Source organism: Garra rufa, chromosome 3 (assembly GCF_049309525.1).
Source record: "Garra rufa chromosome 3, GarRuf1.0, whole genome shotgun sequence".
Lineage (NCBI taxonomy): Eukaryota > Metazoa > Chordata > Actinopteri > Cypriniformes > Cyprinidae > Garra > Garra rufa.
The window spans coordinates 36,165,733-36,306,229 of NC_133363.1; the positions used below are offsets into that span (position 1 = coordinate 36,165,733).

The 140,497-nt window shown below is 36.6% G+C and overlaps 5 protein-coding genes and 1 non-coding gene across 7 annotated transcripts; 1 reads left to right on the forward strand and 5 right to left on the reverse strand.

The window, feature by feature from the left end:
* Window positions 1–6,291: 6,291 nt before the first annotated feature.
* lrp3 (low density lipoprotein receptor-related protein 3) lies at window positions 6,292–27,644 on the reverse strand. Its single transcript, XM_073837022.1, has 8 exons — window positions 27,427–27,644; window positions 22,814–22,952; window positions 15,482–15,687; window positions 12,957–13,351; window positions 12,654–12,875; window positions 9,958–10,430; window positions 8,864–8,996; window positions 6,292–7,602 (listed from the first exon to the last, which is right to left on the reverse strand). The coding sequence occupies exons 1-8, from the start codon at window positions 27,509–27,511 to the stop codon at window positions 6,766–6,768; spliced, it is 2,490 nt and encodes an 829-aa protein (XP_073693123.1). The 5' UTR covers window positions 27,512–27,644; the 3' UTR covers window positions 6,292–6,765.
* Window positions 27,645–28,459: 815 nt separating this feature from the next.
* trnat-agu (transfer RNA threonine (anticodon AGU)) lies at window positions 28,460–28,533 on the reverse strand. The gene has a single exon. It is a non-coding gene; the product is annotated as a tRNA-Thr (tRNA).
* A 2,011-nt stretch (window positions 28,534–30,544) lies between these two features.
* gpatch1 (G patch domain containing 1) lies at window positions 30,545–43,544 on the reverse strand. 2 transcript variants are annotated; one of them, XM_073837024.1, is made up of 19 exons: window positions 43,444–43,544; window positions 43,158–43,292; window positions 42,983–43,068; window positions 42,726–42,889; window positions 42,547–42,644; window positions 42,386–42,441; window positions 41,947–42,192; window positions 41,672–41,822; window positions 37,424–37,503; window positions 37,115–37,319; window positions 35,357–35,740; window positions 35,088–35,266; window positions 34,386–34,513; window positions 33,539–33,827; window positions 33,097–33,379; window positions 32,885–33,019; window positions 31,088–31,182; window positions 30,857–30,990; window positions 30,545–30,737 (listed from the first exon to the last, which is right to left on the reverse strand). In XM_073837024.1, the coding sequence occupies exons 1-19, from the start codon at window positions 43,511–43,513 to the stop codon at window positions 30,710–30,712; spliced, it is 2,946 nt and encodes a 981-aa protein (XP_073693125.1). In that variant the 5' UTR covers window positions 43,514–43,544; the 3' UTR covers window positions 30,545–30,709. The 2 variants fall into 2 exon arrangements, with proteins under 2 accessions (XP_073693125.1, XP_073693124.1); XM_073837023.1 differs by having other exon boundaries at window positions 30,857–30,993.
* Window positions 43,545–44,453: 909 nt separating this feature from the next.
* cnep1r1 (CTD nuclear envelope phosphatase 1 regulatory subunit 1) lies at window positions 44,454–48,173 on the reverse strand. The gene is made up of 6 exons (XM_073837025.1): window positions 48,028–48,173; window positions 45,808–45,879; window positions 45,585–45,658; window positions 45,381–45,490; window positions 45,203–45,257; window positions 44,454–45,099 (listed from the first exon to the last, which is right to left on the reverse strand). Exons 1-6 carry the CDS (start codon window positions 48,050–48,052, stop codon window positions 45,058–45,060), a joined length of 378 nt encoding a protein of 125 aa, XP_073693126.1. The 5' UTR covers window positions 48,053–48,173; the 3' UTR covers window positions 44,454–45,057.
* Window positions 48,174–50,874: 2,701 nt separating this feature from the next.
* LOC141332326 (arylamine N-acetyltransferase, pineal gland isozyme NAT-10-like) lies at window positions 50,875–58,981 on the reverse strand. The gene is made up of 3 exons (XM_073837462.1): window positions 58,848–58,981; window positions 53,758–54,742; window positions 50,875–51,841 (listed from the first exon to the last, which is right to left on the reverse strand). The coding sequence occupies exon 3, from the start codon at window positions 51,832–51,834 to the stop codon at window positions 50,968–50,970; it is 867 nt and encodes a 288-aa protein (XP_073693563.1). The 5' UTR covers window positions 51,835–51,841; window positions 53,758–54,742; window positions 58,848–58,981; the 3' UTR covers window positions 50,875–50,967.
* Window positions 58,982–63,434: 4,453 nt separating this feature from the next.
* Window positions 63,435–91,984, forward strand: abcc12 (ATP-binding cassette, sub-family C (CFTR/MRP), member 12). The gene is made up of 31 exons (XM_073836056.1): window positions 63,435–63,780; window positions 63,915–63,974; window positions 64,123–64,268; window positions 65,054–65,200; window positions 66,734–66,881; window positions 67,911–68,147; window positions 68,314–68,487; window positions 68,586–68,733; window positions 70,426–70,574; window positions 71,029–71,136; window positions 71,477–71,683; window positions 71,779–71,850; window positions 71,938–72,062; window positions 73,676–73,748; window positions 74,269–74,472; window positions 76,861–76,995; window positions 77,175–77,271; window positions 82,050–82,115; window positions 82,220–82,309; window positions 82,435–82,538; window positions 82,667–82,852; window positions 83,231–83,457; window positions 83,556–83,693; window positions 85,492–85,681; window positions 85,772–85,861; window positions 85,963–86,152; window positions 86,595–86,754; window positions 88,521–88,599; window positions 89,146–89,259; window positions 89,346–89,510; window positions 91,376–91,984. Exons 2-31 carry the CDS (start codon window positions 63,930–63,932, stop codon window positions 91,466–91,468), a joined length of 4,107 nt encoding a protein of 1,368 aa, XP_073692157.1. The 5' UTR covers window positions 63,435–63,780; window positions 63,915–63,929; the 3' UTR covers window positions 91,469–91,984.
* The last annotated feature ends 48,513 nt before the right edge of the window (window positions 91,985–140,497 follow it).

A 140,497-nucleotide genomic window follows, 5' to 3' on the forward strand; every position in this document is an offset into this window, starting at 1 on the left:
GAAATATTAGGATAATATCTTAATTAATACTGCTCGTATGTATCTTTACCACCTATTAACTTTAGTTAGTCAAAATATTGCGCCCCTTTCCTGATCACTAAGTTCTTCTCTATTTGATTTAGCAGCTTCCACATGTTTTTACCATGGTTTAGACAGCACATAGCAGAACAACATATTCAGTAGTTCATTAACCATGCAATCGATGCTGTTGTTCACATCTGAGTATCGCTTATATGACCGCGCTTCCTGGTACCGTGATGTAAGTGCAAACCTTCTATGGTGAGGGTTAGGATCTTAAAAAGGGAGTTTCTGTTATATGGTCCCTAGTCTATATATGGAAAGGGTGTAATTGCGGTCTTTAGGGAAGATTTGGTTAATTAATGACTACACTTCTTCCAGATAACATCATGTTTAAGTCTGAATATCAAATGAAGAAATGTGCGTTTAATGCAAGGTACAAGAAAACAGTTTTATCATCCTTCCAGCAAATACATCAAAACCTTTCAAAAAACATGTAGCAACCTTGACCATTACTGACCATACACAACCAGATTAGAAGGGGAAAAAGTAAAATGTTAAACATATTTACAAAATATGTTCAAGGCAACCATTGACTGCAGTGAAAATTAAAAAGAGAGAAAAAGAGAAGTCAGTTTAGGACAGTGGTTCTCAGTAAACTTACAAGAGGGGCATGTGATGACTTAAAATTGTTTAAAATAATGATATTAAAGTAAATTAAAATTGTAAAAAACAAAATATGTATTTTTCTCCCTCAATAACTATTGTTTTGTTCAAGAACATACAGTCCCTATAACTTCTAGATATACACAATAATTGTGGTTAATTATTGTGGTCCAATATTGTGTTAGACAATGAGTGGCCTTTAAGTCAAAAAAGTTAAGACCCACTTTTCTAGGAAACTTAAAGACTTAAAGGAATAATTCAACCAAAAATGAAAATTCTGTCATGAATTACTCACATCTTTGGAACACAAATTAAGATATTTTTGATGAAATCCGAGAGCTCTCTGACCCTCCATAGACAGCAAGGGTCCACGTTTAAGGTCCAGAAAGGAACCAAGAACATCGACAATGTAGTCCATGTGACATCAGGGGTTCAAACATAAATTTATGAAACTACGAGAATACTTTTCAAAATGGCGCTATAGGGTGACGCAGAGGAGAAGAATTGTTGAATAAAGTTATTTTAGTTTTTTTTTCGCAACAAAAAGTATTCTAGTAGCTTTATAAAATTACGATGGGCTATATTGTTGATGTTTGTGGTACCTTTCTGGGTTTTGAACGTGGCAGAACCCTTGCTGTCTATGGAGGGTCACAGAGCTCTCGGATTTCATAAAAAATATCCTAATTTGTGTTCCGAAGATGGTCTTAGGGGTTTAAAACAACATGAGAGTGAGTAATTAATGACAGAATTTTCATTTTTGGGTGAACTATCCCTTTAACTGTGGCATTATCTGTTGATTGATCAGTGTTTCCCACAGACTTAACTCTATACTCTATGTGTGGCAGAAGTTCCTCCAGGGGAAGTATATATATATATTCAAATTGGTGTTGGTCTTAACAAAAGCAGCAGACGGGCTTATTGAAAATGCACATTCATTCTCTGAAATAGCGGTTTTCCCAGTTACTGCTGTAATCAAAGCAGCGCAGTGCTCACAAACACTAACTTATTAGTTAGAATGAAATTAAAATGAGATTTCATCAAATGACTTTTCTGAAGATGATCAGTTCCCTTTAAAGATATATTCATATAAAAACACCCGCGCCGCATTTTTGAAACGTGATTTTTTTTATTTATTTTGAAACGTGCAGTGTTCATGTTTATTCAACAACGAAGTCAAAGACTTTTGGAAAATCTGTTTGTGGTGGTCAGTTTTGATATTGTGGCACGCTGCCACAAATAAATCAATGTATGGGAAACGCTGGATTTTACTCGATTTCCACAGAACATAAAGGACACTATGAATGAATGTCAAACAAGTACGACAACATGTATGCCGCAAGTAAAGTCTCTTAGCAATGCTTTAATCTTCAGCCATTTCAACTGAACCCAACAAATGACAAACAGAAAGTGCATGGCCTCTCTAATGGCACTGAATCTAAAGGCTTCACAGTGTATTAAAACATCTGCGATTCTATAAAATCTGTCAATCTCTGAAATGGCACAATCTTCAACCTATAGGATCAGACAAGAGATCCTGCAGTCTGAACATGGAGAATGGAAATGTCTGAAAAAATAGGCAGTCGGCCAACAGAATGAAATGAAGGAACAGACTGACCCTTCAGTGATGGAACCAGCTTTTTTAGTTTGATTAGTTCTTCTTTCCAAACTTGGACCTGGACCAAAGCAGCAACTGTGACTTGCACTGAGAATGTGGCACTACATTTAATAAAAGAACATACATACAGCAACATAATTTAAGTGGCAAATAAGTCTCTCAAGTGCCAAATGCACAAATGCAAATGAAACTGTGAGCTCAAGCACAAATGTGATTATTGAGTCATTTTCCAATGACTCTTTGATGTCCTGATGGCTTCAGAACTCAACTGAGGCAGCAGTTCTTCTCAGTACACCTACAGACTACAGCTGTTAACAAGGAAATCCAAGTTAACTGCTTCTCTCTCATGAACTATTATACAATCCCTGAGTTCTGCTTCCCTTCAAGAAAGACTCACTGTCTTTTACATGGGGGAAAAAGCTTACTAACATTAATTCATGTCAGTGGTGGACCTGCCATGATATTACAGTCTGGTAGCCAGACTAACAAAACAAACCTTAAATAGAAAAAATAAAACAAAAAGCTGATATAGATCATCACTAAATCAGCAAACAGCTCCAGTAGTCTGAGGGTATAAAATTGTACAACTATTGTTCAAAGGATTGGGGTCAGTCAAGAATGCAATAAATCACACTTTCGCCAAGTTTTAAGCAGCACAACTGATAATAAAGAAACGATTCTTGAGCAGCAAATATGTGAATGATTTCCGAAGGAACATGTAACACTAAAGACTGAAGTATTAGTTGCTGATAAATAAGCTTTGAGTTCACAGACATAAATTACATTTTAAAATATATTAAAATAGAAAACGGTTGTTTTAAATTGCAATAATATTTCACAATATTACTGTTTTTACTGTATTTTTTTAAATAAAATAAATTTAGCCTAGGTAAGCATAAAAGGCATTAAAGGCTTAGTTTACCCAAAAATAGAATTCTGTCATTAATTTTTTACCCACCTTCGTTCATCTTCAGGACACAAATTAAGATATTTTTGATGAAATCCAAGAGCTTTCATATCCTCCATAGACAGCAAGGGTCCTTCCATGTTCAAGGCCCAAAAAGTTACCGAGAACATAGACGAAATAGTCCATGTGACATCAGGGGTTCAACTGTAATTTTATAGAGCTACAAGAATACTTTATGTGTGCAATAAAAAAATAACAAATTCTTCTCCTCTGCATCACCCTAGGTGCCATTTTAGAGAGTATCATGACGCATGTACGCGCTTTCCTCTGCATGTAAACGATGTATGCGCGTGTTGCTGGTGATGTAGAACAGTGTTTTTCAACCTTTTTTGAGCCAAGGTACATTTTTAATCAAAAAAAATCACAAGGCACACCAACAATCAAAACTTTATCGAAAACAAATCGAAAAAGTACTTTATGATCTTTCATATTTCTTCTTCTTTCAAATAAAAAGTGCAATTAACAATATAAAGTCATTCTTATCAAAGTGTTTTGAATAGGAATCAAATAAACAGGCAATTAGCTATCTACTGCCAGTGCCACCTACTGATATGGAAGAGTATGACATGATTACTCTGCCGGTGTCACTAGACAGCGCAGACACTCGACAATGGCACATTATTCGCAGACAATAACTGCTTAGTTTTCAAAAAATGTTTTAGACCAATTAGGTGAAATTGAATAATTTCCCACGGCACACCTGACACCTGAATCTCTCACGGCACACTAGTGTACCGCGGCACAGTGGTTGAAAAACACTGATGTAGAACATGCGTGAGCCACACTTTGTTTACGTGTGAAGCAAACACGTGCATACTTTGTGATACTCTCCAAAATGGCCCCTAGGGTGACACAGAGAAGAATTCTTAAATAAAGGTTTTTTTTTTTTTTTTTTTCAAAAAGTATTCTTGTAGCTTCATAAAATTATTGTTGAACCACTGATGTCACACGGACTATTCTGTCGATGTTCTTGGTACCTTTCTAGGCCATGAATGTGAAAGTACTCTTGCTGTCTATGGAGATCTCATCAAAAATATCTTCATTTCATGCTTCAAAGATTAACGAAGGTCTTATGTGTTTGGAACGACATGAGGATGAGTAATAATTGACAGAATTTCCATTTTTGGATGAACCATTCCTTCTAAAAAAAACTCTTACCGACCGTAACCCTTTGAACGGTAGTGAATGTATAATATAAGAGGTCAAAATCTGTTAATGTAGAGCACAACCAACATTCAAACATTCAGATCTGAATGTGTAAAGCATCATTCTGAGACAACGGCCTGGTTCTGATAAAAATGAAATGAGAGCAGGAATATTTCCCCTTGCGGGCGACACAGTGAATCTCTTCTAAGGCGTTGAGGACGTGAGAAGAAATCTCTGTCTTCTGAAGGTCATGACAGAATGTTACTGATAAGAAGCAGAGATTCAGGCAAATTAAGTTCTGTTATAATGATATTCCATGTGGGAAAAGTATTTATGCTCAGTCCTTGGTAATGAAATATTGTTGTAGTGTTATCGCCTCATTCAAAAGGTTTTTGGTGATTTCTAGCAAGTGAACAATCATATTGAAAGTTGGAGCTGAACTGTAAGTTTATCTAATTAAAAGGTTAATTCACCCAAGAATTAAAATTAGCCTATTATTTACTCACCCTCAAGGCATCCTAGTTATATAATAGTGTTGGGCGATAAGCTAAATTTTCATATCGTCCTATCGTCAGCCTGAGAGAGAAGCGATGCTCAACGCGGCTACTCTAGTCAATGCTTGTGTTTATACCGCGGCAAGTTTCTGAAGCATCCTAGAACCGATTCTCTGTTAGGCACCTTTTTGACGGATAATAATAATAATTGTCTTGCTATGGTCAAAGGCAGCAGAAACAGGCAAAATCTCTGACTGTCATCTATACACGATACTATCGTCTATCGGCACAACCCTAGTATACATGACTTTCATCTTTCAAAAGAATCCAATCGGAGTTATATTAAAACTTATTCTGGGTCTTTCAAGCTTTATAATGGCAGTGGCCGGGTGTTTCTGTTCAGCACTCCAAAAGAAGTCCAATAAAGTGCATCCATCCATAATAAAAAATGCCTCACACAGCTCTGGGGGGAGGCCTCATGTAGCGAATTGATGCATTTTTGTAAGAAAAAAATTCTTATTTAAAATGTTCTTATTTAAAATGTTAATGCTTGTGTGCGCAAGCCACTTTGGGCAGTTGATGTAGGATTTATGCATAGCGCAGTGGGCCAGTAAAAGGTGATGCATGCGGATACGCAGAGGAGAGTGCAACGGTCACGAATTAGAAGTACAAAATGAAGATTTGTAAAGAAAAATGTTAGAGGATTTCGATTTAAGTCAAGAGGAGGTTTTCCTTTGCTAAACTAAGGAAACTTTGCTTCCTTTGCTCCTGTTTTGCTCCACTTTATTGGACTTCTTTTGGGCAGTTTAACAAAAACACCCGCTGACTGCCATCATAAGGCTTGGATGAGCCAGGACCATTTTTAACACAACTCCGATTGGATTCGTCTAAAGAAGAAAGTCATATAAACCTAGGACGCCTTGAGGGTGAGTAAATCATGGGCTAATTTTCACTTTTGTGTGAACTAATCCTTTAAGCATGAACTAAAAACAAAACCCACTGCAGTGTCTGAGCTGAGGTGGAATAACCTAAGTACTATGACGGCATAAAAGCCAAACATTCTGCAACTACAAGGCTCAAAACTTTGTAAGTACACTACCATTCAAAGGTTTAGGAATCAGTAAAGATTTTTAAACATTTCTAAAAAGGACGTATCTAATGCTCACCGAGGCTGTATTTTCTTTTATCAAAATACATAGATAATATTATGAAATATTATTAGAATTTAACGGTTTTCTAGCTGAGTTTTCAGCAGCCATTATTCTAATCTGAAGTGTTACATGATTCTTCATAAATCTATCTAATATGCTGATTGGGTGCTTAAGAAACATTTCTTATTATTATCAATGGTAAAAACAGTTGTGCTGCTTAATATTTTTGTGGAATGGTAATTTTTCTGTTCTTTGATAAACAGAAAGATCAGAAGAATAGCATTTATTTGAAATAGACATTTTTGTAACAATGTAGAATTCATTACTGTCTTTTGATCAATGTAATGCATCCTTGCTGAACAAAATATTAATTTATTTAAAAATAAAAAAACATTACTGAACCCAAACCTTTAAATGGTAGTGTATGTTCACGTACACTTTAAAAGATCAATTTCAGTCCGACTAAAGCAATAATTTTTTTTTTTTTAAATGTCATGTGAATGTTTTAGTCTGACTGAAATAAGGTGGTGCACAACGTGTAATTAATCCGTGAAAAAGTATTTAAGCTTGACAACGCAAAAAACGTGATTATAACTGCGGATGTAAACGGACTGTACTCTATGACTCTGGATGGAAGGCTGTTGGTTGAACCTAGTAAGGCTCACTGTGTTGGCACAAAATCAGAACAGGGAGGGTGATAAAGGCTTCTCAGTGCAACAGAATCTCATCATCTTCTTCCTCACTAGTCATGAGTCTAGAAAGCCTGACACTGTCACCAGGAACATCTTCTGTTTCTGAAGATTTCCCAGTGTGTCCGTCAGCATCTGTGAGCGAGTCTGTTTGTGATTTTCTCATTATAGAAAAGCTTCTCTGCTCCTCAGACTGACCGCTGGAGGACGTCGGCGACTCGGGAGAGGAAAGCGGCGAGATGCCCACAGAAGTGTAGCGTAATAGAGAGACTCCTCTAAGCTCTGCAGCCAGTTCCTGCACCAGCCGTCTAGAGGATCTCGACCGGCTTGTGCTATGTTTGGGACTATCAGGGGGTCCAGGAGGACTGTCCTCATCTTTATGTTTTGGACAAATGCCCTGTTTGGATCTCATTCGTATCCCCTCTAAGCTTCTGTCATCTTCATCATCTTCGTCCTCCAGGGTGTCAGAGCTGGAGCGGGGTGAGTTGGGGGAGGGCAGAGAGAGAGGAGAGGATGGAGACTCTCTGTCAGGTAGGCAGAGGGCCTCAGTGTGAGCTTGCAGGGCCAGTCCCAGCGCCACCGTCGAACAGGGTGGCGGAGTCTGTCCCGCACTCTCATGTGACTCCTCCATGCCATCATCTGTGGTATTGTAGGTGTGAAGGCTCAGATCGGGGTGTGTGTTTGTGTGCGTGTGGCCTGGAGGTGTGAGGAGAGGTATCTGACCACGTAACCGAGAGCCACGATGGAACAGGCGATTCCACAGACGACCAAGTCTCCGCCGTGACGAGGAACGGCGAGAAGAATGACGCCGAATCTGCCTCCGCATTGCTGAACGGAGATTCTGCAAAACAGATGCCTGAGAGAGACAGAATAAAGCAGACTATATTAAAAAAAGAGGTCCAGTCACCATTAACCATTACGTTGAACTTTCGACTCTCCGTCGCGAAGGGATGCCAAAATGTTCGAAAGGGGCAGGGCTATAACTATAACTTTTGAATGGAATGAGATATCTACGCCAAACTCACAATGCATATGTAAGAGCTAAATCTGAGGTCACATGAAAAAAAGTCGAAGAGCTTGGCCACTTGGTGGCGCTATAAGAGGGGACAAAAACAGAAAAATTGCCATAACTACGCAACTGTTTGACCTATTGACGTGGAAAACGATACGGTCCAAAGCGCCACAAGCGTCTATAAGGACATTTGCGTATTTGAAAAAACATGGCCACCATAAGCGGATGAACAAGGTTAGACAAGGTTAACAAAGGTTGATTGGAACGAAAGGTCTGTAAGAAATTTGAAAGAAATCAGCCACTGGAGGACGATATCGTCCTAGGCCCTATGTTTTTTGATCTGGAAAAAAACACTGCACAAAAATTCTCAATGTGGAAATTTACCCTTTGAGAAGCTATAACAGGGTCGTTTAGAAAAGGGGCCTGTCCAAATATACCTAAAAGCCCATAAACCCTAAATGAAAACTCAAAACTTCACAAAACCTGTTGAGCACATCAGGTGATTCTAAACAAGCATGCAAAGACCACAGCTGGCACTATAACAGTCATAAACATTAAAAAACATCATATTTCTATGGTACATTACCTGGATTTGACAACAATGCTTTTTTAATTATTGATTTAGGTGGCTACAGGCATGCTAAATAATAATGTAATGTATTTTTTTGTATGTGCTTAAATGCCTTAAAGTGCTTGAACCCTGGTGATTGACCCTGGACCACAAATCTAGTTAAAAGTAGCACATGTATATTTGTAGAAATAGTCAACAATACATTGTATAAGTCAAAATTATCGATTTTTCTTTTATGCCAAAAATCACTGGGATAGTAAGTAAAGATCATGTTCCATGAAGATATTTAGTACATTTCCTACCGTAAATATCTCAAACTTCATTTTTGATTAGTTTATATAGTATAAATGCATTGCTGAAAACTTCCAGATTTTCAAATAGTTGTATCTCATTCAAATATTGTCCTATCCTAACAGATGACCATGTATAAATCTCAATTTCAAAAAACGTATGTGTCCAGGGTCACATATTTTCAAATTTGAATTGCAATCCTATTTGTTACCTCAGTTCAAATTCAATGTCATCTTTACACACCTGTGTTGGGTTGTACACTGGGAAGTCATCAACTGGAGGTATGAGACCTTGAGCTATCAGTTGGCCATAGGAGGGTGGAGCCTCCCTCTGAACAAACTCTGCCTCTAGCCGGGTCATCTGGGTTTCAAAAGCTCTAGTGAGAAAGACGAACATAAAAAGAGTTGTTATTAAGCTGCTGATTGATGCTGTTTAAAATTTAAGAAAAAACAATGGCTTTTTAAAAAAAGGGGAAATACTGAACACATTCAGGCAGGATATCTCTTGAGAATCTCCAAGAGCTGTTACTTAACCAGTGGTACTTTGACAGTTTGATGAAGTGCAGGTATTTTGGGTGCTGCTGTGAGGCTAACTGGAGAAAAACTCTGCATCACCTCCCAGAGCAGCATATGGGCCGTTACTGCAAATCCAATTATGTTTAAAGTAAAAGAAGAGAGACTAAGTTATCTGCTTTTTAGTGTTTTCTTTTTTATCACGTTGGGATAAACATGTGCTTTTCTACCTTTTTTTTATTTTGGTAACAGTGAAAAAGAAATCTTTTGTAACATTATAAATGTCTTTATCATCACTTTTATTGATAACCTATAATCCCCCCCAAAAATACGGACTCCAATCTAATAAATGGTATAGCTTTTTATCTTTATATTCATCAAAGAATCCTGAAAAAAATGTACTCAACTGTTTTAAATATTGATCATATTAATAATAAAAAAGATGTTTCTTGAACAGCAAATCAGAATATTAAAATTATTTCTGAAGGATCATGTGACTGGAGTAATGATGCCGAAAATGTAGCTTTGATCATAGGAGTAAATTACATTTGAAAATATATTCAAATAGAAAACTGTTATTTTAGATAGTAAAAATATTTCAGAATTGTACTGTTTTTGCTGTACTTTGGATCAAATAAATGCAGGCTTGGTGAGCAGAAAAAAAACTTTAAAAAACATTAAAAATCTCACTGTTCAAAAACTTTTGACTGGTAGTGTATATCTCGAGAAAAAAACAAACGAAAAATTCAGGAATCCCTACACTATTCCTGACTTATTTCATTTTGAGTTTAAATCTAGGCAGAAAGAAGATGGAAGACAACTCACCTGTACTCTCTTGTCCTGAGCGAATAGAGTTTAAAGGCACAGCCCAGTGCAATGACCAACAACAGCCCACAGACCAAGCTGCCAATCAGAGCCGCTGTGATCACCTTCCTAGGCACGGATGCAAGACAATCTCTTTCATCACTGCCATCGAGACAGTCCTCCTGCCCATCGCAGCGCCACGTCTCAAAGATGCACAGGTTGGTTCCACAGTGAAAATTTCCAGGCTGACAGTCAAAGCAATTTTTCTCATCTGAGCCATCGGGACACTTCTTCTGGTTGTTACACCTCTCAGCAGCTGAGTAACACGCCCCGCTGCCACCCTCGCAGGGATACTCTCCCGGCTGGCACAGCGGGCAGTCCTCCTCGTCTCGCCCCCCAGGGCAATGCCAGTAGCCATCACAGCGCTGCAGCTCAGAATAACAGCCCTCGTCTGTGCCACATGGATGCTCACCTGGAAAGCAGTACCCCTTGACCTGCAGAGAGAGGGATAGAGGTTAAACAATATTTGTGTCACAGTGCATCAGTCCTAACCATAAACTTTAAAAAGAACAGATCAGTACTACTTTACAGGTTTGCTTGTGGATATCTAGCTAAAGCTGCACTGCTGGACTTAGGCCTTTCTGTCACCAGCTTTGTTTGAAAAATAAAACTGCAGTTATTTTTTGTCGTTATGCTTCGGCACTGCAAGAATGAGTGATGTAGACCTGCTAAAACACCTTGTGTTGTCGTCTCCTTGCCTTGTTGATTAATACCATAGTGAATCAACGAGACAAGAACATTTTTCACTTCTTAAACTGTTTTTTTTTTTTTTTTGGTATAAACTGCTTTTCAAAAGGTGGAGGTCAGTAAGATTTTTTGGTAACACTTTAGTTTAGGGACCAAATCGCACTATTAACTAGCTGCATTAGCATATTGGCTGTTTATTGGTATCTATATAGCAAATATTTATGCCTGTTTCTGCATGACCATATTTTAGATCCTTCAATCCTACCCCAAACATAAACATAACAATTACTTTACTATTAATAAGTAGCAAATTAGGAGTTTATTGGGGCAAAAGTCATAGTAAATAGTGAGAATTGGTCTTCAAATTAAAGTGACCAACTTTTTTTGTTTTTGAAAGAATTTATTTGTTCTGAAATACAGTAATATCAACTGTCATAGTAGTAATATTGTAAAAAAAAATCTATTTGAATATATGTTAAAATGTAATTTATTCCTGTGATTAATACATTTTCAGTATTTAAAAACAATTCATTTTTTTTCAACAGTACATTTTTTCAGGATTCTTTGACTATAAAGTCACTATAATTTTTTGGGAAAGAAATTATAGAAATGAATACTTTTTATTGCTTTAAATTGGTTACAAGTGATTATAAAGACATTTATAACGTTACAAACGATTTCTATTATAAATGCTGTTTTTCTAAACTTTCTATTCATCAAAGAAACCTGACAAAATTCTACTCAGCTGTTTTCAACATAATAATAATAGCAAATGTTTTTTGAGCAGCAAATCAGAATATTAGAATGATTTCTGAAGGATCATGTGACTGAAATAATGATGCTAAAAAAATCAGCTTTCAAATCACAGGAATAAATTACTTTTTAAAATATATTCAAATAGAAAACAGTTATTATAAATAGTAAAAATATTTCAAAATTGTACTGTTTTTGCTGTACTTTGGATCAAATAAATGCAGGCTTGGTAAGAAGACACTTCTTTAAAAAACAATCCAAAAACTTTTGTAAATTCTGCTACATTTTTACAGAATTCTTTGATTAATAGCACGTTCAAAATAACAGCATCTATTTGAAATAAACTTAATGCTTAAAACTTAATAAACTTTTATTTAATTTATTTTACTATTTTCTATTTTATTATACTATTTTAATATAAGTCTTCACTATCACTTTTTATCAATTTAACACATCCTTGCTGAATAAAAGTATTAATTTCTTTCAAAGAAAGAAAAAAAAAACATTTACTGACCTCAAACTTTAAAAGGTAGTAAATGTTGTTACAAATGATATCCATTTTTAAAATTAAATAAATTCTTTTTAATGTTTTATTCACCAAAGGATCCTAAAAAAGTATCATAGGTTCCAAAAAATATTAAGCAGCACAACTGTTTCCAACATTAATAATATATCAGAATGATTTCTGAATGATCCTGTGACACTGAAGACTGGAGTAATGATGCTGAAAATTCAGCTTTGTATCACAGGAAAAAATTCTATTTTAAAGTATATTAAAATCGAAAACATTTTAATATACTTTAAAATAGTAAACTATTTCAAACTATTTTAAATTGCAATAATATTTCATATTATTACTTTTTTGTATTTTTAATCAAATAAATGCAGCCCTGATGAGCAGAAAAGTCTTTAGATAACATTTAAAATCTTACTGATCCCAACATTTTAAATGGCAGTGAACACATCAACATAGAATAGAAGTATTAACTCTATTTAATTTTTTTTTTTACCAAAACTTGTCAACACATAAAGACCAGGAACTTCATGATATCTTCATACAAGGTGTGAAGAAAAGCAAGCTTTTAACAATGTGCAAAAAGACAATTCTCCACTGTACTGATGCTAAACAAAACACACAATATCAATGCAAAATGTAGAGCATCATTTATCATTGCGCAGTGTACAAACTGTCATTAGCATCACCCAGATATAGCGACCTGGTAGGTGGCGTTGAATCCGTGTCCAGGGCTGTGTGGTTTCGCGTGGTAGAAGATGCTCATCTGTCCCTGGGATGACACCAGCAGGGCTCGTCTGTGGTTATTATGATGAGAGAGACTCTGCAGAAGACGTTCTGCACGCTCTCCCAATCCGTCGTAAACACGGACAGAGTCTCCCACACCCAGCTGTAGGTCCACCTGCAGCACCAACGGCTTTGGGTCCTGAAGCAAAAACAGTCAATCAGAGCGTTATAAGTGATTTAATGCAACCTAGAATGAAAATAAATAAGGTTTTTATCATACTTGTGTGTCTAGGAACCACGTGCAATGGAGATCCGTGCCAGCACTCCTGTTTGGACGGAAAAAATCAGGTGAGGCAAATGTCCCGTAGAAGTTGACTAAGCGTTTTCCACAGGACGTGTCGGGACAGTGGGCCTCGTCAGATCCGTCAGGACAGTCTCGGGCTCCATTACAGCGCAGAGTCACCGGCAGACAGCGGGTGGATTGGATATCAGAGCACTGCAAGGTACCAGGCGGACACAGACTGACCCGGGCGGGTGTTGGTGGGGCAGCACAGCTCCTTTCGTCCGTATTGTCTCCACACTCGTCCAATCCATTACAGCGCCAGGAACGTGGAATGCACTTGCCATTTCCACATAAATATTCATCGTTCTCACAACTACTCTGACCCAGTCGACCTAATGAGTAAAGAACAGAGAGAGACAAAGAGAGTGTTTTGCACACGTAAACACTGACAGTTTGCTGAAATAAGCCAATCAAATCTACCCACTCTGCAGATGGTGTTTGCCTGGTGACAGCTTAACAAACACAGCCGTTCAGTATTATTGATTGAACTGCACCTCTGAGGAAAACGCACAAACACAGCATTTCACCCCTCACACGCACACACATGCCCCGTGGAGTTGAGTAACGACAGCTAATTATCTCCTTCATCTTCATTAGCTACATATTAGATCTAACTAAATAATCAACAGCAGAGATCTGTCTAGTACACAGTGACAGTAGTGCAATCCAAATATGCACATCAGTTTTCACAGAACATTATGTAAGAAGTGCTGCAAAGCATTAGCGTTTCATCACGGCTCTATGGCCATACACTATTGATCTGCTAAGCCTGCATTCGCCTGGTCAATCTGTACTTACAGTAAATCTATATGCCACGGCAACAGTCTTTGTGATTTAGTGCCTCTCTAATGTAGGAAAACTACTAAATCTGATGAAACATTACAACTCAAAAGGAAATGCATAAAGTTTGATAAAAATATGCCCAATCAGTTGATATTAAACACTAAAACTCTAGCATAACATGGCATCACCAATGTACATGTTTGGAGTCTTGTTCACTTAAAAATGAAAAGAAAACCTGTATTGGCAGTAAGGAAAATGACAGAAAACAACGTACGCCACCAGTCAAAAGTTTTTGAACAGTAAGATTTTTATTGTTTTTAAATCCAAAGTACAGCAAAAATAGTACAATTTTTGAAATATTTGTACTATTTAAAATAACTGTTTTCTATTTAAATATATTTTAAAAAACTTATTTCAAAGCTGAATTTTTAGCATCATTACTCTAGATCCTTCAGAAATCATTCTAATATTGTGATTTGCTGCTCAAAATACATTTATGATTAGAATTATGAGTAGATTTTTTTCAGGTTTCTTTGATGAATTGGAAGTTCAGAAAAACAGCATTTATCTGAAATAGAAATCTTTTGTAGCATTATAAATGTTTTATCATCACTTTTGATAAATTGAAAGCATTTTGCTAAATAAAAGAATTAATTTCTATCATTTCTTTCCCCCCCAAAAATTATACTGACTCCAAGCTTTTGAATGGTATAGTGCTGGTATAGTGGTAGTGGCATAATGTTACAAAGATTTTTATTTCAGAAAAATGCTGATCTTTGGATCTTTCTATTCATCAAAGAATCCTGAAAAAAATTACTCAATTGTTTTAAGCACTGATAATAATATTAAAAATGTTTCTTAAACAGCAAATCAGCATATTAGAATGATTTTTGAAGGATCATGTGACACTGAAGACTGGAGTAATGATGCTGAAAATGAAGTTTTGATCACAGGAATGAATTACATATTAAAATATATTCAAATAGAAAAATATTTCAGACTTTTACTGGTTTTGCTGTACTTAAGATCAAATAAATGCAGGTTTGGTGAGTAAAAGAGACTTCTTTAAAAAAAACATTACAAATATTACTGTTCTAAAACTTTTGACTGGTAGCGTAGTTATCATATGTGAACCGGGACCACAAAACCTTAAGTCTTAGGTGGCACAGGTTTATTTGTAGCAATAGCCAAAAATACATTATATTGGCCAAAAATACATTATATTGGTCAAAATAATACATTTATGGGTCAAAATTATAGATTTTTCTTTTATGCCAAAAATCATTAGGATGTTAAGTAAAGATCAAGTTCCATGAAGATATTTAGTAAATTTCCTACCGTAAATATGTCAAAACTTAATTTTTGATTGGTAATATGCATTGCTAAGAACATTTAGACAACTTTAAAGGCGATTGACTGAATATTTAGATTTTTTTGCACCCTCAGATTCCAGATTTTCAAAAAGTTGTATCTCAACCAAATATTGTCCTATCCTAACATATTATTTAGATTTCAGATGATGTATAAATCTCAATAAAATTACCCTTATGACTGATTTTGTGGTCCAGGGTCACATAATACTTGGAATATAGGGCACAAGTATTATCCACTTTTACTCCAAAACACAAAAGAGCAGAACAGGCTCTAACGGAGCATGTGCACACTCTAAGTTCACTCACCTCGTATGTAAGATAGTCTGAAGCCTTGTGCCTGTCCAGAGCTGTTAGCCTGAGAGTGAAAGTAGACCCAGACTCGTCCTCTGGAGGAGATGAAGGGAGGAGGAAGAACAGAGCCACAGAACCGATACTCAGCTTTCCATGTGGGGCCGAGCAGCAGCCAGTCGCCCCTGCAGTCCCCTGTGTCCTCCACATCAAAGCTGTGAAAACTGGACACAGCAAACACACGGTGCTTAATGCATGGGCTGAAATCTATGCTGTTTCAGCAGTTTAACTGTATAATAGTGTATACTACATAAAAAAATTCTAAAGCAATATCATCAAATGAAATGCCCAAGCTACAATAAATCAATAAAAAACAGAAAATGTCAAATTAACATTCTAAAAAAATACAACAACTTTTATCTAAGCATAGCAGAGCTCTGTTTTCTTCTCTTCTCCTTGTGTGACTCTTTTATGTGTCTTTTTTGTTTTCATTTCAAGGTTTCATTTGCAACCAACCACGCCACCCCCTTCTGCTGTGGCAATATAGGACAGCTCTGTTTGTGTAAAAGCTGAGCAGTAAATTGGAAAATAATGAAATGGAAGAAGTTGTTCTAATTATTTTCTTCTACTTTGCAGCATATTTTTATCTCCCCATCATATTCATTTTGATATAAGATATATTATATTAAAAAATCATCCGTTTTATACAGTTGCAATCAAAATTATTCAACCCCCTTGACCTGCAAGACATTTTGCTGCAGAGAACAACATTTTGTGAAAACAATTCAACAAAGGCATAAGTAAACTATTAAAGAAAGTTTATTAATACACATTTGAGTAATTCTGAGGACGTAAGTTGATGAATAATGAAAAAAAAATCGAATTGGCTCTAAACATTTATGTTCAAAATTATTCAACCCCTGAAAGTAAATTTGGTGTAGAATCTTTTATTCTTTAAAACCACCAATAAACACTGCCTGGATGTGCTTAGATGCTTCTGTCACCTTTCTTCTGCAATCTTGGGCCATTCCTCCCCTGAAAAAGCTTTCAGATCACTGATAGTCTTTGGGTTTTACTTTGCCACTGCTTGCTTCAAATTCAACCATGTTTTTTCAATGAGAATTAAATCTGGAAACTGAAAAGGCCACTTAAAAACATTCTATGACTCATCCCTGAACCAAGCGTAAGTAGATTTGAACGTATACTTTGGGATGATTGTCCTGCAGGAAAGTCCATTGATTATTAGCTTCAGACTTTGCACAAAAGGCATCACAATGTTTGCCAAAATGGTGTGATACTTTAATAAATCAATGATATCCTTTGTATGGTCATGTTTTCCACTTCCTGCTACAGTAAAACAACCCCATGACAGGACTGGAACACCTCAATGTTTGATCATGGAGATAGTGTTCTTCTGCGTATAAGCTTGGTCTTTTTTGCACCAGATGTACCTCTGATCCATACATCCAAAAAGTTCCAGTTTGGTCACACCACTCCATAAAACAATCTTCCAGAACTTCACGGGTCTATCCAAATTAATTTTGGCATGTTCAAGGCAGCCTTTTTGTTCTTCTTGGTCAAGAGTGGTATTCAGCAAGATTCCTCAACATGAAGACTACACTAGTGTTTATCTTATTCACGGCATTGAAATATTTTTCCTCCTTTTGTCAGGTCATCTTGCAAGTCTTTGGCTGTACAATGCAAGTTTGTCTCAGTTGATCTGATCAAACATTTTATGATATTGTGCTTTTTTGTTCAACAGCCTCAAAGGTTTTCTGGTTCAACACACTTTAATCTAAGGAATACGGCTGCCAGCTGTGTCTCTAGGGACTTGTAATGTCTTAGACATCTTCATGTAGTTTTAGACTTTCTAATATAGCAAACTATTTCTTCTCTGTTGATTTTGTGTGAGCTTTGTTGACTTTACCATATTTGCTACTCATCTTCAGCACATGCATGGGCTAAGAGTATACTATGTGTTACACCCTAAGCTAATTCCATTTTTAATAAGTTTGTAAAGGCTTAAGACAATTTTGTAACTTACCATAAAAATAACTGTCCTAAAACAGCAATGTTGAATAGGGGTTGAATAATTCTGACATAGCTGTGTTATTAAAAAATCCTATAACTCAAAAACATTACATTATATATTGACATTATCACTTTTAATATGCCAGAAAACTGATGTAGATGCAATTTAGTCCTGGATATTCAGAAAGAGCCAAAATCATTTGGAAAGTACTGCAGTCTCTGGGGGGGTTGAATAATTTTGATTGCAACTGTATTATCACAACAAAGCAGTTAATTCTTTGCTTCTTTGGTTTAAATGGATGGTTTGACCATTTTGCCTTTGTGACTAAAATAAAGAATGTTAAAGGAGAAGTCCGGTGTGATATTGACCTAAAGTGTATTGAATCATGATACCGAGTGTGAACGTACCTTGCATATCTCATCTCGGTTTGTGTCCTGCAGTCTGAAATCTGAGGTTAGTTAGCTGACGCTAACAACAGGTTGTCAATGAGAGTGAATAGGGCATAGGAGTAGCCATGTAAATAAATCACTGTTTTATGCCATTTACGAGGTACAAAGTAGCTCCACACTTCATTGGTAGACTTCCAAGGGCCCTGACATTTAAAACGAGACATTGAGAACTTTGAAAAAGCACCGGTAGTTTATTTACAAGAAGATTTATACAGACATTCCCCTTAGTAAAATCACCGGTCGCCGCCATCTTGAATTTAGTCACGATAAGTCGAGTGACGAGCAGGAAGGAACTTATCAGGTTATCAACTTATCAGGTTGTAGTTTCCTTCCTGCTCGTCACTCGACTTATCGTGACTAAATTCAAGATGGCGGCGGCCGGTAAATTTCTTCCAGGTACAGTCTGTATAAATCTTCTTGTAAATAAACTACCGGTGCTTTTTCTGAGTTCTCAATGTCTCGTTTTAAATGTCAGGGCCCTTGGAAGTCTACCAATGAAGTGTGGAGCTACTTTGTGCCTCGTAAATGGCATAAAACAGTGATTTATTTACATGGCTACTCCAATGCCCTATTCACTCTCATTGACAACCTGCTGTTAGCGTCGGCTAACTGACCCCAGATTTTGGACAGCAGGACACAAACCGAGATGAGATATGCAAGGTACGTTCACACTCGGTATCATGATTCAATACTCACCCTCATGTTGTTCCAAATCCGTAGGATCTTCATTGACTTCCAAAACACAAATTAAGATATTTTTGATAAAATCCTAGAGATAGAGGGTTAGAAAGCTGGCCCTGCATCAGTTTTCTATGGGCATTCACTAGAGTATCATGACGTATGCACATGCATTCCTCTTCTTGTAAACAAGGCGCAGCGCATCCGGGTTTTATGTCAGAATTTATTTTATTCAGATTTTGTTTTTTTTGCCTTTATTGTGATAGGACAGTATAGAGCTGACAGAAAGCGAAGTGGGAGAAAGAGAGAGGGGTGGGATTGGTAAAAGTCCTCGAGCCGGGATTCAAACTCAGGACGCCCGTAGCACAACAGGGCTATCGGCGCCGACCACATGGACTATTTTAACGGTGTCCTTACTACCTTTCCTACCTTGAACGTGGTAGGTTGAACTGCTATATATGGAGGGTTAGAAAGCTCTTGGATTCCATCAAAAATAACTTAATTTGTGTTTAAGGGTTTGGAATGACATGAGGGTGAGTAGTTAATTAACCAAATTTTAATTTTGCGGTGAACTATCCCTTTAATCTTTCTCCTTGGGAAAATTGTTTTAATCAATATCATACTATTTTCCTGTGATACCCATTGTGGTTTCCATTGTGATACCTCCTTAAATTACACATTCATTTTCATTTGAACTCTTAATAGGAATGACCCTAATAACATTTCAGTGATACCAAGGAGTAGGAGACCATAAGAAAAAGAGAGATAATATTTGCAGTGGTACTATTATCACTTTACACAGATTACAGAGTATTATCAGAGTACATTCTCTCTTTCACTCTCTCTCTCTCTCTCTCTCTCACACACACACACACACACACACACACTAACAAAAATACTCAAGAGTGAAAGATAAAATCAGCATCCAGTACTATTACAGAAGAATGGGCTATTTGCAGCCAATAACTTGATAACATTACACATCTATTGGTCTGTTCTCTTTGTTATTTCTCTTTTTCCAATATATACTCTCCAAATCTCGCTGCTTAAACAACTACTGTTTGCTACAAAAAGATGTTTCGTGACCATTTAAATGGCAAAACAAGTCAGATGCACACATACTCAGTCATTCTTGAACAGATCTCACCTAATGATTTTACATTTGTGAGCTGAAATATGATATCACAAATATAGTTCAGCCATAAGCACGAATAAGCACTTCGTACAAATAAATGGTGAGAGTTCATTCATCAGAATGCAGAGATATGACTTTCACCCCTATTGTGTGACCCAATAACTCTGGAGAATCTATTTTAATTTATATGCTAAAATACACATTATTAAACTGCACGGCATAGTGATAGTCATTAAAATACAGACATTCAAATCTCTTCTGGCTGTCAATCAAATGCACAAGCAGAGACACAATATGCAAAGCGTCTGAATATTTCAGACAGGGCTCACAATAAGGATGACCTGATGGCCTCGGGCCAGTGCCAGGGAGTTTTGGGCAAGTTGGCAGAACTGTCACTTCACCTATCAAGCCAGTGCTGCATTGCAACAATGTCTTATATTCAGTGATCATACACAAGTGCACTGTTTAGCTTTTTTGTGATGCATTAAATGTTGTAAAATTGGCAGAACTAAGTCAAGGTAACACTGGCTGGCTGACAGACAAAGATTAGGCTTGATTAAAACTGCAATAACAACTTGTGATAGTCAATTAAAATTATAATTATATAATTTTTGTTTATAATTATAAATTATAAAGAAATCATATTAGTTGCCAGCAAAAATATGTTAAAGGGGACATATCATGAAAAGAGCTATAATCTTGCCCCCAGTGCATCTACAAACCCAGAAAATGTGGAAATAGTACAATCCAGTAACTTTGTTTTACTAAGCCTTTAGCTGCAAGCATGGGAAAAAACAAGCTGCTCAGATTTCGCTTCACCCGTGACGTAGGAAGGGGACCTTATATTAATATTACCACTCCTTAATCTGCATGTTTCCACCTACGCCACCACTATTTTGTTTTCGTAAGCGACAACAGTGTACTAGTTTCAATGCCATAGCAAAAGTTCAAGCAAAGCATGCTAACTGTTATGTCTTTGTCTTCATAGACGAGCACAGAGCACTATTTAAAGTCCCAGTCTCAGAGGAGACAAGAGAGCAGTGGATTTATTGATTTATTTACTGTATATTACGCTGCTGCCACACAGATTTTAATATGAGCATGCGAGGTCCTTCCCAGCTGTTTATCTTCACAAACATAACCGACTGTTTTTGTAACTCACGTGTGTTTAACATAAATTTGGGTGTATTTGACAGTTTAAGCGCAATAAGACATGAAAGAGAACTTTTTTTAGTAATCACATACTGTGTGACAGCTGCTTTCTGCATGCTTCGGATGTGTGTGCTAAGAAAACCATATATCAGAGTTTTAAACTGATAATGCTTTAAAACGCATGATTTCAGCGCAATAGACATGATAATCAAAACCAAACAGCTGTAAACAGTGTTGATAGATCAGGTTGACGATTTCCAGCCCAAAAGCTCACCAAAACCCACCCACTTCAGCAAAAACCAGCCCAAAATTTTAACTGCCAAAATAATGTGATAGAATTTTATTGCCATGTCAATCAAGGTTGATAAGGAACATTTTTATCTCTTTGAAAAATGATGATGACAAAAATAAAATATAGATAAATCAATTTCACATGAATATGGCTCAAAAAGGGCAAATACATTAAAGGGAGTCAAAAATATGCTTAAAATGCCCAGAAATCTTTTCAAAATGGCAATCAAGAAATTAATCCATGACTTTAACCCTTGGAAAAACACATGCATCATTTTCAGTGTCCACAGTAAAAATAAGAAAAAGAAAGTGCACAAAAAAGTGATCAGAACGCAATGTAATTCAGACAGAACTACAGCACGTATTTCATGAATTACACATTTTAGAACATATGCAGAACTTTGCAGTCAAAACAGTTCAAGTCCAGCAGCTGTCAATGCCAAGTATACCTGATGTAGTTCTGATGCAGGACTCATTATTTTACTGTGGTACTTTGAGCCCTAACATATTAAAATAACATGACTACAGATAAAAGCAAAGAAAAAAAAGCAGCTGATTGGGCGGCTTTTCATTTTTTTAAAAGCAGCCCAAATTTTCTCTACACCCCAATGCGTTATTCTCCAGTCCAAATTGATCAAAAGAAGCCCAATTGGGTGGCGGCCCGCCCAATCTGGTAACACTGGCTGTAAAGGCACAGCACTATTCTGGAAAAGGGGGCGGGGAGCAGTGGCTCATTTGCATTTAAAGAGACATGCACAAAAAAAAAATGTGTTTCTGCTTCCATTCAAAACGGGCATTTACAAAATGATATAATAAATTATCTGTGAGGTATTTTGAGCTGAATCTTCACAGACACAATTTTATTGATGTCATTACTACATTTTAGAGCCTTGAATGTTACAGTTCAGTTGCTGTCTATGCAGGGTCAGAAAGCTCTTGGATTTCATCAAAAATATCTTAATTTGTGTTCCAAAGATGAACAAAGGTCTTACGGGTTTGGAACGTCATGAGGGTGGGAAATTAATGACATGGGAAATTTTGGGTGACTAACTCTTTAAGGTTTCCTCTAAAGAACAAATCTCTGGGGAGATGATGTCATGCTTTTAGGTAATATCATTAAAGCGGTGACGAAGCCCACTCACACACATACACACAACCGTGGCAGAAGAGGCCAGAACAAGTACATTATAAAATCCCTGCAGTCAGCTCTAGTCATACAGCAGTCTAAGCGCTTTCATATGGAAAAATGCGCAAGCCATTATACACTTGCAAACAGGCTCATAAACACTGAAATGCAAAAAACAATTAATTCATTTGAAAAAACCCTTACGTTGGTTTTTAGTTTGCAAATATCATACATTCACACAACTGACTAGTAAAAGCTGCTGGGGACTCTAACAGTGTGAAAGTTGCTGTGACTAACTGTTGTTCATGAAAAGCAGCATTTCTTGCTTGCACAGAGGAGAAATACAAATAGGACAGACCCCATGAACAGGACAGATGCTGAATAGGCATTAAACGGTAGGACATCTTGTTATGTACCATGGTAATAGAAATAAATAAGTCAGCGCTCATTTAATCAACGCTGTGAGACAGTGCTTGTGTGCGTCTACCTGATTGTGATCACATCTCCGCGGCTTCCCTGTATATTCCAGCTGCAGTTCACTCCGGCCGGGTAGTTGAGGGGCCATGATGGGCTGTAGATCACACCTCTCCTCTCTGTGTGTAACTCCACTTTTCCGCCACAGGCAGCTGAGGAACACACACAGAAGACATGTGCATTGTTTGTGTGTGGCAGAGTGACTCATGAGTGACCACAGCTATCAGACTGTGATTGAGATGACATCAACACATCACACCAGGCTTTATGGATTCCTGAGTGCAGGCCAGGTATATATGATGGCGAGAATTTGATCCACTCACTCAAGAAGGATCAGAGAGAGCCTGTGGAATTGCACTGACACATGATACTCAATTTAGTGGGGAGGTGTGTGAGAGTGTGCTAACGATTATACATTTCAATAGAAATACAATAAGACGAGGAAGAAATAGCCTGGGAAGCAACAGAAGCAGTCTAGAAAGTCCAAGTGAGCGTATAAACAATTCACAGTTTTCTTTTTCATTTTTTCTCCTTTCATCTAAGTCTCTTGAAAGAGAAACAATGACAATTAAAAACTGTGTCTATTTATTGACATTTAGACACATGAATTTTCTGGAATCTGCTAAATGTTAATTATTTTAGCAAAATAAAATGGGGCATCATACAAAAGGCTTGTTATTTTTTATTTAGTACTGACATATAGATTCCACAAGGGAAAATAATAGTTGAATTTATAAAACTTTTTATAAAAATTTTGAAATGTTCAAAAGTTCACATACACTTGATTCTTAATACTGTGTTTGTTACCTGAATGATCCACAGCTGTTTTTTTTGTTTAGTGATAGTTGTTCATGAGCCCCTTGTTTGTCCTCAACAGTTAAACTGCCCTTGTTCCTCAGAAAAATCCTTCACGTCCCACAAATTCTTTAGTTTTTCAGCATTTTTATGTATTTGAACCCTTTCCAACAATGACTGTATGATTTCGAGATCCAGCTTTTTGCACTGAATACAACTGAGGAACTCATATGCAACTATTACAGAAGTTTCCAACGCTCACTGATGCTGCAGAAGGAAAAACAATGCATTAAGAGACAGGGGTGTAAACTTTTGAACAGAATGAGTACATTTTTCTTATTTTGCCTAAATATTATATTTTGTTTCATTTAGTACTGCCCTTCAGAAGCTACAGAAGATATTTACATGTTCCACAAAATAAGTTAAATTTACCCTGATCTTCAAATTCAAAAAGTTTTCACCCCGAGGTCTTAATGCATAGTGTTTTCTTCTGGAGCATCAGTAACCATTTGAACCTTTTTTAATAATTGCCCCTCAGTTGTCCTCAGTGTGAAAAGATTGATCTCAAAATCATAAAGTCATAAAATCATAAAAATCAGAAGAACAGTGGGCAGTTTAACTGTTCATGGACAACTAAACAAAAAAAACACAGCTGTGGATCAATCAGGTAACAACACAGTATTAAGAATCAGGTGTACAGTCGTGGCCAAAAGTTGAGAATTACATAAATATTGGAAATTGGAAAAGTTGCTGCTTAAGTTTTTATAATAGCAATTTGCATATACTCCAGAATGTTATGAAGAGTGATCAGATGAATTCCATAGTCCTTCTTTGCCATGAAAATTAACTTAATCCCGAAAAAAAACTTTCTGCTGCATTGTTAAGAATGCTTCAGGGCGTCCAAGAAAGTCCAGCAAGCGCCAGGATGGTCTCCTAAAGAGGATTCAGCTGCGGGATCGGAGTGCCACCAGTGCAGAGTTGCTCAGGAATGGCAGCAGGCAGGTGTGAGCGCATCTGCACACACAGTGAGGCCAAGACTTTTGGAAGATGGCCTGGTGTCAAGAAGGGCAGCAAAGAAGCCACTTCTCTCCAAAAAAAACATCAGGGACAGATTGATCTTCTACAAAAGTATGGCGAATGGACTGCTGAGGACTGGGGCAAAGTCATATTCTCAGATGAAGCCTCTTTCCGATTGTTTGGGGCATCTGGAAAAAGGCTTGTCTGGAGAAGAAAAGGTGAGCGCTACCATCAGTCCTGTGACATGCCAACAGTAAAGCATCCTGAGACCATTCATGTGTGGGGTTGCTTCTCATCCAAGGGAGTGGGCTCACTCACAATTTTGCCCAAAAACACAGCCATGAATAAAGAATGGTACCAAAACACCCACCAACAGCAACTTCTTCCAACAATCCAACAACAGTTTGGTAAAGAACAATGCATTTTCCAGCACGATGGAGCACCGTGCCATAAGGCAAAAGTGATAACTAAGTGGCTCGGGGACCAAAACGTTGACATTTTGGGTCCATGGCCTGGAAACTCCCCAGATCTTAAAACTTGTGGTCAATCCTCAAGAGGCGGGTGGACAAATAAAAACCCACTAATTCTGACAAACCCCAAGAAGTGATTATGAAAGAATGGGTTGCTATCAGTCAGGATTTGGCCCAGAAGTTAATTGAGAGCATGCCCAGTCGAATTGCAGAGGTCCTGAAAAAGAAGGGCCAACACTGCAAATACTGACTCTTTGCATAAATGTCATGTAATTGTCGATAAAAGCCTTTGAAACGTATGAAGTGCTTGTAATTATATTTCAGTACATCACAGAAACAACTGAAACAAAGATCTAAAAGCAGTTTAGCAGCAAACTTTGTGAAAACTAATATTTGTGTCATTCTCAAAACTTTTGGCCACGACTGTATGTAAACTGTCATTTTTATTAATTTCCCAATTCCCTGGTATTACTATGTTTTGCATGACAAAAGATACCTAAATATAGATGACAGCAAATATTATGACATAACTCTTTCCGCAGCTCCATCCCCAACACTTACCTATTACCCTCAAGGATGAACACACATCTCTCATACACCCAAGGACTGCTTTTACTCTAAAGATAATATGATGAGGCCTATGAGCGGCTGAACGTCTTAGGCAAAGCTAAATAAAGAAGAAACTAATACCCTGTTCTCTGTGTGAGAGAACAGGACAGAGATCAGGGGAATCCCAGCATATACACACAAAACATTTTATGATGTTGAGGCTCAAGGCTCATCTCACTGACATCCTTTTATATTCACAGACACATACATCACACATAGACCTTAATCAGGGCAGATGCCATATTTAATTTTACACATCTCAAAATAAGGCTGTGAGGGATGGCAATGGCTTTTTGGTGTTGTTCCTAAACAACAGTACAATCCATTGAACACATGGTACTTCTATCGCACACATCCTGTCAAAAATTAAATAAAGAGCTACCCAGATCAAAGTCTATCTGCTGGACTTTGTTACTTTCCCTAAATAAAATTCTATCCAATCACCTCCACACAAAAAGGAACTCTAAGATACTACACTATGATCTATAACAGTATGAATATCCCCATTGTCTTCATTTACCACATGAAACATCCTCTAAATAGAAAAAAAACATGTCTGGACATGGAATATCCGTGGTCAAAGGGAATGACTTTTATTTGGGTGTGTGGGAGTGATAAAGAAATAGAAAAGAAGGTCCTTTGTCTGTCTGTGTGTGAGAGATGAAGAGCTAGCTAGGTGTTATTGGTACTATCAACATGCCCCCACCCCCAACCAAACCCTCTTTTGTCACCACCCCTTCACTGGAGACCACCTCCAACACAACACAGCCATTCGTTCTCTCTCCGTGCTTATGTCTCTGATATGAGAGTAAAATCTGCTTGAGTAAAAGCAGGCGTCTTTTCTCACATATTCGCTCTTTTTTATCTGCGGTTGTTTGTTGAGCATTTAGCTGACCTCAACAGATCATGTGTTACTCAAACAAGCCTAGAGTGCTATCTAGGAATAGATTATGGGTGCCCAATTCTTGGTAGACTGTGAAAGCATTGCTTTAGTTTTAGTTTCGATGCTGTGTACTTGTGAATATAAATATTTTTATGCTCAAAACTGATGCTCAGAATACTGAGGAGATTGAAAAGTCATTGTGCACTAGTGATATAACAGATTATCATATCATCATAATATAGTAGCCAGTTATGTTTGTTTGGAGTGGTTTAAGATCAGTACCTACTAAAGTGTCCCTAAACCAACTAACAAACCAGCGAACCAGTTTAGCATAGTTGGTTAGTCAGTGGAATAGGTAATGTTTACATTTTTACTACGATAAGGTGTGTGGAATTGTACGTGAATAACTTCATTTGGTTTTCTAATCCACGAAAGGCTGCACATATATAATAATACACATTTGTTATTAAATTTTACAATATGCCAGACTGTTTTCGAGGAGATCAGACTGATACCGCCGTGTTTATAACTGCCATGGCAACAAGCCAAACGCCGATCTGTCCTCCTCGATACTCCCTGTATGAATGCTGCAAAACCTGCGCTCGCCGCTTAACCTTTCTTTGTCTTCGCTGCCATTCGCATACTTCAGTTTATAATCACCTGCCTTAGGTCTGAATGAAATAACAGTTAATAATATTCTGACAAGTGGGCTGAAAAAATGTAAAATGCAATAAAAAGTGAGAGCTTGACTTCTGCTCTTATCTAAACCGACCGTGCGCCTCACTCTTTTGTTTATTAAATATATGACAATTTTATATGTGATATATCACAATCCTTAAGAAGTCTACTTACCCACACAAACCCAAGCCCAGCGTAGACAAATCCATTTCATGAGGTAAAGCCGAATCGTCCCGATTCTCTCCATCGTCACCAGCATCTTCTTCTTGTTCTCAGCTCAGGTCATTTCCTCAGAATCCTGACAGATTTTCCTACGTTTACGCTCGATTTAACGTCTTCCAAGAGCATCAAAGGCAACGTCTCTCCCTGTTTCCGAGAGGCTCATCATTGCGCTGTCTAGAGGGAAAGGCAGAGAGACCTTCAGAGGAGAGACGGGATTGGAGGTTCAGTGAGGACAACACAGAACACACACTGATTCTTCATCAATGCATTGCTTTTCTGGGGAGACTACTAAACCTGTGACATTTACTTAATCACATCTTTTACTTTTCGCAATACGAGTAATAGTATTCCACTACTTCAGTATAGTTCCACAGTGTGCCAATTATGCAATAATATCTGATGTATCGCGGCAATGCACCTCAGTGGACCTGTGTCCATCGAAGACTGATGATGGAGCGCATCTCATGAGATCATTATTCAAAACACCTAGATAGCATGATGCTAATGTAAACGCCGGAATGTTACTTAAACGTAAATGTAACATCTTAATACAAAAGACTCGGTACACTCGTGTATGTTTTGATGTAATCATGTAAACAGACAATCAATTTTTTCCTCAAATTTGCCTTGGTTTGTTTTCATGGTTTGTCTGGGGGAGCATTAGCAGCTGTAAGGACTGTGGCAGTGAAAGCCTGCACTCTTGTGGACGGAGGGATGCACTGCTGGGAATCATGGCGTGTGCACCATTTTAGTATTTACATTCTTAGCAATACAATATCGTATTGGAGTCGCTTAAAATAATTCAACGGTTTTAAAATTCAAAAGTTTTGACAATGTAACGTTACATACGTCTAGAATGTTTTTTTCGATACATTTCCTGTTGCATTAGTTCATTTTAAATAAATTATTTTATTACATAAATTCTTGTTTTAAAAAAAAAATAGTGTACGTACCTAAAAGTATTGTTGTGCGTGCATTGTACAAAAGGCACCGCTGGGATTCGAACCCAGGATCTCCTGTTTACTAGACAGGCGCTTTAACCAACTAAGCCACGGCGCCGATGTGTGATTGGTCATTGGTTGACGTATATGTTCGTGACGCAACACACGGTACAGCATGTTTGTGAGCTGCGAAAGGACAAAATGTTGCTAATATGTTATTAAATTGAATACAGCGCGTTGAAACAACGTACTTGACACCATTTTGGTCATTTATTTACGCTGTATAGGTTTTTCACCTTTTCCCACATTTTTGCGCATCAAAATGCGCGCTATGATCTGGTGTAGATTGTTCAGAGAGAACATTGTACAAATATGATGGTGATTATATGTCTTTAAGACACAATATCTGACCTGTCTGTTCCTGATCTCTCCCTTACGAAAATGACCCATGGTTTATTATAGTAAAACTGTAGTAACCGTGCTTTTTTAACCACAGTTTTACTACAAAACCAAGATTAAACTATGGTTAGTGTAGCAAAACCATGGCTAATTTGTAGTTACCATGGTTTAACTGTAGTAAGCATGATTCATGATTCATGATTTCTTAAGGGCTTTCCTTGTCACTTTTACAGTGTACGTCCTGACGGAACACAAACAAAGCAGACCATGACCATGAGATATTTAAAATTATTTTACATATTCAATCATTTTAGACTCTTTTCTAATCCTGAAAAGGAAAACCCAAGAAAAGTGAAACGTGCACTGCATACACTACCAGTCAAAAGTTTTTGAACAGTAAGATTTTTAATTCTTTTTCATTTTTTGTTAGATTTTTAAATTGTTTTAAAAAGTCTCTTCTGCCTACCAACCCTGCATTTATTTGATTCAATGTACAGCAAAAACAGTACAATTTTGAATTTTTTTTTACTAATTAATAAAACTGTTTTCTATCTGAATATAATTCAAAATGTAATTTATTCCTGTAATTAATCAAAGCTGAATTTTAGCATCATTACTCCAATCACATTATCCTTCAGAAATCATTTTAATATTTTGACTTGCTGCTCAGAAAACATTTATTAATATCATTGTTATTATTTTGTTGAAAACAGCCGAGTTTCAGGTTTCTTTGATGAATAGAAAGTTCAGAAGTACAGCATTTATCTGAAATAGAAATCTTTTGTAACATCAGTTTAATCAATTTAAAGAATTCTAGCTAAATAAAAGTATTAATATCTATCATTCCCCCCCCCCCCCCCCCCAAAAAAAATATACTGACTAAAAGCTTTTATAGTGTATATAACAAAAGTTTTTTGTTTCAGATGAATGCTGATTTTTGGATCTTTCAATTCATCAAAGCATCCTGAAAAAAATGTACTAAAATATTGATAATAATAATAAAAACGTTTCTTGAACAGCAATGATTTCTGAAGGATCATGTGACACAGAAGACTGGAGTAATGATGCTGAAAGTTTAGCTTTGATCACAGGAATAAATTACTTTTTAAAATATATTTAAATAGAAACCAGTTATTTTAAATAGTACAAATATTTCACAATATTACTGCTTTTGCTGTATTTTGTGGATCAAATAATTGCAGGCTTGGTGAGCAGAAGAGACTTTAAAATCTTACTGTTCAAAAACTTTTGACTGGTAGTATAGATGCTTTTTAAATTTTGTACTGTGTTTGTACAAAACCTGTATAAACCTTAGGTACACATTGTGTAGGTTTATTGCAGATGTTAAGAGACAATTTTGAAATTAAATGGAGGGTTAGGTCGGGTGGGGCGCTATAAGCTAATAAAACTCTTTTAATTAGAGAGAATAAACACCCACCCCTCTATGTCAATTAAACAATGCTCAAACTGAGCACAGTTCCAGCCACAGTTAATCCGGCGTTTTAAAATTAAAGTTGGTTTTCTGAGCTTTTCTTGTTTAGTTCATTCATGTCATCCGGAGTATTTTATCTGCTCCACTTATTGGCCCCTAAACTGTCAGCAACTTTTCAATGAATGAAGCAGAGAACAGAATTAATTGACATTTTGTGTTGTTTACAGTAACATGTATAACAACAGAACACTGTCAAATTATTGTTGTATTATAATAAGGTTAATGTAGCTGGTTGACATTTTATTAGAATACCCATCTTTTTTGTTTTTATTAATTTAATATTAAAAAAGATCTGCAATCATAACACATTCGCCATTAGGTACACCGACACACACTCAAAATTAGTATTCATCTTTAAGTGTCTGTAAGACAAAATCTTCATTCTCAGTTCTTCAGATATGTTCTATCTCTTGTTCCTGATGTTTTTTAACCTAGGCCAGAGAAAAAGAGAAAGAAAAATGATCATCTTTTAAGCATTTGAATTATAAATATATATACCAAGATAAATTATTAAAAAAAAAACTATATGATTAAAAATATGAGATCTGACCTCTGGAGCAGTTCACTAGTAGACACGTCTCTATTTTCATCTTCACTGTTGGAGTCTGTGTCGTCTGAGCTGCTATTAGACTCCTCAACCCTCTTCTTCTGTTTCCCTTTAGGCTTATGTTTCTTGTTCTTTTTCTTCTGAAAGAAAAAGAAGAAAAGTTAAATGTAAGTTATAGTTTTGCAAAGATGTCTGGAACTCAGACTGGGTCAATTGGCTCCAGAAGAACCCCACCTTTTTCTCTTTTTTGTGTTTCTTGGATTTGTGTTTCTCTTTATCTTTCTTCTTTTGTTTCTTCAGCTGTGGTGAGTGTGCAGATGGGATAAACCCTAATAAAAAGACACACAATGTAAAACTTTGTTAATATAAAAGACAAGCTAGTGAAAAGTCCTGGATGAATGAGAGTAATAACGCTAATATTACTGCACCTGCAAAAGTATCAGATAGTAAAGAAACTACACTACCAGTCAAAAGTTTTGGAACAGTATGATACAGTGTATATATATATATATTTTTTTTTAAATAATTCTCTTCTGCTCCCCAAGCCTGCATTTATTTTATTTAAAGTGCAGCAGAATTTGAAATATTTTTACTATTTAAAAAAACTGTTTTCTATTTAAATAAATATTAAAATTTAATTTATTCCTGTGATTTCAAAGCTACATTTTTAGCATCATTATTCCTCTTTAGTGTTACATGATCTTCAGAAATCATTCTAATATGCTTTATTTTTATTATCATCAATATTTAAAACAGCAGAGTATTTTTTTCAGGATTCTTTGATGAATAGAGAGATCCAAAGATCAGCTTTTATCTGAAGTCTGAATATCTTTTTTTTGTGGGAATGAAATTATAAAAATTAAAGGATTAGTTAACTTTCAGAACAAAATTTAAAGATAATGTACTCATCCCCTTGTCATCAAAGATGTTCATGTCTTTTTTTCAGTTGTAAGGAAATTATGTTTTTTGAGGAAAACATTTCAGGATTTCTCTCTAATGGACTTCTACGGTCCCCCCCCGAGTTTAAACTTCCAAAATGCAGCTTCAAATGGCTCTAAACGATCACAGCTGAAGAAAGAAGGGTCTTATCTAGCAAAACGATAAAAAAATTACAATTTATCATTTTAACTTCAAATGCTCGTCTTGTCTAGCTCTGTGTGCACTCTGTGTAGAGATTAAAAAGTATAAAAAATTGTAAATGTTTTTAGAAAATAACTGATCATTTCCCTAGATAAGACCCTTTTTCCTTGGCTGGGATCACGTAGAGCCCTTTGAAACTGCATTTAAACTGTATTTTGGAAGTTCAAACTCGGGATCACCATAGAAGTCCGTTATATGGAGAGAAATCCTGAATTTTTTTCCTCAAAAAACATTTCTTTACAACTGAAGAAAAAAAGACATAAACATCTTGTATGACAAGGGGGTGAGTACATTATCTGTAAATTTTTGTTCTGAAAGTGAACTACTCCTTTAATACTTCAATTTTGCAAGGATGCTTTAAATTGATCAAAAGTGATGATAAAGACATTTATAATGTTACAAATGATTTCTGTTTCAGATAAATGCTGTTCTTCCAAACTTTTTTATTCATCAAAGAAACCTGAAAAAATTCTACTCGGCTGTTTTTAACATTATATGAGGAACAAATCAGAATATTAGAATGATTTCTGTAGGATCATGTGACTAGAATAATGATGCTACAAATTCAGCTTTGAAATCACAGGAATAAATTACATTTTAAAATAATTTCAAATAGAAAACAGTTATTTGAAAGTATAAAAATATTTCACAATTTTACTGTTTTTGCTGTACTTTAGTTTAAATAGTTTAGACTTCTTTAAAAATATATATATATCTTACGGTTCAAAAACTTTTAACTGGTAGTGAATGTCTTGCGTGATTTAGCTGAAATCAATTCCATTGTTTTAGAATCTCTAGTGACATTCATGCTTGCTATTATTACTTCATAGTTCACAGTGTTCACGTGATAAATGGAATGGGATAACGTATGCAGTGGTTACAGTGACTGACCAGGAGGTGGCAGTCTGGGGCCAAACTCCTCCTCATCCAGGCCTTCTGATTTAGCAGGAGCACTATGGGAGGACTGAGTACTTTGTGCTGTAGTTTCAGCAGATGGCATGCTCTGGACTGTAAGCTGCTTTAAATCTGAGGGGAAGAGGAAATAGTCAATAAATGATTATGACAATTTGACACTGACATCAAAATCAATGAAAGATTCGCACCTGGTACTTTGCTGATGTCAGGAGCAGGAATGATCTGAGCTGAGACAGGTGGGTTCAGTGTCTCTGCACTGCTTTGGATTGTTTCAGATGTTGAAGGGGCCACCTCTTTCTCTTCCTCACTATTATCTTCATCGGAAGATGAGCTCTTCTCATCTGACGAGCTGGCAAAGATGGCTTTAAAAAGATCCATAGGAGGCCTCACCTCTTCTTCTTCTTCCTCTTCCTTATCCTCCTCTTCAGTCTTTTGTTCAGTCTGCTGCCCATCGGACTGTGCCACTTTTACCTGCATAAAAGCGTGATTGTTACATTAATATGTTGTTGTATATAGTACTAATTTAAAAATACAGTAGGTTTAAATTAATTTCTGTGAAAGTAAAACAATCAAAATTTATTTTTTAAGGAGGCTTGAGTTAAAAGAATATAGTCAGGTATCCACTGGTACCTCTGGAGTGGCAGAAGCATGCTGAGAGTCTGTCTGGGTCTTGGTCCCAGCCTCAATTTGCTTGGCCGCTGAAACCTCACTGCGGGTTTCGCTGAGGAATGCGCTGAGTGGGTCTTTAGGTTCAGATACCTGCCCTGGTATGTCCCACCTGGATTTCTTATTGGAGACTTCTGGAGGTTTGGGAGCACTCGGGGCCTCCCTGCTGACCTGGCTGCCATCCGCTATTGTCAGGAAGTTAAAAACGGAGTACTTATCTCTCTTTATTTTTGGCATTCCCACAGTACTGGACCTGCAAAAGCCAGACAAGATAAATGGAACCAGTGAAGGAAAAAAAATTCTGCCATTTACAAAAAAATATATATATTAAAATCCAATTACATTTTTTAATTGACCACAAAATGAGCAAAAATACAAGGTACAATGCACTGGCATGGCAAAATAAATACAATACAAATGGTAATTCTATTTCTATATTATTTTTACTACAATCTTGAGGCCAATATGCACATCGATAGACATGTTATTCTTGTAGGTTCACTAAATTATGGTTGAACCACTGATGTCACATGGACTACTTTAACGATGTCCTTACTACCTTTCTGTGCCTTGAAAGTGGTAATTGCATTAATGTCTATGCAGGCTCAATAAGCTCTTGAATTTCATCAAAAATATCTTAATTTGTGTTCCAAAGATGAACAAAGGTCTCACGGTTTGGAACGACATAAGTAATTAATGACAGAATATTTATTTTTCCATGAACTATCCCTTTAATATACTCCAAGAGTAAAGGAATATCTTCAGAAACAGCATATGATTCGATTCACCAAAATTTTACTCTGTGTCTTACCCTGGATAAGGGTCTGGAACATTGAACCTTTTACATAATAGTTTATCAGGGTGCCACTCAAGTGTGTCTCTGGTCAGCTTTCCGAACATCTTCATCTTCACAGCGGCCTGCTTGTCATCCACGTCATTCTAAAAAAAAAAAAGAAGAAGAATGAATATTACAGTACAATTATAATAACCAGTCAGCTGTATTTGAACCATAATAACCTTTTTAGTTCCATTTTAACCGAACAACTTTCCTGAATTTATTACTAAATGTAAATGTGACCCTGGACCACAAAACCAATCTTAAGTAGCACAGGTATATTTGAAGCAATAGCCAATTTTTTTTCCTTTTATGCCAAAAAAATCATTAGGATATGAAGTAAAGATCCTGTTCCATGAAGATATTTTTTAAATTCCTACCATAAATGTATCAAAACTTATTTTTTGATTAGTAATATGCATTGTTAAGAACTTTAAAATCGATTTTCTCAGTATTTAGATTATTTTGCAACTTCAGATTCCAGATTTTCAAACAGTTGTATCTCTGCCAAATATTGTCCTATCCTAACAAACACATCAATGGAAAACTTATTTATTTAGCTTTCAGATGATGTATAGATCTCAATTAAAAAAAAAAAAAAGACTCTTATGACTGGTTTTGTGGCCCAGGGTCACAAATGTAAAAAGTTAACTGATTGAACTGTAGGTAACTCCTTACCTCTTGATCCCGTGTGACCTCTACGCTGTCTGTATCATCCACATTTTTGCCACGTGTGAAACGTGAGGACAGAGAAGAGTTGCTGGGTTTATAGAGTAATGCAGCACGCACAAATTCGTCTCTTTCTCTACCTCTCTCCCACTCCGTCATTGAAGAGTCCAGACTTGCTTCCAGGGCATCTACAAATGTAGATAAATATTTGATATTTAGGCAAGTACAGATTAGCAAAATCTAGGATGAATCACACCAAACATAATGTTCCAAATTACCTTTATCGCCCTGTTTGACTTTGTTGATGTACAGATCATAGCGAGCTTGTTTCTGAGGATTTTTTGCAAAAGGTTTAAAGGTTTTGCTAGCATCTGCAGTGGGACCAGACCAAGCAGACAAAACCATTTGTGTCTCAGAGGAAGCCTGAGATTTGGTTGGAGAGGTTAGAGACTGATTTTGGGAATCTGGCTGTGGGGCGGTTGACTGGAAACGGCCAGACAGGGCCCGTAGAGCAGCAGCTTTAGCTGAAGCCACCACAGCAGCTCGATCTTCAGCTGAGGAAAGGTTTTTCACTGACGTTTTCTGCTCCTCGGCTGCTTTGCGCATCTCATTCAGCCGCTCTCTGTCCTTAGTGTCAAGCAGCTCAAACACTGAGCTTGGGCCTACAAAACACGAACAAACTAACATTTTAAATTAAGTTAGTTAGAAATTATATTCTCTCACATTCAAAACAAATGGAAATTCGTATTTGTTACCACAAAACCAGTCTTAAAGGAACACTCCACTTTTTTTGGAAATAGGCTCATTCTCCAACTCCCCCCCCCCCGAGTTAATAAGTTGAGTTTTACCGTTTTGAAATCCATTCAGCCGTTCTCCTGTTCTGGCGATATCACTTTTAGCATAGCTTAGAATAGATCATTGAATTCTATTAGACCAATAGCATCATGTTCTAAAATGACCAACAAGTTTCGATATTTTTCCTATTTAAAACTTGACTCTTCTGTAGTTATATCGTGTACTAATACCGGCGGAAAATTTTATCCTGCTTTTTCCTAGGCCCATAAGATTAGGAACTACACTCCAATGATCTATGCTAAGCTATGCTAAAAGTGATATCGACAGAACAGATGAACGGCTGAATGGATTTCAAAGCGGTAAAACTCAACTTATTAACTCGGGGGGAGCTGGAGAATGAGCCTATTTCCAAAAAAAAGTGGAGTGTTCCTTTAAGTAGCACTGGTATATTTGTTGCAATAGCTAAAAATATACTGTATGGGTCAAAATGACAGATTTCCATGAAGATATTTTGTATATTTCCTACTGTAAAAATATCAAAACTTTATTTTTGATTAGTAATATGCATCGTTAAGAACTTCATTTGGACAAATTTAAAGGTAATTTTCTCAGTAGTTTGATTTGTTTGCACCCTCAGATTTCATATTTTCAAATAGTTGTATCTTGGCCAAATGCTGTCCTATCCTAACAACCACACATCAATGGACAGCTTATTTATTCAGCATTCGAATGATGTATACATTTTAATACAAAAATTTGATCCTTATGACTGGTTTTGTGATCAAGGTTAAAATTTATACACATTCAAAACAAATGGTAATTAATAATCAGACCCTGATATTGTAACACATTGTAGATTACATTTTAATCTACAAAAGGGGTTGTGTGACTCTGTGGTCTTCTCTTCTACATCAAGCAAGAAGGAAGGAAGGGAAGAAATTGTTGAAAGATGTTATTTCTGTTTTCTTTGCACACAAAAAGTATTCTTGTAGCTTAATAAAATTACAATTGAACCACTGATGTCACATGGACTATTTTAACAATGTCCTTATTACCTTTCTGTGCCTTGAAAGTGGTAGTTGCATTAGTGTCTATGCAGGATTAGAAAGTTCTCGGATTTCATCAAAAAATATGTCTTACAGGTTTGGAACAACTTAAAGGTGAGTAATTAATAACAGGATTTTTATTTTTGGGTGAACTAACCATTTCATATCTCAAAACATATGCATGGACATCATTACCCTGTAGAGGCGTTTCTCCCAGCATGTCACGTCTCTGAGAAGAGTCTAAATTGTGACGACCCTGCTGTGGTGCATCTTGTGATAGGTGTCCACGTGAAGTCTGCAGTGCCTGGGCCACGATGGGGCTGACAGTGGATAAATCAACCACAGGACGGAAGTAATGCACTGGCCGATAATCACGGGGCAAATCAGGGGGAGGATAGATCTAGAAAACCAATGAGACTACTTTAACTGCACAACTTATTTACAGCAAATAAGGAAACAGGAACTGAAGCCTAACACTATCATTGTGAATAAAGAGTATATTACCGTTTTAAGCTCTGCGACTTCGGAGGCCAATGTAAACCCATCTAGAATCCTGCCTGAATATGCCACATCTCTTTTCAAGGCTGGAATAAAAACAAATGCATTTGTCATAGAAAAAAAATTATTCACACACCAGATATATTTTTTGATATTTTTACAAGAGGGACAGTATAGTTCAAGTTCATTTAAGTAAGAGAGGATGGCAAAATAAGTAAACTGTGACATATTATTATTCAATTTCAATTCAATTCAATTTATTTATAAAGCACATTTCAATTCAACATTAGTTGCCAAAGTGCTGTACAAAATTTAAAAATAAAAAGTATATATAAAAACAAGTAAATACATCCCCAATTACAAGCAATCAAAAGCACAAGAGAAAAGAAGCGTTTTTACCAGAGATTTAAATGCAGGTAATGAGGAAGCAGTTCTAATGGGTAATGGCAGACTGTTCCACAGTTTAGGACCAACTAGTGGAAAGGCTCTGTCACCCCTGCACTGCAAGCGAGATCGTGGTATACGCAAAAGAGGACCGTCTTGTGATCTAAGAGACCTGCCCGGATTGTAGGTGGTGAGTAAGTCAGCGAGATAACTTTGAGCTAGGTTGTTGAGAGCTTTATACACGAATAGTAAGATTTTATAGTCAATTCGATGGCGTACTGGCAGCCAATGCAGGGAGCGAAGAATAGGTGTGATGTGATCTCGTTTGCGGCTACCAGTGAGTAGACGGGCAGCCACGTTTTGGACCATTTGAAGGCGAGAAATGGAAGTAAGAGGTAACCCAGCATACAAAGAGTTACAGTAATCGAGCCGAGTGGAAATGAAAGCGTGGATAATAGTTTCAAAACTTTTCCAGCTCAAGAAAGGTTTGACTTTAGCTAATCGACGGATGTGATAAAAAAACGGTGCTAACTATTGTATTAACTTGCTTGTCTAATTTGAGACTGTTGTCCAAGTGAAATCCAAGATCTTTGACATCTGATGTAAGAAACGGAGTAAGTGTGCCAAGATCAACCGAATCGCCATTTAAATGTTTGTTTGGCCCAAATTGAATGATTTGGGTTTTCTCGTCATTAAGCAGCATAAAGTTATTTGTAAGCCACGTTTTGATTTCTTGCAAACAGGCTTCTAGTCTTTTGTACGCTGAGTTGTCATTGCGTTTTATCGGTATGTAGAGTTGTGTGTCATCTGCGTAGCAATGGTAAGATATCCCACACTTACTTATGATGGATCCCAGGGGCAACATATACAGAGAAAATAGCAATGGTGCTAAAATCGAACCCTGGGGCACACCACAAGTGAGCTGAGCCGACTAGGATGAAAAAGGTACCTAAGCTAACAGAGAAAGTTCTATTAGACAGGAAAGACTGAAACCATTTTAAGACTTTGCCTGAGATGCCAATAGAGTGCTCAAGCCGGGATAAAAGAATCCTGTGATCTACAAAATCAAAAGCTGCACTCAAATCCAGCAGTACTAATGCCATGGTATGACCTGCGTCTGTGGTCATTAAAATATCATTGAAGACTTTTAACAACGCCGACTCAGTGCTGTGCAGGGTTTTAAAGCCGGACTGAAAGATGTCAGAGATAGAATTAGTTTGCAAATAGTTTTGCAACTGGAGAAAAACAGCTTTTTAAAGAATTTTGGATAGAAAAGGCAGGTTAGAGATGGGTCTATAATTTGTAGGGCTGGTCCGAATACCATTTTTTGAGCTTCGAAGCTTCGGTAGTAATCAACACCGAATATTCGAAGCTTCGGTGGGAGGGGCTGAACATATTCTTCTCTCTAATAAAGGCAGGAATCTCTGTATGTGTTTCTGTTTGCATTTTTATTATGTCGAGAACAGTTCATCCAATCGATTTTTGCTGTGGACCCAAGGGAGTGCAGTGTTGCATTTTGGTGCAATATGGACACAAAACACGTTCAGAATTGATAAATTGTAATAGAACATTGTGAGTTGGATGCGGCAAGCCCCACGCAGGCAGAGCTAATATGCGTCGAGAACGGACACTGCGCTAGTGATACAAAACACATAGGTCTGTTAAGAGCAATACTTTTAATAAGGTAACCTAACAGTTTTGCTAGCATCTGCCTAAACAAATCACTCCCAAATCAGAAATTAGCAGCACAGTAATTACTGACACCGTAAAGGGTAAGCTATTTAAATAAAAGAAGAAAGAAAAAAATGGCGCGGTGTTTATATATAAATAAATTATTTATATCTAAATTATTTATAAATAAATATACATTATATATAACGTTTGTGTATACAGGCCTATATATAAAATACATATGTATATTATTTTGAAACCCAAAATAAATGAGGCTCAAACAGTATTAACAAACGTGCGTGTTTATTTGAGCACTTCCGTCAGTGAACAAGCAGCCTACAAAGCGCTAAAATAAATCAAATAAATAATACATTTAAATATGAAACTAGCCTAAATAAGAATGTTAAATCGGCTATTAAACAAACTTTCGTTGCAAAAATTCCTAAAACCTTGCCCGCGAAAGCTTATCAGAATTACTGGCCCGAGTCCGACTGAAACCGGTCTTTTTTCTCTTTCTCTTCCCCATTAAACAGCTGCTGTTTTTAATAGCAAAGTGATTACACTTATTTTCGTTTATTTAGGTTATAAAGTTATTTAAGAATTATATTTGGAACAATTTTCATTTGTTAAATTTAAGTTTTTGTTTTTTAAAGTAACGACCAAGCGGTCAGCGGCAGACAGATCAATTTAGCCTTCTCAAGTCATCCCGATTTCGATCAAAATCCATAGATACAAAAAGCTTAAAGAATATCACAAGATTAGTTGAATCGTTTAACCTAGATAAAAGTGTGCTATTAGGCGCAGATCCAATCGTTTGTGCGGAGAGTAAAGCTGAAGGGCGCTTTGCAGAACACGGAGGAGCCAGTGAGATGTGAAAACTTCATCAAAAACAAAACTCTTTCATTAGCTATAGGCCTAATCCATAAATATGCATTTAGGTATTAAAGGCGCGTCCAATGAGCAAATGGCGAGTCAGGATCGTCAATTTCATCTTTGTGCCAAATACTAGTTTATTAATAAATAATTAAAATATCTCCTTACTTTTTTCCCGACACATTCATGGTAATTATTTTTGCTGGGGCTTTGCGGTCAGCTTTAGCTTACTGCGTGCATTTAAACGCGGAGGCACGGTTGTCATTGCGACAGTCACAGCCCTAGTATTGCTTCCACCATTCAAGTGGGCCCAACTGTACTTTATAGTGTCTCTCAAATATTGCTCAATCTCTCTCTCTTTTTTATTTTTTTTGCTGTCTCTGTGTTAGTGGCACAGCAGTCTGATCTTCTTCATTCATATTTAAGCGCGAATGAGAACAGTTTCGCGGGGGATGCAAGGTGTATAAAAGAAAAAGAATATTCAAATCTCAAAATTTAACCTCGAATGCCAACCCACCGAACGAATATTCGAATAATCGAATATTCTGGTCCAGCCCTAATAATTTGCATGGTTTGCTGCATCAAGGGAGGGTTTTTTGAGAAGTGGGGTCACAGTAGCAAGTTTAAAACAGGCTGGAATCGTCCCAGTGGACAGACAGTTATTAATAATAGATCAAATGTCTGAACCGACTGTATCAAAGATCTGTTTTAGAAAATGCGAGGGAATAATGTCGTGAGGAGAAAAAGTAGGTTTCAATTTTAAGGTGATTTCTCTACATGTCTGAAGAGAAAGCGGTGCAAAATCGCTCCACTGAGAGCAGGAGTAAGAGGGATCGGATACTGGTTGTATCGAGGTAAACGACTGGGCTCGAATAGTGCTGATTTTGTCAGAGAAAAAATTAAGGAACTTTTCACACTCAAAAGAAGAAATAACAGAAAGAGAGTTGACAGAGGGATTTAGGACAGAATCAATTGGTGAGAATAAAGTTCTGGGACAGTTAGAGCTTTTTACAATAATATCAGATTAAATTATTATTGAATTATTCATTCAATGGACTACCAGTAAAATTGATAAAAATTTAGGACCAAAAATTTGATTTGACACTTTAACCTGACCATGTTTTGTTATATACCTTTCTATCAAAGTTATCTGACATTATCAAGATGAATTTGTTCTGATACAGCTTAACTCTGAGTTCTTGTCATATTTTACCATTTTCTAAACTATAGCGAATAAACCGTGATAATGTGAGAAAAGTTGCAACCTAAATGACGGGAAGTATAATGCCATTATGAGAACACAACAAAGTACTTCCTGCCACCAACCATTCTTCCTCCTGGTGTACTGCTGGGGAGCAGTCCATCCGTAGAGTCCATCTCCTGGTTCTTCTCCTCCCAGAATAGTATCATAGTTGGACATGGAGTCTTTATGATAAATATCGTTATCTTCATCCTCCATTGCACCAACACCAAAAGCCTACACACACACACACACACACACACACACACACGCTGTGTTGTCTGCATGTATCTTCTAATAGTGTTCAAATTTAACATTTTCATTCCATTACTGAATGTACTTTGTATGGCTTTAGCCTTACCTGTCCTCCAATCCCACCCCTGCGTTGCTGTCCTGATTTTTTGTTTCCAAATAAGCTGGTTGCTCTATCAGACTGAAGCGTGAAGAGGTTTAAATGTCCTAACTCTGATCCACCACCCAAGGCCTGAAGAGGGTTCAGTCCTCGATAACCCAGACCATGGGAATCTACTTTAGGGGTGAAGTTCACTGGGACCACATCTTTGGGAGCAAAGGTCACATTCTCTGGAGCGAATTCATCATCATCCTCCTGAAGAAAAAAAAACACAACAGGCATATAAGTTTTTCAGTCTTACTGAAAAAATGTGTTCTGCACATCGTAATCGCACAGGCTGTTTCCAAATATAATTATACAGTAGGTGAAAAAGCAATATGTAAAAAGAGTAGTGTATCCAAATTCACAGCAATCATAAGACAGTAGATGAAAAGCTGAAAATATCTACCTCTGACTCCTCTGATCCATTGCGCGGCAACACACAGCCATAAACTTTAGTCGCATCTGAAAGATGAGAAAGACCAAAGCTAAGCCTTTTGAAACGTTAACATGGTGCTCAGCACATGAGCCTGTCCAGATCTAAAATATAACATTTATTTGTAATATCACCAGTGCTTTGCTTGTGTTGCTTTCGCTTTAGTCTTGGTCCGACTCCCTGGCCATCCTTCCAGCCCATTTTTCTCAGAAGCTCCACTCCAATGGATGACCTGGTAACACACAATGCAATACAAAAAATTCAGTATCCAACTATTTTAGTAAGCTCATATTAGTTTGAGAGTGATGAGCACCTTGCAGGGGCAATAAGTTCCTCCAGCAGTCCAGTGTCTCCAGGTATCAGAGCAGCAAGAGAGCTGACGGCTCGTGCCTTGTCCTTTAACTGATCTTTCCTCTCAGATGCAAAATCTTCTGTAGTGACAATCTCTTGCGGGGCAATACCATGCTCACCAAAATCCTTTAGGTAAACATATTCTTTGTTAAACAAGGAACTTTAGGGCTATCAAGGCACAGTATTACTGACATGGATAACTGAGAGCCACACACAAACCTCCTCATCCATAAAGTCCTCTGGTCTAGCATTCTGCCTCTCTGTCTTTTGCTGTCGAGATGATACAAATGTTGATGGAGTCCAGCCTAAAAAACACAGCAGACTAGTTAAACTACGACAAAACCCGGTTAACAGAATGAACAGAATTAGTGCACTGAGCAAGGCTGTCCCTGACCTTCTTTAGAGCCAACTGTGTTGAAGTAACCAGCGGAGAAGCCACCAGTGAAAGCGCCGTGAAATCTCTTGTAACGGCCCTTCTCATCTTTAACCGTCTGGTCGTGCACAGGTACAGGCTTTCTGATGGGTTCATCTGAAATACACATATAACAGTTTCGAATACCGTGGAATTCAGTAGAGAAGTGTGTACTTTCTACGCCTGGAGTATTCACAGCTCCAGTGCATCAAAAACCTGCAAATTCATGCAAATGACAGCTTTACTGCACACATATAGTAACTGTTACCTTCTTCCAGAGGCTCTAAAGGAGTTCCATAAGTCACGAAATCCTCGTCGGTATCTTCGTCGGACGCCATGTTTACAACAAGTACGGTGGCCGCGTGAACCCATTGCTCTTGTGACTCGGATCTTTTCAATGAATCAATTGAACCGGTTCACCGGTCTGAACAATTGTTTAACGAGTCAGACTAAATCAGTCTAACGGTTCACCAATCAAACATCGCAGAAGCTCAGTGAGTTGAACAAACAGAACCGCTCGGACCGATTCAGTTGTTCAGAACGGTGAACTGATTCAATTGATTCATTGAAAAGATCCGAGTCACAAGAGCAAAGGCTTCACCAATGAGACTTGTTTTTTGCAGAAAACATTTCAGGATTTCTCTCCATATAATGGACTTCTATGGTGCCCCTGAGTTTGAACTTCCAAAATGCGGCTTCAAAGGGCTGTAAACGATCCCAGCCGAGGAAGAAGGGTCTTATCTAGCGAAACAATCAGTTATTTTTTAAAAAATTGACAATTTATATACTTTTTAATCTCTACACAAAGCTAGACAAGACGAGCATTTGAGGTTAAAAATTCTATACTCTTTTTTTTTTTTATTTTAGAAAATATTTTTTAGAAAATAACCGATCGTTTTGCTAGATAAGACCCTTCTTTCCTCGGCTGGGATTGTTTAGAGCCTTTGAAGCTGCATTTTAGAAGTTCAAACCACCATAGAAGTCCATTATATGGAGAGAAATTCTGAAATGTTTACTTCAAAAAACATAATTTCCTTACGACTAAAGAAAGAAAGACATGAACATCTTGGATGACAAGGGAGTGAGTAAATTATCTGTAAATTTTTGTTCTGAAAGTGAACTACTGGTCCATTTGCAGAGTAAATTCATCACAATATATTCACATTTACGCGTTTGGCAATCACTTTTATCCAAAGTGACTTACATTCCAGGAATTTAATAAGCAGACACTGTTTAATTAACTGATTTTCAAGTTAATAATAACAGCAACAAACACTGTACAACAAACAACTTTTATTATTGCCAACACAGCTCATTTAAAGATTTTCTTGTAGACTTTGTTAAAGTAAATAAAATCTCAGCCAACCATGACACTCATTAAAGATGCATTTGCCTGTTTCCCTTTACTAGTGCAGCCTTTGGTCGCATAAAAGTACTTTTAAAAACAACAAAAAGCAGCGCATCATGTCATAGGCATAAACATTCCACAAATGTTGCCTACATATGTAAAAGTCAGGTGAACAAATATCTACACTGTAATATTTATTATGTGTTCAGCAATTTACTTAAAAATACATACACCGTATGCATCTAAAATATGACAACAGCTTTACAAATGAGGATATCAAAATCCACAATCAAATAAAACTCAAATTCTCCAACAGAAATATAAGGATGTTATTTAAAAATAGCAGAAACAATGTTGGGCATTTTCTTTTGAGCTCCCACTGTTTCTTCATAAATTGCAGAAGGAAGTTAGAGTCCTATTTGGGAGGTTGACCCTCACACACTTTGGGTAATCTCCTGGCTTTCAGGCCTATGTGCAATCTTTATGATTAATATGTTGATGTGAAATAGTCCCCACTTCTGTCTCTTCAAGGTGCTATTGGATATGAGGCCGTGGTTTCAGGATTAGTTTCCCCGTCTAGTATGCAAGAAGGAAAAATACAAATGTTTGCACAAGAAAAGTTATACTGGAATCTTAAAGCAGTGAAACTGAGAGATCACAAAGGGACACAAGTACTCACATCATCACAGGACATGTTATATTCTGCTAGTACTGTCCGGCAGCGTGCTGCAATACTGCAAGTGGTTAAGGAGAGATTTGGTAGTCAGTGATCATCTGAAGTTTTGTAATTGTTAACAGTCAACAGATTGGCTAAATACAATGAAGACAGTACAAATTTCCTGTATTAAAAAGGATACATAGATGGTGCAACAACTCGTTTGTGTATTCCAGCAAAGAAAAGGCCAATCAGTGTCACACAGCTGATAGTGAAAAATGGATGATTCCATAAAGATGAGAAGAAAGAAACCTGTGTAAAGAGAGGGCATGACAGACATAGAACCATAAGGGCAAATAAGCAGAATGCAGCATTTGACAATCTGTCACCTCTTAATTTCACATACTTTTTGAGTATCTGGATCTATCAGCCAGTTCCAGGCGCCTGTGGCTGTGCATACAGACACCACGATTAGAATCACTGCAAAAAGAAGACAGAATTCATGAATTAAAATGAGGCAATGTCAGGCTAAATATGCTTAATTTCAGTCCTTGTTGATTAATATAAGCATGTACAGATACTGAAACAGATTCAATAGAGATTTGATCAGACAAGCTGGACTGACTTACTGCGCCAACGACCTGTAGCCGGCTGCAAACAAGACACATACTCTGTTAACCTTCTCTCAAAAGCCTTCAGGTCTGCGGAGGAACAACACAACTGTATTAGCACAGGACTGAGAGTTAGGTAAGCAACATCTATCTTCTAATTTGAACACATTTTACAGTTTTAATTTATAAAGAATTGAACCACTTCAATGCTGTAAGATAGCTTTGTATTATTACAATTTTGTTAGTACATATACAGTTGAGGTCAAAAGTTTACATACACCTTGCAGAATCCACAAAATGTTAATTATTTTACCAAAATAAAAGGGATCAAACATAATGCATGTTATTTTTTATTTAATACTGACCTGAATAAGATATTTCACATAAAAGATGTTAATATAGTTTCCACAAGAGAAAACAATAGTTGAATTTATAAAAAATAATCGTTTAAAAGTTTACATACACTTGATTCTTAATACTGTGTTGTTACCTGAATGACCCACAGCTGTTTTTTTTTTGTTTTGTTTTTTTGGTTAAGTGATTTTGTGATCAGTTTGTCCTGAACAGTTAAACTGCCGGCTGTTCTTCAGAGAAATCCTTCAGGTCCCACAAATTCTTTGATTTTTCAGCATTTTTGTGTATTTGAACTCTTTCCAACAATGACTGTATGATTTTGAGATGCATCTTTTCACACTGAGGACAACTGAGGGACTCATATGCAACTCTCACAGAAGGTTCAAACACTCAGAAGGAAAACCATGCATTAAAGGGCGGGGGGTGAAAACTATTTAAACTTGAAGATCAGGGTAAATTTAACTTATTTTATCTTCTGGGAAACATGTAAGTATCTTCTGTAGCTTCTGAAGGGCAGTACTAAATGAAGGGCAGTTTACACCCCTGGCTCTTAATGGATCGTTTTTCCTTCTGAAGCATCAGTGAGCGTTTGAATCTTCTGTAATAGTTGCATATGAGTCCCTCAGTTGTCCTAAGTGTGAAAAAATGGATCTCAAAATCATACAGTCATTGTTGGAAAGGGTTAAAATACAAAAAAAAAAAATGCTGAAAAAACCCAAAGAATTTGTGGGACTTAAAGGATTTTTCTGAAGAACAGCAGGCAGTTTAACTGCAAACAAGGGACTCGTGAACAGCTATCACTAAACAAACAAACAAACAAACAAAAAAACACCTGTGGATCATTCAGGTAAGAAACAGTATTAGAAATCAAGCATATATAAACTTTTGAACAGGGTCATTTTTATAAATTTATATATTCAACTATTATGTTCTTTTGTGGACTATATGTAAACGTCTTTTATGTAAAATATCTTAATCAAGTCAGTACAAAATAAAAAAATTACATCCTTCTTATTTTGGTAAAATAATTAACATTTTGACCTCAACTGTAAATGATCAATGTGTATTTTTCCCCAAGTAGACTGTACATAGACCGCCCAATTTATTTTGACAGCTGCAGGGCTTTTATTAAAACTACAAACCGTACTTCCGCATTTTTGTATTCCCGACCACGGAAAGTCAGATCGAGCCCAGTGCATTATGGGTGTTAGAGTTTCCAACATTTCTAGCAAACGAGAACGTTATAACCATTTTCTCTGTTTTCTTTAATCATGTAGCACCCCATTCAAAAACATTTCGCCTTTCTACTGTATAAACAGCCCAGTTTTATCAAAAGACCACACTGTCAGCGACGAATTACTCCTTTGAGACACTATTCGGCTATGTTTCACTCTGAAAAATGTATAATGAGGAAAAGCTAAACATATAGATGGCCAAATACACTGATTTGAGACTCAATTACATTGACTGAGTTTATGGGCCAGACACATCAGCTGTACCAGGCATATCAATGCACAGACAGCTTTTGCATTTTGTAGAAAATGTACACAATTTTGCATGTATTACACATCAGTGTGATTTGATGGCATTTTGATTGGCCAGCACGAGGTTTAAAAGACAAGACCCGGGTTTTACAATGGCAGAAGAGCCGCATTCCTTGTCATTCGGGATTTACGTTCATGAACTTGCTGCATTATGTCAGCAAAATAAACAACGCTTTTAACAGCTGAAGGGTATTAGAATCTTAGCTTAGATGCTAAGCAGCCCGGTGTCAACATTATTCATCTAACTTGCCATAACAAACAAATGGACGCTGCGCTAATATTTGGATATGACACTTTGAGATGAGTACACTAAACGGATAATTGATCTATTGAAAAATACCTTCGGCTTGTTCTAATGAATTCATTGCTTTTCCCCCAAGTGCTGTAGCCGCTGAGTTTAGGCCTGCAAACACACGCAACTGCCGTCAGCGTGCACCAGCCAATCGCGGAAGCTCTATTCTCATTGGCTCCTAGAGAGGAGGGCGTCATCTTAAAGAAACATGTCAATTTATATTTTGTGTGTTTATTTGTTTATTTATTAGATGCTTCGAAGTTTAGTTGTTTACTCTTCTTTCAGTATATTCAGTAATCAGACGGCTTCATAAATTCCAAAGCTCTCAAGACTGTGTTTACATTTCTTGTTACAATGGCTATATTGACATTTCAGAATCCAAAAAAGGAGTTGAAATAACAGCCAATTTGATTATACTTAAAAACTAACGCAGCTGGACTTAAGGTAGGTAGAATTTTTTACACTGCATGTCATGTTGTGAGATCAACATGAGGAATTATTTATTTATTTGTTGGTTAGTTTTTTTGCCCCTGACTATTATAAACAAATTATTATTATGACTATTATAGAAATTATTCTATACAAACAGGTAAAATTGATGACTTTGCTCAAAAACATTTGCAGGTTTCTGGATTCTGTTTTATCTCTCACTTTTTTAGTCCTCTCTCCATCATTAAATATCAAATTTGGTCTGATATTCAAACAGTTACCTTTTTATCATGTATTACCATAGTGAGGCGGGAAAATGCAATGAAAAAGCAGGAAGCTGGAGACCAGATTATCAGGTAATTTGTGTCCTCCTCAATGTAGTCTGATTTCATCTGACAAGTACGAATCAAAATTATTGCTCCAGATCATCCTCTGACATTGGTAACCTTAAAATGAAGACATCGGTTTAACAGCCTATAACATATGTGACCCTGGACCACGAAACCAGTCAAAAGGGGCAATTTTTGTAAACTGAGATTTATAAATAATCTCAAAGCTGAATAAATAAGATTTCCACCGCTGATGTATAGTTTGTTAAGATAGTAAAAATAGCAAAAATCAGAATATTGAGAAAATCGCCTTAGCAATGTCATGATCAGGGCTGCATTGTCTTCATATGTATGTTTCTCACGCTCCTGATCTCTGTTTTCCTTGCTCATGTTTTAGTTCTGTTTACTTTGTATTTTCAAGTCGGGTTGTGCCGTGTTTGCCTTTTGTTTGTTTGTTTATTGTTTAATTAAAATTACCTTCCCTGCATTTTGGACCCTGACCTCATCTCTCAGCACACCTAACGTGACAGACCGTTCCTGCCGCGGCGGTGACTGCTCCTGACGCGCCGGAGACAACTATCTCTGTTCCCGACGCGGCGGCGTCCGCTGTTAATGTTCCCCAGACGGCGGCGGCGTCCGCTAGTGTTGTCCCCGAGGCGGCGGCGTCCGCTAGTGTTGTCCCCGAGGCGGCGGCGTCCGCTATCCCTGTTCCTGATGCGGCGGTGACCGTGCCCTCTGTTCCGGACGCGGCGGTTACAGCGCTCTCTGTGCCGGACGCGGCGGTGACCGCGCCCTCTGTTCCTGACGCGGCGGTGACCGCGCCCTCTGTTCCTGACGCGGCGGTGACTGCGCCCTCTGTTCCTGACGCGGCGGTGACCGCGCCCTCTGTTCCTGACGCGGCGGTGTCCGCGATCTCGGTTCCTGACGCGGCAGTGAATGCTATCTCCGTGCCTGACGCGGCGGTGTCCGCTATCTCCGTGTCTGACGCGGCGGTGTCCGCTATCTCCGTTCCTGACGCGGCGGCGTCCGCTATCTCCGTGCCTGAAGTGGCGGCGACCGCTATCTCTGTTCCTGACGCGGCGGCGACCGCTATCTCTGTTCCCGATGCGGCGGCGACCGCTATCTTGGTTCCTGATGCGGCGGCGACCGCTGTCTCTGTTCCTGATGCGGCGGCGACCGCTATCTTGGTTCCTGATGCGGCGGCGACCGCTATCTCTGTTCCTGACGCGGCGACCGCTATCTTGGTTCCTGATGCAGCGGCGACCGCTATATCTGTTCCTGACGCGGCGGTGACCGCGCTCTCTGTTCCTGACGCGGAGGTGACCGCGCTCTCTGTTCCTGACGCGGAGGTGACCGCGCTCTCTGTTCCTGACGCGGCCCTGACCGCGCCCTCTGTTCCGGACGCGGCGGTGACCGCGCTCTCTGTTCCCGCCGCGCCGGTGACCGCGCTCTCTGTTCCGGACGCGGCGGTGACCGCGCCCTCTGTTCCTGACGCGGCGGTGATCGCGGATGTTCCTCTGGCGGCAGGGTCCACTCACGGTTCTCCGCTGCACGGACCTGGCCCGCCATCCCTCGCCCTGATTCGCCTTCCCCGTTCCTCCTCCCTCCAGACTTGTGGAACGTCTGGAAGCCGTTCCGTGGGGAGGGGGTACTGTCATGATCAGGGCTGCATTGTCTTCGTATGTATGTTTCTCACGCTCCTGATCTCTGTTTTCCTTGCTCATGTTTTAGTTCTGTTTACTTTGTATTTTCAAGTCGTGTTGTGCCGTGTTTGCCTTTTGTTTGTTTGTTTATTGTTTAATTAAAATTACCTTCCCTGCATTTTGGACCCTGACCTCATCTCTCAGCACACCTAACGTGACAAGCAATGCATATTATTAATCAAAAATTAAGTTTTTATATATTTATGGTAGGAAATTTACAAAATATCTTTATGGCACATGATCTTTACTTAATATCCTAATGATTTTTGGCATAAAAGAAAATTTGATAATTTTGACCCATAATGTATTGTTGGCTATTGCAACAAATATACCCATGCTACTTAATTTTGTGGTCCAGGGCCACATATATATTTAAAAATGATGAAATATAGACAGTGATAACAAAACAATAAAAGAAAGATAAAACATAAATGACTGAGAGCATTTCCAAAGTACATTTTTAATCTTAATAATAAAACAAAACACACTGATTACAAAAAGTATTAGATGAGTAGAGTTGCCGAGTACTAGATGCAATAATTAGCTTTGTTATTTTTGGGTGTAAATTTATTAGCTAACACCAGGTTAAACTTCTCCTTCAGTAAAGCCTTCATCTCACAGTCTGGGATTTCCTTCATGTACACCGAGTCTGAGTCTTCTTTGAATGTGACCTCACTGTACGTCCAACCAATCAGTGCTCTGTAGCCTGTGGCCGTCTGAAGGGAGCAAATGGATTTGAGCATGAACAGAGATTCTGGACTGGTCTGCAGGATATCTGACATCTCCCAGAAATGATTTGCATCACGGGGTGTTAATAGGAAGGAGTATAATGTTTTGGTGAGGCGTTTGTCAACGAGGCTGGAATTAGCAAAGGCCTTATCTTGGACCAATTGCTTCCTTCCGGTCTTCTCCAAAAGCCACTTCATCCCATTATTTATGAGGCGGAAAACGCCTGGTGGCTGTAGCTGGTCTTTACCTGAGATCAGCTCTAAGGGATGCCAAATTTGACACGACACTCCAAAGCTCACATCTGCAATGTACTGCTTCCCATCAATCTCCACCAGATTGATGAGATGAGAGTCCGTGGGGAGGAACTCCTGTTCTTGTGAGTTGAACACTTTGGCGCCTAGTATGGTGAATTTGTATCCCATCTCCTTCAGGACCCATGAGAACAAGAGGTTGTTTTCACAACACCAGCCTCCCCGATTGCTCTTGACTATTTTGTCATAGATGATCTGCAGGTCCATTGAGTTTCTTTCGCCAGAGTGGATGCTGAGGTTCTCAAATGGAATATTCATAACATGCAGCTTGTGGATGGTGAAGAAATTGTGCAGGTCGGCTTTGTCATATTGGCCTGTAAACCCAATCCTGTTCAAGTACTCTTTCAGGTCCATTTTATCCCTACAAGCAACAATGTACAAAGTTTTAACATAAATCGTGTAGTCATTATACATTGTTGTAATATATATATAAAATATACAATTTCAGGATTTACAATTTAATAAAGCATATTCATGTATGTTACTAAAAAATAATACTTGCTTAAAGTACAGGAAAACTGCAGCCAAGGAGAACAAAAAAAGAAAGATTTAAGAAAATCAAAGCATGTGGGAGCAGATGAAACATATGAACAGAGGAAGATACGCATATAACAAAAAATAAAGTATGTTAACTAGTGCGGCTAAAGGAAATACATTATTAGGTGTTCAAGCGTGTAGTGCTGAAACCCTATTGTTGCCAAGGACCAGCAATCTCCATGTAAAACTGAATGGGCAGTCCAAACCCTAAGTTACTGAGAACAAACCTGTGCAGGAAGATTCTCTGGACAATAAATATCAATAATTATCAAAAAAAGGGTTGAACTTTCGACTCTCCATCACAAAGGGACGCCAAAACGTTTGAAAGGGGCAGGGCCACTTTTACTAAAATGGCTATAACTTTTGAACGGGATGAGATAAACTCACAACCAGTATGTAGAATCTGAGGTCACATGAAAAAAGTTGCGGATCTTGGATACTTCGTGGCACTATAAGAGGAAAAAAAAAAACATAAAAATGGGCATACACACCCGTTTGTCCTATGGACATGAAAATCTGTATGCATGGTCTTGGTCCAAAGGGTCTAAAGTGCCACAAGAGGAGTAAGAAAATTTGCGTAAACACGGCTGCCAATGCCATAGGCCGATGAAATTTAAGGACCTATTAGACAAAATTAACAGAGGTCGATCGGAATGAAATGAACGGTGGAGCCTTTTTGACTCATGGCCCCAAAGGTCTGTGAGAAATTTGAAAGAAATCGGCCTCTGGGGGGTGGGGGGGGGGGGCAATATCGTATTTTCCGAAGACTTAAACGATTGTATGTTGCGAGGTTTTTCTTTTTCACACATATGCACGATATTCATATCATACGATAGACCTCGTCATTCCAAACAACTTTGCCTCTAGAACCGGTTTTTCGATCAATTTGGAAAAAACACTGCAGTGCAATTCTCTGGACTCTCTAGTTCAATAGTTATCAAAAAATGTTGAATTTTTCCCTTTTGGAAGCTAAAATGGGGTCGTTTAGAAAAGGGGCCTGTCCAAACATACCCAAAAGCCTATAAAGCCAAAATGAAAACTCAAAACTTAATGAAACTTGGTGAGCACATGCAAGAGGAGATTCTAAACAAGCATGCACATTTTTAGGGTGATCGGGCGACAGATGGCGCTATAATAGTCATTAATGTTAAAAAAAACATCATATTTCTATGGTAAATGACCTAGATTTGCCCAAAACCCTTTTTAAATAATTGATTTAGGTTGTTACAGGCTTGATAAATAATATGTAATGTTTTTTTTTTCATAAATGCCTTAAAGCGCTTGAACCCCCGTAATCACTGCTTGCAGCTATATTTTATTACTATTACATTATTTATTATTGTTGTTGATATTATTAGCCTATTACATGTAATTTTTTACATGTCAAAATATATTTCAAGGAGCAAGATCATTAAAAAAAAATCTTAACATACAATTTCACAATACAGATTAATTAAATCCTGTACATCTAGATATTTTAGGTAAATATATATTGAAAATATGTTTTAAAAATATCATCATCAAATATCAGTTCATGTTTTTGACATTTTACATATTTTGGATATGTTAAAAACAAATATAACAAATATATATATATTTGCCTTACAGGTTCTGTTCTGAGACATAACAGGGTGAATTCAGCTTAACTGGGACATTTCAGTCATCACAATTACAAAAAGCATCTTAAATATGCAACAATCAGTAAAGAAAATTATTTTTCAAAATTGAAAAATATCCTACCGTAATGAATCCAGCGAGAGCTGAAGGAAGAGCAATGCTTAGAAAGAATGTATGCAAAATGAGATTGAATTACACGCCCTTGAACCACAGAGTAATAAATTAACAATGAATGATAAACACAGGGCAAAATCCACGACTTTGAACAAACACAGCATTCATTAGGCTACTACTGCTCTTCATATGATTGTTCCTCAGAATAGCCCTATACTGGTCACAGATACAGGAACCACCCAGCAAACACATTTACGTTGTGGCGACGTCTGTGCAACGTTCCATTTTTATAATGGCAACGTCGCCGTTTACGTGCTCGCAACGTTGTAACAACGTGGAAATGTAAGACGCGAAAAGGCTGTGGCAACGTTGTTCGGCGACATTCATCAACCGTAAGGCGACGTTTTTACTACATGTATTTTTTCATGCCAGATTATTTATAAATAAAGCTTTTTTTCCCCTGCGTGTTATATACACAGGATGAGTATGTAATACTTTTACATACTGTTTATTATTAAAAGTCGTTCATTGATATTGATCTTTTTAACTTAACATCTGCTTGTGTAAACTTTGAATAAAACTTTTGAGTAAAAATGCCATACAAAATTCATATAATCAAACTTTATTTCAAACCAAACATTTTATACATACCAAGGATGAGTTACCAAAAGGTATGGGCTATATTTGGAGAAAATGCGATATAGAGTATTACGTATGTAAATATATCAAAGTCATTTAGTTTAAGTATATTAAATTACTAATAAAGCAAAGGCATCTGAGAACGTTTATTAAACAAAAGTAAAACAACGAAACAGCGGTCACCGGCCGATAAGGCGGACTTTGGACGGGAGAATACGGCGGACAGGAGATCGTAGTCAGGCAAGGCGGTAGGGAGAAAACAGTCCAAGAAAGATCAACAAATCCAGATGGCAGAGGCAAACGCAGAATCCAGTAGGCAGGCACAAGTCAACACCAAACACCAATGATCTGAATACTGAAAGAAATATAGTTCGCATTACACCAAACTCGACCTGAAACTAACACTCGGTACGTGAATTATCAGCTATTCTGTTCATCCATTAACAAAAAAAAAAATCTCTCGAAACGAAAATTAATGGATTTGTTAGGATATTTACATATTTATCTGAGAGATATCAAAAAGCAATACTCACGTCCTACTGCGGTCAGGCCAGCCTCCACTTTAAAAAACACGGTCATTCTAGCCGCCACGTTATTTTGTGTTGCGCGCATATACTACACTTTACGGTAATTTCGTGTAAAAACCCTAGATCAGAGGAAAAGCGATCTTTGGCTTTCAGTTATTGAGTGAGTTTCTCAGTCAATAATGAATTAAAGAATGACATGATAAAGAATGAAAATAAATACATTTTAAAAATATAATACAAAAGTTTAAACAGTCTGATAATATGAAAATGACTTCAACTGTTGAGGAAAATTAAATGTAGAATTTCCAAATAATATAAAATAACTGTCATAAAATAAGCATTTCATAAACTTGCAAATAACCATTTTATCCGTAAATTCATGTCAGAACTGTCTGATGTCCTATTACAAAATAAAAGCCCTCCAAAATCCTATATTCTACCTTCTCAACTTCTGATTTTGGATAGCTTTAAAAAGGAAACTCCCTGATTGCACAGACTAATTTCAATTCAGATTGACAGTTCACTACCCCAGGATGTTACTCAACCAGTTTAAGGATTATGTGATGAAGCATTATAAAATAAAAGCCCTCCAAATTCCCCTATATGATCAATTTTGTCTGTGATTTTGGATACATCTAAAAAGAAACCTCCCTGATTGCACAGAATAATTTCAGTTCAGAGAGACAGTTCAATACCCCAGGATATCACTCAGCAAACTTCAGGAGTATCTGATGTAGCATTACAAAATAAAAGCCCATCCAAATTTCTATATATGATCAATTTTGTCTGTGATTTTGGATAGCTCTTAAAAGGAAACTCCCTGATTGCACAGACTAATTTCAATTCAGATTGACAGATTGAAATTGGACTGTTCAGACAGGGAGTTTCCTTTTTAGAGCTATCTGAAATCAAAAACAAAATTGGTCATAAATAGGATTTTGGAGGGCTTTTATTTTGTAATGCTACATCAGAATCTTCTGAAACTGGCTCGGTGACACCCTGGTGTAGTTTACTGTCAATCTGAATTGAAATTAGTCTGTGCAATCAGGGAGTTTCCTTCTTATTTTTAGAGCTATCCAAAATCACAGACAAAATTGGTCATATATAGTATTTTGGAGGGCTTCTATTTTGTAATGCTACATCAGATAGTCCTGAAACTGGTTGAGTGACATCCTGGGGTAGTGAACTGTCACTCTGAAGTGAAATTAGTCTGTGCAATTAGGGAGTTTCCTTTTTAGATCTATCCAACAGGGTTGGGGCCATTCATGAATTGAACTGAGAATGAATGGTAAATTCCAATTCACTTCCTGGAATGGAATTGGAATTGGATTGGAATGTCAGGAAACAGAATTGAATTCAAATAAATGCCACTTGAGTTGCTAAATAAAATAATTTGACTTGATTTGCTTAATAGTTTATAGTAAATTAAATATTGTAAATCACATAAACAACAAACATGTAAAAGAAATACAAAGTACTGTATGTTTAGTATGTTAAGCATGATCATTTCACATGCCACATTTCAGGAAATGATGATAATTCGATGCAATAAAAAGTGAATGAAATACATGAATGAACATGACTCGTTTTTTGTGAGTTGAGACATATATTATGTGGTAATCATATATTGAATTTATAGTACATCCAGAAACATATCATCACTGTCATTCAATTATTAATTCATAATGTACAGTTCTCATTTTTATTTACTTGCATTTGATCAACTCTATTTCATACATGGCATTTGTAAAGCATCATAAATAAAGTTCAGATGTATGTCTCTAAATGCAATCACAAATAAATGCTCAGAAACAGCAATAAAAGGAATTCAGTGGAATTTCCCTGAATTGAATTACACTTCCTGTAATTTCAATTCAATTCCAACTCTATTTCCTGTAATTGTTGTTGAATTCCAATTCCATTTCTTTCTTTGAATTGGAATTGTTGAGTTCCACAACCCTGCTATCCAAAATCAAAGACAAAATGGGTCATATATAGTATTTTGGAGGGCCTTTATTTTGTAATGCTACATCAGATACTCCTGAAATTTGCTAAATGACATCCTGGGGTATTGAACTGTCACTCTGAACTGAAATTAGTCTGTGCAATCAGGGAGTTTCCTTTTTAAAGCTATCCAAAATCAGAAGTTGAGAAGGTAGAATATAGGATTTTGGAGAGCTTTTATTTTGTAAAAATATGAATGATAATAATGAATTAATGACAATAATGAATTGTCAATCTGAATCGAAATTAGTCTGTGCAATCAGGAAGTTTCCTTTTTAGAGCTAACTAAAATCACAGAGAAAATTGGTCATATATAGGATTTTGGAGGGCTTTTATTTTGTAACGCTACATCAGATAGTCCTGAAACTGGTTGAGTAACATCCTGGGTTAGTGAACTGTCACTCTGAACTGGAATTAGTCTGTGCAATCAGGGAGCTTCCTTTTTAGAGCTATCCAAAATCACAGACAAAATTGGTCATATATGGGATTTTGGAGGGCTTTTATTTTGTAATGCTACATCAGATAGTCCTGAAACTGGTTGAGTAACATCCTGGGGTAATTAATTGTCAATCTGAATTGAAATTAGTCTGTGCAATCAGGGACTTTCCTTTTTAGAGCTATTCAAAATCACAGACAAAATTAGTCATATATAGAAATTTGGATGGGCTTTTATTTTGTAATGCTACATCAGATAATCCTAAAACTGGCTGCATGACATCCTGGGGTAATGAACTGTCACTCTGAACTGAAATTAGTCTGTGCAATCAGAGAGCTTCCTTTTTAGAGCTATCCAAAATCAGAGGCTGAGAAGGTAGGATATAAAATTTTGGAGGGCTTTTATTTTGTAATGTTACATCAGATAGTCCTGGAACTGGTTGAGTAACATCCTGGGGTAATGAACTGTCACTCTGAACTGAAATTAGTCTGTGCAATCAGGGAGCTTCCTTTTTAGAGCTTTTCAAAATCAGAGGTTGAGAAGTTAGGATATAAAATTTTGGAGGGCTTTTATTTTGTAATGCTACATCAGATAGTCCTGAAACTAATTGAGTAACATCCTGGGGTAATGAACTGTCAATCTGAATTGAATTTAGTGTGTGCAATCAGGGAGTTTCGTTTATAGAGCTATCCAAAATCACAGACAAAATTTGTCATATATAGAAATTTGGATGGGCTTTTATTTTGAAATGCTAAATCAGATACTCCTGACATTTGCTGAGTGACATTCTGGGGTATTGAACTGTCAATCTGAATCGAAATTAGTTTGTGCAATCAGGGAGTTTCCTTTTTAGAGCCATGCAAATATCACAGACAAAACTGGTCATATATGGGATTTTGGAGGACTTTTATTTTATAATGCTACATCAGATAGTCCTGAAATTTGCTGAGTGACATACTGGGGTAGTGAACTGTCAATCTGAATTGAAATTAGTCTGTGCAATCATGGAGTTTCCTTTTTAAAGCTATCCAAAATCAGAAGTTGAGAAGGTAGAATATAGGATTTTGGAGGACTTTTATTTTGTAATAGGACATCAGACAGTTCTGACATGAATTTACGGATAAAATGGTTATTTGCAAGTTTATGAAATGCTTTGGTATTATTTTTAATCAGACAGTTATTTTATATTATTTGGAAATTCTACATTTAATTTTCCTCAACAGTTGAAGCCATTTTCATATTATCAGACTGTTTAAACATTTGTATTATATTTTTTTAAATGTATTTATTTTCATTCTTTATCATGTCATTCTTTAATTCATTATTGACTGAGAAACTCGCTCAATAAATGAAAGCCAAAGATCGCTTTTCCTCTGATCTAGGGTTTTTACACGCAATTACCGTAACGTGTAGTATATGCGCGCAACACAAAATAACGTGGCGGCTAGAATGACCGTGTTTTTTAAAGTGGAGGCTGGCCTGACCGCAGTCACGTACTGGCTTGAAGAATACTAACGGCCCAACTGTCTGTTCAAATTTAAAAAGCGCTTCGGATTCGGAACAGTGACGAATAAATGTCTTACAGTGGTTGTCCAGACAGCCTAAGCACAACTTTCAGAGATGGCCCTGAACCGTGGTAGAATGGCAACATTGTGACAACGTCACAATGTTGCCATTCATGGTAACAACCTGAGGACACAACGTAGAACCAACAACCTTTTAGCCATGTTGTTACAACGTTGCTAAAAGGTTGGCTACGTTGTGGCAACGTTCTGTGTTTGTTGCAATTCTGATCTCTTTGCTTCATTTACAGACCATTACACAACATGCTTACTGTCTTGTGACTGTTCCTAAAATGAGTTTGGCAGATACAGTATGATCCGCAGTCTTCTGTTTAATGTCTCTACTAGAACAGACTGTGAATACATAATGTTTCTTAGCCTTGCATAATGTCCCAGATGTTCATTTCATCACAATATATAAACAGTTTAAGGTTTACTTCAAATTTGTTGAACAAATTAGACATCTTACAACTCCAACCATATTACCAAGTGCTCGTTCAACCTGTTCTGTCCTTACTGTGCAAACAAAAACATGATATATGTGTAAACCTTTATAAAATGAGAAAAAGAGCAGTACCTACTTGATACCTGTGTCTAACAGTGTGGGACACTGCAACGGAATCACATGCAGACTATGATGACTGTGCAACATAATGTGCATCAGACTGAAACTTTTTCAGTGGTATCTTCTGGCCACATGCCTTGTAGATTTATAATTTTTGTGGTCTTATCCATCATAGATTATACTCACAAATACATCTACATCAAAAACATCAGTCTGAATCAATTAAAATCTTACACATAATATACATACAATATTACAGTTGAGGTCAAACGGTTACACCCTCCTTTCCGAATCTACAAAATGTTAATTATTTTACCATTTTATTTAGTACTGACCTGACTAAGATATTTCACACGAAAGATGTTTACATATTCTCCACAAGAGAAAATAATAGCTGAATTTATAAAAATGACCCAGTTCAAAAGTTTACACCCCCTTGATTTTTAATACTGTGTTGTTACCTGAATGATCAACAGCTGTGTTTTTTTGTTTAGTGATAGTTGTTCATAAGTCCCTTGTTTGTCCTGAACAGTTAAACTGAACACTGTTCTTCAGAAAAACCAGGTCCCACAAATTCTTTGGTTGTCCAGCATTTTTTTGTGTATTTTAACCCTTCCCAACAATGACTGTATGATTTTGAGATCCATTTTATAACACTAAGGACAACTGAGGGACTCATATGCAAGTTTTACAGAAGGTTCAAATGTTCCAGTAGGAAAAACCATGCATTAAGAGCCAGGGGGTTAAACCTTTTTGAATTTAAAGATCAGGTTAAATTTAACTTATTTTGTCTTCTGGGAAACTATCTTCTGTAGCCTCTGAAGGGCAGTACTAAATGTAAAAAAATGATATTTAGGCAAAATAAGAAAAAATGTACACATCTCTATTATGTTCAAAAGTTTTCACCCCCCGGCTCTTAATGCATCCTTCTGGTGCATCAGTGAGCATTTGAACCTTCTGTACACTTGATGTCATCCTACGTTTGTTGAGCGACATTCAAATGAGTTGGCGTTCATCCCAATCAGCCGCTCTGTAGCTTTGTTGCTGTAACTGCTGTCTATGGAATTTTAAGGATAGAAGCAAGCTGACACTAACTGAATTCCCCATGCCACTAAAGCCAGAATGAAACTCTTCTTTTCCTTACTCAGAACTTTTAATTTCAACTCTTTTGATATGGTCAGTAGTTATTATTTAATTCCAGCTACTTTCGAGGTACTACTAGACACTGTTTTAGAGGAAAGTGATGTCCACAGCAGGGTTTTAATACTTTTTCTTGTTAAATAAGATTTGGTTGAGGTGTGGTCTTTTTACAGAGTTGTATATTAATATATAGTTACACACCATATGTGACCCTGGACCACAAAACCAATCTTAAGCAGCACAGGTATATTTGTAGCAATAGCCAAAAATACATTGTATTGGTCAAAATTATCGATTTTTCTTTTATGCCAAAAATCATTAGCATATTAAGTAAAGATCATGTTCCATGAAGATATTTTGTAAATTTTCTACCATAAATATATAAAAACTTGATTTTTGATTAGTAATATGCATTGCTAAGAACTTCATTTGGACAACTTTAAAGGCGATTTTCTCAACATTTAGATTTTTTTGCACCCTCAGATTCCAGGTTTTCAAATAGTTGTATCTCAAACAAACATTGTCCTATTTTAACAAACAATACATCAATGGATAGCTTATTTACTCATCTTTCAGATGACGTAAGAATCTCAATTTCGACAAATTTACACTTATGACTGGTTTTGTGGTCCAGGGTCACATATCATCCAGCAGTTTTAATTATTTTGGCAATGTCATCCTAATTCATCTAATCATTTTTGCTTTTTCAGCTGTTTAGTTTTCTTTGGAATAACGTATGATAATGTATGTCTGTAACACATACAAGCACAAATCAATGTATATGGAGTGAAAAGGGGTGGGAGACGGTTCATGAACATAGAACTCATAGTTCAAAGACAGTTTTTTCTTAATGCTGACTATCATTCACGTTCTGTTCTAGTACAACTGAACAGCAGAGAGAGTGAGTGAGAGTTTGGTTTGGTCAGTAGACACAGAGCTGTTGTTGTGTAAAAACACGCTTCACTGAGCAAACTCCAAGGCTTGTGCATCCTGTGCACTTGTTGCTTGAATTGGGGGACAAACATGCTGTATCACGAGTTAGTCACAAAACGACAGGAGGAAATTCCCTTTTCCTGCGTCCTTTGCACAGAAAAATGAGAAGTTTTAAGTCACGCAAGGTATTTCCATATTCTGTTTAATTTTCTTGAAATAGGATCTGCTCTTGACTTGTATGCAAGAGAATGGCAAGTAAAAAAAAGGAATTTTATATCAACATGATATGATTATATTGCTAATATTTGATAATGAGCATGTTAAATAACTGTTTTTAGAATTTCAGAGTATATAAGAATGATATTTTGCTTTATATGAACAACATAAATGTCCATACATATGTATTTACACACACAGGAAGCTATCTCCTAAGGAAACTGATTTCTAAAATCTTCAACAGCACCATGAATTCACGTCTAATGCTTTATGACAGTGAGTTTTGGTCATAACTAAGCAAATATACGTTTTTTGGCTATACCATGCTTAGTCTATTTCTTGGGACAATTATAAAATCACTTACTGCATTGATGGAGCGAAGGGTTCTGCTTTCAAAAAAAGATCAGATAAAGACATTTTAGACAGGATGCCAAGGAGACAGGATGTTACACAATTTTTGCATTATTTCGGACGTGCTTTGATGTCTGTAGCCACAACTCTTTTTCTGTTCATTTATGTACTGCCAAGTTGAAGCTATTCTCCATTTGGACACAGATGCAACCCAATTTTCACTTGTAGGTTTTTAATTATAATTTTCCATTAGTCTACGGTTCTTATAGATGCCATTAGATATCTGCGTGGATGAATTGTTATTTTGAATTGGTACTTTTCCGTTCATCTTTTTGAGCTTGTTCGCAAAAGGAGCTGTATCATTTGATTTTCCAGCTGAGGCGGAATTATTAAAAACGACTGAATTAAATACGTAAGAGCACTCTGAACGCTTTTCAACTGCTGCACAAATGACATGATGTCGAGAACGCATGCGCACTGCGCAGGAGGATTTGTTGGCGAATCGTAAGAAAAAAGGTGATAACAGCAATGCGCAACAGAGTTTTGTTTTTGTAATGTAATAAAAACTGTTTAATTAAAACATAGTATGTCATTTAAAATGTAAATAAATTATGAAATCATTGGTATATACTATAAAATATACGTACTACCAAAACAATTTGATGTTAAATGTTTTGCTACTCATCTACAGAAGTAACGTTAAATTTTGGCGGTTTTTGGTAGGCCTATACCAAGATATGCACACTAGCTAATGACGAATGGCGAATTTGGTTTTATTTTTCTATTTGCTACACAGTTTAGAAGATATTGAATAGTTAGTACTATTAAACAACTATACAATAATTAAGAACTTTTGAACTTGTGAATAAGCCAATGATAAGATAATAAGAAATGATAAAATGATGTCATTTTTTTTAATTTAGACCGTGTTTATCATAAATTAAACTTAATGACGCAGGGCATGGGCAGGTTAGATAGTAAACTTTGCTAAGTGTCATGTCAACAAAACGGACTCATCAGAAACAGGAGTTCATAGGTCAGAAGGCTTTTAAAGCAGTATTGAGGTCAGGTGCACCATCACCTACTAAGAAGTTATGATGGTTAATATATAGACAAACAGGACAGACCTCACATTTTGAATGATAAAAAGCTTTAAAGGTCTTAAGTTGTAAAGATGCTGTATAATTATGTTGCACTGTAAATTATGACTGGGGTTTCTTTTATTAAATTGATGTCCTTTCTTTTGCTGAGAGAAAAGCTGTAGAGTCTGCTAATTAGATATTAAACTTCACATTTGTAGAAATTGTAACTCATTTTAACCTTAATTGTGGTGACCGACACTCATAAACAGTAACATAACCTACTTGTTGTTTTTTTGCCATATCACCCAGAATCAGTTTCATCAGAGATGTTATAAACTGAATTTGGATTATTTTACAGGCTGAAAAAAAAAGATTTGTAGCATCCGACAGGTGGTGAGAGACAGAGACAGAGGAGGAGTGTCAAGACCTCTGCTCATGTTAACCTTTGAGCCTGGTAAAATAGTGATGTAACTCAGAGTCAGGAGTTTAAAGCACGTTGCTTTAGAGTTATTAAGGCATTTGTGGTTAGCCTGACAACTGCATTGACCACTACACAGACAAAGACAGCAGCTAGTGGGTAAGTCACTACAATTTATATCTCAGTATTACAGTTTTTGATGTGAAGGGTACTGTTATTATTCATTTGTTTATTTGAAACATATTTCATTTTTCCTTATGTTGATGTAAAGTTCTTGATTTAATAACCTACAGAAACCACTTACAAAAATGAGGAACTCCACAAAGAAACAGAATGTTGAAGCAGTTTCTCTTGTAAGTGAAATGCTGACTGTATATATTACTTTTTTCTTTTAAAACATTTGTCTTCTAATGAGATATTTTTGACTGTCATTTTTTATTGACTCAAAGTCCCCTTATTTTATGATTTCCATGTCTTTTCTTTTTCTCTCTTATTGTTTAGAAACAGAGAAGAGATAGTGTTTCAGCCATGAGTTCTTTTCCTGAAGGTCCTCCGGTTCTAGAATACAGGGAACCTGAACCTCCTCCTAAGAAATACAAGTACCGGCAAAGCTTGAAAACCCTTCTCCCATTCCGTTTTAGCTCAAAGTAAGATATTCACCAGCTTTCTGAACATATTATAAGGATATTACTTTTTTATATCAACAATGGAAGTAATCTGTCAATTTCATCAAGAGATCAGCTAAAACAAAAACTAAAGGAACATACATTTTCATCATAGCTAATGAATGAAATACCCAAGTTTTTCTGTTTTTAATCCACAAGTCTGTCTTTCATATATCATTTCTGAATCTTCAAATACAGTCAAACTAAAAATTATTCAGACACCAGATATAATTTTTTATATATATTTTTTTTACTAATGGGTGCAGGGCACTCTAGTTCATTTATGTAAACAAGGATAGCAAAATAAAGTAAACTGTGACATTGTATACCCAAACATACTTCATACAGTGGACTACCATTAAAAGTGATAAAGAATTTGGAAAAAAATATTCAGACACTTTGACCTGACCATGTTTTGCCTAAGTGTTTTTTCTTTAATTGCTAATGTGACCTGTTTGCACCATAGACTGACCAAAATTAAGCAAATTTGTATTGATAGTTGTGTAAATATTGTCATACTAACAGTTTTTGGTTGATTGTAATCCATTACATACCTTTCTATCAAAGCTATCTGACATTATCAAGGTATATTCGTTCTGACACAGAGTTTGTTCTGAGTTCTTGTCATATTTTATTACCATTTTCTAAACTATAGTGTAAAAGTGTGATAGTGTGAGAATGTGGAAGGTGTCTGAATACATTTTGGTTGGACTGTATGTGATAAAATCATAATGTAATCTTAAAGGCACACTTTCTAATTTTCACAGCTCACACCCAATCGATGATGCTGGTTTCTTCTCCTTCACATCATTTGCATGGATGTCACCCATGATGTGGAAGCTCTTTAGGAATCAGTTAGATGAGGACTCACTTTATATCTCACCTCATGATGGAGCCCACACAAATGGAGAGAGGTACAAATGGCAACAATTTGAAAATTCTTCATAAGGTTTCTATCCAAACCTTAACTTAGTTAGCAAAATCTAAGCACAAAATGAGTACAGCGTACACAAACATGAAACCACAAGCCAATGTCTGATGTTTTTGTCATATACAGTCAAGCCCGAAATTATTAAAGGAACTGTATATAAGAAATTTATTTCAGTTAATCATAAAATGGCCCTGACATGTCGCTAGACATTAAGAAAACATGTTCATTTCAAATACTTATATCACTGACAACATTGGTCCAGCCAGGATATTGTCATTTAAAAGTGAAAGTTGCAGCACACAACTGATGTTATTGTTGTCATTTTGTGTTTTGGTCTGAGGCTCCACCCTCCAGCTGTCTACCAATCACGAAGTCAGTAGAGTTTCGTCATCCAGGTTGCCAGCTCTGCTCTAGTTACAGCTGCAGCTACGAACGTGTCGGATAAAACATGTATAACGCTAGGAAACCTAAAACCTAAAACCTCGTTATGAATCCAAAATACGTCGTGACAAAGTCCAAAATAAAACAAGGATTTGTATAGGAGATGCCTTTGAAAGATGGAGACGGCTGAAAATGGATCCTGCAGTTTAGCTGGCAACCTCGAGTCAGGGGGAGGGGGAGGTGATACACCGTTCTACAGTATTTTGAAAGTGATTGCAGTACCAGTTTTGGCCACAATCCTACATACGGTTCCTTTAAAGTTACTTTTATTCAACCAGCAAGTTTTTTTTTTTGATTAGAAATGACACAGACGTCTACCACAAGATAATAAGAGGCATCATTGTGGAAAAAATTATTACTCATCTTTTATTTACATTTGAACAAAAAGTGGCATGTTCAAAATGATTCATACCCTTCTCAATAATCAATAGAAAAGCCTTCAATGGCTATTACAGCAATCAAATGCTTTCTATACTTGCTGACCAGCTTTTTGTGTGTCTCCACTGGTATTTTTGCGCATTCACCTTTAGCGTCGAGCTCCAACTCTTTCAGGTTGGAGGGTCTCCTTGGCATCACCCTGATCTTTAGCTCCATCCATAGATTCTCAATTGGACTGCAGACTGCCTGATGTTGTTGTTGAGAATTTTGATGTATTGCTCCTTTTCATGGTGCCGTTTACTGTGATTAGGTTCCCTGGTTCACTGGCTAAACCCAATGAATCAGGGTAATTAGGATGCTTTAGAACAGCTTGGACTATTTGGAGTGGTATAGAACTTTGGATTTTCCCATAGACTGTGACAGTTTGCAAAGGGTATGAATAATTTTGGACATGCCATTTTTTGTTCAAATGTAATATTTTTTTCCACAAATGATGCCTCTTGTATGTTGTCTTATTATTTTTTGGGAGAAGCCTGTATCATTTCCAGTCAAAAAACTTGCTGGTTGAATAAAAGTACCGTTAAGTCAGAATTTGCCAGGGGTATGAATAACTGCGGGCTTGACTGTATCCAGGTTGACTTGTCTTATATCCATGTTCAAGAAATATAGAAAAGGTTGTGACTTCTGTTTTGCTCAGGTTCCAAAGACTGTGGGATGAGGAAGTTGCTCGTGTGGGCCTAGAGAAGGCATCTCTTCCTGCAGTGGTCATGCGTTTCCATAAGACAAGATTTATAGTGGCATTTCTCATCTCTGTCCTATTTGCTTTTGGAGCATTTGTTGGACCGGTATGTAAAATGGCTTAGCAGCATCATTCAGTTGAAAAATGAATTAAACATACTACTTTCATGTTCCTTATAGTGCTCTATTTTTTATATTAAAGATGCTCCTCTTTTGAGGGACCCACAAAAATATAGAAACAACTGTATATTTTTATGTATAAATACCATTTATATTTTGTGAGGAAAAATTAACCATGCTATTGTAATGTTGTTTCTTAATTTAAATAATGTACAGCGGTGGCCAAAATTATTAGAACACTAGTATTTTCACTAGCTAAAATGGTTTTAAGGTAGTTATTTCTATCTTTTGCTGTAGTGTGTCAGTAGGAAATATCAGTTTACATTTCCAAACATACAGTTTGCCATTAGTTGTAATAATCCAGTGAGATTTTTGTTTGCACAAGGAGCCTGACAACAACCAGTGCTCCACACAGTGATCTCATTATCATCCAGTCTGTCTGGAATGACATGAAGAAACAGAACAAACTGAAACAGACTAAATCCAGAAGAACTGTGGCAACCTCTCCAAGATGCTTTAAGGATCCTACCTGCAAAGCCTGAAAAACAAGGCACAAGACAGCATCCTCATTTTACAACATTTTTACACAAGTGGCTAAAACTTTTAACAGTACTTTAGCTTTGTAGGTAGGTTTCTTGAAGCATCTTGAAGACATTGCCACAGTTCTTCTGGATTTAGTCCAGTTTTTTCTGAGTTTTTTCTGTTTTTGTCATTCAAGACAGACTGGATGATGATGAGATCAGATGTACTTGTGCAAACAAAAAATCTCACTGGATTATTACAATTAATGGAAGAAATTAATGTTTGGAAAAGTAAACTGATATTTCCTACTGACACACTACATCGAAAAACCACTAGTTTTCTAATCTTTTTGGCCACCACCACTGTATATTGTCACTGTACTAAAGCCAAATTATCTATGAAGTAGAATTGAAGAGTTCAGCTTGATAACCCTTGATCTAGTGCATGATTACTTATAAACTATGTTTGTTTGTTTTTTATCTTCTGTTTTCTAGTCTATTTTAGTAAACGAAGTTCTGCGCTACGTTGAGCAGCCCGAGTCATCTACACTGTTGCATGGGGTCGGTGTATGTGTGGCCCTGTTCTTGACTGAATTTAGCAAGGCATTTTTTGCATCGTGCCTGTGGGCTGTAAACTTGCGCACTGCTGTGAGAGTGAAGGGAGCTTTCTCAATGCTCGCTTTCAACAAAATCATCTCTCTCAGGAGTCTAACCAGCATTAGTATAGGAGAGGTAAGCTAATGATTGTAGATTCAGCAGTGAATATTGCCACTAAATCTATTTAGAGGATTTATTTGTGTTTATTTACTCTTATTTACCAATTACTTTTGAATTACTTAAATGATATACAATATAAATAGAGCTTGTTGTGTTCATGCTTTGTTTGTCTCTGCCATAGACAATAAATATATTGACGAGTGATGGCTATCGGATGTTTGAGGCAGCCATGTTTGGTACATTTCTACTGTGTGTTCCATTCCTGCTGATCATATGTATCATATATTCCTGTGTCATTCTGGGATACACAGCACTTATTGGAATTATGGTCTACTTGATCTTCCTACCAATACAGGTGCGCTGGTCTCTTCTGTAATGTGTTTTGAGATCTGCATTTGATATTTACTCATCTCAGTAATGTTTTGTTGATATTCCCTGTGTGTCTGTGTGTAGTTCTCAATTGCCAAATTGATCGGTTCGTATAGAAGGCGGGCTGTATCAGTGACAGACAAACGTGTTCGCATTATGAATGAGGTTCTGACCTGCATCAAACTCATTAAGATGTATGCGTGGGAGGAGTCCTTTGAGAAAACAGTCGCAGGTTGTCCATCCATCTGTCTATCCATTCATTTTATTTTACCCTACCAGTCAAATGTTTTTGAACAGTAAGATTTTTGTTTTTTGAATTCTCTTCCGCTCACCACGCCTGCATTTATTTGAGCCAAAATACAGCAAAAGCAGTAATATTGTGAACTGTTTTTACTATTTAAAATAACTGCTTTCTATTTGAATATATTTTAAAATGTAATTTATTCAAAGCTAGATTTTCAGCATCATTACTCCAGTCTTCAGTGTCACATGATCCTTCAGAAATCATTCTAATATGCTGATTGCAGCATTTAGCTGTTCAGCATTTATCTGAAATAAAAAGCTTTTGAAAGATTATACACTATACAATTCAAAAGCTTGGAGTCAGTATCATTTTTACTTTAAAATAAATACTTTTATTTAGCAAGGATGCTTTAAATTAATAATAAGTAATGATAAAGACATTTATAATGTAACAAAAAAATTCTATTTCAGATAAATTCTGTTCTTCTGAGCTTTCTATTCATCAAAGAAACCTGAAAAAGTCTACTCAGCTGTTTCAACATAATTATTGTTTTTGAGCAGTAAATCAGAATATTAGAATGATTTCTGAAGGATCGTGTGAATGGAGTAATGATGTTAAAATTCAGCTTTGAAAACAGTAATAAATTACTTTTTAAAATATATTCAAAAAGAAAGCAGTTATTTTAAATAGTGAAAATATTTCCAAATTTTACTGTTTTTTACTCTGCTTTAAATCAAATAAATGCAGGCTTGGTGAGCAGAAGAGACTTCTTTAAAGGAACACTCCACTTTTTTTGGAAATAGGCTCATTCTCCAACTCCCCCCGAGTTAATAAGTTGAGTTTTACCGTTTTGAAATCCATTCAGCCGTTCTCCTGTTCTGGCGATATCGCTTTTAGCATAGCTTAGCATAGATCATTGAATCCTATTAGACCAATAGCATCACATTCAAAAATGACCAACGAGTTTCGATATTTGTCCTATTTAAAATTTGACTCTTCTCTAGTTATATCGTGTACTAATACCGGCGGAAAATGTAAAGCTGTGATTTTCTAGGCCGATAAGATTAGGAACTACATTCCCATTCCGGCATAATAGTCAAGGAAGTTTGCTGCCGCAATATGGACGCAGCAGGCGGAGTAATATCACGCAGCGCCTGAAATTAGTTCCCAGCTAGGTTGGCATTTGCACATGTGCTGCGTGATATTACTGCACCTGCTTCAGCCATATTACAGCAGCAAACTTCCTTGACTATTACGCTGGAATGGAAGTGTAGTTCCTAATCTTATCGGCCTAGAAAATCGAATCTTTACATTTTCCACCGGTATTAATATATGATATAACTACAGAAGAGTCAAGTTTTAAATAGGACAAATATCGAAACTTGTTGGTCATTTTGAAGGTGATGCTATTGGTCTAATAGGATTCAATGATCTATGCTAAGCTATGCTAAAAGTGATATCTCCAGAACAGGAAAACAGCTGAATAGATTTCAAAGCGGTAAAACTCAACTTATTAACTCAGGGGGGAGTTGGAGAATGAGCCTATTTCCAAAAAAAGTGGAGTGTTCCTTTAAAAAACATTACAAATCTTACTGTTCAAAAACTTTTGACTGGAAGTGTATTTACGCATGACCGTATGAAATGCAAGATTTTCTCTTACCATATATTTTTCAAACCTAGATATCAGGAAAAATGAGAAGTCGCTTTTACAAAAAGCTGGATATATTCAGAGTTTGAATGCTTCCTTTACAACGATAGCTCCCACACTGGCAACCATCCTCACCTTCATTGTCCACACTACACTGAAACGGCCTCTTCTACCTTCTACTGTGAGTAAAAACAAAAAAACAAAAATATGCTTATATTCTTTCTAAATTAAAAAAATGTGCACTACCAATCAAAAAGTTTGTGGTCAAAGGGTCAGAAAAAAAATGGTACTTGTTTTAGTTTTATTCTGTTTTAAATGAATCCTGTTCTTGGAACTGTATATTCATCAAAGAGTTCTGAAAAATATCTATCATAGTTTTCACAAAAATATTAAGCAGTACAGCTGTTATTCAAATCACCATATTATTATTATTCTGAAGGATCATGTGACAAGAAATTCAGCTTTCCCATGACAGGAATAAATTACATTTTAATAAATATTGCAGTTCAAATTTCTTTTTACTGTTATATTTTTGATCAAATAAGTGCCGTCTTCTTTCAAAAACATTATATAGTCTTACCGACTGACTTTTATACTGATGATTTGGCTTTAATCATCTCATTGTTTCTCCACAGGCCTACACTATCATTGCTGTATTTAACTGCATGAGGATGTCTCTGGGCTTGTTACCATTCTCTGTTAAAGCGGTGGCTGAGGGAAAAGTGGCTCTCACAAGACTCAAGGTCGGACTCTTTCACGTTTCTCTCAGTTTAAGATCATCGCTCATTTATATGTAAATCATTGTTAAAAAGGTAATTTCCTTTTTCATGATTTTATACCTTTGGCCCTATTATCTGCTCTAATCTGCCATTAGTTCAACAGCAATTGAGGAAGATGTAAATATTTTTCTTACAAGTTACTCATAAAGATAAGTGTGTAGGAAACATAATTTTAGAGTATTATTCACATGCTGTTGTTTGATACTCTGACACGTGCCAAGCATATCTTTTACACTGAATGAACCTGATTTTACTCAGCAGTACAATGCAGATAACAAAACATGTAATGCTTGCATCTCTACAGAAGCTTATGTTGATACAGAACCCCAAAAGCTATTTAACGCAGGATAAGAATATGAACTTAGCACTAGTCATGGAAAAGGCCTCATTCTCCTGGAGCCTGCCAGATGCCATGAATGCCACTGAGAATCCTCAGGATCCCTCTGAAAAAACCACACACCAGTCAGATGTCAAACCTTCACTCAGAAACATCAGCTTCACTCTTTCAAAGGTGTGATATAACATGGGATTCAAATAGTTGATACACATTCAGAATGCGTTCTAGCACTACAGCAGAGACTACTGAATCTCTCTTTTCATTTTTAGGGAAGCCTGCTTGGGGTGTGTGGCAATGTTGGAAGTGGAAAAACATCTCTGATATCAAGTATTCTCGAGCAGGTGTGGTGCCTCCTTTTTTGCGTCCAAACAAACAGTTTCACATATGTGATGAGGTGTGACTGAAGGTGTAATCATTTATTCCTTTAGATGCATCTTGTGAGTGGATCTGTATCAGCTAATGGAACATTAGCATATGTTTCCCAGCAAGCCTGGATATTCCATGGGACTGTAAGGGACAATATCCTCATGGGAGAACCATTCGACCAAACCAGGTGAATTTATACAGAACATCAAAGACTAAATAGGTCAAAGACTTTGGTCAACAGTTACATATTTGCTTATTTTTGTCAGTAGAGTTCACTTCTGTTGAGTAAAATTTAGTCAAAAACATGCAGTGCGGTTGCCAGTACTTTACTAAACCACAAAGCTAATTTGAAGTTAGTGTGACATTTAAATGGAGACCAAATGGCAACACCAAGTCTATCATGACAACATCTAATTAATGTAGAGCATTGGAAGATTTAGAGTGGTAAACAACACTTGACTAAACTTGTTATAAAGCAATGAAATTATTTTATCATGTTTTTTAGCTACAATAAACCCTGATAAAAGCTCTACAGCCTGACCTACATACAAAAGTAAAAGGGAAACCATGCAGATACACTACCAGTTAAAAGTTGACAAATACAGTCAAATTTTGGAAATTTTGGTTTTTACAATTTAAAATAACTGCTTTCTTTTTTTAATATATTTTATTCATGCGATTTCAAAGCTAAATTTTTAGCACCATTACTCCAGTCACATGAGCCTTTAGAAATAATTATAATATTCTGATTAGCTTCTCAAAAAACATTTTTATTGTTTTGTTATGTTAAAAAAATAGTTATGTTAAAAAAAGCTGAGTAGAATTATTTTTGAATTTCTTTGATGATATATTGTATAATGTTACAAAAGTGTTCAGATAAATACTGATCTTTTAATCTTTCTATTCATCAAAGAATCCTGAAAAAATGCAACCGTTTTAAATATTGATAATAATAATAAATATTCCTTGAACAGAAGCAGCATATTAGAATGATTTCTGAAGAATCATGTGACACTGAAGACTGGAGTAATGATGCTGAAAATTGAACTTTGTTCACAGGAATAAATTAAATTTTAAAATATATTCAAATAGAAAGCAGTTATTTTAAATAGTAAAAATATTTTGAAATATTACTGCTTCTGCTGTATTTTAGATCAAATAAATGCAGGCTTGGTGAGCAGAAGAGACTTTTATAAAAACAACAAAAAAAAACTTTTGACTGGTAGGGTATATGGATTTAAATATGACCAAATCTCACATAATCAGCATATATGTAACAACATCTTTAGCTGATATAGGAATAAAGGCATTCCACAGTTTTAAGTGCAGTCACATTATTGAAATTTAGTAAAATGTTGCAGACAAAAAAAGGTATGTAGCATGTAGCACAGCTCACACAGAATCACTTTTAAGCAGCTTTCTCTTGGTTAATGACAATTCTGAAATTATTTTACTATGGCAAGCCTGAACAGCTACATTTATCGAGCAAAGCTCAGACAAAGACAGTTTAGACACCACTAACCCATTCATCCTGAAGTAATAAATCATTCTAGGAAGCTGACCCTCACCTTTCTAACACATGTAATATACCAGATCATGTTCTAGTGACTGCCGAGAAGACAGTGAACTGTTTTATGGTGTTTTTATTGCTTGTAATGACTTTTATTGGATGGGGTAAATTTCTGGTTCTGGTCACAGTCACAACTGCTTTATTATCAAGGTAAATTGTTGTCGAACGTTGATCCTTTGTACCGAATTGCTGGATTCTAAAAAATATGGTACGTGTTTTCTGTGTTCTAGATATGCCAGGGTTATTCATGCCTGCTCTCTGAAACCTGATCTGGCAATACTTCCATACGGAGACCAGACAGAGGTATGTTACCAGATTCTGCCAACATGAAGTACTCTGATCAGATACTAATACTTTAAAAAAAAAAATTGAACCAGTAACATAATACTAAAGAGTACAGACTTATAGCATATGTGACCCTGGACCACAAAACCAGTCATAAGGGTCAATTTATTGAAATTGAGATTTATACATCATCTGGAGGACAATATTTGGCCGAGAAACAACTATTTGAAAATGGAATCTGAGGGTGCAAAAAAATTGAAATATTGAGAAAATCACCTTTAAAGTTGTCCAAATGAATTCTAGCAATGCATATTACTAATCAAAATTTTTTATATATTTATTGTAGGAAATTTACAAAATATATTCATAGAACGTGATTTTTACTTAATATCCTAATGATTTTTGGCATGAAAGAAAAAATTATCATTTTGACCCATACGATGTATTGTTGGCTATTGCTACGAATGTTCCTGTGCTACTGGTTTTGTGGTCCAGGGTCACATATGAGGATGATAATATTACTTATGTGTGTGTCTAGATTGGAGAGCGAGGTATTAATCTGTCTGGTGGTCAGAAGCAGAGGGTCAGTTTGGCCAGGGCAGTATATTCTAACAGAGACATCTTGCTTTTGGATGATCCTCTGTCTGCTGTTGATGCCCATGTTGGGAAGCACATATTTGAAGAATGCATCAAGAAAGAGCTGAAGGGCAAATCAGTCATTCTGGTCACTCATCAGCTGCAGGTAATTCATTCTAACATTATTCCATTATGTCCTGTTCATTTGGTTTGCTGTTTTATCTGTTTGAAAGATTGGAGCTGTTAGTGGAGTCAATATTTGCTCCTATCAGATAACATGTACAGTCGTGGCCAAAAGTTTTGAGAATTACATAAATATTGGAAATTGGAAAAGTTGCTGCTTAAGTTTTTATAATAGCAATTTGCATATACTCCAGAATGTTATGAAGAGTGAACAGATGAATTACATAGTCCTTCTTTGCCATGAAAATGAACTTAATCCCGAAAAAAACTTTCCACTGCATTTCATTGCTGTCATTAAAGGACCTGCTGAGATCATTTCAGTAATCGTCTTGTTAACTCAGGTGAGAATGTTGACGAGCACAAGGCTGGAGATCATTATGTCAGGCTGATTGGGTTAGAATGGCAGACTTGACATGTTAAAAGGAGGGTGATGCTTGAAATCATTGTTCTTCCATTGTTAACCATGGTGACCTGCAAAGAAAAATGGCTTCGCAGGCAAGGATATTGTGGCTACTAAGATTGCACCTAAATCAACAATTTATAGGATCATCAATAACTTCAAGGAAAGAGGTTCAATTCTTGTTAAGAAGGCTTCAGGGCGTCCAAGAAAGTCCAGCAAGCGCCAGGATGGTCTCCTAAAGAGGATTCAGCTGCGGGATCGGAGTGCCACCAGTGCAGAGTTGCTCAGGAATGGCAGCAGGCAGGTGTGAGCGCATCTGCACACACAGTGAGGCCAATACTTTTGGAAGATGGCCTGGTGTCAAGGAGGGCAGCAAAGAAGCCACTTCTCTCCAAAAAAAAAACATCAGGGACAGATTGATCTTCTGCAAAAAGTATGGCGAATGGACTGCTGAGGACTGGGGCAAAGTCATATTCTCAGATGAAGCCTCTTTCCGATTGTTTGGGGCATCTGGAAAAAGGCTTGTCCGGAGAAGAAAAGGTGAGCGCTACCATCAGTCCTGTGTCGTGCCAACAGTAAAGCATCCTGAGACCATTCATGTGTGGGGTTGCTTCTCATCCAAGGGAGTGGGCTCACTCACAATTTTGCCCAAAAACACAGCCATGAATAAAGAATGGTACCAAAAAACCCTCCAACAGCAACTTCTTCCAACAATTCAACAACAGTTTGGTGAAGAACAATGCATTTTCCAGCACGATGGAGCACCGTGCCATAAGGCAAAAGTGATAACTAAGTGGCTCAGGGACCAAAACGTTGAAATTTTGGGTCCATGGCCTGGAAACTCCCCAGATCTTAATCCCATTGAGAACTTGTGGTCAATCCTCAAGAGGCGGGTGGACAAACAAAAACCCACTAATTCTGACAAACTCCAAGAAGTGATTATGAAAGAATGGGTTGCTATCAGTCAGGATTTGGCCCAGAAGTTGATTGAGAGCATGCCCAGTCGAATTGCAGAGGTCCTGAAAAAGAAGGGCCAACACTGCAAATACTGACTCTTTGCATAAATGTCATGTAATTGTCGATAAAAGCCTTTGAAACGTATGAGGTGCTTGTAATTATATTTCAGTACATCACAGAAACAACTGAAACAAAGATCTAAAAGCAGTTTAGCAGCAAACTTTGGGAAAACTAATATTTGTGTCATTCTCAAAACTATTGGCCATGACTGTAGATCTGTGATTCCCAGTAGCTTCTGACATAAAAATATCAGGGAATTTCAAACAGGGTTTGTAAAAAAGGCATGGACATCAATACAATCTTAAAAATCTTTATATTACCTAATAATAAAAGCAAAAACACTAAAAATAAAGATTTATTAAAGTAATACAAACATTAGGTCAGTTTTCATGTCTGATTTTGATCTAAAATATTCAATTATACTTAATTATTGCTCTTGTGTACACAGAAACCTGCTCTAAAGTGACTTAAGATAAATAAACTCTAGAATGATTGCTTGAAGTTGCTTTTTGTCAACAGATGTTTCATTGATTAAGGGGTTGTAGTTGTGCATACGTGCAGTTAATATATAACCGGTGTCCCAGAGGAAGATACAATAGAAAACATGCATGGAAATGCACATAAACCTTACGTTGACAGTCTCATGAACCAAACAGTAATGATTAATTTGTGTTGTCGTAACATACAGTATATAATGTATAACCTCCTCAGGTTGGAAAAGGGTCATCTATGCCTGCCTCACCGATTATATAATGGCGGGAACACATTTACTGAATTTACCATTAGAGAAAGCTTAAACCTTAACCTTACTTATGTCACACAGCATACCTTTGCCTTAAATGTGTAACTCTACACAATGTTTTTAAAATCAACTTTTAACTAGTTATCCCCAGATTTTTTTGTCTGCTCATCTCAACCAATGTCCTCAGCTGCTCCTCTCTGTTGTGTTTGCAGTATTTGGAGTTTTGTGATCAGGTGTTGCTGTTGGATAATGGGGAGATAAAGGAGGCAGGGACTCACAGTGATTTAATGAAAGCTAAAAGCCGCTACGCTCACCTCATCAACAACCTACAGCTGGAACAAAGCAATGTAACCACTCTCACTGACTCTTCTCAATTGCTTTTAGAAATGAATTAGGCAATTAAAATACCGTAGTACTTATTCTACTTTGGTGACGCGTACTGTACCAGTTTCCAATACTAATCAAAAACAAACAGAAAAACAGATTGATTTGTGTGTCACTGATTTTTCATTTTTGGATCATATAGGAAAATACAGTGGCTGATTCTAAAACACATACCGAACACATTGAGTCCAAACAGACCAATCCAGATGAGCCCAAAGTCAACGGAATTGAAAACCCAGGTTAGTGGTTAGATACGTCATCCATTAAATGGATTTATTTTATTTTATTAGTTTATTTAACAGGGACAATGCAGTATAACATTGCTACAATTTCATGCAGCCGATGCTCTACATATAGGCTTCTAGCCAAAGGCTAATTTGCAGCCCCAGTCCCTGGTTAGGCTTAACCTGGATAAAATATACATATAATACAAAACCAAATAAAATAAAATGGAATAAACAGCTGAGACTCTGTACAACCATCAGTGTTCACATATCTGCTTTTGTTTGAACCACTTTTTCAGTTTTGTTTGAAAAATATTCAACTGTGTTTGCATTTTCAATTCAGCTGGCAAACTGTTCCATAACAATGTACCTTGAACTGTAAATGTAGATTGTGCAAATTTAGTTTTTCTCTGTGGTGCTATACAGTTCTGTGTAGTTGTACCTCTTGTAATGATCCCCTTACTACTCTGTTTTGATAATAATTTGCATATAACTTTTGGCGCAAGATCATTTAAACATTTAAAAAACATTTTAATAAGAGATGAATTTATAAAATTTTCAAAACTAAGCAAACTATATTTTTGTAAAATGTTACAGTGATGCCATCTGGTTGGTTTCTTATCCAAAACTTTTAGTGTTTGTTTATATAAGGATCTAACAGGTTTAATAGTCAGTTGAGAAACCTGACTCCAGACAGTCACACAGTAAGATAAGTGTGAAAAAATCATTGCATGCATGTATAACTTGGCTGCTTTCAAAGAGATATATGGTCTAATCAAGTAAAAACAATTCAGATTTGTTCTGATTGTTCTACACAGCTTCTTAACATGCATATCAAATTTCAAATGAGAATCTAAAATAACACCTAAATATGTAAAATTATTAACTGTTTCAATTTCCTTTTGATTGATCTTAATTATAAAACCACTCATTTCCTTCTTTCTAATTGAAAAACACATTGAGACAGTTTTTGTACAATTCAGGGTCAAACAACTGTTCTGTAACCACTGTGACACACCAATCATTGCATTTGTTAATATTTCTGCAGCTAAACTTGGAGTCTTTGCAGATACATAAATGACTGTGTCATCTGCATATAACTGACACTTTGTTTGCTTACAACAGTTTGGAAAATCATTAACATATAAAGAAAACAACAATGGTCCCAAAATTGACCCTTGAGGGAGGCCCATCTTATTATTTCGTAAAGCTGATCTTGAATTATTAATTTTAACACACTGATCTCGGGATTCTAAATATGATCTAAACCAATTCATTGCCTGCTGGGAAAAGTTGAATAAACATAATTTGTGTAGGAGAATTTCATGATTCACCGTATCAAATGCCTTTTTGAGATCTAAAAACACTGCACCTACTACATTACCTTTATCTAAAGATTCCTTAATAAATTCTGTGAGATAGCAGTTTGCCATTTCTGTTGAATACTTAGGCCTAAAACCAAACTGTTTAGAATAAAGTAAATCATGTTTTTCTAAATAATTGATAAGTTGTTCAGCTACCAACTTTTCCAGAATTTTAGAAATTGCAGGAAGAATAGAAATTGGTCTATAATTCTGAACCTCATCAGCTGATCCTGCTTTGAAAATTGGAGTTACAATACTAGTTTTCCAATTTGAAGGGAATTTATTTTCTCTAATTGATAAATTTATCAGATTTACCAAGGGCTTTAGCAAACAAGCACTATATGTTTTTACAAATGCAGTATCCATTCCGAATATATCCTTAGCCCTTGAGTTATTCAGTTGATTAATAATTTGAAGTATCTTATCTTCATCAACCTCAGAAATATGAAAGGATGAGGGTGTGCCATTTATTACATTTTGAGGTAGTTGTATAGTTTTAAAACACATAGCAAGCTCTTCCACAGACTGAGTAAAATATCTATTAAATTCATTGGCAATTTCAGTGCTATCAGTACTTAATCTACCATTTATGTTCAGCTCCACTAAAGGTTTTCTTTGTATACCCTCTCTTTTAGAAAGTTTATTTATACACTTCCAAAGAGATGAGCTATTTCCTCCTGATTCTGTAATCAATTGCTCAAAATATGCAGTTTTTGCCTTCCTCATATCACTAATTACTTTATTTCTTAATGATTTAAAATGTATAATATCTGTCTGTGTTTTTGTAAGCAATGACTTTTTCAAAGCTATATCTCTCTTTTTCATTAATTGATAGATATCTGAATTTAACCATGGTAGAGATGCATTTTGTCTACATTTTAGCGGTTGTGTGTATTTTTGAATAGTTTTTTCAATAGTTCTCATCACAGTTTCACTGTTTTTATCCAATTCACCAATTTGTAATACGTCATCCCAATTTATGTTTTTCATATCATTTTCAAATTCTAACATTTTGCTCTTAGGAATACCTACTCTTCCTGGTTTAGAAATTTGATGAAAATTATTCTGCAAACGTTTCTTTGTTAATTTCCTAACAACCAGGATCATGTTATGGTCAGACAAACCTGTCAAAAGATTATATGTTTTTATTACCCGTTCAGGTTTATTTGTAAATACCAAATCAATAAGAGTTTTACTTGTTTTTGTTATTCTTGTTGGTCCTTTTATTAACTGGTTAAATTTGTGTTTTGCCATAATTGATTTCAGTTTTTGCTTACTATGTTTGTCTGACCAATTTATGTTAAAATCTCCAAATATAACAGTTTCAATACGCCCATTTAAAAACTTCAACATTTCCTCTAAATTATTATAAAAAGACATATCATATGAAGGTGGATTATACAAGATCACAAGATTAAAATTCATTTTTGGGGATAATATAACATTTAACGCCAAACATTCTAATCCAGCAATATCTAGTTGTACCTCAAAACATTTAAAAGTATCCTTAATATAAATCATGACTCCCCCTCCTCTTCGTAATGGTCTATCCTTTCTATAACAACTATAGCCAGGAATATCAATCATGCATGATGGTATACTGGTAGACAACCAAGTTTCACTTAACGCTAAGAAGTCCAGGTTTGAGTTCATAAGCAGGTGTTCAATTTGATCCCTCTTTGATATAATACTTCGGATATTCAGGTGCCCCCCTAAAATACCCTTTGGTTTGAGTTTTGAATCCCAGATCACTCTGGCGTGATTCACAGTCTGAAATAATTTAAACTGTTTCTGTTTCTGTGCAGCATGGTTGATGGCTCCTTTTGTCTTTAAGTTTTCATGAAGTACTTGTAGTTCGCCTGTTTGTTTTGCTCCAGACAACATATCATTTTGTCTATGGAAAAGAGATTGTTTAGACTCACCACAGTTCTCTGAATCAGGGACAGGTTTACTACAGGGCTCTGATGTTTCAAACATGTATACATCCTGCAAGATATCCAAAGGTAGTTTGGCCAAACACCCATCTCCCAGTTTGTGCCCTGAAGGTCCACTGATCTCTGCCCCACAGTTCACTCTCCAGTTTGAATTGCACTCAATCGATCCACTTACTGGTTCAGTTATATGTTGATTTGTTGATGGTCCTGGATTCATCTGTATATCACCGCTGAGCAAGAGAAGAATCAGTAGAACCTTTGCATTATACCATTTACTTCTCTTGACATACCGATGACTTTCTTTTCCTTTACGATGATGATGGTTACTTTGCCAGCAAATAGAGTAAATAATGTGGTATCCTTGGGTGAAGAAGTTCAATCTTGGTGTATCAACCATGGGCATGAGTTTGGCAGATGTAATCTGTGTTTCATATCCAGTAGCACTGATAGCAAAACCACATGGACTTATCAGGAACCACAAACAAAGCATCCACATGCAACAAGACTCATTATCCCTCTTTCCAACGTTTAAAATCCATCCTTGGCCGAAGATTTCTTTAGTGTTGATGAGGAATTGTTGAAAAATACCAAATAAGATCAAACATAATTGTAAAAAAAGGTTAAACAAAGGAGCAAGTGTGGAGCCCAACAAACCACACCTGCACCCGGCGGCCATCTTGATGTAGTAGAGATTGTAGTCTTACTGGGTCGAGTGTTGCTAGGCTCCCTCTATGTGAGGTGTTTCTGTTAAGCCTCCCTCTGTTAAGTTGTTCACTAATTAATTAATGTCATTAATTACTCACCCTCATGTTGTTTCAAACCTGTAAGACATTCGCTCATCTTTGGAACACAAATTAAGATATTTTTGATGAAATCCAAGAGCTTTCTGGCACTTCCATAGACAGCAACACAACTACTACGGTCAAGGCGCAGAAACGTAGTAAGGACATTGTTATAATAGTCCATGTGACATCAGTGGTTCAATCGTAATTTTACGAAGCTATGAGAATATTTAATTTGCACAGACACAAAAATAGGTGGCATGTTTGCGAGCAGAGGAAAGCGCATGTGTCATGGACCTTTCCATAATGGTGCCTAGGGTGATGTGGAGAAGAATTGTTGACTAAAGTCTTTGTTAATGTAGTTTGCTTTCTTTGCACACAAAAAACATTCTCATAGCTTCGTAAAATTACACTTGAACCACTGCTGTCACATGGACTATTTTAATGATGTCCTTGCTACATTTCTGTGCCTTGACTGTGGTAGGTCCCTTGCTATCTATGCAGGGTCAGAAAGCTCTCAGATTTCATGAAAAAAAAATCTTATGTTCTGAAGATCAACAAAGGTCTTACAGGTTCAGAACAACATGGGAGTGTGTAATTAATGATAGAATTTTCAATTTTGGGTGAACTATCCCTTCAATAAGCAATTCATCTCCTTAATTCTTTTGGTAAAACAGACATAAAAAAAATCTTTATTTCTTTTCACTTAATAGCTTTTGATATGTCTGATGAGAAAAATGCAACCGATGAAGTACCCAAAGACTCCACAGAAACGAAAGGTAGATAAATAAACACATTCATAATATATAACCAAATGTAAAATATCTATTATATGCATACTGGTTAAATCTGATTCACACAATGGTATGTATGTGTGTTACAGAGAAAAAGGATCAATTAGTAACACAGGAAATGTCAGCTGAAGGTTCAGTTACGTGGAGGACTTACCACCAATACTGCAAAGCTGCCGGAGGTTTTTGTCTTTTTTTTTTTTTTTTTAATTCTTTATCCACCTTGTACCTTGTCTCCTTGTACATTATAAGTGCAATAACACTGTTTCTCAATTATATCTTTCTCTCTGTCTGTATATCTTTGTAGGCTATATACTGCTGTTTTTTGTTATGCTTCTCTTCATTCTTCTCGTGGGATCGACTGTTTTCAGCAGTTGGTGGTTGAGTTTCTGGTTAGAGCAGGGATCAGGGGTAAATATGTACATACACACACACACACACACACACACACACACACACACACACACACACACATTGACACAAACCATCTTACTATCAAATCACTTTTGAAACTGTTTCCTCTCATTATGCTCTTGTAGAACAGTTCCTTTTCTAATTCATCAAGCATCGGTAATATCTCAGAGAATCCAGACCTGCCATTCTACCAAATGATTTATGGCATTATTATTGCTGTTATGGTGCTGCTGTCTATTGCCAAGGGCTACACCTTCACTAAAGTAACTCTGCGTGCCTCTTCTAAACTTCATGACACCATGTTCAAACGGGTAAGATATTTCCACTATTTCTGATGTAAATAATGCCAAAGCTGCTTCTTTTTAAAGAAACTGGGATTGTATTAATAAAATATTAGTAATATAGTAGGTTAATTAACCATGATTCATTTTATGTCAATGACAATAACATCGTGGGCAGCACACCAACATATAGCGCAGTTGTGCTTCGAGCGTCCTAAGCATGAGTCCTGGCTCACGACTTTTGATATATTAACAATATATTATTGGTTGATCTAAAAGGAACTAATTATTATAATGTGATTAATCAAGTATAATATGAAATATATAGTATGATTAGTAATTGAATGCAAGGATTGTACTATTTGTTGAACTGCAGCATTTTGACACCATGTGACTACTTTTCATCAGATTCTTGGCAGCCCAATGAGTTTTTTTGACACAACTCCAACTGGCCGCCTGGTGAACCGCTTCAGTAAAGACCAAGATGAGGTTGATACAGCTTTACCGTTCAACATGGAGAACTTTTTGCAGTTCGTGCTGATCGTCACTTTCACCATTCTAACCATCTGCATAGTGTTCCCATACCTCCTGATCGCCGTGGCAGTTCTCGCAGTCATCTTTGCCATTATCCTATAGTGAGACATAAATATTACACCTTATCATCAGAAGTAGAATCCACCAAATTATTAATGCTATGAAATGTACAAACCATCTTGTTTTCTCCTTGCCCTAGTGTTTTCCAAAGAAGCATTCGTCAAATGAAGAGGATGGAGAACGTGAGTCGTTCTCCCTGGATCTCTCTCACCACCTCTGCCATACAGGGACTCAGCACCATCCATGCCTATGACAAAAGAAAGCAGTACATTGAACAGTAAGATTGTACCATCAGTATGTTTGGATCTATGAAAATATATTAAAGTAGTTCACTCCAGAAAGAAATTTTCCTGATAATTTACTCACCCCTATGTCCTCCAAGATGTTCATGTCTTTCTTCATTCGAAAAGAAATTATGTTTTTTGAGGAAAACATTCCATGATTTTTCTCCATGTAGTGGACTTCGTTTAGTCAACAGTTATTTTCTAAAAAATATAAAAACGTATACTTTTTAACCACAAATGCTTGATGACCGATCGTTTCACTATAGAGTGTATTGAGCCCTTTAAAGCTGCATTGAAACCTTCAACCTGTTCAGTCCCATTGAAGTTCACTATAGGAGAAAAATCCTTTAATGTTTTCCTCAAAAAACTTAATTTCTTTTCATTTGAAGAAAGAAAGACATGAACATCTTTGGATGACATGGGGAGTAAATTATCAGGAAATTTTCATTCAGGAGTGAACTAATCTTTTAAAGGTTGTATCAGCGATTTCAAGCCTGAAACATAAAGTGTCACTTTCAGCTGACCTTTCTTCACGATCCGCTCGCTGCCTGCCCCATAAATTGTATGTAAAAAAAACGCGTCTCTGTGGTCAGCCTAGGGTCCGAGATATGCAAAAAAAAAAAAAAACAATCGGTGCTACCAACGATTCCACAGAAAAACAAACAGTGTTCCAACCAATCACCGTCAGGGGGTTGGTGTTGTGGACTTTCGTACTGGTGCAGGGATGTGAGGGAGGCGGAGCGAAAGTCCACAACAGAAAAGTGACAGTTCATGTTTCAGCCTAGAATCGCTGATACAACCTTTAAGATAATCATTTATAATAGAACAAATTTTAGGAAGACATACAGTGGTGGGAAATGTGTTGTGGTACTTGACAAATCATTATGACCCTTGTTAATCATGTCCCAGAATGACTCTGCAATATTCAGCATACCTTATACAGCAACAGCAGGCAAGCTTGAGTGTTAATATTTAGACCAACAACATGATTACAAGTGTGATATTGCTTTTATGCAACAGTACAATATACAGTACGTTAATGTTAAAGCTGAAATTGAATTGTAACTTACATTTTAGACACAATATCGCCAGTTACTTTGTCTCTGCTCCACCAATGAAGCCAAAACCAAATTAGCTTTTTAAAAATCAAATCAGTTCAGTAAGTGACTTAAAGACAGCAACTTGTTGCCACCTACTGGTGTAATGATGTAACTTGCAGAAACAGACACTAAAAAGACCTAGTGCTGCTGGACCATATTCACCCAAACAGATTCGAGAAAAAGAAATGTGATTCTGGAAACTGGACAATATTTCGCCGAGATACAGCTATTCAAAAAATCTAGTGTCTGAGGGTGCAAAAAAATCTAAATATTGATTTAACGCCTTTTAACTTGTCTAAATGAAGTTCTTAGCCATGCATATTTCTAATCAATTTTTTTTTCTATATTTACGGTAGGAAATTTACAAAATATTTTAATGGAACATGATCTTTATTTAATATCCTAATGATTTTTATAATAAAAGAAAAAAAAAAAAACGATCGTTTTGACCCATACAATGTATTTTTGGCTATTGCTACAAATATACCAATGCTACTTAAAACTGTTGTATAATTTAAAAATAAAATTTAGGCCATAAGATCTATGGCTTTTAAAGAGAACTCAGTTGTAAACGCTCTTTACACAGAAGCCGCCACTAATAGCTCAGTTCAACTAATTGTATGTTGAATTCACAAAGAAATCAAACCAATGAATTGAAAGTCACACGTTGTTTGTTTGTTTCCATTGACAGGTTTAAGCTTCTGAGTGACGCCAACACAAACCACTTCATGCTGTTTAACTGTGGGACTCGCTGGCTGTCATTTTGGTTAGACTTCCTGTCAGCTACTGTTACTCTGATAGTGGCACTTTTTGTAGCGCTTAGCTCCAATGACGTCATAAACCCTTCTCTGAAGGGCCTGGCCTTATCTTACACAATACAGGTAACTCTCACAGACTTAAACAGTAGGTTAACAAATGAAAGTTTATATTATGTCAATTCAAACACATTTCTTGCATTTCTGTTATTGTAGTTGACTGGAATCCTCCAGTTTGTGGTGAGATTGTCCACTGAGGTGGAAGCGAAGTTTACTAGTGTAGAGAGACTGCAGGAATATATTACGGTAAACATTAAAACATTACATTTACCACAGTATATCATGCATTTTTATTCAGTTTAGAATATAGATTTGATTTGTTATCCCTGCTTGCTTTTGTGCTGTAGAGTTGTGAATCAGAGGGTCCACGAAGTGTCAAGGACGCAAATATTCCCACCGGCTGGCCACAGGATGGCGCCATTACCTTTAGAAACTACAGTATGAGATACAGGGACAACACACCCATAGTCCTCAATAATCTCCACATAAATTTTAAGCCAGGGGAAAAAGTCGGCATTGTGGGACGCACTGGCTCTGGTGAGAGTGAACGTGTTTTATTCAAAGCTAAATTTATGTTTTCATTTTTAAGATTTATTTTCTTTTTTTTTATTATATTTGTATTATTGTCATAAGTTAAAGGGATAGTTCACTCAAAAATGAAAATTCTGTCATTAATTACTCACCCTCATGTCATTCCAAACCCATAAGACCTTCGTTCATCCTACTCTTCTAGGCCTTGAACATATCAGTTGCGTTGCTGTCTATGCAGGGTCAGAAAGTTCTCAGATTTCATCAAAAATATCTTAAGTTGTGTTCCGAAGATGAACAAAGGTCTTATGGGTTTGGAACAGCATGAGGGAGAGTAATTAATGACAGAAATCAGTAAAGGCATTTGTGCTATGAATGTGGATGTTTGTGCCAGATCTTTCTGTCTCTGTTTCTCGTGGTTTCATTCGTTGACCCTCTCTTTCTGATTCAGGGAAGTCCTCTCTTGGTGTGGCATTGTTCCGTTTGGCAGAGCCGGCTGAGGGCACTATATTAATAGATGGTATGGACATCTGCAAGCTGGGGTTGAGAGATCTTCGCAGCCAACTCTCTGTCATACCACAGGATCCTGTACTCTTCATCGGCACTGTCAGGTGACCTCTCACCTTTCAACTCTTCCAAATTGCCAATTATCTTTGATACTTAGAACTGTTCAAAAGTTTGGGATCAGTAAGATTTTATGTTTTTTGAAGAAGGCTCTTATGCTCATCAAAGTTCCATTTATTCGATCAAAAATACAGAAAAAAGTAATACTCTGAAATATTTCAATTTAAAATAACAGTTTTCTATGTTAATATACTTTAAAATTTAATTTAGTTCTGTGATGCAAAGCTGAATTTTCATCACCCATTACTTCAGTCTTCAGTGTCACACCATCCTTCAGAAATCATTCTAATATGCTGATTTATTATTAGAATTATCAATGTTGAAAACAGTTATGCTTAATATTTTTTGGGAAACCTGTGAAACTTTTTTCAGGATTCTTTGATGAATAAAAAGTTTAAAAGAACAGCATTTATTTCAAATAGAAATCCTTTACTAGAAAGTCTTTACTATCACTTTTTATAAATTTTACACGTCCTTGCTGAATAAAAGTATTCACTTCTTTCATAGAATAAAAAAAAGAAAAAAATTACTCCAAACCTTGAATGGTAGTGTATATTGTTAGAAAATATTTCTATTTTGAATAAATGATATTCTTTTTAACGTTTTATTCATCAAAGAATCCTGAAAAAAAAAAACACAGGTTCCTAAAAAATATTAAGCAGCACAACTGTTTTGTACATTTTGTGCTTTTTTTATACTTTTAATTCTGAGAGTGTATTATAACATGTTGGGTGTAAATATATACAGTCAAGCCCGAAATTATTCATACCCCTGGCAAATTCTGACTTAAAGTTACTTTTATTCAACCAGCAAGTTTTTTTTTTATTAGAAATTACACAGGCTTCTCCCAGAAAATAATAAGACGATGTACAAGAGGCATCATTGTGGAAAAAATTATTACTCATCTTTATTCACATTTGGAACATTCACTGGAACTTCAAAACATTTAGATATGGTCTTATAGCCCGTTCCTGACTTGTGAGCAGCCACAATGCGCAGCCGCAGGTCCTTTGTCTTAGCCATGACTGTCCACAAACCAACAGCAGAGAGTTTCTGTTTTTCACCTGTTGAGTTGATTAAAACAGCTGTTCCCAATGAATCAGGGTAATTAGGATGCTTTAGAACAACTTGGACTATTTGGAGTGGTATAGAACTTTGTATTTTCCCATAGACTGTGACAGTTTGCAAAGGGTATGAATAATTTTGGACATGCCACTTTTTATTCAAATGTAAATAAAAGCTGAGAATTTTTTTTTTTTCCACAATGATGTGAATAAAGATGAGTAATAATTTTTTCCACAATGATGCCTCTTGTACATCGTCTTACTATCTTTTGGAAGAAGCCTGTGTCATTTCTGGTCAAAATTGAATAAAATTTTGACTGGTTGAATAAAAGTAACTTTAAGTCAGAATTTGCCAGGGGTATGAATAATTTTGGGCTTGACTGTGTATATATATATATATATATATATATATATATATATATATATATTCCATTTTTGGTTTTTGTCACTTTTATTAGCTTTTTTAAACATGTCTATATAGTTCATTATTTTTTCAGTTTTAGTTATTTTAGTACATCAAGCTAAACTCATTATATTTGACTACATTTTTTTAAAACGATGATTTGCACAGATAAGTCATTTATAATAAACATAGCAACATTCCATGAATTGTTTCCAGTTTTCAAGAATTGTTGATTTAGATTTCATAGTGACTTTAATATGTTTGTTTGTCTGGATACTTTATACAGGTATAACCTGGACCCCTTTAACAACTACAAAGATGAGGAGCTCTGGCTGGCTTTGGAAAAGACCTACATGAAGGACACGGTAAAGACTTAAACAAGGCCTACAAGCAATACATATTTAACAAAGTAGAAAACAGCCTGGAGGCTCACACTTTTTCAGCTACAGGCTTCTGAAGTTTCAAACTTGATGAACAGTACCCGTTTGTATAAGTAGTCGGCATTTGATCAATTGGCGCTTTTACTCCATTCACTCATTATGATAAAGTTTGCTCTCAGGTGATCAGTGGGGTGCCAAGATTTCATTGTGATTTCAACAGTTACGGTTTCTACTAGGAGCGGCTCAAACATCATTAAGTTAATCTAGCCTTTTATGTGAGGATATAATTTATTGAGAGAGCAAAGAAAAATCACAATATAAGAGTGGGCATGTTACTGTGAGCTGCACGATAGTGATGAAACATAGACGTAACATCTGCTTAAATTCCTCTCAGTACCTTTCACACTTTGGGCCATGGTAACATAAAAAAGAATAGAGAAACAGCAATAGAATAGAATAGTCATAGAATATAAAAGAAACACTCAGGCATTCAGGTGTTCAATCATCCACACCTCTGTCTCTCTCTCACAGATTTCTAAGCTGCCAGAGAAGTTGCAAGCTCCAGTCGTGGAGAATGGAGAGAATTTCTCTGTCGGAGAGCGGCAGCTCATGTGTATGGCAAGAGCGTTGCTCCGCAATTCAAAAGTAAGAACACCCAGACACAAACACATCCAGAATACCCTTGAAAATATTCCTTGCTCTTAAAGAGTCTAATTAAACTGTGTTTACAGATCATCCTATTAGACGAGGCGACAGCGTCTATAGACTCCGAGACTGACAACATGATCCAGCACACCATCAGAGATGGTTTCCAGCACTGCACTATGCTCACAATCGCCCACAGAATCAACACTGTATTGGAGAGTGACCGTATACTCGTCATGGACCAGGGCAAGGTAATCCACTACTTCTTATATGGGTTATTCTACAAAATTGGTGCAAACTGCTGTCCCACAATCACAAAACACATTTAAAAAGCAGTTAAGTATTCAAATCTTTTAATAAGATCCTTTTATTATCTATTGAAACCCACAATAATATTTTAAATATCAGTAAGCTTAAACCACAAAACCAGTCTTAAGTAGCACGGTATATTTGTAGCAATAGCCAAAAATACATTGTAGGGGTCCAAATTATCCATTTTTCTTTTATGCCAAATCGTTAGGATATCAAGCAAAGATCGTATTCCATGAAGATATTTTGTACATTTCCTACTGTAAATATGTCAAAACTTAATTTTTGATAAGTAATATGCATCGCTAAGAATTATATTTGGACAACTTTAAAGGCGATTTTCTCAGTATTTAGATTTTTTTGCACCCTCAGATTCCAGATTTTCAAATAGTTGTATCTCAGCCAAATATTGTCCTATCCTAACAAACCATACATCAATGGAAAGCGTATTTATTTTCAGCTTTCAGAAGACATATAAATCTCAATTTCAAAAAATTTACCTTTATGACTGGTTTTGTGGTCCACATATACACATATATAAAATCATCATTTATTGGGTACTTTTAATTGGGAGGTGGTTATCCCAACCCTAACCCCTAAATTTCAGCTTTTGAAAATTATACTGAATTTTTTTTTGCATTGTTTTTAAAGATTTTTTTTTTAAATTGAAGTTATTTTTTTTTTATTTTTTTTTTATTTGTAAGTCAAGAAACTATGTAAAAAACAAAAAAAAGTGTCCTGCATTTTTTATATCACTACCGAAACAGTGTATATTTTAGTCCATTGACTAAGACTGATTTTAACTACACCCCTAAATTTATGATCAGAAAATATTTATGTGTCACTCTCTCTCATAGCTACATGGTGTGTAGATAGGCTCAATCATTTTGAGGTAAATGTGTTCAAAAGTCTGAAAAATCTGTGAACGTCACTACTAAACACAATTTTTCTATAATTAAACACTTTTATGGGAGTTATTCCATAACATTTAGTTTTTATGTGTACAACTGTTTAGAACTGTGCCGAGATAGTCAAAAGTATCTAGAAACAGTCACGACCAAAACGTGTTCATTGTTTCAGTAGTGACAAAACGGAACACATAATCTTTTATTTGGGGTAAATAAACAATTTTACTACAGTTATGAAATTTTTTTGTATGTTTTTGTAGTGTTTTAGTATAGCAAAATTCTGTAATGTGATGTGGTCGCTACCAAAACATTACTGTCACTACCGAAAATGTGCAGTCAAACCAAGTATATTGAATTATCAACTAAGATGTTATGAAAGTGTTTGGTTCAATGTATATTCAAACTAATGAAACCTTAAGTTTGAAATCAGTATGATCAACATTTTGCCTTTTACAAATAAAAACTGGATTCAAAATACAACAAATCTCATAAATCATGCTTGAAATATCGTTAAAATTGCAATTGCTATTGATTTACCTCTGAAAACCTTTTAATAGAATAGAAAAAATATTTATTTACACGGAAGATAGGCAAAATCTTAATAGATCAATATAACCCTTCTTATTAAATTATACATTACTGTGTTTCAGTAGTGACAAATTTGGGGAGATGACAAATATTCCAAAACTTTTCGAAAATACAATATGAAAATTAACTGCACGATTATTAGAAATGTGTACCTTGGATATGTATTTGCATACATACAATTTTTTTTCAAGATGTTTCCAACTTTTTATAGCCCATATATATAAAAATCGAAATTACAATCAACTAAATACACACTAATCTGTTATATACAGTAGTACTCAGTATAAGGCCTCTTTTATGTTTTCTTCCAGGCGGTTGAGTTTGACCCACCACAGGACCTGGTACAGAGGCCGAACTCTTTATTTGCATCGCTTCTAGCAGCAGCCAATCAAGTGAACTCATGAAGCACTCAGATATATTCATAGACCTTCACAGTGTTGCAGAATTTAACAGCGGAGTCTGCTCCAGAGCATACAAATCCAGGGGGCATTTGATTTTATAAAAGGGGACCTCAGTAAAAATCAGTAAGGATAATGGAGAGGGATGGTTGTGGCACAGGGCCACAGAACCTTTCAACATTTATAAGTAAAAACACATTGCACTTTTTCACATTAGTTTCAACCTTCACATTATTAGTATAATTTTTCTTGTAAAACTTCAGAGGGCCCTGCACATTTTTGTACATGTGCTTTATATGTCTACTGTGTTCTTTATATTTTGTAGCTTACCATACACCAGAGTGGATTTACAAATCTCTGTACTTGTAGCACTTACAAACTATGCTTTAAATATTCACTCATTTTTCATAGGTTTATCAAATGTATATATTTAAAATATTTATTTGATTTTTATACATATGAAACAGATGTAATATCAAAGGACAACACATGCACAAATAAAGCCTTGTTTCTCTTATATAAGCTCTTATTTTGGTTTATACGAGGCTGTTATATCGCAAATGTAAATAATGCATGGAGAATGTTCTAGTTGAGTCGGTGTGTGTGTGTGTGTGTGTGTTTCTCATCTCGGACACTGGGTGTCTCTCTCCTCCTCCAGTACCAGAGCTTATTGAGCCATGGTTGCATCAGTGGAGACACTAACTGATGAAATGTGTTGAAATTTCAGCATCAGCGTGCATCTCAGACTGATGAGGGATTGAGGGAATTATTTTAACTCAGTGAAGAGACAGCGTGAAAGACATTAATCAGATATCAGTGACTTTTTATTGCTTGTGTCCAATATTCTTCAGCACAACTTTAGCAGTGACGCTCATGCGCCCATATGGCGTATTGTTTAAAACACTTTCTTTCAGAGACTACTACTATTGTATTTAAAGTCAAAATTTTGGTACTTTGAGCAATGCACCATCAACACTTATTTAGGCCAGTACCTTTTTAACAAACACACACAGTGTTTTGTTTGAGTACACCGAGTTTCTATCAGCACTTATTGTTTTTATACCGTCACCCTGTTCTGTCAGTCAGTTATTAAGATGAACCAACCCCTTTGACTTCCTGTCAAAGAATTTTCCCGTCATTTGCGGATCGTGTTTAACTACGGCATTAGTCATGATTACACTTAGCCGTAGATTTACTCACCAGTGAACAAACTGTACTCTAAGAACATGGGAACATGCACACCAACACAAAGCGTCAGCACCTGTGTCAGTATCGTATGAGTCATCTAATCAAATATTCTTTGACGCGATGCCAAACTTTAACTTCCCTTTAACCTACAATCCAACCACGTATTGAATCTTCAACCTTTAAACATTCAATTAAGTGATTACTTTAGTGATTGATTACTACTTCATGGAATCAAAATACGAGGAAACTCTTCATGATGGTGTTCGGAAGTTTTCTTCTATTAACTTTGAGTTGTCTTACACCCACTAGGGCGCAGTGTTGTCTGAGAAAGTGGAAAACTTTTGCGCACAAACTGAAAGCACAAGTATCTTGGCATAGAAAGGCATACAGTGGCCTCAAAAAGTATTTTGACACAACTAAATGTATTAGTTTTATTGATAAGGTGACGAAGTATTAAACCAAGTTGCGTTTCTTTTAAAGAAAAATAGCTAAGCATACTTTCCAGGCAAGACATTTGATAAAATAATTTGCATATCCGTTTTAAAAAAGGCATTTGGACACCTTGTTTAGAAACTTAGTTGAGCGTGTCCATAGTTAATAGTTTGCAGATGCTGTTTAGTTTGATATTTTAATTGTGACTCGATGTCCCAATACGTTTTAGGTCCGTTGTACATACTGTAGCATGCTGGGAGATAAAACTCAACCTTAATCTGCATCAGGAAAGTAGTGTCCAAAGGATCCAAAATGGTGGAAAATGATCAGCAATGCCAAGACTAACCGATGATGTAAAGATCTGGAGTTGTTTTACAAATCTTTGTTGGACTAAAACTAATTTAGGTTATAGCAAGGCTCTGTTTCTCTCCCCCTCTTTCTCTTTCTCTCTCTCCTATCCGGTTGGTAGTTTGCAAGAACAATAAATCATTGACAAATGTGAACTCTATTCTTAGCCTTGTATTACAGTTGGCCCTAACTAGTTCTTTCCTAACACTGTTGGACAAAGCTGAATGCATTGTTTCTGATCAGTGAAAGGGATCTTTGATCAGGCCAAGGCTTAATTGAAGATGATAAAGACAGTAAGCAGACGTGCTCGCCGAGGCCAGATGTGGCTGTAATAGTCCCCGAAGCTTTGCAAACGCACAGCGAATGCAATATAATAGTGTTTTCCCTTTTGGAGAGTTTGGCCAAGCGATGTTAGCAGAGGAAGTCTTCAATCACTCAGCAGTGAAGCTGTTCTTCAATATGAAAAAAAAGGAGAATCATTACACCTCTCAGTCTGTTTGTTAAGTCCTGCTGTGATCTGTCAGCTTTGGCATGATGGAACTTTAAAATAATATTAGCAAAAAAAAAAATAATACTCGCTATCATTATCATAATCATAGTCATTTATTCAAAATGTAATGGAACGTTTTGGGCTCTGCTGAACTCTGGCATCAAGTGCATTTTAAACTAGAGAATTATGAGTGATGATTGCATAGGACTGTCACTTTTTGAATTTGTTGAACAGCTGATTAATACAACGTAGTTAGCTTACTGTTGCACAATGTTTGCACTATACTGTAATATTGCTAAAGTGATTGTCATGTTGCTGGACCGGTTGTTTTGTCAGACTTTTTTTATAGCGGAAGTCTTAAAGAGATAGTTCACCAAAAATAAAAATGCTGTCATTAATTACCCTCATTTCGTTCCAAACCCGTAAGACTTTCGTATATCTTCGGAACACGATATTTTCTATCCCTGAATAAACAGCAACACAACTAATACGTTCAAGGCCTAGAAAGGTAGTAAGGACATCATTCAAATAATCCATGTGAAATCAGTGGTTCAACTGTAATGTTATGAAGCTACGAGAATACTTTTTGTTAAAAAAAAAAACACGTCAAACACAGATCTTTCAAAAATGCTCTCTAATAGAAGAAAAAAAAAGGTTATTTTATCAAACTAAACCAAACCATGTTTGTCCATTAATCAAATCATGATCCACCACATACAAGTATTTATACTGTTTTCTTTTTTGCAAAGTAAAACAACATGACTGTCCTTCCAGGAAGACTGGCAGCCTTGACTGGGATCTCAGAATGTTTCTAAGAAACAAGCCCACTGTGTCTTCACTCCCCTCCACAAGCACTAAACCCTAAATGATAAGAGAAACCTCTGGAAAACATTTCTAAATGAAAACAAGAGATGTAATTAATCCAAGTACTCCAAACATACCTGTGCACAGTGTTTCAAAAGAATGTTACTAATAATAATAGTAATAATAATAAACCTGGCCTTAAAGGAGTAGTCCACTTTCAGAACAACAATTTACAGATAATTTACTCACCCTCTTGTCATCCAAGATGTTTATGTCTTTTTTTCTTCAGTCGTCAAGAAATTATGTTTTTTGAGATAAACATTTCTGGAAATTTCTCCATATAATGGACTTAAATGGTGCCCCGATTTTTTAATCTTCAAAATGCCGTTTAAATGCAGCTTCAAATGGCTGTAAACAATCCCAGCCGACGAAGAAGGGTCTTTTCCTACCGAAACGTTCGGTCATTTTCTTAGAAAAATATATTTTTACATACCTTTTAAGACCTGAAACTCGTCCAGCACTAGGGCTTGTAGTGCGTGTTCCCGACTTTACGTACTCACGTCGAAACGTCACGCGTGACGTATGCGAAACTACAGACCCAGTGTTTACAAAGCGAACTTGAGAAGAGAGAAGTGCAACGCAATCAAATACTCTTTAGCAACAAGGTACAACATAAAGTACAACGATGTCGGACGACTTTGAAGCTGGAGGAGCACATGAGATGGAGTTTTTCACCGTTTCCTACCTTTTTGAGCCGGAATACACAGACGATGAACTCTGTCAGAGAGAGAAAACTGCGCAGGCGACACAAGCCTCGGGCAGACCGCGTTCAAATGAGACGAGATGGTGGTGCAAGTGTGGAAAATGCCAGCCATTTCCAGCGGAGCAGGAATCTCAGTGCTGTCACGACTGGACCACATCTGTTCCACTGTTACAAACAATCGGCAAGTCAGGTGATGGGACTGCTTCAAGCGTTCGCTGCGTTGCAGAGCACGGTGGACGCAGTACGTAAAGTCGGGAACGCGCACTACAAGCCCTAGTGCTGGACGAGTTTCAGTGCTTAAAAGCAAATTTTTCTAAGAAAATGACCGAACGTTTCGGTAGACAAGACCCTTCTTCATCGGCTGGGATTGTTTACAGCCATTTGAAGCTGCATTTAAACTGCATTTAAACAGCATTTTGAAGATTCGAAAATCGGGGCACCATTTAAGTCCATTATATGGAGAAATTTCCAGAAATGTTTATCTCAAAAAAACATAATTTCTTGACGACTGAAGAAAAAAAGACATAAATATCTTGGATGACAGGGGGGGTGAGTAAATTATCTGTAAATTGTTGTTCTGAAAGTGGACTACTCCTTTAAAATGTACTAACACTTAAAGGGATAGTTCACCCAAAAATGAAAATTTGATGTTTATCTGCTTACCCCCAATGCATCCAAGATGTAGACTTTATTTCCTCAGAAAAACACAAACGAAGATTTTTAATGAAAACCGGTGCAGTCTGCCAGCCTTATCATGTACATGGATGGGCACCAAACCTTTAAAAGTAAACAAAAACATGCACAGACAAATCCAAATTACACCCTGCGACTCGTGACGATACATTGATGTCCTAAGACACGAAACGATCGGTTTTTGCGAGAAACTGAACAGTATTTATATCATTTTTTACCTTTGATACACAGCCACGTCCATCTGTCATGAGCACGAGTTTGGCATCAGTCACGTCACATGTGCACGCGCTTCTGGCGTAGAATACGCAAACGCCGTAAGGGGAAATCAGTGAAAAGTCCCGGATGAGTTTGCGCAAGCCAACGTAATGTTTTAGCTTTAAATCGGTTTAAACAATCAGGATACGCGCAAGTAATTACCATTTTGAATAGCCACTATACCCACAATCTCTGTGCACTGTGTAAACAATGAGTGTCCTATTCATGCAACGGATCGCTTCCGGCGTTTGCGTATTCTACGCCAGAAGCACGTGCACATGTGACGTGACTGATGACAAACTCGTGCTCATGACAGATGGACGTGGCTGTGTATCAAAGGTAAAAAATGATATAAATACTGTTCAGTTTCTCACAAAAACCGATCGTTTCGTGTCTTAAGACATCAATGTATCGTCACGAGTCGCAGGGTGTAATTTGGATTTGTCTGTGCATGTTTTTATTTACTTTTAAAGGTTTGGTGCCCATCCACGTACATGATAAGGCTGGCAGACTGCACCGGTTTTCATCAAAAATCTTTGTTTGTGTTTTTCTGAGGAAACAAAGTCACCTACATCTTGGATGCATTGGGGGTAAGCAGATAAACATCAAATTTTCATTTTTGGGTGAACTATCCCTTTAAAGTCTGTGTAAAACAATATTAAATACACTACCAGTCAAAAGTTTTTGAACTAAGATTTTTAATCTTCTCTTCTGCTCACCAGGCCTGCATTTATTTGATCCAAAGTACAGCAAAAACAGTAACATTTTGAAATATTTTTACCATTTAAAATAACTGTTTTCTATTTGAATATATTTGAAAATGTAATTCATGATCAGACATAAATTACATTTTTTAATGTAAGTTGCTGCTCAAAAAATATTATTATAATGTTGAAAACAGCTGAGTTTTTTTTAGGATTCTTTAATAAATAGAAAGATCCAAAGATCAGCATTTATCTGAAATAAAAAGCTTTTGTTTCAATATAATACTAACAATAGATGCAGCAATAAAAAAGCAATAAAAGCAGCAAATCAGAATATTAGAATGTTTTCTGAAGGATCACGTGACTGGAGTAATGATGCTGAAAATTCAGCTTTGAAATCAAAGGAATAAATTACATTTTAAAATATATTCAAATAGAAAACAGTTAGTTTAAAAAGTATTTCAAATAAAGTAAAACTATTTCAAACATTTACTGTTGCTCTACTTTGGATCAAATAGATGCAGGTTTGTTGAGAAGAAGAGAATTCTTTAAAAAACATTACAAATTTCACAGTTCAAAAACTTTTGACTGGTGTATATGTTCTGAGTTTATCACACCACAGAATATTGTATCATTAACCAACTAGCCAAACTTGAATGCTAAAAAAAAACACGTTTATAAAAAAAAAAATTAGGCAATTTTCTGCTCTCAAACGCTGGGGGTGTGTCTGCACTGAAACTACGCCCACTCGTGGGAAAGCTGCAGCCTCTCTCAACTGTTAAATACAAATAAATTAAAAAATAAGGAGACAGAGCTGTTCTGTAAATTATCGCAACCAGGTAATACACATTTACGTGACAAAGGCATAGCAAACTGCTGGTTAACGGTAATGACATGAACTCTATTGAGCAGGTGAACCATTGATACTAATACACTCCTGTTACAGAAGGGGCCATGCTCAGTGGCTCCAGTGCGTCATCAAGACATGATTTCAGGCCCGCCCAAAAAATCCTAAAAACACAAAAATGGTAAAAAAAAATTCGCCACAATTCAGTACTACTTAGTTCAAAGTCTTTGTAAAGTGTTTTCAGCAATACATTTGTAACATTTATAATGTGTTTAGAATAGTGCTGTCAAAATTAGTGCGGTTATGCAGGCGATTCATTTTTCCAGTTTAACGGTGCTAAAAAAAAATGTAACACAGGGGTGGGGCTAGGGTTGGCCACCCCACTCACAACTGCTACTTCCGTTTCCTTTTTTCTTGACAAGAAGTGTGTTTATTTAGTCGCAGAACGTCTTTAAGACCACTTCAAACAGGAGACTTTTCAGACACGCACTCCAACTTCACTTTAGTGCCATGTGCTAGTCAAACGAGTTCAGTAGAACAACAGTGAACTGTGATCAGATGACATGTTGTCAGGTTATATGTCAGTAAAAACAAATATACCTGTCCTGTGAGCCATTATACTGTGCTCATAGCACGCTCACTTCAACTCCATGCACAAATTAGACAGTGTGCACTGTAGCCTGTATCATTTCACGCGAAAGAAACTATGAGTATGCATCTCAGATCTGGGTCACGTTCAACAGTGGCAGCTCTTAAAGTAATAGCAGCCAAATAACCCAGCTGCTGTGATGTCTATTACTCATAATAGAAGACAAGACAAAAAAAGGACATACATTTTCTTTTACTTTTGTTGCTTTAATGATTTAGTATGCAGTATTCAGGATTTTAATTAGTATTTAGTGTTTAACTTTATTCAATTTCTGTATATTTCCTTCTTGCTGAAGGGCACAGGTAAATAATAGGTTTATGTAAAGAATGTTTTCAGTTTACTTAAATTAGGAGTTAACCCTAACCCTAACCCACCCTAACCCTAAACCTACCCTAACCCTAAGTCTAATAAATGTTAAAATTGATAGCTCTCAATTATACTGTAATGTTGAATTGCTATAGTCAGTTAATTATTAGGAAAAAAATAATTTCCTAGAGTCAGTAATATTAGTATCAGTGATACCTTCACACTGCAAAAAATGTTTTTCTTACTTAGATTTTTCTCGTTTCCAACCAAAATTCTTAAATCAAGAAGGATTTTTTAGACGAGTAAAAATTATTTTGTTTTCAGAAAAAAGTCCAAATTAAGTGTGCAAGTCAAAATAATCTGCCAATGGGGTGAGAAAAATAATCTTGTTTTCAGTTTGAAATAAGATTTTTTTGCTTACCCCACTGGCAGATTATTTTGCTTGTTCTAAGCAAAAACTCACTTAATATTGACTTGTTTTTTTTTGAAACCAAGAAAATAATTTTTACTCGTCTAGAAAATCCTTCTTGATTTAAGAATTTTTAGATATTTTGGTCGGAAACAAGACAAAATCTAAGTAAGAAAAGCATTTTTTTGCAGTGTGAAGGTATCACCGATACTAATGTTACTGATGTCTTTAGGAAATTATTTTTTCTAATATTTAATCATTCTTGATTTAAGAATTTTAAGATATTTTGGCTGGAAACAAGACAAAAAATCTAAGTAAGAAAAGCATTTTTTTTGCAGTGCAGTCATACATTTGAACAAATATTAAAAATACACCGTCTTTACGTTGTTCCAACATCAATTAAAAAGATTGAGTGTGAAATGATTGCAATATAAAAGCATACCCAAAAACTTTAAAGCTAGGTGGAATTATTCCCAATTCATTTCAGAAAAAATGTGCAATTCATTCTTTAATTTTTTTTAATTGATTGACAGCACTAGTTTTAATCACACCGCAAAATCCTCAGTTCAACTCTACTGAATACTCTGAATGAAAGCCAGCTAACCTTCAATTCACATTAAAAAATGTTAAGCATCTGCATACTAGGTGATAATCAGGGTTGTTTTTATTGTTGCATTGCTTCTAACAACCACAAATAAAAAGTTAAAGTTAGGTGTTACCATCACAGACATTCACAAGCACATGCTCATAAACATAATTCACATTCCAGGAGTATATATTCAAAAGAATACATCAAGCATTATCAAGCATTTAAAAGCTTTAAATGGGAGCAGACATTTTGTTTAGCTCTCGTTTAGCATTTGTTTGTTCTTGGTTTTTGCCAGTATGTATGTTTACGCCTTCTATTTTTTTCGTCCAACTTGTTTTTTCTTCTCCACACATAAACACCCTCAGACTGTCTCCTTTCATAATTAGCCCTGTCGCTCTTACTCTACCTCTCTTTCTTTCTCTCTCTCTCTCACACATAGGCACAGTAACATGCACACAACAACAGCCTAAAAGGCACATCACTCCCATCTCTGTCAGCCAGTTGTGGTGGTGATAATGACACATGGTTTCAGATGGAAAAAAAAGTCCCACATTGTGATTTACAGAAGATGCTTATAATTCACAAGTCCTGGTTTACATTACCTTTCAGCCAGTTGAATATGCACAGAGCTATACTGGGTGTGGTATGTGTGGGATATATTGAGGTGGATTCAAAGTATGAAATCAAATCCAGTGTCATGACTCTGCAGCAGCAGAATGTACTTGCGGTAACACGGCATTTCCTGTCTCACCCTTTAACGAGGAAAGAATTCCCAAACTGAGTCAGCTAAATCAGGTATATCTGGAACCAGGTTGTTTACCTGCTACACCAGGAACAATTCTTACTATTAAATCTCACATCAGATATCAGATTTAAATGCATTTTTGGACACATTTGTTTGACACCTGTTAATCCTCAGGAATGTCTCCAAGAACACCTCTCTTTTTCCTCTCTCTGGATAAGATACGGTAGTCAGTGAGCTGTAAAACTAGACCATTGAACCTAACAGGGACTGAGATTGTTCTGTGGACTTTATACACAAAGGACATTCTTTTAGCCTCGTCTTTATCTCTTTTTTCCTGCGGTTTGTTCCTGAACCTCAAACTCAAAGTTTGATGGTGATAATATATCACCAGCTATTATGCTGAGTATGTGTCTGATAAAGCTAATCCACTGATATTCTTCACTCGAACAGACTGACCTTCCGGGATTTAGCTGGATCTTTACTATGCAAATGGCAAAGGTACAAAAGCATCAGCATGTTTTTGCACCACTGCCATTTTAAAGCGCAACACTGCTGGCAGCAAGCGAGGACGAGCACCTGAAGTTAATGGCATCACTGCTGCCATAAATCCAGCATAGCATCTCTACTTCTGTGAGGCCGCTCTTCCCCTGTGTAAGCTCTTCCCTTAATGGATTAGCTCACCCAAAAAATGGAAAAGCTGTCGTTATTTAAACTTCGTCCAAAACTTATTATTTGCCAGAACATGAGGGAGAAACTCCAAAGACAATTTTGGTCACTATTTCCATAATTACAATGGGACTGAAGCTTTCTTGTTCAAAAAAGGATGCAATACACCATAAAAGTATCATAAAGGCTTAATGATACTTTAAGGTCATCAATACAATAGCATATTGAGATAAGGCACATCAAGGCACATCCAAATCTTATCTTGACTTAATAAAATTAGTCATTTTATATTATTTAATTTATCTTTTTATTGCTCATATTTCCTAACTTTGATTCAACCAAGAAATTATAATTGTAATCACTTGGTGTAATGCTTACTCAAAGTTATTCTAAAGCATTAGACATGAGTTTCCTTACATGTTGTCTTTATACAAAAACTATGGCCTGTAAAGTCATTGACTAACTAGACGGCAAAACAGTACTGTTTCGGACACAGCATTTGTAATCATGGGGTCTGATGAGACCCTTTCACCTACCCTTTTACATTGCAACATTTGATGACATATTGGCCCCATTAACAGTGTGAAATGATTGACTACAATGCAATAACCTTTCCCCTACTGAAACCCTCCATATGAACAGATAAGCTGTGTAAATCACCTCTGAGTGAATGCAGATGTATGCTCATCGCAAGCTTCCAGGCAACCTTATTGTTAGGTGAAGAGCCTACAAGTGTGGAACTATCCAACTTATTTTTCCTGTACGAGTGGACCATTTGTAAATTTAACATGTCTGGTTTCCGGTGCCATTCACTTCCAGCTATTTTTAGCTGTGCAAAACAGCTCGTTTTGCTGCTAGATATTGCAAACTGGTATATCTTACCGTATTATTTTAATATATAATCTTAATTATGAACACACTGGTATGTAGTGCAAACAGCTTTACCGTTTACTGCACGTTGTTATTCTTCTCTTTATTTCCCTGCTTCCTTAAGAAGTCATGACCATTCACAAAAAATGGCTTACTTTTGCAATGAAAATTAAATGGGATACCTGCATTAAATTAAAGGGGTCATCGGATGTTTAGCCGTAAAGCTGCATCAGGAGCGATTAGCACGAACATAGACGCATATGTAGATCGGGATCGGCGCTTTCCTTTTTTTAAAACAAAGTAACGTTATCCTCTGCGTCTTCAGCAGCTCAGATGTCTGGAGTAAATGACTACTGCTATGTTCATTATTAAATCCAACAACAGAACACCCCAATTGCTCAATCTGGAACTAACATGATGTTTCCTGTGTGGACATATTTAAACCATGTAAATCATTACTTTCTAATAATTCAACAGACCCGAGTCAATTATTCCACATATACTGTATTTACAACACCTCAAATATTGTCAATGGCCAATTCCAAAACATAATTTTTAGTGGTGTCCTCCTTGGTCTGCGTCCGTGGAACCCAGCGGTGTGCAGTGTCTGTTGGACTGTCTGCCTTGAGATGTTGCCACCAGCAGAGCCCAGATTCATCAGGATGGCCTTGGTGGTGATCCTTGGATTCTTTTTTTACCTCTCTCACTATCCTCCTGGCCAGCACAGGTGTCACTTTTGGCTTCCGTCCACGTCCTCTGAGATTTTTCACAGTGCGGAACGTCTTGTATTTTTTAATAATACTTTGCACTGTAGCCACTGGAACTTCAAAACATTCAGATATGGTCTTATAGCCCTTTCCTGACTTGTGAGCAGCCACAATGTGCAGCCGCAGGTCCTCAGTGAGCTGCTTTGTCTTAGCCATGACTGTCCACAAACCAACAGCAGAGAGCTTCTGTTTTTCACCTGTTGAGTTGATTAAGGGGCATGTTCACATGTCGCGCCTAAAACGCGTGGAAAACGCTAGGCGCGCCGCTTTCTTCCTTATCAACAAAGCGTCTGCTGTTTCTAAGCAACCATCAGCTGCGCTCTAGCTCCAAGCCTATGCGTCTCCATGCATTGTTTCTTCTATTAGCGTCAAAATAATGGGGGCTTGACAAATCATAAAGTTCAAGAAATCCCTGGACCACAATGATGAGCTGCTCCTCCATGTTTCTGCTGAGGTTTCAATGTAACGGAAAAACGTGAGGAAGCTGATTGGTTAGTTCATGTCACATGACCTGCGGTGCGCTTGCGACATTCTGAAAAGTTGAGATGTTTTTAAATCGATGCGGCGCGGACGCGCCTTGATAAAACGAGCGCGTCGCACCGCGTGCGCGTCGCGACCGCGTCACTTCCAATATGCGCGCACAAGCTGCGCGTCTCCATTTGAAATAACGAACTTGTGCGCGCAAAAGACGCTTCATGTGAACGGCCCCTAAAACAGCTGTTCCCAATGAATCAGGGTAATTAGGATGCTTTAGAACAGCTTGGACTATTTGGAATGGTATAAAACTTTGGATTTTCCCATAGAATGTGACAGTTTGCAAAGGGTATGAATAATTTTGAACATGCCACTTTTTGTTCAAATGTAAATAAAAGCTGAGAAAAATTTTTTTCCACAATGATGCCTCTTGTACATCGTCTTATTAACTTTTGGGAGAAGCCTGTGTCATTTCTGTCAAAAAAAAAAAAAAAAAAACTTGCTGGTTGAATAAAAGTAACTAAGTCAGAATTTGCCAGGGGTATGAATAATTTCAGGCTTGACTGTATATGGAATGCTTTATACTTCTACCAACAAGATTCATAAGTCACATACAGTCAAACCAAAATTTATTCAGACACCTTCAACATTTCTCACATTATTACAGTTTACTCGCTATAGTTTAGAACATGGTAATAAAATATGACAAACTGATTCTCTTCTCCTGACCCTCTGTTAGACTGTCTCACAAATGAATTAGGTTGAATAGCTGTCAGCTGTTAAATTTAAGTACACAATTAGATAATACCAATTTAGGTCAACCAATTACCAAGAAATGCTTAATTTCTGGGTATAATATGTCACAGTTGACTTTATTTTGCTATCCTCACTTACATAAATGAACTAGTGTCCTGCACCCACAAGTAAAAAATATATCAAAAATTATATCAGGTGTTTGAATAATTTTTGGTTTGACATTACATAAATGTCCTTAAAGGCACCAACATACTTGTCCTGATTTACCTGTCACCAACAGTTAATGGAGATTGTCAAAAGCCCAAAATTGGTGGCAATTCGGTGCTGAGAGAAGTGCAGAAGCATCAGCAATGCCTGAGAGATATTTATCAGGTTAAATATATTGACCTGTCAGTGATCCAAGTCCTGCAGTGTGAAATGAGATGACAGTCAGAAGTCATGTACTGTGTGGGCATTAAAAGCTGCCTAAGATGTCAAAGACGAAAGAAAATTGAAAATTGAAACTTAAATGTTAACATGTCCTGTATCACTGAGACTGAATTGGCCATCAAAAGTTACAGTTTGTGATAAGCTGTTTGCTGACCAAGGCAAGGGTGTGGACTTCGGTCTTTATTCACATTGTTTGATCAAGTTCAAAACCCTGACAAATGTATGATTGATGATGACAATATGCATTTCTCCTGTTTCTGCATCCCACCTCGGTCTCACTGCCTCACAATATCAGTATCCTGAGCCCACTATCAGCACTATCAAGAGACTGGGCCATTGCACAATAACAGCACCCAACCACAGAAAGTACCAGCAAAAAGTTTTTTTTAAAAAATTGTGTCATATCAGGAGAGTGTGGTCTAGAGTAATGACTGTCAGGGGTCTTATTTGCGTGTTATGCAACATCAGTTCTATTGCGTTATAAGAGCACATAAAAAATGGGCACGCAACCATGAATACTGTAGTTTTTTTTTTTTTTTTGCATGATGGTTCAGCAGTTGAGCCAGAGCCCATATGACCTGAAGGTCTGTCCCTAAAAGCCTCTGAGGGACAGGGGCGGGGCTTGGCAAGATAGGCCAGGGGGTGGCATCATGGCACTAGCTTCGAAGAAATGCTGGCATGACGGCCAAAACTGAGTCCCATTAGAGATAAAGGTCTGATGAGTAATAGTCAGTTCTGTAACAGTGTAAGAAATGACAATCACACATGGTTAACAGCTATGTAGGGCAAGAGTTGCAGTTATTCAGTGTGTTCAGCAGTAGAACTAGTTTTGAAATAGAAAATTAAACCTACTGGGATAACAGCTAATATACTTAATGTTGAATTTGGATTATTGAAAGATAAGTTTGGCTAAGTTTTAAACCTAGTGAACACTCCACAGAATAGGTTAGCACTCTGCTTCCAGCACAGAAATTCATTCATCCTTTGAGGAACATAAATGTGTTGTGCATGGAAATTAAGGAGCCAAGAGTGCACTGGTGTGTGTATGTGTGTTTGAATCACCATAAAACTGTCACTTTGGTAAGATCTCTGCTTGAGTCACACAGACTTCTCATGAAACTTGAAATGCTCAACACTACTCAGATCATGGCAGTTGATTTAATAACCTCATTCATACAGGTGTGGGAGTGCATGTAAGGAAATCATAGATGAAATATGTGAAAGATGACCTTGAGAAAGCCATTACTGTTTTTTTCCCCCCACACACTTTATGATCATTCATTGTACTTTTACTACCTGGCGATGTTTTTTGTAACTATTTGGCGCAGGGCAGTCTATCAGACCTCTGTACCAATGAGCCATACTATTATTGCAATAAAGATATAATATTAAAATATATTTTAAAGATTCATTATTGCATCTTTAAACTACTTTTTAGTCAATTATTTAATTTACTTTATATAGAACATAGTACAGGACTGCAGAAATGCCTCCTGAAAATGTATGAAAATATACTATTTTTACTGTATTTCTGATCAAATAAATGCATCCTTAATGAGCAAGAATAATATACTTTTTAGATAAACATTAAAAGTTTTTATTATATACACTACCAGTTTTTGAACAGTAAGATTTTTTAATGTTTTTTTCCCCCCAAGAAGTCTCTGATCCAAGATACAGCAAAACAGTACAATTTTGAAATATTTTTAACATTCAAAATAACTGTTTTCTATTTGAATATATTTTAAAATATAATTTATTTCTGTGATCAAAGCTACATTTTTCGGCATCATTACTCCAGTTATTACTTCAGTGTCACATGATCCTTCAGAAATCATTCTAATATGCTGATTTGCTGTTCAAGAAACATTTATTATATTTGTTATTATTAGCAATATTTAAAACAGTTGATTGATTTTTTTCAGGATACTTTGATGAATAGAAAGATCCAAATATTAGAATTGATCTGAAAAAAAAAAGCTTTTTTTAACATTATACACTATACCATTTAAAAGCTTTGAGTTAGTATAATTATAATTATTATTTTATAATAATTTTTTAATACTTTTATTTAGCAAGGATGTTTTAAATTTGTTTAAAAGTGATGATAAAGACATTTAAAATGTTACAAAGATTTCTATTTCAGATAAATGCTGTTCTTCTAAACTTTTTATTCATCAAAGAAACAATATATATATACCAACAAAATGTATGTTACCAACAAAAGTAAGTAAGTCATTCAGGTCTGAGTAAATGATGACATAATTTTTGTCCCTTAAGAGTTTTTTTTTCCTTTTTATGAAATAATACTCTAAGAAACTATAACTGCCAGAAGGTGGCGGTAAGTGTCTTTATGAGTCACTAATTCATTTGATTAGTTCAAACGGCTGAAGTAAATGGCTCACTTTATGAATGGGTCTTTGAATCATTGATTCACACGATTCATTCAAAATGCAGATTAATTCAGAAACTTGTTATATTCGGAACAAACAGCACTCGTGTGAGTGTGCTCTTGCTGCTTGTGTGTTGGGCCTATTGCTTATCATATGATATAAATATGAGACAAAAACTCATACATTAGCATTTTTGCCCTAATATCTTACATTTTCGGGCATAACTGCATTTATGAAGTTGTTGCCCTGTATCAAATTTGTCAACAGTCAATTGTATTAAATGTAAGATGACGTAGAGGTCTGGGGGCGGGGCCAGTGCGTTAACTGCATTCAAATATTTTAATTGTGTTATTTTTCATAACTAATTAAGTAAGTTAACAGGTTAAACTGACAGCCCTGCTTTAAACTGAATGTGGTGCTGAGAAATAATAAATCAGTTCTGTTACTCGCATTGTGATCAGTTTTGAATGCTTGTTCCATATAAAGATCCTAGTAAAAAGTCTTCAAGAATTTAAATCAACACTCTTAAAAATAAAGGTGCTTCACGATGCCATAGAAGAACCTTTTTGTTTAAATGGTTCCATAAAGAACCTTTAACATTTGAAGAACATTTCTGTTTCACAAAAGGTTCTGTGTGGCAAATAAGGTTCTTCAAATTATAAAAAGGTGAGCAAGAAACGGTTCTTTAAAGAACCTTTGACTGAATGGTTCTTTGTGGAACCAAAAATAGTTCTTCTATGGCATCGCTTGATGAATCTTTTAAAGAACCTTTAATTTTAAGAGAAGACTTAACTGGGATCATTTTGTTGTCTCAACTAATATTTTTATCTATAACACCTTTTATTAATAAAGACGCGCATGGAACTTTCCCGTTCCAATAAACAAACATTTAAAGGGGAGGTCTAATGCGATTTCCTTCATTCTGACTTATTTACACTGTTAAAGAGTTGGAGTCTCATGCTAAATATGGCCAGTTTTTAAAAAGAACTTGGACATATGACTCATTTAACAAATTCTAATAAGACAATAGTATATATACACACACATACAAAACCGTACAAACTGACAAAGTGGACCAAAGTTGATAGTCCTTCACTGTTGCAACAAGGCTCACCAAAGACCCCCATCTCTTCTGTGTACTAATCAGAACATCAGTTTGAAAGCGGTTTATTTTCCTTGTATGTGCTCTTTCAGCAAACACACTGGAAGACATTAATTTCTGGCATTAATTTCCCTCTTAGATTGTGTCCCAAATCCCTAAAGTTGTTTCAAAATCGATGAATGAGCTGTCAGAAAACAGTGGGTGTGCAGAGGGTGGTACCAATATGAGGCCAAGGATGAAACTCAAGGAACCTTAAACCAGTAGATCACTATGACAGGTGAAAGACAATAAAATAAAAAAAGGTGAAGAAAGGCTGTTTAGTAAAATGATTCTGCCTTTTAATAATGGTCGGCATAGTTGCTAAACCTCAGAAACCACACTGAAGACCCACAAGGAGCCATAAAAAAAAGTTGTCACGAAGTCATTACTGTACCCTTGAACAATGCACTCAGGTTGCCCTGCCCTATACAGCAAGTGTCTGCTAAATGACTACTTGCAATTTAATTGCAACAAAAACAGTATGTGATGAAGCCATGGAGCTTTTCTTCTGGATCAAATTGACAGCACTTTTTTTGTCAGTATGTATGCAAAACTACAAATTTTAGGATTTAACATTGCTATTTTTAGAACAGTTATCAAATAAGCACTTTTGTGTCACTGACCACTGTTTGCACAAAAGGTCAGTTGCATTCACTAAAGGACAAGATGCTCTTTGGACGATCTCAAATCATGCTGGATCACATGATCACTAGGTTTTACACAAACTTGTGGAGCTTATGCAGCCTTATGTCCAGCTGTCATTTAAGAGAAATACTAAACACTAACAAATTCTGAAATACAAGAAAGTGAAAAAAACACACACACACACACACACACACACACACACACATATATATATATATATATATATATATATATATATATATATATATATATATATATTAATATTAATAATTCAAAAATAAACATAATTTATTCAATAAGATAAAACAGAAGCATCACTACTAGCAGTTCCAGACTTTTGTACCACACTATATGTGAAAGGGCACGTGATAACATCATGTGTGTATGTCCTTACATGAAAGTGTGTTCTTTCATATGTGTGCACAAGTGCTAGTGTTTGTCCTGAGCTAACCCTAGCAGTCTCTCAGTGCTGGAAACAGATAAGGCAGCTGTGAAGGCCACAGATTGAGTGCCAGACACTGTAAATCCAGGGTGCACTCACTCTCTACTGTGCACTGCATTGCAAATCTCCCTCAGGCATCTGCGCCACGTCCATCTCATGCCTCATCCACACTATAGTCACTGTCCTTTAGGAAATGTGGTATTTTAATAATACTGTTCAAAAGTTTTTTTTTTTTTTTTTGAAAGAAGTTATGCATCAAAACTAACAGTAAAGACTTATGCTGTATGCACACCAAACACTAATCTAATATTCTCATAGCGTTATTACTCAAAATTACTTGCTGGATGTTTTTGTCACTTGCATGAACATGGGCGTAGAATACGCTGGTGGCTTTCCCCTTCCCCCCCACTTTTAATAAAAGTAAATTATCCCCCGCACTTTTTCAAGGAAGTCTGTTCATGCAGAGGTTCTCAGAGACTAGTTTGAATAAATTAGATTTAATTTAAAAGAGAAAAGAAATGTCTATGCATGACCTGGCATTTTATTCGTATCCAAAATGAAGTGATGTGACAGGGTTTGAAATTAACACCCGCCAACTGGGAGTAAAAATCAGCTGTGGCGGGTAATGCTGACAAATCACTCATTTAATTGCATGGTCCTTTAAATGCAAATTAGCTCTGCTTACCCCGCCCCTCTCTGCCATGGGATTATGAGCCGTAATGTTTACTTTAGCCGAGTTTAGCCAAGTTTAGCCGCTTTTAGCGGTGAAACTTGCCAACAAGTACATTATAATGAAGCCATTTGCAAACATGCATAAAAAACCTTTATACTCACTTCTGCTGTGGGTGAAGCTGCATCAGGAACGATTCACACAAACATAGACGCATATGTAGATCGGGATCGGTGCTTTCCTTTCAAAAACGAAAGTAACTTTATCCTCTGCGTCTTCAGCGGCTCAGATGTTGGGAGTAAATGACTACTGCTATGTTCATTATTAAATCCAACAACAGAACACCTCAATCGCTCAATCTGAGACATTCTTGTCTTCCTCTGCACCCGAGTCGACACAATGGTGATCAGAGTCGGACTGTTTCAGATCGGTGAGGGCGCTCATGTCAATCAACTGTCGTGGGAGTGGCCTCTGTCAGTGTGTCGTCACACCGACAAGAAGTTGAGAATGGCCTGATTTTAAAAAGGGGATATTACTTTTAAAGATTAAAAAAATACCACTGGGTGGATTTTTATCATTGTAGGGTGGTTGTGTACACAAACTGCCAACACATTAATGTTCAAACAACATGTAAAAGTGATTTTGAAACCTTTCTGGTTAAACATTTTATTTGTGTCAGAACAGCACGCAAGTAAAATGTTTAACCGGGAAGGTTTCAAAATAAAAGGCAGAAATATTTAAAAACAGGCTTTCAGACTCAGCCCATTTGCTTGTAAAAAAATTGGCAATCAGAATCTTGAAGAATCAAGATCGGTAAAAATTTAGTAGCCAAATTAGCAGGTGAGTGAAAAAATTAAATTCACATCTTGAATGTGACCATTATGGAGGGCTAAACATTCTCATGCAGTGTACGTCTTATTCATAGTGGAAGCAAGAGGGCGCTTTCGTGCAGAAAGTACAAAATGGATTCATAGAAGTAACAACTTTCCAAGTGCCAGGAAATTCCAAATATGAACAAAGGCATCTAGGGATCACTGTAGCTAAGCTGAGTAAAAAACATGTAGACAATATGCACGATTGTGATAATATATGGTTTATGTGTTTTCAAGTCATCTCCAGGTAATAAAGTATCTGAATATTGCAGTGCTAACTGCCATTGTTTTTTATAGTAGCCCATAGAAGCTATAAAATATATTTTCTACCTTATTCTGTGATAAAAATGAAAAAAAAAAAAAAAAGTATAGTATATAAACAAATTAGGAAATTCATTAGGAAAATATAGGAAACAATATTAGAATATAAACTTTTGTGCCATCATCTTTCTGCTCGTTTGCGGCAATCACATCAACCCAATTTGTGCCATTCACATCATTCAGCGTGAATTTGCATCTATTCATGTATTTGCATTGACTTTGTATGTAATATACTCACAAAAAAAAAAAAAATAATAATAATAAAAAAAATTGCTTTTGGTGTGCGTACACCATTACACTAAGACTTACAAAACATTTCTATTTCAAATAAATGCTGTTTGTTTTCTAATGATCACAGTTCTCACAAAAGTATTAAGCAGCAAAACTGTTTTCAGCACTGATAATAATAAAAAATCTTACAAAAAAGTGACAATACTTCACAATATTGCTGTTTTACTATATTTTGGATTATGTAAATGTAATAGACAGGGGAAGCACAGAGGCACTATAAAAGCAAACGGGAGCATTTCTCATGGTTTGAAGTGACTTATGAATTAAAACATCAACAATTACGTTTTACTGATGTAGTCAACTGTTGAATAAACTGTAGCTGTTGTAGCTCAGGTCAGTGGTGTTCACATCATAATGTATGTCCACCCTCCCTTTCCATTTTCACTTAACCACTGCCATCCTTTATCCGTTGCTGGTTATTGCTGTCTGGATTGTGTTAATGTTAAGTTGAGTGGCAGGAACGCTATCATCAGTGCCATCAAACAAGACACGTAACCCCAGGATGCTCTGTGGGAACTCTCAGAAGTGATTTTGTAAAATAACTCGCTTTGTTAAAAAGGCATCTCCTAAATTATATGCAATCAGTAGTTCTGACAGCAATTCTGCAGTGTGAATTCAGCTTCCTGGCATCTTAAATCTACAGAAGATGTAGGACGAGAACAGCTCTGTCAAAATATGGTTGAATGGTTCAGTCTGAGTGGCTATTAGTCATTTTTAATATCTCTTTTAAGCTGGAAAGGACAATTATTTAAGTCAGCGAAAAGCCCCAAAGTCAGCCTCTTTTGATAACGTTTGGCTTAGTGATGATGTCCAGCTTTGAGTGGTAAAAACACCAGTAGCTTGCTAGTCTGCATAAAGCAAGAAAAATGAGACAGAAAGTGATAAATGTTACCCTCTTAGTGTTTACGGTTCCAGTGTGTTTAAGGCCATATTCCACTGTGTGAATGATTCACCCTGAAGTAGTTAGTTCTCTTAAATTATGAGATGTTTGGTAGTTTGGGAATGCTGTTCTGTCCTCAGAATTTCACAATATTATAATATCTCATATTTAAACATCTTCCAGTTAGGCACTAAATATCGTTCTAAATCATCCGAACAAGATGGCTGTGGTTTGTTTTTATGCAACTGTGTGTGCAATTCAGTGTGAAAGTGAAAAAAGATGTCTAATTTTAATCTTGTTGGTGAGTTCAGAGTCAGACTAGGGGAATTCTCAAAATGTCTTGATTTCTGTGTTGAATTATCCTAAACGAGGCTCTGGTGCAAAATAATTCAGAATAAAGTTTGCTCACTCCTGGGCTGTTGCTATGGAAAGACCCACAAATGGGATAAAGGTATAGGACAGTGTCAGAGATGTGTGAAATACAGCGGCCTAGGGACGAGATGTGCAGATCACACAGGAAATTCAGCAGAACTGCAAATACTTGATAATACACTGCAGTTTTTGATTCAAAATAAGTTATTAAATGATCTTTCTTCTAAAAATCTATATTTTGTCATTACTTACAAACAGGGTCTAAATCTAACATTGTTCTGCACCTGCCGGAGACTTGGGAAACTAAGCGGACAGTGTTCATTTTACCAGTGAAAAATAAACTTTTTTTACTGGTCATGAAACTGTATGTGCTCTATTTCATAAAAAAAAAACAAAAAAAAAAAACAAGCAGAACAACTAGCAGAACAACATCAATTTGCAATTGCAACTGCTCATATGTTTAATTTATTATTATTATTATAATTGAAATAGTGATAAGTCACTGATAATCTGTCCGTTTTAATATACACTGACATTTTTTAAAAGAAGTCTCTTATGCTCATCAAGACTGCATTTATTTGATCAAAAACAGTAATATTGTGAAATATTATTTCAATGTAAAATAACTGTTTTCTGTGAATATATTTTAAATTTTAGCCTGAAACATAAAGTGTCAAATTCAGTTGACCTTTCATCACGATCCGCTCGCTGCCTGCCCCATAAATTGTCTGTGAAAAAACCGCGTCTCTCTGGTCAGCCAGACAACAAACAGTGTTCCAACCAATCAGCGTCAGGGGTTTGGTGTTGTGGACTTACGCTCCGCCTCCCTCACATCCCTGCACCAGTAGGAAAGTCCACAACACGAACCCCCTGACGCTGATTGGTTGGAACACTGTTTGTTTATGTGTGGAAAGGTTGGTAGTGCCGATTGTTTTTTTGGCATATCTCGGACCCTAGGCTGACCAGAGAGACGCGTTTTTTTCACAGACAATTTATGGGGCAGGCAGCGAGCAGATCGTGAAGAAAGGTCAGCTGAAATTGACACTTTATGTTTTAGGCTAGAAATCGCTGATACAACCTTTAAGTTAAAGAAAAGCATTTATTTAAAATAGAAATATTTTCTAACAATATAAACTAGCATTTTTAATACTTTTATTCACCAAGGATGTGTTAAATTGATAAAAAGTGATAGCAAAGACTTACATTGTTAGAAAAAATTTCAGTTTTAAACAAATGCTGTTCTTTTTAACTTTTTATTCATCAAAGAATCCTGAAAAAAAGAATCACGGGTTCCAAAAAATATTGAGCAGCACAAATGTTTCCAACACTGATAATAAATCAGCATATTAGAATGATTTCTGAAGGATCATGCGACGCTGAAGACTGGAGTAATGGCTGATGAAAATTCACGGGAATAAACTTTTTTATATATTAAAACAGAAATAATTATTTTAAACTATAATAATATTTCACAATATTACAATTATTATTTTTTCCCTGTATTTTTGATCAAGTAAATGCAGCCTGGATGAGCATTAAATAATTCTCTAAAAAACATTAAAATCTTACTGATCCTAAACGTTTGAACGGCAGTGTAAATACTGTTGACCTGTAGCACTTGTAGAGGAGTTCATGTGGACCAGCATTTATTGCAAACAGAGCTCCTCTAAAATGCTGAACAGAATACATGTTTATATAATTACAACACAGTCTTTGTGATTTGATAACTGCACTAAACCATATCACATTTTCAGGCATTGTTAGAATTAATATAAAAAAAGTTACCAGCCAACCGCTGAGTAATACTGCTTCATATGCTTGCCAACACAAAGTTTTACTTGCATTTGGCGCTTGGGGAGTGTTAATTTTAGGCCCTGCTCACACAATGTGATTTTCTTTTATCCCTGGAACACAAAAGGAGATTATTTAAATTACGTACTTTTTTTTACTATAGGGAAAGATTAACACTGAATAACAACTTGTATTATTTGCATACTATAATAGTATTTATTCTTTTTAATTAGCTTTTATTTTTATATTTTCAGTTCAATATTTGAACTTATGTGCTTTTGTCATTTTTAAATATTTCTATTTAACTTAATTTTTTAAATTTCAGTTTAGGTTTTAAAGGGTTAGTTCACCCAAAAATGAAAATTAGCCCATTAGTTACTCACCCTCAAGGCATCCTAGGTTTTTATGACCTCCTTCTTTCAGACAAATCCAATTGGAATTATATTAAAATAGTTCTGGCTCCCTCAACCTTTATAATGTACAGTAATAGGTGGGTGTTTTTCTTCATTATTCCAAAACAAGTCCAATAAAGTGCATCCATCCATAATAAAAAGTGTTTCACACAGCTCCGGGAGGTGAATAAAGGCCTCCTGTAGCAAATCGATGCGTTTTTGTAAGAAATATCAAATATTTTAAAACACAATAATCACTTTTCTCGAGCTTGCACTAACAGTTGTACACGGAAGCAGCTTCGAGCGGAAGACGCTGGACGTCAGCGCTGTACATGTGCCTGTGAGTCTCATGAAGCATTTGTTTACAGGAGCAAAGGAAAACCAGTCTCCTCCTGGCTTATATCGAAATCTTCCAACATTTTTTTTACGAATCCTCCACTGTGCGTCCGCTACTTCTGAGCGGCGCATAAGCAATGTCGATGTCATACGTCATCCGCCCGGAGCTGCTTCCGTGTACGACTGTTAGCCAGGCTAGAGAAAATGATTATGTGATAGCGAAACTGATTATTGTGTTCTCAATATGGATGTTTTTCTTGCAAAAACGCATCGATTTGCTACAGGAGGCCTTTGTTCACCCCCCGGAGCCATGTGAGGCACTTTTTATTATGGATGGATGCACTTCATTGGACTTGTTTTGGACTGATGAAGAGGAACACCCGCCCATTGCATTATAAAGATTAAAGGAGCCAGAACATTTTTTAATATAACTCCAACTGCATTCGTCTGAAAGAAGGAAGTCATATACTCCTACGATGCCTTAAGAATGAGTAAATAATAGGCTAATTTATATTTTTGGGTGAACTAACCCTTTAATCATTTTTGTACTTCAAAAAACGTATTCAGAAGTTGTCAAGACATCATTTTCAATTCCAAGTTTTAAGTTATTCATGTTATATGTACATTTAATTTTATTCCTGTTTAATTTCAATTAACAGAAATATTTGTAATAGTTATAATTTTAGTTAACAATAACACTGGTTTGCTCCTCACACAAATGTATCATTTGGTACATTCTTGAAAATGTCCTTTGAGTTCTGCAGAAGAAAGACTGATCATTTTGGATGACCTCTTCCTTTCAGAATGCAAGAATGACTGAAATCTTCTTTTCCTGCTGGTGTAATAAAACAAGATAGACTAAGAACTGTCCTCGCAGTCATAGAGATTTCAGCCTCGTTGGTGTGTTACCAGATATATGCAAGACCTCTGTGTGTAGGTGTATTTTTTTATGACCATTCTGTGCTGAAGAACTGATAATGACAGAATGTTAAATCTTACGAACCACAATAACAGACACAGAGATGGTATTTAACTTTTATTTCTATTAAACTTTTGCAACACGGTATATTGCTGCTAATGCAACTTTATGTTCCTCCTTTTCAATGGTTTATCTTTAACCCTAACATAACCTCAGACTCCTCCCTAACCTTAATCCTACCACTGTCTCCATCCCTAAACCTGACGCAAGGGTTAACCCTGCCTCAAACTGACCCCAACAGTGCCTCAAACCCTAAACCCAAGGGGTTAAGCATAACCTCGATCCTTGAAGGAAAAGATCAACATATCATGCACTTACTGTGGGTGTAAATGGTGTGTTATGCATACAGTGACAGGGTTTGTTTAGTTTCTGTGGCACATCGCAGCACCCTCTGGCTCTGTGTGCTCTTTCAGAGAGATGGCCCAGAGCAGGGGAAAAGGCTTGTTTGGATTATATCCCACTGTCTGTGTTTAGTCATCTTCTGGAAGCACAAATCCATGAACATTTGTTCTGTCTTCCTGTAGAAGAACTAAAATGTTTTCATCTCTCGTTGACTCCCTTTCGGACATTTTTTACTGCCCTCTCCAATTATTTTTTTGTTCCTCATTCAGTTTTAATCCTATCTTTACTATTCCTCCCTTGCCTCTTTTTATCTCCCTCTGCTATTTTTACTTTGCCTTCCCACCTTTGCATTCCTGTGCTATACTGACAACGGAGCTTCATATTTTTATTATGTAACACTGAGGAGTTCACGGGATGTGTGGAAGTCAGCTGTCTCTCGCATTTTTCTTCTGGCCTGTGTCGTGGAATAATAGCAAAGAAAGCGTTCACGAAAACATGAAAGACTGGAGTATGGAGCATATTCCACAGCATAAAGCTTCTAGTAGATGAGAGTAAGATATTGCAAGAATGCTGCAATATCTAATACCTCTTCTAATCTGATGAAATAGTGGATGTGAGAATGAAAAAAGAGACTGTGATGAGAAAGTTGGTTTTAAAGTTACTGGACTTTGCATTTGTTGCTATTTTGATTTTGTCTTCATGTGTGATCAAAATAATGTTTATTTAAATGTCATTTAAATGTTCACTTTTTTTTCAGGGTCAATTTTTTTTTTAATTGAGATTTGTACATCACCTGAAAGCTGAATAAATAGGCTTTCTATTGATTTTTGTTTGAGGTTTGTTAGGATAGGACAATATTAAGCCAAGATACAACTATTTGAAAAAATCAAAATATTGAGAAAATTGCCTTTAAAGTTGTCCAAATTAAGTTCTAAGCACTGCATATTACAAATCGAAAATTAAGTTTTTATATATTTACAGCAGAAATTTTACTAAATATCTCATTGGAACATGATCTTTACTTAATATCCTAATGATTTTTGGCATAAAATAAAAATGGATAATTTTGACCCATACAATGTATTTTTGGCTATTGCTACAAATATACCCATGCTACTTAAGACTGGTTTTGTGGTCCAGGGTCACATATAAATGTTTGCATTACAAATCATTGTCACTGACGTTGCCTTTTAGTGAGATGCCTTTTTCAGCAAGGCGACTGTCTGTCATTTCTATTTTTCCAACTGAACTTTGGAAAAAGTTGCCAAAAAAAGATTAAAATAAAAATTAAACTGATATTATAGTTTGTTTAACATCTTGTCATTCTGCTCTCTCTCTCTTATTGAAATTCAAATGACAGTAAAATGTCGCTTTTTGTTGTTGCTCTTCAGATTATTATAATATATATTAAACATCACTTGTTCATCTGTGTTTGACTGGAACTGTGTAACCTTTGCTCATTTTAGTGGTCATGTGTGCATGCATCTGCATCATGCCAGCTGAAGCATTTGGGCTGACAATCCAAAGACCAAACATGCACAACTGAATACAATCCAAACAACAGCATTGCAAAAGAGCCCAACGTTTTCTCTTCTAAGTTTGTCTCTTACTTTCTCATATACACTGTCCCTCTCTCCTTTGCTCTATTGGGTAATATAGGCGTGTGCGAGTCGTGCCTGCACTGCGTGCTTTGAGGATTGGTGCTGAACTTTTTCCCAATTTAAGTATGTCTGTGTCCTAGACAATATTGTCCCTAAAGAGCTGTTGGCCCCCTCTACCCTCCCTGGCTAAATGTGTCTGCTGTGGAAGGCACTCACTGTCCTGTAACTGACCGTTGTTCTGGCTCTACAGTCAGACATACCATAGCAAGACCCAACCCAAGCTGTCTAATTACTGCACTTCATTTCTCATTCTTTTCTCCTGTCTCTTTTTTCTGTCTAGCGATGTTTGGATGTTGTTAGAATTGCTTCGCCCCCTTATATCTGCATTACCATGGTCAAAGGTCACACTGTTGGAGACCCTAACTAGAGTGGGGAATTCTTGAATTTTTTACTTCTCTGGTCTCTGGTATGTACGAGTGCGTTTCTAAGTGTGTGTCAGACACTGTCTAGCCATGCTGCAGTTTAAGCCCAACTAGGTAAAATGGGTGAACTTGGCTATAATTATAGTGCTCCAACAGATGCATGAACTTTAATTTTGTACTAATATATACATTTTACCATCTGTTAAAGTGATAGTTTAGCCAAAAATGATTAGTTCACTTCCAGAATAACCCCATGTTATCCAAGATGTTTATGTCTTTGTTCTTCAGTTGAAAAGAATTTTTTTTTTTTTAGGAAAACATTACAGGATTTAAAACACAATAATCAATTTCTCTGTCACACAAGAGAACTGTTGAAGTATCTTCCCTTCAATGTTCACTCCATGTCTGTCAAGCACTAAAGAAGAAGAAGAAAAAAAAAACAACCTCATAAAGGCAATCAATACGATTCATGTTTTATCGTCTTCTGAAACCATGATGGCTACATTTAAATTGTAATTAAAAGAAAATTCCCTTTCACTTAACCTAGTTCTCAATCAATTATGGCACCTTTAGAAATGCCATATTAGGTTGATTGTCACTAGCTTGATTTCCTTTCAAGTTGCGAACGTATGTACAGAATTGGAATATCGCATAAAAGAGTTGCAAATAAGCACCATTTCCAACCAAAAAGAACTTTTAATGCATTCTTTTTTTTAAAGATTTATTTTTTGGCATTTTTGCCTTTATTTTGATAGGACAGATCAGAATTGACAGGAAGCAAAGTGGGAGAGAGATGGGGGGCAGAGTTGGGAAAGGTCCTGGAGTCAGGATTCGAACACGGGACGCCCGGAGCGCAACGGCGCTGTATGTCGGCGCACTGCCCACAAGGCTATCGGCACCGACCTTTTGATGCATTCTGACAGCTCTCTGGCCCTCCCATAGACAGAAATGTAATTATCAACGTCCAGAAACGTAGCAAGAAGATTATTTATGTGACATCAGAGATTTCAACCGTAATTTTGCGAAGCTACGAGAATACTTTTTGTACGCAAAGAAAACAAAAATATTGACTCTCCTCCGCATCGCCCTAGCGTCATTTTGGAGAGTATCCACTAAACCAAACAGCGTATGTTGTTTTGTGCGCAGATTTTGGTCCAAAATGGTGCTAGGTTCATGAGTACGACACAAATTGTTAAATTAAGTCGTTGTTTTTGTTTTCTTTGCATACAAAAAGTTTTCTCTTAGCTTCGTAAAAATATGGTTGAAATCTCTGATGTCACATGGATTATTTTACCATTCTCCTTGCTACGTTTCTGGATGGGCTAGAGAGCTGTCAGAGTGCATCAAAAATATAAGTATAGGTCATAAACCCCGCCCTCTCCATGTAATCTAATGGGACGTGAGCCAAACTAAATAATCAAATTAAAATATTTGTTACACAACAAATATTTTGTTTCTAAAGATGGCTTCCATCATGTAAGGTAATTCTTGCTGATTCATGTTCAAGTGTTCATCTTTCTAACAAGTATTTGTATTTAGTAGTTATTTGATGCTATAAAAACGGGGTGTGGTGTCATGATTGTGATCTTGCGATTGGGTCTGCGGGAGTTTGGGCAGGACTTTGACACCGCGGCTCCGCCTCACGACACTACTGCGCAGACTCTGGCTCCAAACTAATCTCTACTGTGCAGACTCTGACTCCAAATGACGTCATTTCCCCCAAGATGGCAGTGGCCATATTGAGATGCTTTGGCTTCACTTTTTTATAGTGGAATGAAGCGGAGACGTGTCGTCCATCTTTTTTTACAATCTATGGCACAAGTCAAAAATCACTCAGCGGGTGTAAAAAAAAAATTGCGAATTAAGGGATTTTTTTTTCTTTTTCAAAATTTGGCTCGTTTGGCATTTCCATCACTCATTTCTGATGCAATACTTCAAAATACAAATAGCTATTGACTGTTAGTCTCTCTTTTTCTCAATTTCTTTTCTCTTCTTTATCACTTGCTAGTCAGGTCTTGCATTTCTTATCTGATTTTATAAACTGAAAATCAAAAAATGTAGTTTATTGAGCTGATGCCACTACATAACCTTTGTGCTTTTAATTCACTTGCTGTTTAAACACAGCCAGATCCAGCCTTGAAGCAGCACTACATGTCAGAGTCAATAGCTTATTTTTGCACTTGGAGCATCAAAGACAAATCAGTTTGATAATACTTGTAGAAAGCTATCCGTTAGCATTCTTGTTCATCTCATGGCAGTTACTTGGCTGGAATTACGCTGTAATAAATATTTCAATATGATAAGAAATATATTTTATCATCATAATGGTGTAGTTATGGCATCTACCAGCAGAGGCTGAGGGGTGACACTAACCAGCCACTTCCACAAGCACTTCAATCAGTAACCCATTTGTCAAAAGTTGGGTCTACACATTCCCACTAAACTATAACCAATGAGATTAACCACACAACACCGAGAAGCATTAAAGGGATAGTTCACCCAAAAATGAAAATTAGATGTTTATCTGATTACCCCCAGGGCATCCAAGTTGTAGGTGACTTTGTTTCTTCAGTACAACACAAACAAAGATTTTTAACTCAAACTGTTGCAGTCTGTCAGTCATATAATGGCAGTCAATGCGGGGCCCACTGCTTTGATAGTCAAAAAACATACACAGACAAAAACAAATTAAACCCTATGGCTCGTGATGATACAATGACATCTTGACACATGAAACAGTCGGTCTGTACAAGAACAGTATTTATATAATTTTTTTTTATCTCTGATTCACCGCAATGGCCAACTCTGAGCGCGTTCACAACAGCCGGTGCATGACGCGTCAACGCGCTCTGGTATGGTGTATGCATGCGCAGAAGTGATCTATCACGCATATACGTTACTCATTGTTTACACAGAGAAATTGTGAGTATGAAGGCTGCTCAAAATGGTAATTACTTGTGCTTATTCTGATTGTTGCAACTGATTAAGAGCGAAAAGATTACGTTTGTTTGCGCAAACTCATCCGTTCAGCTCATGTTGACTTTTCATGTTACCTTTGTCACTCGCCAGCTATGGTGAATGCACACAGGACAGTTGGACATTGTGGTGAATCAGAGGTAAAAAATATTATAAATACTGTTCAGTTTCTTGCACAGACCGATTGTTTCATGAGTTAAAGGTCCCATATTGTCAAAATCGAAATTTCCTGGCTTTTTTCATGATAACTGAGGTCTAGGGGCTATGTAACTACCATATAATTTTTAAAACAGTCAATCCACAGTAAACTGCACACAGCCTGCTTAAAGTAGCTGTTCCTTTTCACGAGCCGCTGTGACTTCCGTAAAAATGTGACATCTGATCTACTCAGTCACTGCCTTCAGTCACCACCCCGAGCACCAACCACCGTCCCACCCTCCTTTTGTGAAACCCGACAACATCGCGTCCATGCCATTGTTGAGCAACAATACGAAAACAAGTCGAGAAAATGCTGTTCAGTCTATAGATGTCGAAACTATATCATTGCACAGGCTTCCGAACAACATTAATATAAGAGACCAGTAGCACGTCAATTTCAGCCTCTTTTACACAGCTATTCCGGTAAATACACGGATAATGTGACCCATGATTTGTTCCGGAGTTGTTTGATTTGGTTCATTCACAAAGTGATTTTCCGGAATCTGTGCGTGCTTTACACACAACCCGTAAAGACATGTGCATGTGAGATGTAATGTGACGCGTACATTTCTCTAAACTGAAACTAACCTGATGAAGGATCTGTGCTGCAGCGTTGATAGTGAGGAGCTGCCTGATCGCTACTTCATTCCACTTTGCACGTATTTTTCGTTGTGAAGAGTCGCAGGGTAACGTGCATCATCACTACAACACTGCCTTTATGGCATTTGGTTCTGGCTTTTGTTCACACCGCGCTCATTCCTGTATTTTTCCTGAATCAGTGCGCATTGTGAAAGGGGCTTTACTTAAGCAACAGTTACGAACCTTACTGCATTCAGTGTTTGAAAAAGAAAAAAACATTAATGATCATTCTGAAATATCCTGTTGAGTATCACCCAGCCACAGCAGGCTAGGCTCTGGGCTAAGTTACAGCATACATGACTGTAGTTACCTGTGGTTGGCCTGGCTGTGCGTCACTCAGAAAACAACAGGCCAATCAGAAGAGAGGCTCGTGAATATTAATTAGATGGGACAAAATCGACCTGTTCTTGACAGAGCTCCTAAAAAAGGAGCTGTAAAAATTTATTGAGATGGATTTTGGCACTTATACCGCAAATATATATTCTTAAGGACACCAACAACTAAAATAAAATTCCAGAAGTGTGTACAATATGGGACCTTTAAGACCTCAATGCATCATCACAAGCCACTGGGTTTAATTTGGTTTTGTCTGTGTATGTTTTTTTTGAATCTCAAATCCGTGGGTCCCATTGGCTGCTATTATATGACTGACAGACTGCAACGATTGAGTTAAAAAAATATTTGTTTGTGTTCTACTGAAGAAACAAAATCATCAATCTTGGATGCCCGGGGTAAGCAGATAAACATCAAATTTTCATTTCTGGGTGAACTATCCCTTTAAAGACACCTCTTCCAGCTGATCTACAGCAATGTGCATTGCTAGTTCTAGGAACAGCTTTTCTTGATTTCCTACAGACAAGCAATGGTTTTTGAGGGCACTAGTATACACTAATCTTGTCTCGTTAATGGCATAGTTTACCATAAGTTACTCCTCCTCATTTTGTTTCAAACCTATATGACTTTCTTAGCAATTTTGAAGAATGTGAAAAAAGCCATACAGTTTTGGAACGGCATTAGCATTAACACTGGTAAATGATCTCTCCTTCTCCATCTGGATTTTTCTTTATTTTATATCCCATACCTCCATCCCTGTTGTCCCCCATAACCCTGTCTTTTTCAGTTACACAGGTCTCAACAGTCCTGATTCAGCATTTCTATAACAGCTTTTTTTTCTTGGTAACTATGACATTACATGTAATAACGCAAATCCTCCAAAGACTCTGCTGATAATGTGTGAACTCTGTCAGACACACAAATCCTGATTACCCAATCAGCTCTCACAACGGGTCTGTTGGGGGCACGGGGGTGGGGGGTGCAGGATGAGGTCGTCCAGTTGGCTTAGAGATTTCCTCAAGTAAGTAGAGGATGATGGTGTGACATCGGGGTGGAAAGACTGAGGGGACTTTAAAGGGGTAGCAGAGGCCAAGAGTACAAGTGAACACTTTTTGTTTCTTCTTTTGGCTGTGGAATTTGTTGGTGATGAAAGAGCAAACATAGCCAGCATCCTGTAATCAAATATTCTGATTCATTTCGTTTTTTCCCTCTGCATATATCACGGCCTGAATCTTTTTAATCATTTCCTCAAGTTCCATGTTTATAAAAGAGATGGCCCTTGCTGCAAATACTATTTATTTTTCTGACATACTGTTTTCATTGTAAATGTAATCACTTTGATTTCCAGAATACACTAAAGTATACCATTGATCTTAAATGATTATTTGTTGTAATTAAAAAATTGAACACATAAAAATATCTTCTATAAACTTATAATCATAAACCTTAATTACTAGAACAGCTATAAATTTGATAACTTCTATTACCATTAATATAATATCTAGTATATGAGGTTTGAAATGTTATGTATAAAATAAAATTTAATTTTGAAATCAAATGATAGGCGTGTTTTTCCATGCTGCTAACCATAAGGTTTCAGGCTTAAGGCCAATTAGGGTGACAAAAGAAACTGTAATCACAATCCTGCAAGCTCACTACTCACTATGCCGCTGAAAAAAACACACACACACCAGATTGCTCTTGGGAAGTCGTTTCTGTAATTAAGTGTCCTGCACCTCTCTTGAGATTAAGAACAAGTAACAATAAGTTGCGGCTGTGCAGCTGACAGGCTTCTGAAAACAAAGTTTATGATGTAACTGAAACCTTAGTCATCTGAACAGTTAAGTCATTATTTTGGTGATTCCAGGCAGGCATGAAATCAGGCCATTATAATGCATAATACACGTAGTTCTCCTTTTTTACTGCTTTACTTAGTCCAAACACACTGAAAAATCATTGAGGTCAGTGTATGTGTATAATAGCGATATGCGATATGCAACAGATCTGAATAGAGCTTTTCTGTTTAACGTAGTGTGTTCATTTGTGTACTAGGAGTTTAAAACTGCTCATCTGTTGAACATTGTGAGTGTGTTCAGCATGTTTCCATGAATGCATGTGTATGTGCATGATTAAGCTGAAATATGCTTGCCCACTGACATCATGTGTGTGCTCAGTGTGTGTTTGTACCTCTTAATTATTCCCTAAGACCTCAGAGAGCATGAGAGTTTCTTATCTCGCCTTAACAGACAGCTTGACAGGAGTACATTTGTTTGGAGGCTGTGTAAGTGTGTGTACGTGTGAACCTAAAGTCAAGAGAAGAACAGATAATACATATGCACTCCATGGCCCGGACACTTCCAGCAGCTGGCTGTTTTACCAGGCTTGTGACACTAGGAAAGGGTTCTCTGACCCATATCTGAAGGTCTGCTGAGATAAGAGACTGTAATGTGTGAAAAAAAAAAAAAAAATCACCCACACATTAACTGTAAATTGTTTAACTTTTAGTCTCTGGATCATATCGTATTCAGCAGCATTGCATCTAAAGCTGCTTAAATGCTTCTGACACATAAAAAAATCAATAGACAGATGCAATTGTTCCAAATCTCTGGCATAAAACATTCACATATGCTCCAGTATTCACTAAAAAAAAGATTCATGCACTTTCCAAACCCAACATGAGGGCACATTTAAACATCTCTAATTATGTCATATGACATACCTTTTTTGACAAGTTAAAAGGGTGTTGTTTTACACTACCATTGAGGAATTTTAACCAAAGTATGCTATAGACTTTTCATCAAGACCCTAAAGAATAATATCAACTTGTGGAAAACGGGCATGACCCCTTTAAATGAGACTGACTCACCAAAGGACCACTAAAAAAGCATAACTGTGATAGTGACAATATTCCAGAATGATTACTGGTGGAGTTTTTTCTGGTTTATTGTATCTACGAGTATCTCTGTATCCTGAAAAAAAAGTGTTACATGATACTACTACACTATCTTTTTACAAAGTAAAATGTTGAGAATGTAAAAGATAGAAAACACTTTTCACTGTCTTTTAAATGTCACAACATAGTTTGTTTCTTAAAGCTTTTTTGTTTGCATAGTGGATGAGGTTTTAGGCAAATGATGCAAACATCACAAGTGTGAGAACAAACTAAACTGGAATTACAGGGAGAACAATATCATTGCTGCTAAACAAGTCAATTCAATTCAGGTTACTCCAGGGTTCTATCAATGCATATACTTACCATTTATAATAAACAATCTACATTCTTGGTATTTATATTGACCAAAATGATGTGTTAACCAGAGAAGTGAAAATGTTTGTGATATTAGGAAAAAACATGACTAAATAAATAAATAACTAAATGCTGAGACCAATAGTAAATATGTGTGCATCTGGTAAGCAGTCATTCATTATTATGTATGTCATTCATTAAAATAGGAAACCAAGTACAGATTTAGTTAAAACAAAAACAAACACATAATCGATAACGTGACAAAAGCTGTTTTCTGTTAGTATTTACATGTGTAAACAATGCAACAATATGCTGAAAATGTAAAAAAATCTTGTCAATAAAAAACACTGCAAAAAAGCAGGTCTACATGTGCTTTTGAAATCGTCTGTTTTTTTCTCAGGTCTTGATATAAAGATGTTAACCAAAACCTTTTTGAATCTACACAAAAGACAAGTACATACAAAAATGTGGTAAACATGCACAGTTTACGTACACATGAAAATCTAGAGCTATTAAAGGGGTTATCGGATGCCCATTTTTCACAAGTTGATATGATTCTTTAGGGTCTTAATGAAAAGTCTATACCGGGCTCTAGACGAAATTTGCGAAATTATTTTTGAGAATGTGGGAGTTAAAATTTGATGTGGTCGCATTTGTGCGAGCCTTCAAAGAGTCTGTTCCATACAGTGTGGGTTGCAGAGCCGCGGCACATTGTAGCAAGAGTCAGAATCTACTGATCACGTGAAGAAAGGCACTTTCAGTATGGGTGTAGACTAAAGCCTGGTTTATACTTGCCATGTCAGCACACAGCGCATGGCAAAAATGGTTTTCAAGTTGAAGTAAAGTAAGACCGCTTCCTAAAGCAGAGAAGGCGAACATGTTTGTATTCTTGTGGGAAAACATGCTGTTTAAATTTACGTTTCTTTTTTAAAAAGCCTGTTATCTTTGCTGCTGTTTAACTCATGTTATGCAATGGAGTTTTATTTATTTATTTTATAATTATTTGATTCCTCAGTGTTTGCTGTCATTTATACGTCATTTACAGCATGTGGTGTATGCCATGCCTTATCTTTTTTTTTTTTTTTTTAATAAACGTTATGTAAGCTAGTTTGTCATTGTAGGCTTTTGTTTTATTGTTGTTGTGCTTTTTAATTAAGATAACAATGAATCTGTCTTTTGTTTTAGTTTTAAAGTGAAAGGTGTATAGATGTAAGCAAAACAGACAATTAGCCTATCTTTTCTTGTAGAACGTGACAACAAGATCGCAAATTCGAAAGTAAAACCATCTGAAGCTTGGCTTATAACATAGCAAAAGAGGAACTCCGGTTCACAAAATTTAAATCACAAATAATACTACTGGTCAAAAGGAAAGTGTTGAATATTAACCACTTTCGTTACCATATATAACTATAAACTGAGAAAGTTAGTCACAAAAGAGCATAGAATGAGTCTAGAGCCCTGCTATAACATGCTTTGGTTAAAATGTTCAATGGTAGTGTAAAAACACCCTTTTTACCTTGTCAAAATCAGCTCTGCAAAAATCAACCTATTCTGGTGGATGTTGCTTTATATGCTAATGAGCTCTGCTCGCCCCGCCCCTCTTTTCTCTATGTGGAGTGACGAGCCTGTTTACTTTAGCCGGATTTAGCCACAAAAAGATTCATAATAAAAAACCTTATACTTACTTCTGCTGTAAGTGAAGCTGGATCACGAAAATTCACGCGAACATAGGCGCATTTATGTAGATCGGAAGGTGCATTCCCTTCACAATAATTTATAAAACAGTTATTTTATATACATAGTAAGTTTCACAAAATAAAACAGCAAATAAAGTGTAATGATATAAATAAACACAGTATTCTTCCACCAAACAATGTAGTTCCTCAGAAACAGTTGTGGTTCCAACCAAAGACTATAGAATACCCAAGAGGTGTCACTCGTTTTGAATGGGGAAAAATGCAATGCTCTTTATGGCCATGAAGCCCCGCCTTCTTAATGAAAGAGTTAATCGTTGATTAGTTAATTCAGCGCGTCACTGCAGCTATAGTTAGAAGTCCCGGTTGCTATAGAAACAGTCAGTGTTCTGAGATGCGTGCTCAGTACCAAAGACTATAGAATACCCAAGACTTGTCACTCGTGTAGTTTTGAATGGGGAAAAATGCAACAATCATTATGGCCGCGAAGCCCTGCCTTCTTGGTAAAAGAGCCAATCGTTGATTAGTAAAGTCAGCACGTCACTGCAGCTGCCGTTAGAAGTCCCGCTGCTATAGAAACAGTCTGCGCTCTAAGACTTGCGCTCAGTACTGCGCATGCGCACTGGCTTATTTAGCTGGAAAAATAAGCGTTTTTTTACGCTATTGGAGCACAAGGAACCATATTTATGAGGCAGTTCTTGTTGGATTTCTTTGGAGATTTAAAATATGAAATTTAATCGTAAGCTTGGTGAACAGTTTTGGAGAATTTGATGTTTCCCCATTCAAAGAGATAGGAGCTGCACTTGCCTGCCCGAGTAGCGTTTCAAAGATGGCCGCCGAGTGACATGACTTGCCTTAAAGGGACTTTGTCAGTACTGCGCATGCGCACTGGCTGATTTAGCCTGAAAAATAAGCTTTTTTAACGCCATTGAAGCACAAGGAACAATATTTATGAGGCAGTTATCGTCAGATTTAATTGGTGATTTCAAATATGAAATGAGGCAGCGTAACTTGACACTGTTGTTAGGTTACCTAATGGTTAAGTCAGAAGGGGTTCAGAAAAAAAATGGCAGCTGGCAGCAGGAAGCATAGACATATATAATACCTAGACGCCTCATTGGCCGCTCGACGGCACGTCAACGTCGCCGCCATATTGGTCCGGGCAACGCTCCATAACTCTCATAACAGTACAAGCGAAAAGATACCTTACTTGTCAGCAACTTGGGCATCTACAAACCATCGCACAGGAATAAAAACAGATCTCGGGGTATTATCTTTCACAGGTAAGACTGAACATTTGTTTCTATTTGTTTTTGGGTCATATTTAACATTTGTTGACAGCTTTTTTACCACCAGTGACAGACTATTAATAGCTAGCAATATCGCTAACATTAGTTAGCTGTGAAAGCTGAGTCATTATGTGAAATCATGAAGTTTAATTTAATTCTTATTAGGTTTTAACGTATATTGTAGTTTATATCATAAACGAAATTGTTTTATGAGCACAATATTCTTAATGAGTACAGTGAGCACTTTGTTATTATGCTCATTTACAAAAAGTTTATAATTACTAGATCATAAGGATTTGATAGCTTATCATAAAACTGTGGACTGATTATTATTTTTTCCCTTTTTAGCCAATTGCAAACAGGACAACACAAGCCTGAAGGAAAGCTGAAGAAAGCCTGTCAGTGGACTGTTCTCTGCATTTCCAAGAGACTAAACCTCCTCAGCCTAATATTGTATTTGCACAAGTTAAAGTCCAGTACAAGTTAATGTTTCAGTCATTTTTAGACAAATATTTAAATATAACCAGTTTCTTCAGTCAATCACAATATTATAGACTGCATTCAAAATTATTTACACAGGTTGTTTAATGCTGATCTTGATTTTTGAAATTTGAAGAATAGGGTAGGGTACTATTAACTTTTTTTTGTCTTCTGGGAAAAATCTATCTTTTGTAGCTTTTGAAGGGCAGTACTAAACAAAGAAAAATTATATTTAGGCAAAATAAGAAAATGTACACATCTCCTGTTCAAAAGTTTTCACCCCCAGCTCCAATGCATTGTTTTTCCTTCTGGAGCATCAGTGAGTGTTTCTGTAATAGTTGCATATGAGTCCCTCAGTGTGAAAAGATGGATCTCAAAATCATGCAGTCATCGTTGGAAAAGGTTCAGACACACAAAAATGCTGGAAAACCAAAGAATGTGTGGGACCTGAAGGATTTTTCTGAAGAACAGCAGGCAGTTTAACTGTTCAGGACAAACAAAGGACTCATAAACAACTATCACTAAACAAAACACAGCTGTGGATCATTAGGTAACAACACGGTATTAAGGATCAAGTGTATGTAAACTTTTGAACGGGGTAATTTTTTATAAATTCAACTTTTGTTTTCTCTTGTGGACTATTATGTAAACGTCTTTAATGTCAAATATCTTATTCAGGTCAGTACTAAATAAAAAAAAATAACATGCATGTTGTATGTATTTGGTAAAATAATTAACATTTTGCAGATTTTTTTTTAGTATTTTCTGTCTTTATTTTTTTACACAAATATTGTTAAACTACTTTTCACTATAGTATAATTTACTTTATAATTTACTATTCATTTATTTTTCATTATTGTATGTTCTGTATATATAACATATTCTACTTGGTATTACTCATGTATTGTCATTCATTTCATTTATTTATTCATTATGGTATTATACATACAGGGGTTGGACAATGAAACTGAAACACTGGCCAATATAATGCTGGAGGTTTCATGGCTATATTTTTGCAGCCTGGTGGCCAATCTTCACTGATTGCACATTCCACCAGTAAGAACAGGTGTGAAGGTTGACTATGTGCACCCAATGGTTCAGACATTGTACTCTGAAGGTGGTGCCATGTATCAGGATGATAATGCACCAGTACACACAGCAAGACAGGTGACAGAGTGGTTTGATGAACATGAAAGTGAAGTTGGACATCTCCCATGGCCTGCATAGTCACCAGATTTGAATATTATTGTGTCACTTTGGGGTGTTTTGGAGGAGCAAGTCAGATAACATTTTCCTACACCAGTATCATGTAGTGACCTGACCCATGATCTGCAAGAGGAGAATGGCTCAAAATGCCATTAGCTACTGTGCAGGACTTGTATTAGTCATTGAAAAAGATGAAATGCTCTATTGGCCACAAAAGGAGGCCCAACACCATACTAACTGTGGTCTAAAACCAGGTGTTTCAGTTTCATTGTCCAACCCCTGTATGTTTGCTATTATAAATCTATTAAATTACTGTTATTGTACTGTTGTACTTGCTATTTTGTTATATTATTCACTTTACTACAACATGTACTACACACACCGTTTAATATTACAAATATCACTTTCACTATATTTTTACTGTGCACTGTATCAATGCACAATATTTCACCACTGTAACTAAGCTTTACTGGGTCAGGTACATTTGTTATTGTTTTTGTGGAGTTTATATCTGCATAGAGTGCTAAGAAAGTAGAAAGCAGACCTACCAGTGGATCACATTTTGATTGGTATTCGTTGGTTTTATTCTAGTTTCTTAATGATGGTAAATTATTAGTACTTAAATATGTATTATTTCGATTTTTCCCCACTATTTCAAAAGGAACGAGCTGTGTTCTGACCTGAAGCACAAGAAAAGCTAAAATGTTGGGGTTGAAGACAGAGAGAGCAATGGAAAAACTTAATTTTATTTATTGTACATTAAAATTACATTAAATGTATAAACCACAGTAATATTAAATTAATATTACAACTGTTAGCTGAAAAAACATGCTAATTAACAAGCATGACAAGGGTGCGCTTTCACAATTTCTTACGAAAATCAATAATTTTCCAAGCCTAATTAAATAACTGAAGACAGAACTATTTTTAACTCCGTGTAGATCACAATCCACTGAAATCGGCTGTAAAATGTAAACGTTATCGTGTTTTTATCCAGAAAAAAACGCAGCTCCCCCGTTTACCTCCATTTGCTTTTAAGGCAGTCTTGCCCGGACAAACATGGCGGGCGCGTTGACGTATCGCAGCAACGGACCAAAGCGGCCAATGAGGCGTCTAGGTATTATCAAAGTCCCTTTAAGGCAAGTCATGTCACTCGGCGGCCATCTTTGAAACGCCTCTCGGGCATACAAGTGCAGCTCCTATCTGTTTGAATGGGGAAACATCAAATTCTCCAAAACTGTTCACCAAGCTTACGATTAAATTTCATATTTTAAATCTCCAAAGAAATCCAACAAGAACTGCCTCATAAATATGGTTCCTTGTGCTCCAATAGCGTGAAAAAAACGCTTATTTTTCCGGCTAGATGAGCCAGTGCGCATGCGCAGTACTGAGCGCACGTCTTAGAGCGCCGATTGTTTCTATAGCAACCGGGACTTCTAACGGCATCTGCAGTGACGTGCTGACTTTTCTAATCAACGATTGGCTCTTTCACTAAGAAGGCGGGGCTTCGCGGCCATAATGAGCGTTGCATTTTTCCCCATTCAAAACTACACGAGTGACACGTCTTGGGTATTCTATAGTCTTTGGTATTATATATGTCTATGGCAGGAAGTACCTGCCATTGACAGCCGGAAGCCAGTTACTGGCATTCGGAGGGTAGGAGGGACCTGCCACTTGGTGACAGCCGATCAGCATCGACCTTCAATCCAGCCTTGGAATACTGCCTCCGAAGGCAGCATTTTAGAGCTTTCGGATGCATCCTTTGGTTCCAACAAAGTGGTTGCCAAGCAACACACAAAAGTAAACAAAGGTATGTTTATAGTGTAATTTACAACAGCTTTGAATGCGGCTCAACCAATCAGAATCAAGGAACGGAACTATCTGTTTTATAAACAAGCATTACTGAATACACCTGTATTACTTCTACACAACCTCTTTAAAACAAATTATTAATTTCACATTTAGCAAACCATAAAGGGAAAGTCATTAGCTTTAAAGCCCCCATGAAATCAAAATTGAAGTTTTTTTTGTCTTTTAATATGAATATATTAGCCTTAAGGCTATCTATAAGATAGTGTGTTTCAAAACAATGACGAAATTCACATTTACAAGATATACTAAGCATTCAAAACTTACAGTCTCTAACTTCCGCCAATATGGACCAACGATTTTGATGACATCACCTTGCACTTCATCAAATGCTTTCTAGAATCCAAAGTGTCCCGCCCCTACACTATAAATAATGAAATTAAATTATGAAAAATTATAAAAAAAAATATTAAAACAAGTTTTAGCTCCGTGTCACGCAAACCGCTGCAGTGCGCACGCAAACTGCTCTGGTCCAGAAAAACGATAGCACAGAGCGGATCATATGCGCAAGTGGGCGCTGACCATAAAATGTATAGTGATATGGATGAGATTGTGGCTGTCAAGTGCAGCTCTACTGAGTGTAACTGCTCTGGCTCAAGCTGTGATGTAAACAAAATGCTACTGGCTATTTAAAAAAAAAAGGGTCTTCCTGTTTCAGTTGAAATTACGTCACGTAGAATAACGCTGCATGTTTTAAAGCACTTCAGTGGACACTTATATTAGTTTATTGAAAGTTTTGTTGTATACGAAACCTAATGGTACTGAAATACAGCACTTCTTGGTTTTTCTGTGTGCATGAAACCTAAAATAATGATATTTCCAACACCGCTGGAAGGCCAAATAAGAAGCAGAATCCTCTGGGCCACACGCCTAGCTCCTGCTTCAAGCCACACACCACAGTAAGAAAATCATCACACTGAGGTCTGTCACTTGGTGATAATTTTTCTGACATTTGGCGGCTGATTGCGGCCTGCTGGAATTCAAATATAAATGACATTATTTGATTTGTGACTAGATGTGAAGTGACGTAATGCCGTTGACATGCCTTGTTCTCAGCGGATTCTGCCTGGGGAAGTGTGCGATAACAAACTGAGAGAGACAACTGCCATAAAGGCATGTTTTTCATTTTCAAAGCTTTCCGCTTTTACTGGAAAATAATATGGTAGTAAAACTTTAAAAATGTAAAAAAGCATACCATTTACAGTTCAAGAAACCGTTTATCCAGCAGTTCAGTGACCCAGTGATACTGAGATTATTGTTCCTTCAATAGCCATCAAATCTACTTCTTTTTTATGTCAGAAAGGAACAGAAAGACAACGTCCCATCTTGCAGACATGGCTGCTTTCTCTCACAGCTGTTATCTTTATCAATTACAGACCCTTGAATCCTCAACCTCTCACTCCCATTTTCGCTCTTATGTCTGTCTGTTTGGCTGCACGTCTGCACGGATTTCAGTAAGGTCACACATTATTCTCGGCCTCTTTCTCTTGCCCTCGTTTGGTCAGTTCGGTCTGGCAAAACCCACTTCTCTATTTCCTCACAGGCTGTGTCAGATCTCTTCCAGCTGCAGCTTGTGTTCATGTTTGTGCGTGTCAGCTGGGTGTCATTATGCTGCTGATCACATCACCTCTATGGGGAATCAAACTCAGAGGGATGAACTATAAACAGTATCCGTGACAACTAAAACTGCCTTCAACAAAATTGGCCTTTTACAGGATACAGGGGGAATATCCTCTGCTGGAGACAAGTTTATTTTCTTTTAGCCACAATGACCACTATACATATAAATTAAGGGCCACATGACTAAAATGTGGTGTTTACATATAGTACAATTGGGGAAAAAACAAAAAACAAAAAACAAATGTGGGACCTAATGGTCATGCCAGAAAGAACAGAAAGAGAGAAGACTGCACAAAACACATCATACAAAACCTTAAAATAACAAGGCACAAAATTTTCAAAAACAAACAAAAAACTATGGGTGAATTAGAAATATAAATTAAAATCAAAACTCTTAAAAATTAGGTTAGACCAGAGATGGGTGAACTCAGGTGTGTAACTCAGTAAATGTTTTGCGCTATTTATCTCAAACATATATTTTACAACCACTACCACTGTTCTAAAAGAGAAAACAAGTTGGGAAAAAAGGCTAATAATAAAAACTTTAAATTTCGGTTACTACAATAGTGTTACAGCTGTCCTTATTGGCTTAGACATATTTCTATATTTGTAAAAATTAGATGAGCGTTTTAAGTAGGGCTGGGTTTTGACAAATTTCATGATTCAATTAGATTCTGATTCACAAGTGTGCAATTAGATTTGATTCAATTTCTGATTTGCTTCGATATAGATTATTTTGGATATATATCAGGTACAGTACATGCCAAATTCAAGAAAAAAAATCTCTGAACTAATGCTGTAAAATATACATGAGAATCAGTTGGTACTACATTACTATAATATTGAAAGTTGAAATTAACTAAGCTTAAATTACACTCATAAAAACTTGACAGACTGATTTAAACAAATTGAACACTGAAGAACAATAAAAATTATAATGAATATGTTATATGGTACATATATTTAGCAAAATGCTCCTCTCTAGAGTTCATTTCTCTATTTGACTTAAGATTTTATTTACACCAAATATAACTTTAATAAGGTAAATTTGACGTTACATGACACGTTGTTCTTTCCGCATGAGACAGGATACGGATAAATTGTACTCTTTCTTTTAACATGCCTTCGGATGTTCATTCATGTTTATTTCATGCTGTAACTGGTATTAAAGCGGAGAAGTCATTCAGTTTGCGTGTGCTTTGCGCTGTTTCTCTTGAACTGAGGTGCTACAGTGATCTGTCACGCCACATTAAACAGTGCCAAAAGGGCATTTATTGTTTTAATACTGTAATAAAATGGACATAATTTCAAATCCAAGACTTGGATTCATATCAAAAGTAACAAAGCACAAAGCTTATTGCAATTTATTGGGAGAGGTGCTACAATGTTCTGTTTATTAACTGAAAACAGATTAGACTAATCAATGCTTGGGATTTAAAGGCACAATATGTACGATTTTACCGATAGAGGTTGCATATTCAAAACAAACAGGTGGTTCTAGTGTTTTTTAATTAAAAAAATTTACATATTGTGGCATTACAAATCAATGTTGATTCATAAAAATAAGAATCGATTACAATCAGGAAATTGATATTTTATTAACCAGGCCTAGTTTTAAGTAAATGTTTTACATAGAATTAAACAAGAGAATGTCTTGACTGAATATCAGCAATCAGCAATTATTAATTGCCATTTAATAATTATTAACATTATTGCAAATCAATTTATAACTCACATGAGGATTGCTGATTGTCTATCTCAAAGCTGCCTGTTTTTTATCCTATAAATCTTTTACTGTACACAAAATACTAATATTTCAGCAACTTTCACCTCAGGAGGGTGGTGCTCATGTATGATAGATTACATCCCTGCACAGAATTTCTACTGACAGTGTTACAACTCACCCCATGTTACAACCATCCCCCGTCTTCCATAATGAAGCTAGCTTGCAAAAAATGGACTTTGATGGACTTACGAGTTTACACTGACAAAGAAAGATTGACAGCCCAGGCCATGATGTGAAAGCGTATTAGAAAGTGTTTAGTGATTCTGAGGAGACAGTCACCTTTGCTAGAAAAATCTGGGGTGGCTAACCTGCCAGAGAGAAGCCTTTTAATATGCCGTGTGAGCAATCTGCATCACAAAAGGAGCATAAACCAACCCAAGAGCTGTTCCTTATCATGAAAAATAAAACATCTGAATAAACTGATAAGATAAACATGATACGGTCAAATGACCTTTGACCCTAAAGTAATCTGCTTAAGTTAATTGAAGTATGACGCTCATGAGAACGGATATTAAAGTTTAGAAGGAAACTCTGTGAAAACAGAGCGAGTGTGTGTATTATTGCGGTGTAGCTCTTAAACACGGAGCTCTGAGAATGAAGTTTATTTACAGTTAAACTGACACAGCAAGCACAAAACCTTAAACAACCTCAGCACAACGCAAGCGAAGAGGACCATATCAGCAGCTGGCTAATGGAAGCGCGCCAGAGTGTAAGTGAATGCGTCCATGCATGTTTTAGAGTATATTTGCAGTGTAAATCACGGGAAAGAGATGTACACATACAGAGTTGAGAGATAACACACAGCACCGGATCAGAGCTCATTATGGCCTAACATAAATCATTAAAACATGCGTGTTTTAATGATTAGAGACAGCAGTATATGCCTCTCCCTCTCTCATGTTCTTTCTCACCCCCCTACCCACCCCAAACTCGTATTGTAATTCACTCTGACAATCAGCATGGATTGTTTTGCTCTGGCATGTCAATCAAGTCAGCTGTGATTGCTTACAGACACTTGGACGGTCGCCGGGGTTAGCTAGGTTCCAGATCGGCCCGTCCTGCGGACATGCACACACAAAACAGAGGAGAACATCGAGTATTGATGCGATTTTGGCCGGGGTGGCCAAAGTTCCCCTCCCCCTACATCTCTAGATCCTCACTCTTCCCCTCTTAAGGGGGTTAAGAGCCCCGATTTGGCCAAATACACTTCAAACAGTAAATCTCGCTATCTCTGGAACGTTCAAATCTCCAGAGTACATCTCTAATTATACTCGCATGTGCACAACCACAGGGTGTGGGAGAACATCATGCATGTTGTGTGTGAGGCCGTGAGCTGGATGTGCATGAATATATTTTATTGTTAATGTGTTCACTTATGTGTGTGCGTGCGTGTGTGTAAGACTAGTGTAGCTGGATATCTGGTTGTTTTCTGCCACTGGGTTTCTTCAGCTCTGGGAGTGGTTCTTTTCTGGAAAAACTGCACAAGTAGTCATGAGATGGTAAGATTATTAATGCTAATGTGTGCGCATCCATTGGGGGTGTGCAAAAGGAGTGCAGCCAACACAAACTTTGACTGAGCCCTGAAATGGGGGTTAAGGATTAGAAGTCCATTACCCCAAGGTATATGATGCTAGCATACTGTACACTAAAACACACACACAAAACATTTAGCACTGTTATGAAGTAGAGAGAATAGCCTCTGACTATCTGTCTCACTGAGACTGTATAACAAACAAAGGAAATATGTGAAAGGGATAGTTCACCCCAAAATGAAAATTCTGTCATTAATTACTTACCCATATGTTGCTCCAAACCCGTAGGACCTTTGTTCATCTTTTGAACATAAGATGTTTTTGATGAAACCCGAGAGCTTTCTGACCCTGCATGGACAGCAACGCAACTGACACGTTCAAGGCCCAGAAAGGTAGTAAGAACATTAATAAAATAGTTAATGTAACAGTGGTTCAACCGTAATGTTATAAAGTTAATAGTATTTTTTTTTTTAGAACCTTACACACACACACATATGTCGTGGTACTTGAACATGCATCAGAGACTGACAGGGAAGAGAAGAAATAGTTGAACAAAGTTGTTATTTTTCTTTTCTTTGCACGCAAAAAGTATTATCATAGCTTCATATACATGACAGTTGAACCACTGATGTCACATGGACTATTTTAACAATGTCTTTACTAACTTTCTGGGCCTTGAACATAGTTGCGTTGCTGTGTATGCAGAATCAGAAAGCTCTCAGATTTCACCAAAAATATCTTAATTGGTGCTCAGAAGATGAAAGGACTTATGAGTTTGGAATTATATTAGGGTAAGTAATTAATGAGAGATTTTTTTTATTTGGGTGAACTAACTCTTTAAATGTGCTACTAGTAAGTTGTTTCATGCTAAATTCCAAAAGTAATGAATAGTTGTTTGTAATGCGCTCTTCAAAGGTTTGCTTTGATTATGTGAAATAACTTAAGAATGAATGAACTGCATATAATATGGATGAATACAGAATAGCATACTAATTTTACTATTTCTGCTACATATGGCCGTATACCTTATTTTAGCTTATTCCATGGAATGTCTGGATACTGGATTCTGATTGGCTGGCAGGTGTGCAGTAAAACCGTTTAATGCACAGGTAGTTCCAAGTCAGTTTAATCACCGTTCTATATTAATGCGCTGCTTTAATTGATGCACGCAAAAGCACACACAGAGAGAGAGAGAGAGAGAGAGAGAGAGAGAGAGAGAGAGAGAGAGAGAGAGAGAGAGATCGGAGATCGCATTGTGCTGCGCACATACATAAACTTCTCGTCAACGTTTGCCTGCGATCCTTATTAAAATAGCCTAGATACTAGATCGCTACATTATATTCCTCAGCAACGGGGTGGTAAAACTGCTGTTTTTGAAAGAATTGTTGTTTGTAGAGAGAGACACACAGCATGCAGGCAGGTAACGTTACGCACACACACAACTGTCCTCTCTCTTGCCTTTACACTCTCTCTTGGTCGATCGATAATCTACTGAAACAAATGCTATATTTCATTCAAATAAATGTGATTTTTACCGGACTATTTAATCTTTGAGTCTGATTGGAAGCGGCCAGAATGCTAGAGCTGCGTGCCATAACTGACGAAAATAACCGTCTTTTTTATCCATTCAGTCAAATTTTGCGTTGCAAATATCAATCCTAGTTTTAATTTGTCTATAACCATGGAATAAGCGGGATAATCAACGGCTTGCCGTGCGTCGGGCGGTTATTAGCCTCCACGTCCTGCATTTAAAATCCTTTAACGCATGGCAAACCGTTGATTATCCCTTACATATTAGTCATATACTTGTATTCTACTGTTATACATGTTCATATACCATATACAGTAGTAGCATATATTGCCATAGGAGGGTCATTCTATGGAAATGTCCATTTTCTGTCCCTAGTCTTTACAGAAATATTACACTTGAAAAACACTTTAGGGTTGCAATTTCTTTATATTTTATTTTATTATTTAATTATATCCAATTCCAAGCACCACAAAACTGCTTGTCCCCACAGCCATGTACAGAAGGAAAAAGTGCTTTATTTTGAGGTCAAAACTAGTTTTTCTACCATTTACAATACAATAATGTATTCATAACTACCAAATATATGATGTAAATGGAACAAAAAAACTAAATGCTGAATAAACATTATAAAATCTATAATGAAAGTAGTGGTCCCCTGGAGTCATGTTACTGGTGTTACAGTTTAACAAAAATTGTTTATTTTGAAAAAAAAAAAAAAAAGCGTTACTTTCTTCCCATTTCCTGACGATCTATGAAGAAAGACTCATGATTAGGTCTATTGTCTCTTTTCAGTTATCAGAAATTTTCTAATTTATCTTTTAAGCTTTTAGTTGAACTCACTGGTATGACCTGCTTTATTGTTAAGGAATTGAAAAAAAAAAAAAAAAAACTAGAATACGAATGGATCAAACTACTTAATTTTGTGAGTATACCATGACTGATAACATGTGGTTTGATACATTGCAGCAGCCATTTTGTAAAATGCATTTTTCATGAAAATTGTCACTGGTGTTACTGTCACTGGTGTCACCTTCCTTATGGATAAAGTAATGCACAAAAAAATAAAAAAAGGTAATCTAACAATGTGGTCTAAGTTTAAATCTTAAAAAAACAAATACATTTTAAGACATCTTGCCATACCAAAAGTGGACATTTCAGTAGAATGACCCAGGAGCAGACTACTCTTACTATTTTTGCCGTTACAGAAATAGTCAGAGTAATAAGTTAGTGTATGCTAATATATGGGATATGGCCATATGTTCCAGAAATAAATAGAGTAGTATCATGCCACTTTAAAGTTGTTGATTTATCTACCATGGCTTATCAGGCTAATCGATTAATGGCATACTGAACAATCAGGCTCATTGTTTAGATTGCCCACTGAAGCTAATCGAAATCATCACTTAAAATAAATGTATGTTTGATGGGGTGTGGTAGGATTTGTTATGACACCAGATCTTATATTTCCCAGCAGGCTTGAACTTTATACTGACACCTACTGGCATGGATGCCACTTCATTTTTTCTCTCTTTTGTCTGCATCAATAAAACATACAATTTTG

Bases quoted from the DNA above. Each gene is read 5' to 3' on its own strand.
- cnep1r1 (XM_073837025.1), bottom strand. From the start codon at position 48,052: ATGAATTCATTAGAACAAGCCGAAG. The intron at 45,491-45,584 runs GTATGTGAAATT...CTCTTTACACAG, and splicing joins TAGATCCAGATACTCAAAAA to GTTTCTTTCTTCTCATCTTT. The intron at 45,100-45,202 runs GTGAGTACTTGT...CTTGCATACTAG, and splicing joins ATAACATGTCCTGTGATGAT to ACGGGGAAACTAATCCTGAA.
- lrp3 (XM_073837022.1), bottom strand. From the start codon at position 27,511: ATGCTGGTGACGATGGAGAGAATCGGGACGATTCGGCTTTACCTCATG. The intron at 13,352-15,481 runs GTGAGTGAACTT...TTTACTCATTAG, and splicing joins CAGACTATCTTACATACGAG to GTCGACTGGGTCAGAGTAGT. The intron at 7,603-8,863 runs GTGTGTAAAGAT...TGTCTCTCTCAG, and splicing joins CAGTGTACAACCCAACACAG to GCATCTGTTTTGCAGAATCT.
- gpatch1 (XM_073837023.1), bottom strand. From the start codon at position 43,513: ATGGCGTCCGACGAAGATACCGACGAGGATTTCGTGACTTATGGAACT. The intron at 35,741-37,114 runs GTAATGATGTCC...CGTGTTTTGTAG, and splicing joins GGGAGAAACGCCTCTACAGG to GCCCAAGCTCAGTGTTTGAG. The intron at 33,020-33,096 runs GTGCGAATCTTT...TCTTCCCCTCAG, and splicing joins TGACATCAGCAAAGTACCAG to ATTTAAAGCAGCTTACAGTC.
- abcc12 (XM_073836056.1), top strand. From the start codon at position 63,930: ATGAGGAACTCCACAAAGAAACAGAATGTTGAAGCAGTTTCTCTT. The intron at 68,734-70,425 runs GTTGTCCATCCA...TTTCAAACCTAG, and splicing joins CTTTGAGAAAACAGTCGCAG to ATATCAGGAAAAATGAGAAG. The intron at 77,272-82,049 runs GTTAGTGGTTAG...TTCACTTAATAG, and splicing joins CAACGGAATTGAAAACCCAG to CTTTTGATATGTCTGATGAG.
- LOC141332326 (XM_073837462.1), bottom strand. From the start codon at position 51,834: ATGGACCTGAAAGAGTACTTGAACAGGATTGGGTTTACAGGCCAATAT.